This window comes from Rhinoraja longicauda, chromosome 3 (genome assembly GCF_053455715.1).
Source record: "Rhinoraja longicauda isolate Sanriku21f chromosome 3, sRhiLon1.1, whole genome shotgun sequence".
NCBI classification, from domain to species: domain Eukaryota; kingdom Metazoa; phylum Chordata; class Chondrichthyes; order Rajiformes; family Arhynchobatidae; genus Rhinoraja; species Rhinoraja longicauda.
In genome coordinates this window covers 43,804,420-43,948,598 of record NC_135955.1, presented here as the reverse complement: position 1 = coordinate 43,948,598, position 144,179 = coordinate 43,804,420, and the positions used below count along the sequence as shown (strand labels likewise).

The window sequence follows — 144,179 nt, the reverse complement described above, 5'->3', positions numbered from 1 at the left end:
ATTTTCAGCATAATCATTTTCATTGCTTCTCCCAGCATTTTGCAATTTGTCTAATAACTCCATTATTGTAATGGGTTCAGTAAATGTATTAATTTTTTTGTGAGGAATTGTAAAATTACCAATTTCTTCTTTCAGAAGCTGATTTCAGCTTAAATTTCTGGGCTTCATCAATGATCACCAAACATTCCCCTTTTGAGCGTAAATTACCAATATTCTCCAGATTAACACTCACCTATCGATTCTGAGATTCCAGAGTTCTTCGCTAAACTTTGCATGGAACTTGAGAGGCTGTACATTATGCATTAATGCCATGCAGTCACAATATTTAAAACTGCATTCACTGATACTACATATATGGTGCCATAATCGTTGATAGAAACGTATTGAAACAAGTAATTGATATGTGAAAGATGCAAAACCGCATCAATAATTGTAATTATTAATCAAAATAGCGCATATAATTATCTCAAAATTTGCACTTTAGTGGCATTTCTCATGAGATTGAGTATTCAAGATGATATTGAGAACCTCCAGGACATGCATTGAGATCACTCAGAAGCCATGCATAAGTGGCAGAAGGAATGCAGTGTCTCACAAACTAAACCCCATTCAGCCATCTCCGATGCCATCTGTGAAAGACTAAATGCCTCCCACATTGGCCTCTTATGCAGTCATCAAACCAACAAAACCAAAATGGAAGCAAGTCATCAATCCCAAGTGGAGAATATGAGTGTGTTATTGATTTTATTTTCAATGATCTTACTGCATTGGTGTTTCAGAAGAATACAATAAGACATTTTCCCTTCATCCTTCATCAAACTTCCACAGGAACTAATAAAGAAGACTGATTGGAAACTTTTCAACCTACAGTTCCTATCATTCTGAATCAAATTCATTCACACCTCAGTATCTGACCTGACCAATGCTTACTTTTGGTATGATCTGAAGTCATTGTTGACTCTGAAGCAAACAGGAGAATGGACCTTGCACCCGACATCTGATAGTCAAAGGTTCTCTACCAACCCATCCATACTGCATAACTCAGTAGGTTCCATTTGTCAAGCCATGGCACGTGCCCAAAACAGGCACTTTACTGTATGCTCTAGAAGATAGACACAGAATGCTGGAGTAACTCAGTGGGTCAGGCAGCATCTCAGGAGAAAAGAAATAGGTGACGTTTCAGGTTGAGACTTTTCTTCAGACACAGTACTCTAGCATAGACTTTATGCTCTATCCTGATTATCGGATGAAAAGTAGAAAAGAGTCAAGGATATGTTCAAAACCAACTTGTGCAAGTCCATCGCCCACATTGTCTTCTTGCAATCCCTGGCTGAAGACCACAGAATGTGGAGAAAGAATATTCGGTATAGCATTAAGAACCTTGAGTCCTTGCATCAGGTGCAAGAGAGCTTAACATAAACAGCAGAAGGAACACACAATCTTATCAACTACCCAGCCATCTGTCTCAACAGGCACCTCTTGCCTCATTTGTGCGGGTGTGTGGGTCCCATTTTGATCTCATCATTCATCTTACAAACAAAGGAACTGGAGATGAACCAAGTCAACCTCAATTCTAAAGGACAGTCTTGAAAGAAGACACAATAAGAAAAATAACATTGTTCATGTTCACCTAGATGTGTCATTGGTTTAGTTTAGTTTAATTTAGAGATACAGCATTGATAGAGGCCCTTCGACCCAACGAGTCCGCGCCGACCAACAATCTCCACACATTAACACTATCCTACACACACTAGGGACAATTTACATTTATACCAAACCAATTAACCTACAAACCTGCATATCTTTGCAGTGTGGGTGGAAACCGAAGATCTCGGAGAAAACCCACGTGGTCAGAGGACGAATGTACAAACTCCACAGGGGCAGCACCTGTAGTCCAGATGGAACCCGAGTGTCTGGCGCTGTAAGGCAGCAACTCTACCGCTGTGCCACTGCTTGTTATTGTAATTATTATCCTAATGGCATTTTAAAAAGTGGATATTGTTTTCAGTTCCTTCAATTGATTGAACTGCCTTGCTCAAAAAATTGACATATTATAGAAGAATTTACAATAGAGGATAGATCTTAAATTGGGTGCCCGCCATGATGCTCTTCTTCCATCACTTCCGCCTTCACATCTTTTTCTCTGATAGGAGTTCTTACCTCCCAGTGAAGACCCCTTCTCCTGTCTCCAACATTCCTTCTCCTCATGGATCCCCACCCCCGCCAGCCTTCTACCCACTCGACCTTTTTATTTCCATCTGCCAGTAAGTCATCAACAGACGAGATTTCTTTAATCCCCTTACTTAATCCAATCTCACCCCTTCTGAACACACAGCCTCTAGTCTGAAGAAGTCAATAGTCAATAGTCGTTAATTTGTCACATACACATAAATGTGTAGTGAAATGAAACATTACCCACAGTTCAACAATAAGACCAATAAGAATAATCAATAAAAATGCAATAACACATACAATCATAAACTAACACCAAACAAAAGAAACATCCATCACAGTGAGTTTCCTCCAGTTACCTCCTCACTGTGATGGAAGGCCAGAATGTATTTTTCTCTTCCCCTGCCGTCTTCTCCCGCGGTCAGGCTGTTGGAGTTGCCACGTTGGGGCGGTCGTGGCTCCCGACATTGAAGCCCCCGCCGGGCAGAGAAAATCCTGCGGCCTATTCCAGGCCACGCCAGACAGTGAAAGGTCCACGGCGGGCCGACCCAAGCCCCGCGATTCAGGGCGGGTGAAGACGCTGCCGCTGCCGCTGCCGCTGCCGGAGCTCCCGATGTCGGCCCCCATCCAGGGGCCTTCGGGCTTCCGACGTCCAGGCGGCCCACGCTGAAGCCTCCGGAGACGAGTCGCAGCCGCTCCCGCAGTATCCGAAGGGAGCCAGCGCCGCAGGTGGTGAGTCCGGGCCGTGGGCTCTGTGAACCAGAGCCCAGGTGGTCCCAGCCGGAGCCCGCCAGCCCCAGGTGCATGGCCGGTGGTAGGCCGCAGCGGGAACGGAGACACGACACAGAAAACAAAGGTCGCGTCTCCGTTCGGGAGAGACAATGTCACAGTTCCCACCCCCCCCCCCCCAACCCCCACATAACATACAAACACTACACCATATTTAAACTACAATTCAGACAAAAACAACAAAAAACACAAAAGACAGGCAAGCCGCAGCTGCGAGGGCAGCGCTGGCTCCTCCTTGGAGCCCCAACCCTGAAATGTCATTTATCCATGTACTTCAGAGATGCTGCCCGACCTGTCGAGCTACTCAAGCAGTTTGTGTTGTTTTTTTGTAAACCAGCATCTGCTGTTCCTTGTTTCTACATGTTAAATTATAATTACTTTACATTTGCTGCCCCATTCATCAGGTTATTAAAATGTATTATTGTCCTTTTCTCTATTTTCTATGTACTTGGTTGCATTTTTATTTTATTAGTGGTTTCAAAACAACATCTAATTTAATATCTGTAATATGTCTCAGATATTTTGTTAGAGGTCAATTATATTTTAAAATGTTGGATTTATAGTTACACTTCCCTGAAACAAATGACGTGAAAAGTACATCACGCGTCAGAATAGTATAATTAATCTGTGAAAGTACCATTTATTCTGTTGACTCTGCAGGATTTCAATATTTTTTTCTCAGTGTCATTTGTAAGTATGTTTACACGTACGCATGCATAACAGAATGTCATATCTTCATCATGTGGGTTGTTTAAGCTTTACTTTAATAACTACTGCTAGTTATTAGACATTCAAAAGACGTTTCTCCCTGAGGACCAGCACTTTTTAATGTTAGTTTTGCAGGCAAAAAAAACCCATTACCACTTTGAATGCTCCATTTGGTGAAAAGCGCTTGAAATATCTGGGAGATAGAGTGACAAGCAGGATAAATGGCCTCTGCATTCTGTCCAAATTAATGAAGCACAAACTATCCCATTCAGCCAGATGTAAGTATGCTAAGTGAAACGAAATTTACGCAGTCCCAGTCTAGCTTGTCAGAGTTCACAAGTCCATTGCATAAAACTTCCCATAATTTGACACTAATGTGAAAAACTTACAGTATCATTTAGTGATGCGAGAAAAATAACTGTGCAACAAACAGTGATATCATGGGTACTGATGGTTCACATTGTGCTCTATTGAGTCTGATGATAAAAGTAGTACTTCGCTCTGTGGTGCAAGATCTCTTCTGCGCAGCATCCCATGACAAACTGTACCTCTGGCCTAGGAGTGAATTATCTTAAATGTGTATACACAATCGGAAAAAATAAAGTGGCCGAGAATTTACAATAACTTTTTTTTACCCAAAGAAGATTCTTACTAATGACATCTTGCATCGAGTTCGTACGTGGTCTGGCATGGTACTGACAACATAATTGAAACACCCACCTTTTTCATAATCAGGCACAACTTTCTTTTCTGAGGGATTACCTCCAGGAACACAATTATACCTGTTCCTCCTTTCAAGCCTCAGTATATCCCCATTACTTCACAGTTCTGTTCCCAACAAAAGATCATCTGTGCTCAAAGATAATTAAACAAAATAGTTATTTTTATTCTATTCTGTTTCTTCTTATTCTTCATTCTGTTACCAGTATACCCAGTATAAAGGGAAAATTAGCCGTTGATTTAGTTCTACGTTTTCTGGGGTATTTGATATCCAATACCCATTATTTTCTTTTCATTTACACGGTGGGTTACCATTGGAAAGGAGTGCATATTATTTCTGAATAGTTGGTTTACACTAGGAAGTTTAAATACAGCACTATTGATAATGCCAGCGATTAAATGTTAGACTCGAATCTTCTGTTACCTAAAGAAAAAAAATTCTGTAAGGAGGAGAAGAGAGTGGGCAAAACCTGTGAAGGTGGGTTATAGACCTGTTGGCCTATTACCTTATCGTCCACTTATGGTCCACTCAGTCCCCGAGTTTTCATCGGAGTTTCCTGCACCGGAACCCAGACATAACAAAGGCAACTATTACTGGAGCAATTGCCAGAGAAGTTCAGGTTGCTCCATACAGGATGGATATGGAGACTTTAGTGAGGGTGCAGATTATTTTTACCACAATGATGCCTGAATTAGTGGACATTAGCTACAAGGTGAGGGTGGACAGATTTGGATTGTTTTTCCTGGAACACCAGAGGTTAAGAGGTGTTCTGAAAAAGTGTATCTAAAATTATGAGAGCCATAGATTGGGTAAACCTTTTACCCAGGATGGAAAAACACTAAATGTTAGAGAGCATACCTTTAAGGTGAAGGAGGCAACGTTTAAAGGAGATGTGTGGGCCAAACGTTTTACACAAAGGGTGGTGCGTGCCTCTAGTGCACTGCTTGGGGTGGTGATGGGGGGCAATCAGATATGAAAATGGCATTTAAGAGGCGATCAGCAAGGCACATAGATATGGAGAGATAGGGATTATGTGCAGGCACTTCAAAGTTGATTGTGGCATTATGTTCGGCACAGACATTGTGGGCCGAATGACCTGTTCCTATGCTGTACTTTTCTATGTTCAATAATCAAGAAACCTGGACTGATGATCTGGAAGCAAGAATTCAAATCCCGTCAATGCACCTGAAGAATTTCAGTTAAATAGATTAGAAAATCTGGAATAATGACAAACCAGTTCAGCTCAGTTTAGTTCATTGTCGCACGTACCGGGGTACAGTGAAAAGCTTTTGTTGCATACTAACCAGTCAGCAGAAAGACAATACATGATTACAATTGATCCATTTTACAGTGTATAGATACATGATAAGGGAATAATGTTCAGTTCGAGGTAAAGCCAGCAAAGTCCAATCAAGGATAGTGCAAGGGTGTCATAGTTAAAGTAAGAAATGTTGTTGTAGGAATAGAGATTTAAGAGCGTGGAGCGATTGTAATATGAGTTTGTATATCTGCTTCGGTGGCTAGCACGCAAATAGTGGTCTGTGTTGGGCACCATCCTACAGTTTCCAGCTAATGTTGGTATTGGTGACTGAAAGGTAGCTGGAATTTTGTAAAACCACTAACATTTTCAAGGAAAGAAAACTTCCATTATTACCCAGTCTGACCAATATGTAACATTAGACCCAGGGAAATGTGATTAATCTTAATTAGCCTTTGAAATGCCTTAACAAGCCAACAACTAATTTGTCAGGAAAATAGCTCACCAATATTGAGGAACGCCATTAAATGGGAATCTTGCCAGTGATGTCCACATTCTACAAATTAGTAGACAGAAAATAAATAACCTCTGATAATAATGGCCACCATTTCCCCAGCATAAGGAAACAAATTCTCTCATGTACAAAAGAAAGATTAATTATTCAACAATTTATTAACAATCATTTACAATTGCTATCATAATAAATGCATTCTTCCGTCTGTTCATAATTCGCTGGACCTAAACTAAAATGGTGCAGATGTATAATATCTGAAATAAACAAAATGTGCTGGGAATACTCCTTCTCCCATGTTTACTGTTATGCAGTAATGGTAATGGTTCAGTTGTTGCCATTTACAGACAGATTTATTGTTACTCTTTTAGCCTTCACCATCATCCTTTTGTCATCTATATTAAAAAGCCTTTTCCTTCTGTACTTTACTTCCCTTTCCATTTTCCTTTCTTCTCCTGTGTATTTGGTCAATACTGCTGAAAAACTTTAGAATAATAACATTTAAACAATGTATCTGAGCTGCTAGCTATTATAGCATTTTTCTTAGACACTGGAATTTGCTCAGCACAGAATTTACAGTCAATGACACTACTCATTATTTACCTAAATAACTTGGACTCTGGAACCATAAGTATAATCTTAATATTTCTACATTGCAGTAAGTTCCTGACCATCTTTATTTGCTTAATTATGACAATTCTTACACAACTGTAATTTCACAACAGGGTTGAAACTAAAGAAAACCACAAAACAATGTTATAAAATTTCTGCATTAAAAAAAAACAGGCATTGCTAGAAAGAAAAACAAGTGCCATTTATAGAAAGAAATGTTGATGATTCAGGATAAAAAATTCCTTTATCAAAACTGGGTAAGTGGAAAATAGTTAGTTCAAAATTACAGAGAGTGTGGGGATGCGTGGATAGGACAAGGAGAATATGTCTTATAGGGTGAAGCCAGGGTTGTCATGAGGATAAGTTGTTGATAAAACCATCTGGTTATAGATTAATCAGAGAGATAAGAAAGAGGGAAATGTAAAGAAAGGAACAAGTAAAATCAGCAAAGTGCTGATCAGAGTCTAGCAAGTCAGGCAGTATTTAACCGTGGTGTGACAGAATAGTCATCAATGAAGCAGATGAAGCTGTACAGGCATTGTAATTTTCAAAAACAACTACAGCAGAATTGGTCAATTCCGATACAAACAAGAAACGTGTATCACCAGAAACTGTTGAGTCTGAACAGCTACTACATTGCCTGGATTACAGGGATTCAGCCACAGGGAGAGGTTGGATAGACTTGGATTGTTTTCTCTGGAATGTCAGAGGTTGAGGGGAGATGATAGAAATATATAAAATTAATAGAGCCATAGATAGGGTAGACAGTCAGAACCCTTTTCCCAGGGTGAAAATGTTTAACACTAGAGGGCATATCTATAAAGTGAGAGGCGAAAACTTTATTGGAAGTGTGCGGGGTATGTTTATACACAGAGAGTAGTGAGGGCCTGGAATGCATTGCCAGGGGTGGTGCTGGAGGCAGATATGATGGTGGCATATAAGAGGCTTTTGAATAGGCACATAGAAGTGCAAAGAATAGAGAGGTATGGAAGAAGAAGAGATCAGTTTAACTTGACATCAAGTTCGACACAAACACTGTGGGCCAAAGGGACCATTTCTGTACTGTCATAAGTTCATAAGGTCACAAGTGATAGCAGCAGAATTAGGCCAATCGGCTCATCTAGTCTACTCCGCCATTCAATCAAGGCGGATCTATCTTTCCCTCCTAACCCCATTCTCCTGCCTTCTCCCCATAACCCCTGACATCCAGTTCAGTACTGTAGTTAACGATGTTCTATGTTCATGTCTGGATGGTCGATTCTCAAGCTTATCTTGGCTCTCATTAGAGGAGTGCAATACACAACAGACAAATTGGTCAGGAAGAGAGAGGGATGGAGTGTTAAAGTAAGAGACAACCAGAATCCCAAGGTCACCTCTATGGACTGAATAAAATTGCTTTGATTGTCATAGACTCAGTTATGCAGCACCGAAACAGGCCCTCCAGCCCAACTCATCCATGCCAATCAAAATGTCTACCTGAGCTAGTCCCATGACTCTGCATTTGGCCCATATTGTTCTAAACCTCTTCGATCCATGTCTAAACATCCTTTGAACATTGTGAAATCTTGGAAGTGAACTGTGTGCTGATGATGCAGCACTTTAGATGATGAAGCAGTCCATGTGAATGTCAAGACTCAAAAGTATTTCATTGTCATATATACAAAAATGGAACACCTCCAGTATTGGCTTCATGGGAAGAAGCAGATGTGGTGGCCGAAGGCCTGTAACTGGTGCTGTGCCCATTGCTCTTTGTCATCTATGATTTCAATGATTTTGATGAGTATATACAAGGCATGATTAGTGAGTTTGCAGATGACACTAAAATAGGTGGTTTTGTGGACAGTGAAAATGGTTACCAAGAATTACAACAGAATCATAATCAGCTGGGCAAGCGGGTCATAGAATGACTAATAGATTTTACTTTAGGTAGGTATGAGGGGTCGCATTCTGGGAAGTCAAACAAGGGCAGGACCTTCACAATAAATGGTGGGGAAGATGTCATTATGTAGAAAACAGTGCAGAGCAGATTTATGAGGATGCTACCAGGAGTTAAGGGCCTGAGCAATAGGGAGACGAATTTATTCCTTAGAGCACACAAAGCTGGAGGATGATCTTATAGAGGTATGTAGGTTCATGAGGGGAATACAAACGGTGAATGCGCTTTGTTTTTCACAGGGTTGGGGAATCAATAAGTAAAGCATAGATTTAAGTTAAGAGGGGAAAAATTTAATAGGAATTTGCACAGAGAATAGTGGGTATATGGAATGAGCTACCAGAGGAACTGCCAATATGTACCATCAATGACCATGGCAAAATGGGGAAGTGGTGGGCGGTGGGTCACAATTGATTAGAAATTCAATTAAATCAGCTCCAGAAAAACACTGGTTATAAAAGCAGCTCATAGTCTAAGTATCCTCCTGACATTCCACCATCTAGGAAGCGTAGATGGAAACACTCCACTTGCCTAGCTGGCAGCACTAGCAATTCTAAAGTAGTTCAGCATCATCCAGAATACAGAAGTTCCCTTTTTTGACGCTCCATCAACCACCTTATCCATTCTTTCCCTCTGCCACCAGCAAACAGCGACGATAGTATGTACAATCTACAAATGTACTGCAGTAACTTACCTCCTCTGGCAGAACCTACCAAACCCATGGCCTCTTCCAAGGCAAAGGACTTGATGATTAAGGGTGTCTGTATTTATGGGGAGAAGGCAGGAGAATGGGGTTGAGAGGGAAAGATAGATCAGCCGTGGTTGAATGGTGGAGTTGACTTGATGGGCCGAATGGCCTAATTCTGCTCCTATAACCTATGAACTTATCAACTTATGACAGGATTCCACCATTAGCAAATATGCAGATGATACAAAGCTGGGTGGTAGTGTGAACTGTGAGGAAGATGCTATGAGGTTGCAGGGTGACTTGGACAGGTTGTGTGAGTGGGCGGATGCATGGCAGATGCAGTTTAATGTGGATAAGTGTGAGGTTATCCACTTTGGTGGTAAGAATAGGAAGGCAGAGTATTATCTGAATGGTGTCAAGTTAGGAAAAGGGGACGTACAACGAGATCTGGGTGTCCTAGTGCATCAGTCACTGAAAGGAAGCATGCAGGTACAGCAGGCAGTGAAGAAAGCCAATTCATAACAAGAGGAGTTGAATGTAGGAGCAAAGAGGTCCTTCTGCAGTTGTACAGGGCCCTGGTGAGACCGCACCTGGAGTACTGTGTGCAGTTTTGGTCTCCAAATTTGAGGAAGAATATTCTTGCTATTGAGGGCGTGCAGCATAGGTTTACTAGGTTAATTCCAGGAATGGCGGGACTGTCATATGTTGAAAGACTGGAGCGACTAGGCTTGTATACACTGGAATTTAGAAGGATGAGAGGAACGTATAAGATTATTAAGGGGTTGGACACGTTAGAGGCAGGAAACATGTTCCCAATGTTGGGGGAGTCCAGAACAAGGGGCCACAGTTTAAGAATAAGGGGTAGGCCATTTAGAACGAAGATGAGGTCAAACTTTTTCAGTCAGAGAGTTGTGAATCTGTGGAATTCTTTGCCTCAGAAGGCAGTGGAGGCCAATTCTCTGAATGCATTCAAGAGAGAGCTAGATGGAGCTCTTAAGGATAGCGGAGTCAGGGGGTACGAAGTGAAGGCAGGAACAGGGTACTGATTGAGAATGATCAGCCATGATCACATTGAATGGCGGTGCTGGCTCGAAGGGCCAAATGGCCTACTCCTGCACCTATTGTCTATTGTCTATTGTCATCTGCAGCTCCAAAATCACAAACCATGCTGATCTGGAAGCATTTTGCTTCTTTTAATTTTGCTGGGTCATAGACCTGGAGCTCACTCCCAAGCAGCACCATAGAGCAACTTCAAAGGAACACTGCAGTGATTCAAGAAGGTGGCTCACCTCAACCTGCTCAAGAATAATTAGGGATGGACAATAAATGCTGGCACATCCTGCAAAACCCAGATCTAAGAAATGAATGAACAATATTCTCCACATGAAGCCCTGCCTTTCATTAGGGCTGCTCACTGTTTGCTAAAGGCTAATTAAAAATGGACAATAAATGTGAACCTTGCTGGTAATACACATGTTAAGCAGTGTGATTAAAAAGTAATTGTTTGCTGTAGTTAGTTGCAATTTCCTGCAGTGCAGCCTTTTGGACAAAGCACAATGTAGCCGTGATGTACCAATACAAAAGGGATGGATGTGTAAACTTCTCAATGGGGTATTTATCAAATGAACAGTGTTGTGCTTGATGGCATTGATCTTCTTGAATGGTGTTGTAGCTTCATCCCTTCAGGCGAGTGGAGCCGATGCTACCATAATGCAGGATATTTTATTTGAAATCTATACTTGGCTATTTCAGTAAATGCTAACCCAGTAAAACATCCTGGGTTATCACACTATTGTAGCTGAAACAATAATCCAGCAGTTGAATTTAAAATACCAGCTCTATTGTTGCATTATCTATTTAAAATGTGACTTCCGCAGCTAACTACGAAACAAACCTTTATACTTACATGATAAAGTGGCATAGGTCCTTCGAGCAAAGGTGGATTACATTCAGTTATTTTTCAGTCACGGTGGACAATTCCCAAACCCACAAGTATTATTTGGATCATTCATGGCCTAAAGTACACCACTTGTCATGTTTTCTGATAGCCCGGCATATCTAGACATTGCAGACAGCTCTTGGACAGTCTGGACTGTCAATGTGCACAGCTCGGCAAACCTCACAATTAAGCTCATTGCCAGCACTGTGACTTCATGGGAGATAAAACTTAAGCTTAAATGACACCAAAATTAAGATGCTCATTGAGCTTTTGAATTTGACACAAGTTCTCACATCCAAGGTCATAAGGATCACTGGAACAGACATATTGCTCAGCAAAGGTGCTAATGATGGCTCAGGAATAATCACTGCATGAATGATGGAAGACTTCCCAAAGACATTTTCAATAGAGAATTCACCTCAGGCAAGAAAACCAATTGGTCACCCACACCTCTGCTTCAAAAACAACTGGAAGAGGCCATTTTGTAGCTCGATGTTAAGATAAACTACCTGGAGGCAGCGGTTCAGGATTGTAATCAGGGGAACTACAAACTCCATTAGGGCCTCCAAAGAGTGAAGAGTAATAAGCCTAACATAAAAGGGAGAAAAGAACCTGCAGAAATAAATAGAGCAGCAAAGCTAACCTTAATATGCAGCAGGTGCAACAGGGAGTGCCCCTCCTGTATGGGCTTGTAACCATTCCAGATGCTTCTCTCCGGCAGTCTGAAAGTACTACACGGGGTACAAATCTACACTTTTCCTCTGAAGGAGTCACCACGGATGCTGCCAATGGTAAAGCCATTGCACCACGCAGATTTATATCATATTAGACATTATTATAATTTTCAATGGATATCCAATCGATTGTTTATGTGATAGATTCCATGTAGTTTCTTTTTTTCACTATAATATGGATAGGAAAGGTTTAGATGTATATGGGCCAAACGCAGGCAAGTGGGACTAGTGTAGATGGGACATGTTGGTCGGTATGGGCAAGCTGGGCTGAAGAGCTTGTTTCCACACTGTATGACTCTATAAAAAAAATTTTTTTTTAAATATATATATATATATATATATATATATATCTGCAGTCTGAGTAGGGGATACAAGAAATAGTAGATGCTGGAATCTGAGCAAAAAAATGAAACGGTTGAAGGTGCTCAGTGGATCGAGCAGCAGCAGCAGTTCAGGATCAGCATCGATCAGTTCAGTGGGTCGAGCAGCAGCAGCAGTTCAGGATCAGCATCGATCAGTTCAGTGGGTCGAGCAGCAGCAGCAGTTCAGGATCCTTATTTGGAAAAATAAGAAAATAAGAGAAAATGGAAAATTTGGAAAAGGTCACCTCTGGCAAATCTGTAGACCCTTAAATAACAAAATAGAACGGGCAAGATTATTTTACATATTGAATATATTGGCTGGTGTGGGCAAGTTGGGCCGAAGGGCCTGTTTCCACACTGTATCACTCCCTGATTCTATATCCAGTGAGAAAAAGTGTATCAGTGAAGCAAACATGGAAATTAAAATAAGAGAGGGTATAATGGTTAAGACGCTTTCTCGTTCCTGCTCGCCGGACCTGGAACATCTAACTATCTCATGCCAACCATTCTACCTACCCCGGGAGTTCAGCTCGGTGATCATCACAGCCGTCTATATCCCACCGCATGCGGACACCGACGTGGCACTGTCCACCCTACACGATGTGTTGTGTCAACACCAAAACAAGAACCCTGATGCGGCTGTGCTGGTGGCTGGAGACTTCAATAGGGGAAATCTCAAAAAGGTCATGCCCAACTTCTACCAACACATCACGTGTGTCACCAGGGGGGGAAGAACTTTGGACCACTGCTACACGCCATTCAGGAAAGGCTACAAGGCCGTTTCTCTCCCTCCTTTTGGAAAATCTGACCACGCTGCCATTTTCCTGCTGCCGGAGTACAAACAACGGATAGTACGGGAAGCGACAGTGACGAGGGATGTAAAGCGGTGGGCTGACCATTCAGAGGCCATGCTGCAGGATGCACTGAGCGAAGTCGACTGGAACATGTTCCAAGCAAGTTCCAGAGACGTAAATGAGTTTGCGGAAGCGGTTACGGACTTCATTGCCACAATAGCCGATACCATCATCCCCACGGTAAGGGTCAGTATCTCCCCTAACCAAAAACCCTGGGTGGACAGGTCTATTCGCGTGGCCTTGAATGCTTACAACTCCGGCCTGGCATCCGGCAACATGGACGACAACATGGACGACTACAAGGGAGAGTCCTACCGACTGCGAAGGGCAGTGAAGGATGCAAAAAGGAGGTACCGGGACAAGATGGAGTCACAGATGGAGCAGCAGGACACCAGGCGCCTTTGGCAGGGGCTACGGACTATAACTAGCTACAGGTCCAGCACCCCCTCAACCGGAAGTGCCGGCTCCTCCTTAGCTGATGACCTGAACTCTTTTTATGCACGGTTTGAGACGGGTAACACCACCAGCTCGCCGTCTAAAAACAGCACCAAAGGGGCGCTGGCTAGCGAGGCTGGAGGGGGATCCACCGCCGGGGATGTGCACACATTCTCGGTGTCCGAGCATGAGGTGAGGTGGGCTCTGATGCGTGTGAACACGAGGAAAGCTGGAGGCCCAGATGGTATATCTGGGCGAGTACTAAAGTCTTGTGCTACTCAGCTTGCTCCAGTGCTCACCACAATATTCAACCTCTCCTTGGCAAAGTCCGTGGTCCCTGCATGCTTCAAAAGATCCATCATTGTACCGGTGCCAAAGAATGCCTCTCCAGCGTGTTTAAATGACTACCGACCGGTGGCCCTCACCTCGGTTGGCATGACCCACTACAGTTCGCATACCGTCCGAACAGGTCCACGGATGATGCGGTCTCCCAGGTTCTACACACCGCTCTCTCTCATCTGGACAGCCAGGGGGGCTATGTGAGGATGCTGTTCATTGACTTTAGTTCAGCATTCAACACAATAGTCCCCAGCAGACTGGTTGAGAAGCTGCTGGAACTGGGGCTTAGCACCCCTCTGTGTGCCTGGGTCCTGGACTTTCTCACTGCCAGGCCCCAAGTGGCAGGATGGGGGAACACACATCTAGCTCCCTCACCCTGAACATAGGATCCCCCCAGGGCTGCGTCCTTAACCCCCTACTGTACTCCCTGTACACACATGACTGTGGGGCCAGGTTCAGCTCAAACTCCATCATCAAGTTTGCTGATGACACTGTGGTGGTGGGCCGGATCTCCAACAACGATGAGAAGGCCTACCGGGAGGAGGTGGCTGATCTGGCACTCTGGTGTCAGAACAATAGCCTCCTCTTGAATGTCACTAAAACAAAGGAGCTGATTGTGGACTTCAGAAGGGCTAAACATCCAAGGACGTACATGCCACTGGAGATAAATGGGTCGATTGTGGATAGGGTGAGCAGTTTTAAATACTTGGGAGTCCGCATCGCAGAGGATCTGACGTGGGCAACGCACATTGCCGCACTGGTGGGTAAGGCTAAGCAGCGCCTTTACCACCTTAGACAACTGAGGAAATTCAGAGTGTCTCTGAAGATCTTTCATTGCTTCTACTCTGGGGCTGTAGAGAGCATCCTGTCCGGCAACATTACAGTCTGGTTTGGGAACAGCTCTGCCCAGGACAGGATGGCCCTGCAGAGAGTAGTGCGTTCGGCAGAACGCACCATGGGAACTACACTCATCCCCCTGCAGGACCTATACATCAGGAGGTGCAGATCCAGAGCAAGTAAGATCATGAGGGACCCCTGCCACCCCAGTAACGGACTGTTCCAGATGCTACGATCAGGCAAACGCCTCCGCTGTCACGCTGTGAAAATGGAGAGGATGAGACGGAGCTTCTTCCCACAGGCCATCACGACTGTCAACTTTTATAACCCCAGAGACTAAATTTTTGTCGACACTAATAATAACTTATTAACTTTATTTATATGCTGTAACTGTAATTCTTTTTGTGCACAACCCGCAGGCATTGCCACTTTCATTTCACTGCACATCGTGTATGTGTATGTGACAAATAAATTTGACTTGACTTGACTTGAATGTGTAAATACATAAAGATCAAAAGCTTAAGCATAAAGGATCTGACAGGATGTGAGATTAGATTGGGTAGTTCTTTCTGACCAGCATGGATAATGTTAAGCTAAACAGCTTTCTTCTTTTTAGTAAATATTCAAAAATTCTAGCTCTTGTTTTATTTTCAGTTATTTTCTGTCCAGGGCAATGAAACTCTAGTACTAATATTTTTACTCTAGTACTATAATTTAACTTCATGCGGCATGTCAAGTGAATTAGGTTAAGGACCAGGTACTATGGTTTAATGGTTCAATGATTCTTTATTATCACATGTACCGAGTTAAGTGAAATTCTTCTTTTCTGCATACAGTTCAGTAAATTATTACATAGGCACAATCCCATAATTAGTACAAAATGTATAGAAATAGCCTGCTGGGACCAGATACATGAGTCTCCAGGTTTTGGCGACATTTTCAAAGTTCAAGTTTTCAGCTGGGCAGAAAGGCCCGTTGCAGCTGTTGCATTGATCTGGATTGTCCAGTGAACCGTCATCCCTCTCCTTGCCCAGCCACCATTCAGCCTTTGTGCCCCGGGGACATCTCCCGCAGCCAACCTTGAAGTCGCAGAATGTAAGAAGCCCCAGACCCTCTTAATGGCCCTTTGTTCTTGCATCCACCATTGCTGGCTCCCTCCACCTCCTCTCTGGGTTTTCATTCCTCGGGGACGAGCAGGGGCTCGGTTCAGTGGCATCCCTCTCTGGGTTGGTTTCCTGGTTCCGCGGTGGGCGAGCCAGTCTTGCTGTCGGGGTATAGCTGCAGCCCCATGGTCCTTGGGCCATCTGGCCTGACAGATCTGGTATGAACATACCCCTCCATCCTTATACATCAAACAACTGTGAGGGACACAAAGAACAGACAAATTTAAGAGATCATATTGAAAATAACAAATAGGAAATGTTAACAATGCAATCTTCATGTAGTACCCCAGTATTGAACCTGACATTTTTCACCCAAATTTGGCATAATTTATTGCTTCTTTAATCAACATTTTGGAAAATTTCTCCTCCTGTTTAATCAGTGATGGTGACTCTATCTACCCGTGTCACTTATTATCCTTTGTATGTATGCTTTGCCGTTGCAAAAATTAAAAAGGTTGATATGAGCTGGAACCTACTTCAAAATGTGATTTTGTTTTGATGTGTGGGCACTTCATTTTGATCATGCTTTCAAGTACAAGTTATAAGAATTCCATGTAATGATGTAATCATTCTAACCTCTAGCTTAGAACATATTGGAATATTTGACTTTTTTGCAACTGATGTTTCAACGTTTGTCATTTTATGGTTTACATGTATCCCTGAGTGCAATGCTCAAATTTATATATTTAGATGAGAGGATTCAACATCTCAAAACAACAATTGAATCCTGTATTTTAAAAAATAAAATTCACTTGAAAACAGTCTTTTTCTCACAATATATAAATAGGTAGATAGATAGATAGATAGATAGATAGATTAGGTGACATCCAACAAATCCCCACAGTTTTGGAAATCCTTAAATGCCAGATGCATTCATAGTAATATAAATTTGACTGCTTTTCAAAGATCATTTTAAAATCTATACATAACACATGCACACACGGACATTCTTTCTGATTATTAGAATGAGGAGGAGTGTTGGATTGTGGCCCTTCTACCCATCTTTATAAATCGTTATGGATGGTGATCAAAAGATAGTTCAGTGGACAGAATAGACAGGAGAAAGGCAAGGAGTAAGGAAGGACTGTTGGTTTGAATTGCATTTATTTTAATGCGAGAGGCCTGACAGGTAAGGCAGATAAACTCAAGGGCATGGATAGGTACAAGTGACTGGGACATTGTATCCATTACATAAACCTTGTTAAGAGAGGGTCAGGACTGGCAGCTTAATGTTCCAGGGTACAGATGCTTCAAGATGGGGTGTGGTTTCTTGACTAAGGAGGATGTCAAGGCAGTGGTCAGGCTTGACATTACTGATGGTTAGCCCCGTGAGACTATATAGGTGGAGCTGAGATATTAGAAAGGCATGATCACTTGACATTTAAGAGGAAAGTGGAGTAGAGTGAAATTATGGCGAAAGGGAGATGTTCACGTCAGGTGGAGGTGAGGCGAGGAAGTGGAAAGACAATGACTGTTACTGCAGCGATCAGATGTCCAAAACATTGAGCACCCATCATTGAAGACCTATCTGTGCTTTGAAGAGATGTGTAAGACTTTTGCAATGGAATTTTTGATCGTTCTTTCCTGCATCAATTTTAGTCACTGCTGTAATTGTTGAATTTATTTTTAAGTGCTTTGTGTTAGTTAGTAATGTATATTGTGGAAGTGGCCATTTAGCTCTTGAGCTGGTTCCACGATTCACTCAGATGCATAGTTGTCTGTACTTACACTTCCTTTATCCATGTTCTAAGTCCTTTGACACATTAATAATTCATTTTAGGATATATTAGTTTAAATGTCCAATGTTCACAGACCTTTATTGTTATAACTCCTGTATTCTTGACAATATTTTGCAATGGTTTTGTTTGCTTGATTTTGGTCCAAAATAGCCTAGATATAATTTTAAACGTTTCTGAATTACACAATAGAGGAAAGTTATTTTCTTTTTTTCCAAATTAGAGAAAGATCCTAGTTTAAGACAATCATTAACATTTAATCCCCAAATCTAGATCCATCCAACACACAGCACCTATTCAAATACCCTATATTTCCTGTTGAGGGAATCATTATGACAATTCATTACATCTGATAACTCAAGAATACAACAACATATCTCCCAATTATCTTAATCTGCACAAGCTGAAATCAATTGTCAGTAGTCAAATCACCCTAAAAATTATCCTAATTGAGTATACTGCAGGTATAATTGGTGTTTTAGCCTATTGTGACAATATATTGAATGCATCTTGCCAGTCTAAATGTTATGGTGTGTAATGGTAGTTATTCAGTGAGTCAAAGGAGTTGAAACTTAAACTCATAAGCAGCTGCATTTTGTTAGCTCACAGAAGTGCACTGAAATGTCCTTCTGCTGAATTAACTGAATGAGACGGTGACAGGCAACATGTGCAGCCATGAGCAGAAAGGTCGTATTGTACTGGAGTTGCCTATATAAGTATCTCCACCAACTTCTGCTGTATCTCTCCTGTTGGGTACTCTCTTACATTAGACAAGGGTTTGTATGGAAATTATGTGAATATTTCAATGTTGTGGGTGCTTCATTCTGATATACAAACATTTTTAATCCAGTCAAGATAGTGGAGTCTGTATTAAAACCCATCACATCAAAATGGGGTAGAATTAGTCCCATCTAAGATATCTGATCTAAAAAATGTTCTCCTGCTTAAGCCTTCAATAAATAGATTCATCTGCACGTTTGATTTAAGGGGAAAGTGGGTTATTTTAAAACACCAAGGAACAGTAAAACATTCATTAGGATGTTGTCTGATTGAAAATGTGCATCACTAATGTGAAGAAAATTACAAAATGAAGTCTGAAAGTATGGGATACAATTGCTTTCTGATGGCTGAGAGGTGTAACAAAAAATAAATTTAATATTTAAGATGGCAACTGGGAAACATATTTTACAAAATACTGTGTTATACTATTTAGATATTAGTTTGACTTGATGTCTACTTGGTCCATCTAATCCAAGTATAATAAAATAAATAAGGATTTATAAGTAAATGGGATTAGGATTGTGGTTTATGCAGAAGATTATCGTTAATGTAAACTGACCAGGTCAAAAGGACTTCTATGTTTGAATAAATCAATTAAATTGGGTAAACCCATAAATTGAGTATTTCAGGAGTTTTTAAAATCGCACCTGAGGGCAAGTGATCAAGGCGTAGAAGTTGAAAAGATTAAATAGAAAACAAAGGTAAGAAAAATATTTGACTTTAAGTGCGACAAAACAATTTGTTTTTACTCTCATTACAGGTCAGGTGTAAAACTAATATATACACTATTATCAAAAAACAGAAAATATCTATTACCGATAAACACAATAGCAACACTAATATGATTTCAATATCGATTATACATTTACAAAGGTTGTTGAACTTGTAAGTAGATGCAACATTTAAAATGCTTTGAGTCAGGGAAATTAAGGTTAGAAAATCTGAATGGAGAAAAATTGAACATGGAATGATTGTTGTTTTAAGACCATAATGAAGCAATTTGTTAATATTCAGTCTCAACATTACCACATTATTATTGTTTTGCAATATTTATTTGGCAGGTGCAATATTCTGACAGAAAAGAGGCTTGTTGAAAGGTCTGTATTCATCCGGTATATCTGATGTAATATTGCAGATTCATAATTGGATAATATACTTCAGAGAATCTGTGAACAATCAAGGAAGAGATTTAGGCACGTCCTATATTTTGGATACACAATTGAGATTTAGTGCACAAAGTACACGTTTGATGCTTTTTATCTGTTCCCCATCATCTGAAGATTAAATATCCTCTTCCAACATTGTCAGAATTGGTACTGATTTAAGCTGAGATGGATGAAGACAATGCATCTGTCAATACATAAAGGGTCATTATCTATTAATGGCTTTCAAATAGGCATTTACTGGAAAAGTAAAATGATTGATACAGATAATGCGTAAGCCCACATGTACGGTTAAAATGGAATACTATTGGTTTGCATTGTTATACTGTAAAGAACCCTATGCTTTGTAGATGACTGAGACAGAATCTGAATCCACTAATTGAAGTTTGAGGAGCATTGCTTCCTTAGTACTAGGGGGCAAATTTCAAGTTGGGATAAAAATATTTTCAGCTATATTTCAAGGTAAAGTTTAGTTTAGAGATAAAGCGCGGAAACAGGCCCTTTGGCTCACAAATCCGCACAGACCAGCGACACTATTCAACACACACTAGGGACAATTTTTTACTTATACCAAATATACAAACCCAAGCCAATTAACTGCCAAACCGGTATGTCTTTTGGAGTGTGGGAAGAAACCAAAGATCTCGGAGAAAACCCACGTGGTCATGGGGAGAACGTACAAACTCCGTACAGACAGCACCCATAGTCGTGATCGAATGCAGGTCTCTGGCGCTGTAAGGCAGCAACTCTACCGCTGTGCCACCGTGCTGCCAAAGAGTTGCTTAAAAAACTGAGCATCTTTATTATAGAATAAATCAGTTTAGTGATTTTCTTTTTAAACTTAAATTAGAAATATTTTGTCTAACCTTGAACATTTTTAGTCTCTTAAAAGTAAATACTCCCCCCTTTCTCAAACCGTGTTGCAGTGGCTGTCCATTTTGTTACCTGCCTGTCTTCTACATGAAGTTGGGCTTGGTTGCTGACCATTTTAACTTTGCCCCAAGGATGACAAAATCTTGTACTGTGCATTATTTGAAACAAGTTGAAAACCACATTCCATTCCCCAATACTATTAGTATGAAATTATGTTGAAATGAAATAATGACTTTAGATAAAGCAAATATCTGACTGTTAATAAATACCTTTTTTTTAAATGCATGTACTTTTAAATGCAGCAACTTTAAGTTGTAGATGCATTTAAGTTTTAAATGCAGCAACTTTAAATTGTTCCTGGGACTCGACCCAAGTGGGATACGTTTTTTAAATAATTCTGGCACATTCAATATAAACGTCCAAAAGTTTATGTAGGAACCAAAGATCTTGTATTTCAAATGTAAAATTGTTCTTTTTGGGAATAGTTCCTCACCAATGTGAAATCTGGTAAAATATCCCTTGACTAATATAATTTGAGGCGACCACTGATGTGCCAGTGTTGAAAGGCTCAGGTGGTAACTCTTAGTGAAACATGCAGGTTGATCACTCATGTCACTAGCATTGGTGTGAAGAAAGAACAGGCAAAGTCACATCAAAACTGATTATAGAATGATGTTCTCACTTTGAAAAAAAGTCTACTAAGAGACCTCACTATGGTTATTCCTGCAAGAGATGATAGTATCCTGATCGCAGCATTGTCAGCTGAAAGACTCAGCCACATACGTTTATTGACAACTCAATTCACTCCGAGCTGGCCTATGTTTGTAAACGTCATTATCCAAAATTCTGTTTTCTATTCCAACTCCCTTTTAAATCATTACTCTTTACTTTCAAACCTTGCTTGAACACATCTTAAAATAAAAATCACTTATTTTCAAATTGTTCCATTGCTTTGCCCTTCACTATCTTTGTAATCTTCCCCAGCTCGGCAATCCTGAATCTAATGCTAACCTTTTGAGCTTCTCAGATTTTGATTGGTTCACCAATCCTCAGCAGTAGAGTGCTCTCTAAATCCTGTACTTATTTTCCCTCATTTAAAAAGTGCTGCTTTGACTTTTTGCCATGTACCCTAACGTTATTTGGCTCAGTGTCAATGTTATCATATAACATTCCTTTGAATTACCTTTGCAATATGTTATAGGTGCTAAGTCAATTTGCATTTTTCTTCCAACAAATCACATCCTAATCATACAAACATCCATTTCAATGGTCAGCCAGCTCTTCCGATATGTGTCATTGAGACTGCAGTTATAACATCTGTAGATTCTAAGGCATGACATGCACTAATCTTTTGTCACATCTGTCTATTGAGGCAGATTACATCTGTCCGTTGAGGTAGAAACAAAGTTACCAGTGGAAGGTCACTGAGTGCACTGAGATCCTGGATGGTTCAACGTTCTATCATGAGACCTTCTTTTCTTCCCAGTGTTTCAGACAGTAAAGCGTCCACTTATGGTGCAATGAGGGGTGGAGAGGTACTATGGTTATAATTTTACAACAGAAAAGTCAAGCAAAAACAAACCAGTGAAGTGAATATTAACTCAATGTTCAAAAGAGAACAAATAGAAGAGGCCAAGAATGGCCTGAAATTGTTGAAAGTTATAATTTTACACTAAATTGATTTATTGTTCTTGCTTTGTGCCCAACATACATCAGTACAGTGTAAGAAAGAATTGCAGATGCTGGTTTAAATCGAAGGTAGACACAAATTGCTGGAGTAACTCAGTGGACAGGCAGCATCTCTGGAGAGAAGGAATGGGTTGTGGCGGTGCCCGGGGAATAGGCCACTCCCTGGATCATCCCCCTCGGCAGAGGTTGGACAGGGCTGGGAAGGGACTAGTGCTATGGGGTCTGCCTGAAGGGGCTAGAGAGATAAATCGTGCTTGAGACTGAAGAGAGTGTGGATGTTCTGTTGCTGCATTAAAATTACTGTCAATACCTACCTGGCGTCTTGCCTGATTCCTACTGCGTCCAGACCCACTACACTGGTGACCCTCGACATTTCCTCGCAAGTCGCGATGGATCCGAATGTTCCTCAACGCACTACCCGGCCCTGCCGGTCAGTCGCCTCTGGACCCTGCCAGTCAGCCGCCTCAAGACCCTGCCGGACCCCACCCTGTGGACCCTGCTGACCGCGCCGCTCCCCACGCCGTGGACCCTGCCGGACCCCACCCCGTGGACCCTGCCGACCGCGCCGCTCCCCACCCCGTGGACCCTGCCGACCGCGCCGCTCCCCACGCCGTGGACCCTGCCGACCGCGCCGCTCCCCACCCCGTGGACCCTGCCGACCGCGCCGCTCCCCACCCCGTGGACCCTGCCGACCGCGCCGCTCCCCACCCCGTGGCGTTGAAGCTGCCTCCCCTTTGGACCGACGACCCTGATTTCTGGTTTGGCCAGGCCGAGGAGCAGTTTGCACTGCGGGGAGTGACAGCCGACGCAACCAAGTACTTTTACGTTATTGGCGCCCTCGACCAGGCCACTGCGTGACGGGTCAGACCTTTTCCTCCGCACCCCCCCGGCGGGTAATAAATATGAGGGCCTCAAGGCCTTTCTCCAAAGGAAGTTCAGCCTCAGCGAGGCCGAGCGGGCGACCCAGATCCTAGGGATGACTGGCCTGGGTGACCGCCGCCCGTCGGTACTGCTGGGCGATATGCTGGCTCTGATGGGTGACCACGAGCCCTGCCTTTTATTGAAACATGCTTACTTGCAGCAGCTGCCGTCCGATCTCCGTCAGCAGCTCACCAACGACCCGTTCACCGACATGCAGGCGGTGGGCGAGCGCGCCGATGAACTCTGGATGGCCCGTCAGCTGGCCCTCGACGCGCTGGACGTTCCTCCGATTTCCGACGACGATCCGCAGGTCCGTGCCTCGATCGACCGCATCTCCACCGCTCCTCGACGTCCTTCGCAGCAGGACCCGGCTACAATGGCACACCCGGCCGGCAGCGTGTCTTTCCCGTGCAGCCTGCCGTCAGTTCCTCCGCACGCCACCAGAGGTCGCTGGTGGTCGGATCAGCCCGCACAGCCGCCTGTTTCCACAGACACCAGCAGAGGGGGCTGGTGGTACTTTCACCGCCGCTGGGGACCTCGAGCCCGTCAATGCCGGCAGCCCTGCTGTTCCTGGGAAACGCAGCGACCGGCCGTCGATGATTGCTTCGGGGACCAGCCAGATTCATAGCATTTTTGCGTGGGATCGCCGCACCGAGGCTCGTTTTCTTGTGGACAGGGGCTGAGGTGAGTGTTCTTCCCCCTTCAAATGATGACATCCGCTGTGGTAAACGCGGCCCCCTCCCCGCCGCAGCAAACGGGACACCAATGCGCTCATACGGGGTGCGCACGCTCTCCCTCAACTTCGGAGAGGGCCGCTTCTCCTGGCCATTCGTCATTGCCAATGTGTCCCAGCCGTTGCTGGGTGCGGACTTTCTACGGGCACATTCCCTGCTCGTAGACGTTAAGCGGCAGCGTTTTTCGTGCACTCCTCCAGGGCTGATGTCGATCATCGGTCGGCTTCACTCGAACTGGATCGCCAGCTTTCAGGGGAATCAGATCTTGAGATCCTCTGTTGTAGTAGTCTGCTTGTCTGTCTCTAGCTGCTCTCAACTCATCTCCTACTTTTTTTCTGAATTTCAGGTTTGAGCAGCCTCTGAGTAGTCGGTAGAATGGTCCTGGTACGTCTGTTCATCAATCTTTGAACTGAACTGCTACTCATGCCAGGTGTTGGTGTGTTGCGAAAAGCTAGTATGCTCAGGTAAGGGTCAGCTCCGGCAGCCTGAGCCTTCCTCAGCAATGACTTCACAACTTTCACACTGCTCTCCGCCTTTCCATTACTCTGTGGATAATAGGATGATGCACTCGTATGCTCAAACTGCCACTTCTTGGTAAATCTCTTGAACTCCTCAGCTGTGAACTGTGGCCCATTATCTGTGACGAGCTGATCTGGTATTCCATATCCTACAAACTGGCCTTTCATTTTATGGATGACATTCACTGCCAGCGTTTTCCCTAGATAGATTATTTCCCCAATATCCTGAGAAACAGTCCACAGTGACCAAATAATTCCTTCCATCCAAGTGGAACAAATTTGCACCCACCTTCGCCCATGGTCTCTCTGGAATTTCATGGGAATGCAGTGTTTCTTTTGGCTGCTCTTTCCCTTGAGCTTGACATGTCTCACATTTCTGTACGAAGTCCTTGATTTCTGCACTCATTCCAGGCCAGTGCAAACATTCTCTTGCCCTTCTTAGACAGCCATTCACCCCAATGTGGGAATCATGTACTCGTGTGAGCATGTCGCGTCTCCTGGCTTTAGGGATGATTACTCTCTCTCCCCTAAATATGAGGCCATCTCCAACACTCAGCTCGCCCCTCACATGGAAATAGGAGATAAGTTCTGGGTCAACCTCCTTCTTATTCTCTGGCCAGCCTCGTTTAATCACCTCTTGCAGTTTCTGCATAGTCTCATCCTTTTCTGTTGCATCCCTAATGCCATTTAGCAGAGGCTGTGCTATTGGGATGTGCCTTTCCAGGTTTACAGTCTCCAGTTCTCTCATGGTCTTGTCAGTCTTGCCAGTCTGAATATATGCTCTACTCAGCATGTCTGCAAGCTGCATCTCCTTCCCTGGTCTGTATCTTATTGTCACATCATAGGTCTGCATCCTTACCAGCATCCTCTGCAATCTCTTTGGGGCACGATGAAGTGGTTTTGTGGTGATTATCCCCAGTGGCTTATGGTCTGACTGCACATTCACTGGCCTTCCATATATGTACACGTGGAACCTCTCTAGACCAAACATTACTGCCAGCAATTCCTTTTCTATTTGTGCATATCTAGTCTCCACATCCATCAGGGCCCTGCTGGCATAGGCAACTGGATGGCCCTCCTGCATCAGCGCCACACCAAGTCCAGTTTCTGACGCGTCGGCCTGTACTGTCAGCTCCTTGGATGGATCATAGTATCTGAGTACTGGCTCGGCGGTTACTAGCTTCTTTATGTCCATCACTGCCCTGTCATGCACCTGTGCCCACCACCAAACTACATCCTTCTGTGTCAGCTTGCGTAGCGGTTCACATAGGTCGCTTAATCCAGGAAGGAATTTGCTCAAGTAGTTAACAAACCCAATAAATCGCTGAACTCCTTGGACATCCTTTGTGTTAGGCATCTGTAGCACTGCTTCTACCTTCCCTGGATCTGGTGTCAGTCCTGCAGCAGAGACTCTATGTCCTATGAAAGTGACTTCCTTCACCTTCAGCTTTGCCTTCTCTATGTACAGCTTCAGGTGATGGTCACGACATCTCTCCATCAGAGCTTTAACCTTCCTGTCATGGTCTCTTTCTGCTTCCTCTGCCGTTTTTCGTTTCCCAAACACTAGGATGTCGTCAGCAACAGACCTCACTCCTTCCAGGCCCTCCAGCACTTGGTTCTGTCGTCGCTGGAACTCCTCAGGGGCCGTGGACAGACCAAACGGCATGCGTCTCCATCTATATCTACCATATGGTGTGTTAAATGTCGTAAGCTGAGAACTCTCATCATCCAGTTCCACATGCCAAAACCCATTCTTGGCATCAAACGTGCTAAAGACCTTGGCATCATTCAGGTCGGTGAGGACATCTTCGATCGTCGTCATTGGGTAATGACTCCTTTTAAGCCCCTTGTTCAGATCCCTCGGGTTTAAACACACTCTCAACTTCCCATTGGGCTTTTCTACACACACAAGGCTGGATACCCATGGTGTGTGGGTCTCTACTGGGACAATTATTTCCGCTTCTGTTAGTGTGCCTAACTCCTCTTTCAGCTTACTCCGTAAGGCCACAGGGACTCTTCGTGGTGGATGGATCATCGGCATTATGCTGTCAGCTACCAGCAGATGGTACTTGCCCTCAAATTTACCTGTCCCTTCGAACACATCAGCATACTCCGCTATCAATCTTTCCTTGCTCAGAGGGATTTCCCTGCCATTCAGTGTCATTATGTTCTCTGTACACACTGAGATGAGCCCCATCTGCTGGGCTGCCCTGCTTCCCAGGATTGGAATGCAGTCTTCCTCCAGGACTACAAACTCTACATTGTATTTCCTTCCATTCTTTGGGTTCACCAGTCTCACCTTGCTTTTCCCAAGAGGCACCACTGTCGTATTGTTGTACATGGACAATACTTGCTTGGTTTCATTCACATCCTTTACATACATCTTGGGAATGATGTTACACGTGGCTCCACTGTCCACCTATAATTTTACTTCCTTCCCTTTCAGCATCATGGTCGCAAAGATTTTCTTTGGGAATTGAGTCTCCTCAACCCTGTGCACACTTTCTGCTTTTACTCCTTCTGGTTGCAGTTCCATTGTGTGAATTTCATCATCCTCTTGATTGTCATCACACTCATCACTGGAACTCTCCACTTCCACCACTGCATGCACAGGTTTTTCCCCTTTCTTTTCTTTCTTCTGCTACCCCTGCTTTTCCGTGCATTTTGAGGCGAAATTATCTTTCTGGTGGCATTTGAAACACTCCCTGCCATATGCCGGACATTTCTCCCTCTTTCGCTCATGTTTGTATCCACAGTATTTGCACTGTATGGTTGGCTGGTATCGTTTCCCCTCATGTCTCACTGCACAGACATCTTGTCGCTGGTCCCCTAATCGGACATCAACTCTGGCCTTGGCCAGCACTAAAGCCTGGCATGCCTTCACACACTTTTCTAAGTCAAGTGAAGTTTCTCGGAGAAGTCTTTCCCACAGCATGTCATCCCTTATGCCGCATATTATTCTATCACGTATCAGTGAATCCTTCAACTCTCTGAAACGGCAATGAGCTGCCAAGAGCTTCAGTTCTAATTAAAACAAATCAAAAGTCTCCCCTCTCTCTTGGTTCCTCGTAAAGAATCTATACCTGTCGATGGTCTTGTTCCTCACTGGTTGACAATGCTGTTCGAAAGCATCGAGAGCCTGCTCTAGCGTTACTTCTTGTACGTTGCCCTCCGTGTCTCGAGCGTTTGGTAGAGCTCTCTCCCTTGCGGTCCAACTTGGTACATGAGCAGTTTCCTCATTGTCTTGTCATCCTTCCCTTCCATACTCAAATCAACATAGAGCTCAAACTCCTCCCTCCATTGTCTCCACTCCATCGGCAGGTCCCTTGCCACCATCACCCTGGGCATTGTGTTTCAGGTACCCACCACTCCTTTCATTAAAAAAATCCTGCACATCTCTACAATTTTCTTCTCTCACCTTAAAGCCATGCCCTCAAGTCCTTTACATTTCCTCTTGGGGGTGGGGGAAGAAAAAAATCTGACTGTTTACCTTATCTTTGACACTGAGATGGAGATTACTTAATTCTATCTCAAATGCAATTGAAAAGATACAAATATGATAAGCATGAAAACAATGCTCTGCATATCAATTAAATATTAAAATTAACTCCTACCAGATTTGTTGCACTTGTTTATAGCCTGCTAGAAATGCATTCTTTCATGTGTGACAGGACTCTTTTCCACTCTTTGATCAAGGAAACTGATTGTTTTCAAGGTGATAGCTGGAAAGAAAAGTAATCTCAATAGATCATAGGATTTTCTAATTATAAGAACACCATGGAAGGCCACTTGACTCATCAAGCCTGTGTCGCCCAATAAATAACTCCCCAGCACCTAGTCTCTTGCCCTACAGGGAACTACTCTTCAAGTGCACATCAACGTTTCTGCCTCTACCCTCTCAGACACTGGGTTCCCGACCCCCATTGCCCACAGTGTTGGGGATGAGAGAACTCTCCCCTAATCGTACATTGACTACTTTAATCTAAGTCCCTTGCCTTGAATCTATTGGGCAAGTAGAATGGGGCCTTCCTATTTTCTCTGGATCCCCATAATTTTGTCTTGAGTTTCCCCACGGCCTCCTTCGCTACATTTTGTTTCCAATCCTGGCAACATCCGCAAATACCTTTTGCAGTGTTTCTGTAATAACTGCATATTCCCTTTAATGTGACCTGTCTATAATATCGTGTGCATTCATAAACATCAACATGACCTTAAACGAGTGTTTATGAGTATTTGAGGTCATTTTGTTCACATGGGCTCCTCTGCATTCCCTGTCATAAGCATGGGATGTAAGCAGACTAAGACGATGATAGTAATGTGGTTTTGAACAAAGACTACAGTGCCTACTTTAGAGAACCGTAAAAGTTAATGATCTTATCAGAATATAAACAACAGGAATGTGAGGCATTAATTAGAGAAACTGGTGTCATCCAATTTTAGGGTTAGATACTAACAACAATGCTTCTCCCATTTAAAGAAAAAACTAATCTACTGCGGTAAAGCAGTACGTTGTGTTGACAATGTAGTTGAGTATTAACTTTGGCTAAATAATTAGAATCCCCCCTCTCCTCCTCTTTTTGGCTGTTGTATCTTAATAAATAACTGTGAGGTATAAACTGTGCCTTCAATATTTTTCATTTAATATGGCATTAAATGTATTGAGACTTTTTTTTTTTAATTGCCTTTACTCAGCATTATATACAAATTCATTCGGCATGATTTGACTTCGTTTTGTCCTGAACCAATCCAATGAAAGAACGTCGTATTTCTGACGACGTATTTAAATGATCAAGGCCATTGGCCGATTAAAAAAAAAATCATTGCCGGTTACCCAATGTGTTTTCTTTAATATCCAAATATTCCCCGCATAATTACAGACCTTCCATCTTCTAATTTCAGACTAAGTTCAGTGTGGGTAACTTTATACAGTTTTTGTACCATCCGAGTGGAATGTGTTTGCACTCTATACAACATTGCAGTTGTTCCTATTCACTATCGCACTCGTTGCTGCAGTTTTCTTGAACTAATTGTTGACACGGCTTTGATATCGCAAATTCTGGCATCGTATGAAACCTTCGGCAATAAATGCAAGAAAAGCAACTCCCATGCCTGGGTGGTTTGTATTCACGAACATATTTGCTTTAAAAGAGCCATTTGAGCACTAACATTCTTATTCCGTAATTGTATTTCATCTCGGTCTTTGTTGGCTGGATGTCAATACAAGCAGTCAAAATTATGGTATTCATTTTTTATTGTATTTTAACAGAGCAATAGGTAAGCCAGTCCACAATTCAACTATGCCCTTTTTGTTGTCATGGAAGTCTCCTTCTAATCTTCTACTGCCGTGAAGTGGTGCCAAGGACGTGTAAATCCTTGATTTCTTATTTTGTCTGTGCACAGCTAAATCGATCCACCGCGTTTCTGCACCTGCTCGCTCGCTTTTTGCACGAATAATGGTGCCATCTAACTCCCCTCTAATCAGACCATTTAAACCAAGCTATTACAAAGGAAAATGAAATTCCTGCTGCAGTAATGTTCGCCCTCTGGTAAGAAAAGCTAATAAATTTCCCAAACATGGCACATTTAACTGATAGTATGTGCGCTTTCTTTCTTATTTGATACAACGAACTGCTTTACTTACCAGGTTAGTGAACCTACACATCCCCAAGGACCCACTGGCCAGATTAATGGCGCCATCTGATTACTACCATCAACTTGCAGAATATTCCAAATTTGCCATTGTTATAGTTTATCCCATTTATAGTTTTAATCGAAAATGCAAATAGTTTCTAAAGACCTTCATTTCTATTAAATAGTTTCAAAAGACCTTCATTTCCAGAGGACATTCAAAATAGAACTGTTGCAAAAGGAGTTTACGGTACCTATATTCCGTTTGCCCACAACGTTTCAATAAAATTCTACGCTCTAGATTAATTTAGCAGTGGTTTAGCTGGTTTAAATCTAGACTAAAAATCTAATATCCGACTATGTTTTGAGTTGGGAGAAACAATTTAATTCGGTGCAGGATATGATTAAATATATTTCAATTATACAAACTAAGTGGTTACAACATGAACGCGAAAACAAGAATAAAGTGTGAAATTAAACCAAACCGGACAAGATCAATGCAGTTTTCTATAACTGTTTTCTACATAACAGTTCTACAACAGTTTTCTATACACTGGCGTTCTGGGTGCAGCGGTAATGAAAGGACATTGCGTCGCTGCATAGACTTACAAAGATAACATGAAAGTCATCTTTGTAAACTGACACCTAATCTATGGAATATTGGACATGATTCGCCTATATTGCCAGCTTCTATACAATGGTTATGCTGGTGACTTGCAAATGATAACATCCAAATGAAAAAAGTATCTGTTTTACAAATTTAGAAGTAAAATAAATTATTTCCATTTCTCATGCTGGATATTTCGGACACTTGGAAATCACAATTATTTTAACTCTGCCCCAGAACACTTTATTTTAACATTTGCCGAGAATGTTCAACTTTAATTGAACAATATGGCGCAAAGCTATTTGCTTTTGTACTCTCTATTTTTAATTCTACTCTTTATAAGCGAATTATTCACATTGTGAGATATGAATGATTTAATGAGGGTTTGCTCGAGAGGTTTAACGTTGTTATTCCTGCATTCTAGTAGTATAATTGTAATTAAGTTAACCTTGAATGACCAATGTATGCTCTCTTTTTTCTAGTCTCTGTGCCCCTTTTGATTCAAACTGGACAATTAACTATGTTGAGAACATTATTAGTGTAATCTTTAGTCTATCAACCAAGGTATAATCGTTCCATATTCACAGCACCAATGCTATTTATTTCGCCAACTCGATTTATATTTAAAGACACATCAATTACTTGTTGATGTATATGGTTCTCCCACTGGGTACATTTCTCATTTAATTTTGAATATCTCTATATGTAATGCTGGCAAAAGTGATAATATAAATCATCCTTTCTGTATAAATCATCGTACAAAATCATATATCATCGTATAAATCATAAATCATCGATCTTAGTTCTTTTCAGTAAACAAATTAGAAAGTAGTATGGACTTGAAGGTTTCTACGTTCTGAACCTGGGTTACCGTGGATAATACATGTACCGCATCTGTAGGAAAGTAAATTTCCTATCACTTCGGAAACTCGAAACTTCACATTTGTGCTGGCTTAGTAATATTCATTAAACTGCAGATATTGCTATCTTGCAATTCGTCTTGGATCGTTCGGACATTAAATAACCGGAAATATACCAGCGAAATCATAAAAGGTGACCGTCGATAATGCATTCTTTCAGCACCATGGACAGCTCCAGTCGGTAGGAATTATGACTTTAACTTGCTTTAACCAAGCAAAATCCTCTCGTTCAAAAAATAAATTCTCACGTTCAAATGTTCAAGTCGCCGTCTGTTTTATCGGGAAAATAAGATATTTACGTTGTAAGTATTGAAAAACTCTCTCTATTGAAGTTCTGCCAACATCAATCATTCTTAAATAAAGCTAACATCCCTTGCCACTATCACATACATTTCTATTCACCATTAGCTGACCCCCAAATTGACTGTTTTGACCAAGTGAAATGGTTATAATAGCTAATTCATATTTTATCCGTCATGTGTTCAAGAAAATAACTGTTGGCTTAACATTTAAAGCTGCATTAGCCAAGTGAGTGAATACGCTGAGTACTTGGGGCTGTCGAGAGCCAGTTTACAATAATTATTTCCATTATCTCCCATCCTTCAGTCTTCAATCACAGTCTCTTTGGGAAATATTTCACAATGCGGTTAGCACTGCTCAGTGACAGTACTTCAATTGCCAAGATGCAATTTAGATGTGATTGAAATGTGAAAACTTAAACAAAAACAAGAATATGCTAATATCTGAAAACAACCATACTTGACTTTTTGAACTCAATTTCTGTGACACTGTTCTTTAATTGATTTTCTCAATTGTACCCAGACAAGTTGTACCTTTGTAAGCAGAAACTGATGGGAGATTAAATTTCATGGGGGTGTTTGGCATTGTCGCACCACCTTTCAATAATTCTGACCGACACTGGCTTAACAATTTCTATTAAAAGTCACGTTTTTAAGCAGAGGCACTCGAAACGTTGCAGTAATCAACAATGACTGCAAATGCATGCAAGGTGAATGTCTTTTCACCATTTTACCGCAACTGGTGCTTGAATGATTGTAATTACAGAGGCTTAAAGTCCAAATAGATGATGATGATTGCTGCTTTGTGGGAAAACACCACGAAGACACTGAACGAAGCAATATATTTGCTTCATTATCTCCATACCATTAGCCTAACATACGACTAGAAAGATGTGCATTTGAAGGATAACGCATTGTGTAATTTCTCGGGGTTGAGCTAAATGTAAAGAGAAACGAAGTAATTCTTAAACCCACCTTAGCCCAGTGTAAATAGTTTGCAAGTGATAGAGGAGATTGTTTTTCCCAGAATCCATGTCCAAAACATACGGTTTGGAGGAAAAGACTTCGGGCAACACAAATATAACTAGTTTCTGAAAATGTACAACTTGTAGCTAACGAGAATGAATAACTTTGGGAAATAGTCCAATTTGCTAATACATTATGAAATTATTATATTAATTTTAATTCAGAAATAGTTTCATTGAGCTGCGTAATGCTTGCAGTTACGACAAAGTTCTTATCGCGTTTATAAAAAACATCGCGGCAGAAGATATAACAACCGCAGAGATTTTGCTTTAATGTAGCAATTTGCAACAAAGTAGGACTGAGCCAAACACTCGATCGCAAAGTGTTCTGTGGTCATTCGGGCGGTAGAGCTATATCTAAACTTGAAAACCTATCTCATCTGACGCAAATACGATAGCTGGCATATTTTCAAAGACCGGCTGATCAGTTTGCTAGTGTTTCGCGTCCCCTACATCAAACGTCACCCTAGAAGATAAAGTAAAATTTAAGTTCATTTCTATAGAGAAAGTTCATTAAAAGTAGCGGATGCTGTCGGCGCAAATACATTCTGCAAAGTGAACCTGAATGGAAATATACTTCAGAATCAATTATGTTTGGTGAACTTTTCAATTCTAACCATTCACAATGTGTAGTTATCCAAACGCAAAAGTAAGCTCTAATTGCATCGGAGATCCCCGTGTTTCCAAAAATTTTGTTGAAGGAAAACAAAGCAAAAATACCAATTGTATGCCAATCTGAAAATGATTCAACAAAATTGTAGTATGCGCACATAAAGAAAACAGTTACACGCGTTGGATGATCAGCGGGGTCATAATGCATACACCATTCTGCATACACCATGATGTAAGAAACTTCGTGAATTTTTACATAGAAAATCGGTAATGTTATTGGCGAAAGAGAATTGAGTTTTTCGGCAAACCATATAACTGGCACTAATATCTGGACTAATGTCTGTTATGAAAGGAATTATGTTTATATTCTGTCCCCTTGTATTAGAATACCAGTTCTATGAACCGAATTCATTTGTTTCCCACTTTTCTGCGTTTAATTTATCTGGAAATCCTATCCTAGTACCACATGAATTTCAATTTCTTAATTTACAGCGGCGATAAAGTAGGCAAGAGCTGGATTGGTGCTGTTGTTACCATGGGCAGGTCTTATCAAGCGTGAAGTTGGGTGCGTTGCAAACCTATTTAAGTGATTATCTGTGGAGCACCTCTTGAGTCATCTCCATCGCTGCAGTCTGGCGATAAGACAGCTGTTCCTATGGCTGCTGCCTCTCGCTGGACCCTAGTCGGCTTTTGATATAGTGTAGCTTTGTTATTGCACCCTGGCGCTATCACTTGCTCTCTTCTGAAAGCATTTGATCTGAAGACAAAAAAACACGATTGATTGATTGGTGCTAAACACTGCACTACAACGAGAGCACATATCTTCAGCGAAAATGTGTTAATCTAAATGCAAAATCGGAAAATTAATTAAATATGTCGATACCAATCACTGCATAGCCCGAAAAACACCAGGGTGTTATACAAAGGTGTAATCGGCCTGCAATCGTAAAAACTCAAAAGATAAATATTAATTTGTTATTAAAATACGTCGAAGAACCACCACGATCGAGTTTTTCCTTATCAACAGACACGGTTGAGGGGGAAGGGGAAAGGGAGGGGGGGGGGGGGGGGGTGACGAGGAAAATCTTAAACAATTCATGCATAAAATACAGGTAACGTTTCCTTTCATCCCCATGCTAGAACTTGCCGCGAAACTGGCATATGTCTTGTCAGAAGTGAAATGTCAAATAAACTGGCGGTTCAGATGAATAGCAGACTAATAGTCTTAAACTGAGAGAAGGCTGGAATGTTTGCGTTATTTATGTAACACACTACAATATTTAACATAATCTGAACTAAGATGTTAGTTGCATCGGTCTTTCTAATATATATTCATCCCCTCTCAAGAATCACACACGAACAAGACTGCTTTTCTCATTGATTCGACGTAGGGTGCTTTTCCACAAGTCAAACAGTTGTTAATTACTTAAAATAAGCATTTAACAGTCGGGCTAAATGTCACAATTGGTAATCAATACGTCTTAAATGTCTATACGGGTAACAAACAAAGTCAAAGTGACAGCCTAAATGTAATTCCTCGGGGTTGTAATTTGTCACGAAGACAAAATTGTAAACATATCATATTCACTACAAGATCCCTTATTTTTGTGACAAGCTCTTAGTGCAGGGAATTAATTTGTCAAACAGCTGGATGTTATGGCCAGGGTTAAACAGCAGAGGCATAAAATCCCACTGATCCCCAAGTACAAGTGGTAAAGTGCATAAACTAAATGTCCAATGCAAGGCTTCTTAGCTGTTGATCGTGGCCTTGAATACTAATCACGTTTGAAAACCTACAAATTCTTCGCTGTGCTACATCTTGTATGTACGATTTACGTCTCTGAGTATGTATGCTCTTTAGAAAACTGATTCCGTATGAGGTGTAGGCTTGATTGCATGGTTGTTATGTGCTGCGCGCTTTATAGAAATACAGAATCGGTATTAATCTTTTGGGTTCAAATATCTTAATAGCTTGTTTCAACGAGGAAGAGTTGAGAATAACAGCGAGAACGTTGATACAGTCGGTTTTATTTTTACGATGCGTTATCCAACTGCCAGTTTACGGGTCGTATTTACCGTTCCTAAAGCTTGGCTCGCTGCTGGTTTTATTGAGAGAACAATCATTTGTTATGACTGCAAGGTCCAGGGCTAGACCGGTCGGTCTATCCTAAATTAAATAGCCCGTCTTTCTATGCTGCCGCCATTTTACACCAGCTCCAAGCAGATCACAAAAGCTGCACAGAAACAAACGAATTGAAAACTGTTGACCTTGATAATTCATTCTTCATTTAGTTCTCAGTTTCAGCTTTTAATTTGATCGCGATGAGTGCAGGTGGAGACGTTTATTTTTTTTCCATTCGCGACTGCTTGTGCAGTGAAACGATGTGACTTTGAAATATTTAACAATCGTGTAACCACGTGCTTTTATGAAAGTGCCCCAGACAGATGAATTCACTTTGAATCCAGAAGTTACAAGAGTTTAATTAATACTTATGGCATGCTTGAAACTATAATACAATCTTATCATGATTGGATCCGGTTTCCACGCAGTCAAGACAGATCTGAATACTGAAAATTCAAGTAGCTGTTTGTGGAATTATGTGCACTTTTAAAGCGAGTCGTGGATAATATATTCTGGCGAATTAAATTGAAATCAATTGGCGTTGTTCACTCAGCAGAACATCTACCTGGGTGCTCATTAATCTGAAAATGGATGTGATTTCGAGGTGAATAATATTCTTGTTACACTTATGGACACACCAACTTGTTGGATTATCCGCGTTTCCACGATCACAAATCCTTTAATAAAATTACCGAATGTAGTGGTTTATATAATTAATTTCTCGTGTGTCCATTATTATCACGATGTTCTACCGCTTACATTCTCATAAGTGGAAACAACGGTACCCAAATGTAAATTGTGTTATAGTAAAGGGTAATATGTGGTGTTTTTTTATTTCCAACCTTAATGTCAATTTTAATATTACAGTAGACGGATACACACTTCTCTGAAAATCGTTGTTGGACAGTAGGATGCTTATTCCCATAATGGGATGGTCAAAGGATGTGGAAAACCAAATCCACTTCCGCATGCACGCAACCTTTTGCACAAAGTCTGTAGTTAAAAAGAGAAATGCAGAATATATTCTACAATTTATGTTTTCATATTTAAATACGTTTGGAATAATCCTGCAGAATTAGTTGGAAAATTGCATTAAACGAATTGGGAGGAATTAAAAAATAAATTCCACGTGGACCCACATAAAGTCATACAAATCGAGAGTTAAATTACAATATTTTTAATTTAAAAGTTGAAGTCCATTCAACGTTCTCATTTGGAAAGAAAAGATTTTTAAAGTTTCGGGTATTTTGAAGAAGTTCTTCGTTTAAGTTTTTCATTTCCGATTATTGAAATCCTTCCGCACACAAGGCAGTTAAAAGTTGCAAGCTTTCTCTGTCACGACAGAATCGTGTCTTAAATTGAGGAATCATTAGTGTACTGGCTGGTAAACACTAGAACGATCAAAAGGATTCATCCATGGAATTGATCCTTAAAAACGCAACTACCTTTGCCGATGTAATTAATGGAAAGTTACTTACCGTTCGAGTGTCACTTTTATACAGATCACTTTGCTGTGGTGAAAATAAAGGCAGTTTCCATTACGGACTGCAAGATAAGAAAACTGTATCAGTACGTCACAATATCAGTTATTATTTTCTGCTGATTTCTTCGCAGATGACTTCCCACCAACATGATACTCACAAAGGCGCTAAAGGGGTTTCTGGTATTCTACCCACGTTACGAATAGCTGACAATACTGAAAGAGGAATATTATTCAAACTTGCATTGTTTCAAATATATAATATCAAAGTCGAGTAAACGATTCCAAACGTGAACTGACATCGACGGTGAAAAAGTACGTGCAATAGAATTGTGTATGAAAACATTAAATTGAGGACTTATGTTCTGTATAACACACGATTGAATATGCAGTTGTCATTTTAATTTACTGGTGCCCTTGATCTAACAGTAACATATTCTCAGGTTGATGTTACTCAAGTTCCCATTCGTGTGGAAATGAACATCCAGTTGACAAGGCTCTTGTTTTGCTGCCCATGATAAAATGTAGCCTTTCATGTTTGTCCATCTCCTTACACATCCATTGTTTCGTACAAGCTCTCGTTAATTACTCGCGTTAGTGATGTTTGACCTCCCCCACCCCTTCCCCGATTTGTTTAGTTTTGTTTGGTCTAAAAACTCAGAATTCGAGATGCAAAAGATCCACATTTGTGTAAAACAGCTTTACGTGTAACGACTGCTTTCTCCGAGCGAATATAGAATCACCTCACCGTTAGGTTGGTTCGTTTCCTCATTGTGGTTTGAGTCTACCCTGTACCAATGTTACACGACTAGTCATACCCCAACGGATATCACCAGCAGTTAACCAGAAGCCTTTTTCATATCCATCATGATTTGATGGGATTTCTTTGCTATGATCTAACGTACCGTAAAAGCAATAGGAGCACGTTGCTGTGCACCATCTCTTTAGAAATGGAATTGTACACTGGCACGGGCTGCTTCAATGACCCTGTTAGCACGAATACATGCAGGAAATGTTGCTTTGTTTGAGGATTTGGACTCGCTCTAAAAAATACCCGTTACCTGATAACATCTGGCAACGGTAACGTTAATAAAAACCTGAACTTTCAGTAATTTATAAAATTACCACATGCAGAATATTGGGATCGTTGAAATATGCGTTATCAATTGTAGTTTGCGTTGTAGGGATGTATCATTTAAAAACGTGTTATACCTCCGCCAAAGGGTAACTAAGACCAATGTCACTCGGTGGGTTGCAAGATTGGAAGGTTTACTTTGAGGACAGAAATTTAGAGCAATACATTTGAGGGAAGAAATTCTCTGTAGTGCACTATTGTTTATTTTCGGGCGCTGTCCTCACTTAATGCTAATCTTTCTATATAAATGTATTTACATAATCATTACGATTAAAACGCACTGTACTTTTGGTTGGTTTCTACATTTCAAACGACGGAAAACAAGTGACCCAGGAGATGTATCGGAATCAAAAATAACAGTAACTTACCAACAGTAAATACAGTATTTTCCTATTACAAAACAAATCTATAGCCGGAGGAAGGGTGGCAGCTAATTTTTGACACATTTAAAATGAGTGGTTTAACTGGAATATTGAAAACAATAAATCTGTTTTGACATTTTTAAGTGCGACGTTAATCCAAAATCATGATTTCGCTCTTTGTTTTCGGCGAGAATGAGGGGGATAACGTCGCTTCTTCAGTCGTCTGCCTGGTTATGTTACTCAATGATGTGCGGGGGGGTGAGAGAGAGGGGGGGAAAAAAAGGCAGCTTTGCGCTCAAGCCAACCTGCTTGCGAACAACAGGCTGGGCGGATTCCTCTCTGCTCGACCCCCTCCCTCTCCCTGCACCCTCCTGACCGTGATTGACAGGCCCGCAGGAGCGCAGGCACGCGCCCGCTCCGGGCCCGCTGATGGACGGGGACATGAGCCATGCAGCCCGTGGGTGGGGAGTGGCGTCTCGGCCAATCGGCGGCGCCCTCCTCCCTCCTCCTCCCTCCCCGTCCCTCCCTCCCCGGAGCAAGGGCTGCCGCTCCACCGTATACGTCCGCCGCCGCTGTCGCTGCAGGAGAGTCTGTGCAGCGATTGCTGGTGGTGTGCGGGGCCCTGTGCCTGTGCTGTGTTACTGAGCGAGTGCGGATGTGGAAAGGTGTACGGATGCGGTGCTGTTCGGCTCTATAAAGCTGTGCGCGAACACACCTCTCAGTGACAGAAAAAGCGCCTTCTTATTTCTAATCTGCGTCAGACCTCCTTACAGCGGGATGCAGCTGGTGTTTCTGCTGTAGGGGAAGATTTGAAAGCCGCTTTGACGGTCCCGAATTCTTTTGTTCATTTAAGTTATTTCTTAAGTTTGCTTAACGTTATATGCTAATTAAATTAATTAGACTTCTCATTTGGGTTGTTTTAAAGTTTATTTTGTGCATTTTTTTATTTCTATGTTGGACGTTTGGGCACACTTTTTCTACCCCAAATTACTTCAATAAGCTGCTTTCACTTCAGGGTTTACAGTACTTGAACTATTAATACCCTTTGCGTCACCTTTTTTTCGTTGAAGGACTGCACTTAACTTTTCTACTTCCTAAAAGCCAAAAGGTAAGTAATTGCTCCATTGGTTTTTGGTTTTAACGTTTTTGTATGAAAATAATTTGGTTTTGAATGGCAGCACTCAGTCCGGTGATAACGTGGAATTTCGGCAATTGCGAATAAATATCGTTATTAAGGGAAATACCTTTCAAACAAAATCAAAAATAACAGAAAAGGTAGTTGGTATAATGTTTTCTGTGTGACACGTTTCCTTAAATGCATTCGGTGTAGCCGTGTGGTGGTCAGGATTGCAGGAGCCACTTTATCAAATGACAGGGAACGTGAAGCCCATCTTACAGACTCAATTTTGAATGCTTTGTTAACTCTGCACACAACAGCGACGTATGGTTTGACTTTTTTAAAACAAATGTTATCTCCCACGGAGGTAGTGCAATATCTCACCTAGATAATATCTAGGTGAGATCCCGTTGCCTCCGTTGTACCAGATTGCTATACCGAATGCTGGTTGTTCGCATTTCTACCTCTTACTTTTGTCTTAATCACTTCTTGAGGGGGAGAGATGCTTCGTTTAATTAGCTTTGTAAATTACTGCACGTGATTTCAATATTCGATGGGTTCGCCAATTAAATGTAATGCGCTGGTCGTTCGGTATACATTTGAATGGCGCTGGCAGTAATAACTACGAAGGAACTTGTATGGAAATGTTCACTCGGGTAACTTTGCATCCACGAATGGATGTTCATGTTAAATATCTTGGCTGATGCCTTCGACACGTCGAACTTGCATTGACTGGCCTTTAGGTTGGAAGATCGGCACGTGCGTGGAAATGTTTTTTTACTCTACTTTCTCGAGGTTTAATGAGTGAATTTGAGACTTTCATTCACTGAAACCGAACACGCCGACACTTGATTTACCACTATTTAGAAATGCTTCCTCTGGATTTGTAAGGCATCTCTCATCCGTGTTTTGAGTTCAGAATTGCATTTACATATTGCCCCTCCTTCCAAATCTGGGGTTGAAGAACTGCCTACTGCAGACCTTTTTCTCAGGGTGGTAGAGCGGTCGAATGAAGACATTTGGTTCGTACTCGGCTTCAGACCAAGCTACTTCATATTAAATTTCACTGGTTTCAAGTGCTTGCAAGGTTCGCCAGTCCTATATCGGGAAATGTTTCGGGACTGGATTTGGGGGCTGGCTGGAATTGGAATTGTGCATTGGAAATTGAACGATCGGAGCTAACTGGTGGAAATGGTGAACGATTGCACCTCAAGGGTTATTTACCATGCCTAGACCGTGTGCGTTGTTCACCCACGACATGTTAACGTATGGTAGAACTAATAGTAAATAGGCCTGCGTTTGCATTTTCCACATGCCTTGCCCGTCGTCATGAGCCCAGAACCTGGCGAAGGGCTAAGGGTTTCGGAGGTTTCCTCGGTTCAACTGTGTCGGGCACCTGGAGAGGCGCCAACCTCCATCTGCACCGTAATTGTATCTAGGAGACGCCGTCGTCTTTTCCCGCCAAACTATTGGGTCGTTTTGTAGCGAAAGAATGGAGGGAAATAGTCTGGCATTGTAGAATGCATGTGAGATTGGATGGGTAAGGGATGGAAGCTGTGCATGTTGGAATATTTCTATTTTTTGTCAGCGTCGTTTGCATCACCAGCCCGGGCTTGGAACCCCTGGAACGTGGAGTGATCCCCGGGGAGCACTGGCCGTCGCTCGTGTCTCTCACACCCGGAAGCGGCTCCCCCGGCTCCAGGGGTCTCTGGTGGGAGTGATGTATGGTGGGTGGTTTTGGTTCAGGCGCGACTTGTATCCTTTCGGCATCCTAAGCGACATCTCGCATAACAACTTCTTGCAGGATAGGGACCACAAAAAAAACCCCAAATGGACTGTGTTCTAAATTTTGAGTGAACTTGGATCGATTGAGTTTGACAGCATGGGAAGGGGACGGCTCGGCGATATCTTGGACTAAACTGCTGTGAATGTAATATAGTATAATGAACGTTGTTCACGTGTATCGGTTTGATTTTTTTAAATCATTGTAGTTCGTTCTAATGCAGTTGGTGCGGGCAAACGAAGCTAAAGTGAAAGTATAAATATTGCAATGACTAAAGCTGAGCCTTTTTCAGGATTTAGATACATAGATACATAGAAAATAGGTGCAGGAGTAGGCCATTCGGCCATTCGAGCCTGCACCGCCATTCAATATGATCATGGCTGATCATCCAGCTCAGTAGCCTGTACCTGCCTTCTCTCCATACCCCCTGATCCCTTTAGCAAAAAGGGCCACATCGAACTCCCTCTTAAATATAGCCAATGAACTGGCCTCAACTACCTTCTGTGGCAGAGAATTCCACAGACTCACCACTCTCTGTGTGAAGAAATGTTTTCTCATCTCGGTCCTAAAAGACTTCCCCCTTATCCTTAAGCTGTGACCCCTGGTTCTGGACTCCCCCAACATCGGGAACAATCTTCCCGCATCTAGCCTCTCCAACCCCTTAAGAATTTTATATGTTTCTATAAGATATTTTATATGTTTCTCAGTCTTCTAAATTCCAGCGAGTACAAGCCCAGTCTATCCAGTCTTTCCTCATATGCAAGTCCCGCCATCCCAGGGATTAATCTGGTGAACCTTCTCTGTACTCCCTCTAAGGCAAGAACGTCTTTCCTCAGGTTAGGAGACCAAAACTGCACACAATACTCCAGGTGCAGTCTCACCAAGGCCCTGTACAACTGCAGCAGAACCTCCCTGCTCCTAAACTCAAATCCTCTTGCTATGAATGCCAACATACCATTCGCTTTCTTCACTGTCTTGCGCAATCTAAAATTGTTAAGGGCTCACCTCAGAACAAAGGTTTTGGTTGTGATGCTTGGAGGAAGTAAACTTTACATGGAAATAACTCCAAATAGTGTATCTAGACATTCTGGAATGCCACACAAGGAGTCACTATTGGCTGAAATTTGATCAGGCCAAGCAATCATTGGGGAGATTTGACCTTGTTTAAAAGAAAATACTATTGGCCAAGAAAACTGTTGCCAAGTAAAGATGAGGTTCTCCAAAGGTTAATTCCTCTTGTATGTTTACTTTGAATATGTTGCACCATTGCATATGTGAGCAACCTTGGGTATCAGTGTTTTCAATGCCAGCGATCCTGTCACTCTGAGTTCCACCCCACTGGAACTCTCCTACTTATTTTGCCCTTGCATACTAGTACTGTACTTTCTTCTTCGATTGACTTGAAGTTAGACTATTTCTATACTCGGTGTTTCTAGGTGCCTTCTAGTTTCTTTCATGAGATCTGAGCGCAGAAGATAGTGGTTGCAGAGCATTTTGATTGCGGGATTTAAGTATATGAAAATAAGCTTTTGCGATTATTGTTAAAGTAACTGACTTATTTCTTGAGGAAGGCTTAGAAACTTTATAGTTCTAGAATTGTCGCAAGATGCACACATTTCAATAAAGTCGGGTGGTGGATGCAAAGATGTTGTATACACTTTACGATATTGATATACCACTCCAGATTAAGGACTGTTTAATTGCCATGATCTTTTCATTTGAAGCGATCAATTTATGGAACAAGATCCTGTTTTGACTTGCACTCAAATGTTCGTGATCAAGGATTCCAACCTTCAAAACAAAGGTCTAGGAAATAACTAAACCCATCAAAACTGAAGTGCAATTTATTAGATTTTAGATATTTGGGGAGTTATGGGTGAGATGGATGGTAGTTGATACAATATTTAATACAATGTACATATTGCAAATGCAAATTAATACTAATACAGTTGTTAACTCTATTCAGCTGTTAGACTAAATACATTAGATTTGCATAATTGTCAGTCCAGTTAAATTATTTATTGCAATCTGGTATATTAGTAAGTTTTCATTATACAGTAAACATTTTGTCTAAATTTTAGATCAATGTCTGATGTACTAAATTATGTTTCATTTTTAACTGGTTTTAGTTAAAGGCACCTTGTGTTGCCCACAATTGGGCTGAATGTTCAACATACAGGTTGAAACAAATTAGTTGATTTGGTTAATACACTGACTTTTGACTACTTCACATTTTGATTTTTTTTAAATTGCCTCTGCAATAAATAGACCGTAGGAGGGAGTTCAGAAAGGCCTGATACACTGCTTCACTCATTATAGAAAAGATTTTCTGTACTTTGCCAAAGCTTGTTTTCAATACTCCTTGCATTATGGTGTTAGTCTTTATGATGGGTTATTTTTTGTCATTTAATGCTTTTGCAGCCGGAATGAAGATAAATATTTGACCTATGCAAATATTTATCTTCATTCCGTCTGCAAAAGCATTAAATGACAAAAAATAACCCATCTTACCACTAACTCCCAGATTATACAATGAAAGGTTTGGTTTGAGAGGCTAGATACCTTGCATAATCACTTTTTTTCCCGTATCCTTCCTAAAGATATTTTTTCTGTATGATCTGTGAAGTCTAAATATCCCTAAGAATGTTCTTAATAGATTTTAGTGTATGGCATTTGTGAGGATGGAATGATGCATGTATGCGTTCTATCACTTGATTAGATTGAACCATGAACTTGGAAATTAGTGATAGGTATCTTAAAGGTTTCACTATTTTATCAAAATCTGGTTTTAATATAATGATACTTGGTATGTAGTTTAAATTTGCACACAACAACCGCTCTTAATAGACCTTGGAGATGTTTGAGTTCTATGGCAGAGGGGAGGTTACTGCATAAATTAAAAGCTGGTGTGGACAACTATTCATAAAACAATTTTAAGTTCCTCCAAGCTAGTTTGGAGCCTGGTAGCTGAGGTAATAGTGGAACTTTGGAAACGATATGTCAGAATTGGAGGATTATAGCTATCTGAAGATTGTGCCTGGAAGAATTTGAAAATGTGAATCTGGAACCACTTGAGAACAGAATTTTAAAATATTTGTCAGATGAGGAGCTAATGTATTTGGGTAATAGTTTAATTAAACCAAGCAAATTAGGATGTGGGCTTTGTGCTTTGGCTGGATTTAAAAGTAATAAGGTGATTGGATTTCGAGGGCCAATTTGAAGGTTTTGAGGGGGAGAAGTGGGTGGAGGTGAATGCAACAGAAAATTAAGGCTTTACCATGTTGTGGTTTGGTCCTGTTCGGATTCTGTTCCCCAATGGTGTAAAATCCTGGTTCATTTTGTGAAGAGTTGCTATTGAGAACAATGAAGGTATTAATTTTTACAAATGTTGCTTCACTTAATGTTGTGCTGGGGAGGGGGTAATTGTGGTGGCAGATGTTAACATGATTGGATGCTACAGATTTAATAAACTTTAATATAGTTCAATATGTGGGACATAGGTTTTGCTCATCTTCCAGTATTTTGACCTTTGTGTTCAACTAAAGAAATCTATCAACGTTCATGACTTTTGAGGTTGGTGGCAGAGTAATTAGAAATTTAAACTATCGGTCTATATTTTCTAGTCATTGGCAAATGTAATAGCACTGAACTCTGAATTCAAAAGGCACTCGGATCTCGAGGAAGAAAAGCAAAAATATGGTGCCAGCATCTGTGAAAAAAACCAGTTAATGTTTCCGACCAAAGGCCCTCGTTCAGAAAATGCTAGTGGTGAAGATTTCTGTTTTGGATTTCCATCATCTGCAGTTTTGATTATTGCCCACATATCTGGATGGCAACAGGAGTCGGGCATTAACTGTAGAAGGTGCTCTGGTATCTAGCCTAGAGTGGTGATGCCGTCAAGCTGATTGGGCAGTCAACCAGATTAAAGACTTGCTGTATCTAGTTGTGAAGTAAAAAAACATCTCTTTGAAACTTATGTTTTCAGAAGAAATATAACCAATGACTATGTATGTGATCATTGTAAAGAGAAAATGCAAGAGCATCTGAAACATTTGAAATGTAATAGTTATCTTGATTTGGATATAAGTTGGTACGTTTGAACCAGAATTGGTTATGCCTCATGCGATTTGTGCTGTATTTTAAAAACTTGTGCTTCATTCAGCAAGGCATAGCATCAGTTTTTGATGGATTGGTAAAATGAAGAATTCTCTACTTATTGATACTGGGGGAAAGTGTGGCAGCACATTCTTTGGAGTTGGGAATTGTCACTGCATTTTCAGGATTTCCATATTTTTGTCCCAGAAATTGCTGGCAGATTTAATTTATTGTAATCATGAGCTGATGTCCTTTGCATATTGACCCAGAAATCTCTTTTGGGAGTGTATAGGATACAATAGACAATAGGTGCAGGAGGAGGCCATTCGGCCCTTCGAGCCAGCACCGCCATTCAATGTGATCATGGCTGATCATTCTCAATCAGTACCCCGTTCCTGCCTTCTCCCCATACCCCCTGGCTCCGCTAGCCTTAAGAGCTCTATCCAGCTCTCTCTTGAATGCATTCACAGAATTGTCCTCCACTGCCTTCTGAGGCAGAGAATACCACAGATTCACAACTCTCTGACTGAAAAAGTTTTTCCTCATCTCAGTTCTAAATGGCCTACCCCTTATTCTTAAACTGTGGCCCCTTGTTCTGGACTCCCCCAACATTGGGAACATGTCTCCTGCCTCTAACGTGTCCAACCGCTTAATAATCTTATACGTTTCGATAAGATCTCCTCTCATCCTTCTAAATTCCAGTGTATACAAGCCTAGTCGCTCCAGTCTTTCAACATATGATAGTCCCGCCATTCCGGGAATTAACCTAGTAAACCTACGCTGCACGCTCTCAATAGCAAGAATATCCTTCCTCAAATTTGGAGACCAAAACTGCACACAGTACTCCAGGTACGGTCCCACTAGGGCCCTGTACAACTGCAGAAGGACCTCTTTGCTCCTATACTCAACTCCTCTTGTTATGAAGGCCAACATTCCATTGGCTTTCTTCACTGCCTGCTGTACCTGCATGCTTCCTTTCAGTGACTGATGCACTAGGACACCCAGATCTCGTTGTACGTCCCTAACTTGTTCCTAACTTGACACCATTCAGATAATACTCTGCCTTCCTATTCTTAGCACCAAAGTGGATAACCTCACACTTACCCGCATTAAACTGCATCTGCCATGCATCCGCCCACTCACACAACCTGTCCAAGTCACCCTGCAACCTCGTAGCATCTTCCTCTCAGTTCACACTACCACCCAGCTTTGTATCATCTGCAAATTTGCTAATGGTACTTTTAATCACTTCATCCAAGTCATTAATGTATATTGTAAATAGCTGCGGTCCCAGCACCGAGCAGTGCGGTACCCCACTAGTTACTGCCTGCCAATCTGAAAGGGACCCATTTATCCCCACTCTTTGCTTTCTGTCTGTCAACCAATTTTCTATCCTTGTCAGTACCCTATCTCCAATACCATGCACTCTAAGTTTGCCCACTAATCTCCTATCCAAATGCTCTGTAATTTTGTCTTTTATAATTGACTCCAGCATCTTCCCCACCACTGATGTCAGACTAACTGGTCTATAATTTCCTGTTTTCTCTCTCCCTCCTTTCTTAAAAAGTGGGACAACATTAGCTACCCTCCAATCCACAGGAACTGATCCTGAATCTATAGAACATTGGAAAATGATCACCAATGCGTCCACAATTTCTAGCGCCACCTCCTTAAGTACTCTGGGATGGGATTTTACTAGTTCATGTGTGGCACAGCGGTAGATTTGCTGCCTTACACCACATGAGACTGGGGTTCGATCCTGGCTGCGGGTGCTGTCTGTATGGAGTTTGTACATTCTCCCCGTGACATGTGTGAATTTTCTCCGGATCTTTAGTTTCCTCTCACACTGAAGACGTAGGTTAATTGGCTTGGTATAATTTTAAATTGTTCCTCGTGTAGGAGGATTGCTGATTGGTGTGGCTTGGTGGGCCGAAGGGCCTGTTTCCTTGCTGTATCTCAAACTAACAGTGGTGTCATGTAAGAAAAATCTAAAATGTACATTAAGTTATCCAATCGAATGAATTCTGTCGAAAAAACCTGTCGATCGAATTGCTGATCTTGTGATGACGTTTTGTAAGAATTTGCTGAATTTTTACATTGCTACAGGCCCTTATGTTAGTGAAATTGGTCTGGTGTGGAATATGTAAAAGAGCGCTGCTTAGTGAAAATGTCTGTAGCGCAATGTTTGTAGTTCCAAAAGCGCAATTACAAATGATAACTTCAAATAAGAAATTTTCACAAAAGAATACAGTTGATGGCAAGATTCAGCTACCTATCTTTATAGTGGTTATTTCACTCGAATACGTGTAAGGTGCTGGGAGAAAATGTGGGTTTAGGCCTCATGGATGGTGGGGGAAGAAAGCTGAACAGAATCAAATATCAGGAAATTGTAGTGTGAAGTCACCAGGGATTAAGTGGTTGGAACAATTAAATGATAAGCATTCTGGAATAAATGGAACAATAGAAAAACTGGTGAGAATGGAGACCTGTTAAGTATTTGAAATTGGTATTTGATCTGGGTTTGTAAATTTAAATATTTCTTTGGATAAGATGTGTGGGCATTTTTAACAGGGAATCAATAAATGTTATTGATATACTTTTGGACTTGTTTTTCACCGTATCTTTTTCTTCAATTGGAACTTTTATTAAAGATGGTGAAATAAACTTGGCGGAGAGTACTCGGCAATCGGTAGCTGGAGAAAAGTGGAGTTAATATTTTGGCTTGGTGATCATTAGAAGTGGTTCTGCCTTGGCAAAATTACAATTAATTGGAAGTGAGATTTAAAGTGAATTAAAATTATGGATTAAATGTGCAAAATGAAGAACTGATTGGAAATGTGGAATAAAGTCTTTGTCTGGGTGATTCATCAGGGCATCAAATTGCTGATCCCATTGAATCAAGTCTGATATGTCCATTTGCAAATAAGTGAATGTAATGAAAATTTGCTGTTACTGGCAATTTGAAATGAAGGTTAAAAATGATAAACACTTGGCAGTTCAAGCAATATCTGCAAGAAGAGATAATTAAGATTGCTAGTCACAGACCTTTAATAACCATTCTGAAGCATCTTAAACATCAAAGTTTAGGGCGGCACGGTGGTAGAGTTGCTGCCTTTTGCTCCGGTAGACCTGGGTTTGATCCTGACTACAGATGCTGTCTGTGCGGAGTTTGTACTTTCTCCCCGTGACCTCGTGGGTTTTCTCAGATCTTCGGTTTCCTCCTACATTTCAAAGACGTACAGGTTTATAGGTTAATTGGCTTGGTATAAGTGTAAATTGTCCCTAGTGCGTGTAGGATGGTGTTAATATGTGGGGATTGCTGGTCAGTGGGATGAAGGGCCTGTTTCCATGCTGTATCTCTAAACTTAAAAAAACATGTCTTTTACTCCTTCCACAAATGCTCCTTGACCTGTTTCCAACATTGTTTTTGGTAAATTTAATACTGGATAACTACATCCCCTTCAAAAAAAAGATTTTCCTTTGTCTTATTTTGCACTTATGACAGATTTATCCTTCTGCAGAGATCTGTGGAACAAGAGGCAGTTTTTTGCATTTTTCAGTTTTGCTATTTATTTAACGATATGCAATTGTTTCGTTGTAATCTGACTTTCAGATTTGGCCCATGATATAATAGCCCATGTGTGGCTGACATTTTAATAAGGACGTTTCTGTTTTTTAAATATTCTCTTGCTAGATTTGCTAAATGTTAGCTTTAGTGACTTTGGGAATCTTGCTGTTTCAAAGGATCAATATATTGTGGTACTCGATGCTCATGATGCCAGGAACAACAGCTCGGGTGGAATCAATATTGAGTTTGTCATGTGTCGAGGTGTTTCCCAGTACTACTCCATTGAGATCCTGATCAAGTCCTCAGCTCTCCATCTTTGCACCCACAGCAATGAATTTATAAGTTGCTGCATGATGTTTGGGCTGCTTGGGCCGAGTGGTGCAGCTGCTCATTGCTGCGGCTGGGGTGCATCCTGGCTTGTATGGTGAATATGGGCCATTGCTAGAGACTGGCAACTCCTGCGCTGTTGCTAGATTGCCGGTGTATTATGATTCTCTCATAACCCCCTCTTAGAATGTGTCAGAAGCCTCTGTTGCCTTGGCTTTAGATTTCTTGATAGTTACAATCATCTAGTTGCTGCCCTATTTAGCTTGTCACTGTGGTTAAATCCCTAGATGAGGGCAGTTGCACACCCAGAGACAACCTTCTTGTTACAAGTGATGGAATCTGAGACCATAATAGCCAGGCAGTCAACACAGAAGGTGTTGCCTCTCTCCAACAATGGCCCATACTTGCCATGCTTGGATGCTACCTAACTTGCACATTTCATTGTGGAATAACTGCACTGTTTGCCTCAGTCCCTGTAGGGGACCCAGTGCATTGGTGGTTCACTCCACATTGAGCAATGTGGTGATGCGATTGCTGTTTCGCTGAGTGTTGTAGAGGCAGTGTCTATATTTTGCCCGAATGGAAATCTTACAAGGTACAAACTTGCAAGTCTGAGTTTTGCTCCCCAGCACAACAGTCTCTGCAGTGATTCAGTGCTGTGTGAATTGCACAAAGTGGGGTACTGGCAGGTGTATAATGAATGACACGTGTATATAGTTAAGCTTGATATTGGAAAATTCAAAACGTGGCGCTTTTGATTGTCTACTGTTTAAATTATGGTTGCACCTAAACATGGCATGGTTCTGAAGAAGGGTTTGACCCAAAAAGTCACCTATCCATGTCCTCCAGAGATGTTGCCTGACCAGCTGAACTACTCAAGCACTTTTACGTAAGATTCCAGTATCTGTGGTTCCTTGTCTCCATGGAACTGTTAAGTGTATCTGTATGGTGGGACTCAGTGTTTGTTCTTTGCAAACAGCAGAAAATTCGGGCTCTTGAATTAATCTCCTGTGGGTTCTCAAGTTTCCAATCAGTAATGACCACCTCCCCACAATGATGTTGCTGAATTCTTTATCAACATTGTTAAAAGCAATGGGTGATTGACATAAATCTCCAAATATTTGAAACAGATGGTGGCTGCTACTTAATATATACCTGTATGGTGTCTGGATATTGCTGCACGATAAGAGGTGTTACATTTGGAAGGGAAACAAGTATGCTAAGAATTACTTTTTCGTATTTCAAAACCTGCGTTAAAAAAAATTGAGATTCCTTGGGATTATAAAGCTGGGATCCGGAGTGGAAGGCTGGCTCTTAATCATACGAGATGGAGATAAAGCATAGCTAAATTTAACAAATTCGTTTTTAAGTCTTTGGTTTGCAGAGTCCATTCTTTTATTGCTGTTGGCTTCAGTGTGGGAAATAATATTAATGAATTATTATCAAGTACATCTTGGTATTCTTTTTGAATATTAATCAATTTGTACCTTGTTTATCCAACACTTCAAGGTTAACATTTTGAATAACATTATACATTCCTTTGGAGCTTTCACACCACCTTGTAAACATTTTGGGATCAGGATTTGAAGTGTCTACTTCTTTAGCAAGAATAGAATGGTTTAGTTGACTATACTGAGATCAGAAAAATGAAATGCTTAAGCTATTGAAAAGCTTGTTTGTAGGCTAGGTGGACATTTTCTCTGTTGTATCTTTGCATTTTCTCAAATGGGAACTGTTAGACAAGTAAGCTCTAACTAACTAAAGCTGGGTTGGTATCCTTTCAAACCCTTCCTATCTTTCCAGTTAGTAAAGAGCATTTGGTATGTGTAAATTTGAGGTAAATATCTTCATGGTTCAAGATGCTGTAGGATGGGGTATTATTTATGTAAACCTGCAGAATAGCATAGTACAATAGGTGTCTTTATTCTTGTCTGGTTACCAGGCCGCATGCATATATTTTTAAACTTTATGTGATGGATGTTTAAACTGAACTTTAAATTATGGATAGCATGAATTGAGCCATAATGTATTCCTGACTCAACTCTTTTAAATTTTCACCTCTAGGAACAAAACTTTGCCTTAAGATTGCTTTGTTTCATACCCCAAGACATCTCTAATTGTAGTTTAAATATATCTAGAGTTTAGTTTTGTTTAGAGAGAGCAGTAACAGGCCCTTCGCCCCACCGAGTCTGCACCGACCAGCGATCCCTGCACATTAACACTATCCTACATACACTGGATGCTTTTACACATATCAAGCCAATTAACCTACAAACCTGTACATCTTTGGAGTGAGAGGAAACTGAAGATCTTGGCGAACACCGGCGCGGTCATGGGGAGAGCGTACAAATTCCGTACAGACAGCACCCATTGTCAGGATTGAACCCGGGTCTGCGGCGCTGTAAACGCTATTGGGCAGTAACTCTACTGCTGCATCTCTGTTTGGTTGGTAAAGCTGAACCTGGCAATGGGTTCCTTACATATCCAGAAGTTCATTGTCAGAAAATGCATAAATCTTTATGAATAATTAGAATTCAGTTTTATGTGTGTGAATGTTCATAAATCAGGAGTTTGTAAACCAGACGGCTTGTACATTATGTTGGTGTCATTCAATCGGTACTGTCCTGGTGTTATAGTGAGGAGCTGGACATTGTTCAGGCAAATTGAAAACATTTTGTGGGAGCTGCTTTCAGCATACACATTTGAATAGTATTTTCTGTCATTCTAATGGTATTTGTGTGGCTTTTTAAAATTTCTGAGGAGATTTAAAGGTTTTACAAATGACCAGCCGGTTAGATTAACATAAATGCGTAAATTATCCCGATTCTAAGGATAAGCGATCTGTGGATAGAACCCAAAAAGGTAAGGTGAAAAACAAGTCCAAAAGTATATCAATAACATTTATTAATTCCCTGTTAAAAATGGCCACACATCTTGTCCAAAGAAATATTTAATTTTACAAACCCAGATCAAATACCTATCTCAAATACTTAACAGGTCTCCATTCTCACCGTTTTTTCTATTGTTCCATTTATTCCAGAATGCTTATCATTTAATTGTTCCCTGGTGACTTCACACTACAATTTCCTTATATTTGATTCTGTTCAGCTTTCTTCCCTCACCATCCATGAGGCCTAATCCCACCCACATTTTCTCCCAGCACCTTCCATGTATTTGAGTGAAATAACCACTATAAAGATAGGTAGCTGAATCTTGCCATCAACTGTATTCCTTTGTGAAAATTTCTTATTGGAAGTTATCATTTGTAATTGCGCTTTTGGAACTACAAACTTTGCGCTACAGACATTTTCATCAAGCAGTGCTCTTTTACATATTCCACACCAGACCAATTTTACTAACATAAGGGCCTGTAGCAATGTCAAAATTCAGCAAATTCTTACAAAACGTCATCACAAGATCAGCAATTCTATCGACAGGTTTCATTAGCTGCGAAAAAGAATCAAATCATTCTATTGGATAACTTAAAGTACATTTTGGACTTTTCTTACATGACACCATTGTTAGTTTGAGATATAGCAAGGAAACAGGCCCTTCGGCCCACCGAGCCCACACCAATCGGCATTCCTCCTACACTAGGGACAATTTAAAATTATACCAAGACAATTAACCTACGTCTTCAGTGTGAGAGGAAACTAAAGATCCCGGAGATAATTCACACATGTCACGGGGAGAACGTACAAATTCCATACAGACAGCACCCATAGTCAGGATTGAGCCCAGGTCTCCGGCGCTGTAAGCGCTATTAGGCAGCAACTCTACTGCTGTATCTCTGTTTGGTTGGTAAAGCTGAACCTGGCAATGGGTTCCTTACACATCCAGAAGTCCATTGCCTGAAAATGCATAAATCTTTATGAATAATTAGAATTCAGTTTTATGTGAGCTCATATGTGTGAATGTTCATAAATCAGGAGTTTGTAAACCAGACGGCTTGTACATTCTGTTGGTGTCATTCAATCGGTACTGTCCTGGTGTTATAGTGAGGAGCTGGACATTGTTCAGGCAAATTGAAAACATTTTGTGGGATCTGCTTTCAGCATACCCATTTGAATAGTATTTTCTGTCATTCTAATGGTATTTGTGTAGCTTTTTAAAATTTCTGAGGAGATTTAAAGGTTTTACAAATGACCAGCCGGTTAGATTAACATAAATGTGTAAATTATCCCGATTCTAAGGATAAGGGATCTGTGGATAGAACCCAAATTAATTGTTTAAAATTGCTTTGAATATAGTAGTTTTTAAGTTCTTGTACAGATTCTTCAACTTCAACATGGTTAATATTATTTTCAGGCAAAAGTAATGCTGTTAAATAAAAGACAAATATTGGGTGCACTTGGCAGGTCTGGCAGTATTTGGAGAATATTTTGGGTTGATGACTTTTAATCATGATCTTTAATCAGAAATGTTGGTTGTGTCAGAAATGTTGATTTTGTGTCTCTCTATAAATGCTGCCTGGTCACCTAAGTATTTCCAACATCAAATTTAGTTTTCCCTAGTAATTCTATGAACTAGTTTAATTTTAATAAAAGCAGACTGATATTACAGGGAAAGATCAATGTCTATCATAGTTAAGGGCGCCAGTTACTAAGTGAGTGATTGTTCAATACAAGTCTGATTATTCAATAATGAAAAGTGTATCAGTCAGAAAGAACTTCTTACTTCGGGAAATTAAAACAGGATGACTGCTTTAATCCTAGTCTTTATCATAATGGGTAACTTTGGAGTTGGAATGGCATGAAATTGTGATTGATGGTTCACCTGGAGCAAATAATCACTTTTTCACGCAGCAATGAGTGATAAAATTCTAGTTCGTTCTAGATGCTTTGGACAATAGTAGAAAGTACAGCTTGGTGCTGTTGGCAAATGAATGTTCAGTTCTTGGCATTAGATGTGAAGCATAAAGAAAAGTGACATGGTTCTGAATTTGGTAGAGAATAAAAGCTAAATCAGCTTTTCAGTAGAATTTTGCACTCTAATGCAATATCTTTAGAGCTAAGTGTGTAGAAATGCAAGAATAAACAGTCTGGATGATAACTGAGCCTTGGTATAGGTTTATGAAGTTGACTAGATTCAAACAGTGGATTGCCTAGGTTCTGCTGTGACCATTGTTGCAGATCTGGATGAAAGATGTTGTCTTTCAACAAGCTTATTTTATAAAATTCGGCATCAGGTGATATAAGCATTAATTTTATAATTCGTGTGACTGAGAATATATTGATGCCTCATTATAGTTCTGTGGAAATAGTTCAAGAATAGAGGCTAAGAATTTGGATGTGACTATTTCTGGTAACTAAGATTAATAGTGGATGTATGATCCTAATACTTTGGGTATGTCTAGGAACTGCAGACTGAAATTATCTGTTTAACCTTTGAGATGGTTGCACATGCATTGATGTTTTTTAACCAATCATCTCAAACTATCAGTGCAAATATCAGGACAGACAATTTTGCTCAAATAATTTGGCAGAAATTTAATAATCTCTCTTCAGAAGTCTTTCCATTTAAGGTTTTCAACCAAGATTTGCTTTCCCAACCTGCCTAGCATCAGGATGTGGTCTCTTTGATTTTCTTTTGCTTGTAACATTGTGCGATGTTAGTATGAAAATGAATTGGCAGGTTGGGGTGGAAAATTGAAGTCCTGTCAGGAAAGTGATGGAACTTTCTTTTCCCTTGTCTTAAGAGTAACATTTGATTTACAGATTTTGGAATCTGAATCTTCACTTTGCATTGGAGTATTGTTTTCAAGTAAGGGGATTAACACAATTTTCTGACCACTTTTGACAGCCTGCTAAATCTTATTGTGCTGGAAATTTAATCAAGAACATCTGTATTTCCTCGGCTCCAAAATACTGACCTTTTAATGATTCTTCCCACTTGTTGGCGCAAAGCTACCTCCAACGTGGGTGAAAAACTAAAGCTGGGATTAGATTTCAATTTTATTGTGCAAGTAAAGTTAGATTTCATCTTGCCTTGATGAAAGCTATCAAAACGGTATGAAAGCAAAATGGCAAACTAGACTTTGCATTTTGAGGCAGTTTGGCCTTGAAATTTAGCTATTAGCTTTTCACTGTGCACATTTTTTAATACAATGTGGTTACAGTGGTTTCTGAAAATGTGATTAGACAATTCTGCTTGTAAAACCAATTTAATATCATGTACATTCCATGTTGGAACAAAGCCATCCTTAAGCAGTATACATTTGGAGCTTTAATATAAAAACTGTTCATGAAACTGTTCAATACCAGTGAGCTTTAGTAGCTTGGTTTTCTCTAGCTGGTTCATCTTCAGATAATGGCATAGTGTAAAAGACCTACCTATAGTAGGTTCAATTTATTTACCAGCCTCTTATTTTTCACATTTTGCTCTCCAATTCTGAGATTCTTCAATATGAAGACCCCAAGATCGTGACTTTGCGCCTGTGCAGTCAAAGAAAATCCCTTTACTTCACTCTTTTCCCATGACTGTATAGCCAGACACAGTTCCAACTCCATCTTTAAATTTGCTGATGGCATCACCATTGGTGGACAAATTACAAATGACAAGTCAGAGTATCAGAGGGAAATCGATCGACTGACCAAATGGTGCCAGGACAACTATATTGCTCTTAACGTCAGTAAAACTAAGCAAATTACTTTAGCAATGGAAGGCTGAGGATCTACAAACCTGTCTTAATCGATGGGATGGTGGTGGAGAGTCAAAAACTTAAAATTCTTGGGCATCTGTGAAGATCTGTCCAATACGCAGCAGATTGATACAATCATAAAGAAAGCCTATCAACGGAGGTACTTCCTTGGAAGACTGAGGTTATTACTACGTCGATGAGTACTTCTACAGGTATACAGTAGAGAGCGTATTGACGGCTGCATGACGGCCTGGTTCGGTAACATGAATGTCCCGGAGCGAAGAAGATTGCAAAAAGTGGTGAATGCTGCCCAGTCCATCACTGATACTGTCCTCTCCACCATCGAAGGAATCTACAGCAGCTGCTGCCTAAAAAGGCTGCCAGCATCATCAGAGACCCACACCATAGTGGTCATGCTCTCATTTGACTCCTGTATTCCGAAGAAGGCATAGGAGCCAGAACATGTTCAGGAACATCATCTTCTCAACAACCATTGGACTATTAAACACTAAACCACCAGCTGCAAACCTCATAGACTTGGGGGCATTGTTTCTGTCTTTGTACTATTTTATTTGCATTTATTGAACCTTATTGTTCTGGTGTTCACAGAGTACCATATTCCATAACTAAAAAGGCAATACGGGGAGAAAAGATGAGGTACGAAGGTAAGCTAGCCAAGAATATAAAGGATGATAGTAAAAGCTTCTTTAGGTACGTGAAGAGGAAAAAAATAGTTAAGACAAATGTGGGTCCCTTGAAGACAGAAGCAGGTGAATTTATTATGGGGAACAAGGGAGTGGCAGACGAGTTGAACAGGTACTTTGGATCTGTCTTCACTAAGAAAGACACCAACAATCTCCCCGATGTACTAGTGGATAGAGGTCCGAGGGTGACGGAGGAACTGAAGGAAATTCACATTAGGCAGGAAATGATGTTGGGTATACTGGGACTGAAGGCTGATAAATCCCCAGGGCCTGATGGTCTGCATCCCAGGGTACTTAAGGAAGTGGCTCTAGAAATCGTGGACGCATTGGTGATCATTTTCCAATGTTCTATAGATTCAGGATCAGTTCCTGTGGATTGGAGGGTAGCTAATGTTATCCCGCTTTTTAAGAAAGGAGGGAGAGAGAAAACGGGAAATTCTAGACCAGTTAGCCTGATATCAGTGGTGGGGAAGATGCTGGAGTCAATTATAAAAGAAGAAATTGCGGAACATTTGGATAGCAGTAACAGGATAGTTCCGAGTCAGCATGGATTTACGAAGGTGAAATCATGCTTGACTAATCTTCTGGAATTTGAGGATGTAACCGGGAAAATGGACAAGGGAGAGCCAGTGGATGTAGTGTACCTGGACTTTCAGAAAGCCTTTAAGGTCCCACATAGGAGATTAGTGGGCAAGATTACAGCACATGGTATTGGGGGTAGGGTACTGACATGGAAAGAAAATTGGTTGGCAGACAGGAAACAAAGAGTAGGGATTAACGGGTCCCTTTCAGAATGGCAGGCAGTGACTAGTGGGGTACCGCCAGTCTCGGTGCTGGGACCGCAGCTATTTACAATATACATTAATCACTTAGATGAAGGGATTAAAAGTAACATTAGTAAATTTGCGGATGACACAAAGCTGGGTGGCAGTGTGAACTGTGAGGAGGATGCTATGCGGATGCAGGGTGACTTGGACAGTTTGGATGAGTGGGCGGATGCATGGCAGATGCAACTTAATGTGGATAAATGTGAGGTTATCCACTTTGGTGGAAAGAACAGGAAGGCAGATTATTACCTGAATGGTGTCAAGTTAGGAAATGGGGAAGTACAAAGAGATCTGGGTGTCCTTGTTCATCAGTCACTTAAAGTTAGCATGCAGGTACAGCAGGCAGTGAAGAAAACTAATGGCTTGTTGGCCTTTAATGACAAGAGGAGCTGAGTATAGGAGCAAAGAGGTCCTTCTGCAGTTGTGCAGGGCCCTAGTGAGACCGCACCTGGAGTACTGTGTGCAGTTTTGGTCTCCAAATTTGAGGAAGGATGTTCTTGCTATTGAGGGCGTGCAGCGTAGGTTCACTAGGTTAATTACCGGAATGGCGGGTCTGTCATATGTTGAAAGACTGGAGCTTGTATACGCTGGAATTTAGAAGGATGAGAGGGGATCTTATTGAAACATATGATTATTAAGGGATTGGACACAGTAGAGGCAGGAAACATGTTCCCAATGTTGGGGGAGTCCAGACTCAGGGCCCACAGTTTAAGAATAAGAGGCAGGCCATTTAGAACGGAGATGAGGAAAAACGTTTTCAGTCAGAGTTGAAAATCTGTGGAATTCTCTGCCTCAGAAGGTGGTGGAGGCCAAGTCTCTGGATGCTTTCAAGAGAGAGCTAGATGGAACTCGTAAAGATAGCGGAGTCAGGGGGTATGGGGAGAAGGCAGGAACGCGGTACTGATTGTGAATGATCAGCCATGATCACATTGAATGGCGGTGCTGACTCGAAGGGCTGAATGGCCTACTCCTGCACCTATTGTCTTTTGTCTATTTCAGGACATATAATAAACCACTAACTCTTGAATATCTTGGGAAGCCCCCATTACTTTGGACAGTTTTACATTTGTGTCCATCCCTGGAAAACTCATTGACATCTACAAGATAAAGTAGCATTGGGGGTAGGGTACTGACATGGATAGAAAATTGGTTGACAGACAGAAAGCAAAGAGTGGGGATAAATGGGTCCCTTTCGGAATGGCAGGCAGTGACAAGTGGGGTGCCGCATGGTTCGGTGCTGGGACCCCAGCTATTTACGATATACATTAATGACTTAGATGAAGGGATTAAAAGTACCATTAGCAAATTTGCAGATGATACTAAGCTGGGGGGTAGCGTGAATTGTGAGGAAGATGCAATAAGGCTGCAGGGTGACTTGGACAGGTTGTGTGAGTGGGCGGATACATGGCAGATGCAGTTTAATGTAGATAAGTGTGAGGTTATTCACTTTGGAAGTAAGAATAGAAAGGCAGATTATTATCTGAATGGTGTCAAGTTAGGAAGAGGGGATGTTCAACGAGATCTGGGTGTCCTAGTGCATCAGTCACTGAAAGGAAGCATGCAGGTACAGCAGGCAGTGAAGAAAGCCAATGGAATGTTGGCCTTCATAACAAGAGGAGTTGAGTATAGGAGCAAAGAGGTCCTTCTACAGTTGTACCGGGCCCTGGTGAGACCGCACCTGGAGTACTGTGTGCAGTTTTGGTCTCCAAATTTGAGGAAGGATATTCTTGCTATTGAGGGCGTGCAGCGTAGGTTCACTAGGTTAATTCCCGGAATGGCGGGACTGTCGTATGTTGAACGGCTGGAGCAATTAGGCTTGTATACACTGGAATTTAGGAGGATGAGAGGGGATCTTATTGAAACATATAAGATAATTAGGGGATTGGACACATTAGAGGCAGGAAACATGTTCCCAATGTTGGGGGAGTCCAGAACAAGGGGCCAGAGTTTAAGAATAAGGGGTAGGCCATTTAGAACGGAGATGAGGAATAACTTTTTCAGTCAGAGTGGTGAAGGTGTGGAATTCTCTGCCTCAGAAGGCAGTGGAGGCCAGTTCGTTGGATGCTTTCAAGAGAGAGCTGGATAGAGCTCTTAAGGCTAGCGGAGTGAGGGGGTATGGGGAGAAGGCAGGAACGGGGTACTGATTGAGTGTGATCAGCCATGATCGCATTGAATGGCGGTGCTGGCTCGAAGGGCTAAATGGCCTACTCCTGCACCTATTGTCTATTGTCTATTTAGTAAAAGCTAATGAATTTTTTAGCCCATCAAATGAAATGCAGAATTTAATTTTGCCAGGAAGTGATCTAAACGAAATTGCTTTGAAAACTTAAATGGAGGTCATTTTCTGAACTGAGTATACCATAGGAAACTGATCCTTTTCTTTCCATTAGAGATTCAGGTAGAAAAGACAAAAGCCATTTCTGTTTTGAAATCGTTTGATTTGTTCTGGCACCCCCCCCCCCCATCCCTGTTGCCATTTCACATTCCAAACTTGATGGAATCATTTAGAAATTTATTGTACAGGTGTCCACTTGATCATTGAGATCTTGTCAAGCAAAAATGAAATTTAAAGTCAATTTTGCTTCCCTGCTCATGATTCAATGCCCTGCTCTTCAATTCCTTCGTAATTTACTTAAAACATTTTTGGTAATGCTTTTCATCTTTATCACCCGCTTCATTTCAGGGATCCTAACACTATTCCTTTGAATTATGTAACGTGGCTCACATCTGATGCAAAACGACACTGATTTGTTGGGAAGCATTATTTTCGTAGGTAGACATCATTGAGATTTTTTTTAAAAGTATCATTAACAGCGATTGAAGCTTGGATTGCTTGTAGCTTCAAATATTTGAATCAGCTTTTTTCAAAAAAAAATCTTTATGCAGTAGGATTTCAAGTTGCCTTTAATTTTAAGTATAACTTTGCTATTTTCAAGAAAAATACCTGCATGATCTTCTATATTAGACAAAGGTAAATGCTTGCATTTAGAAGTTGGTATATTTTGGATAAGCTTTTTTGACGATTTCATTGCTGGTTACAAACACAATGCTTCTGCACTTGGAAATCCAATTTGCTCATCAAATACAATTTTCCAGTGTTTTATAGATTATGTTTATTAAGTGTTTTTTTTCAAATGCATTTGTAAGAATTGCTAACGCACATTAAACATACTTTTGGAAAGACTAAATTCAACATACTCTTTTGCTGATTAAAGATGCTAGAATTATCTTGAATTGAGTGACTGGCACAGCTATTAAACAATATCCACAGATTTGCAGGTAAATTTATTGGTGTGAGTGAATTTGCAGTAAATCCTTTAGAAATGTAATTTTGCTCATTTCAGCTTCTTTAATACACCAATAGGTCAGAACTGCATTAAGTTTGTTCTATTTCGGGGCTGTTTCAAATATACAGGTCCACCACTTTTGTCCTTGACAACTGGTGGTCAGGATCCCCCCCTTAATCCGGACCAAAGACCCTCTGAAAATGTGGTGCCTCGGGCTGGGTGATGCGGCCAATCTCAACCTCATTGGGACCTCTGTGCCAATCGCGGCCGGGTTGAATTTGTTACCTGCCTGCGGTCAGGGCTTTGGAATTCCAGCCGAGCCAGAGCCGGCAGATCCGTTCCCATAACTGACTTCTGTGGCCGACTTTGCATGTCTCAGACCTCCAAGGTCATGACCTCTGTTGGTCCGGCCAAACTGATAATCTAGTAAAGATCTGGAACCAATGGTACTGGAAAATCAGTGGTGAACCTGTACTTGATCACAAATATAGGAACATATTTGGTTTTGGTAACATTAGTGCGCAATGCCATCAGTCTAGTGTAACTTGCAGTAATGACTGGGTGCCTTGAAGGCAGGAACGGGTGAAATTATTATGCGTAACAAGGAAATGGCAGAAAAGTTGAACAGGTACTTTGTGTCTTCCTTAGTGGAGACAGATCCGATCTCCCAGTTGTACTAGTGGAGAGAGGATCAAGGGAGACAGAGGAACTGAAAGAAATTTGCATTAGGTGAGAAATAGTATTGGGTACACTGATGGGACTGAAGGCTTATAAATCCCCAGGGCCTGATGGTCTGCATCCCAGGGTACTCAAGGAGGTGGCACAAGAAATCATGGACGCATTGGTGATCATTTTCCAATGTTCAATAAATTCAGGATCAGTTCCTGTGGTTTGGAGGGTAGCTAATGTTATCCCACTTTTCAAGAAAGGAGCAAGAGAGAAAATGGGGAATTATAGACCAGTTAGTCTTACATCAGTGGTGGGGAAGTTGACTTTCAGAAAGCCTTTAAGGTGCCACACGGGAGGTTTGTGAGCAAAATTAGAGCACATGTTATTGGGAGTAGGTTATTGACATGGATAGAGAATTGGTTGGCAGACAGGAAGCAGAGTAGGAATAAACAGGTCATTTTCAGAATGGCAGGCAGTGGAGATTGGAGTGCCGCAAGGCTCTGTGCTGGGGCCACAACTATTTACAATATATATTAATGATTTGGATGATGGAATTAGAAGTAACACTAGCAAGTTTGTGGATGACACAAAGCTGGGTGGCAGTGTGAACTGCGAAGAGGATGTTAGCAGGTTGCAGGGTGACTTGGACAGGTTGAGTGAGTGGGCAGATGCATGGCAGATGCAGTATAATGTAGATAAATGTGAGGTTATTCACTTTGGCGGCAAAAATAAGGAGGCAGATTATTATCTCAATGGTGTCAGATTAGGTAAAGGGGAAGTGCAACAAGACCTTGGTGTCCTTGTACACCAGTCACTGATAGTAAGCGTGCAGGTACAGCAGGCAGTGATGAAAGCTAATGGCATGTTGGCCTTCATAACGAGAAGATTTGAGTACAGGAGCAAAGTAGTGCGACGTAGGTCACGAGGTTAATCCCTGGGATGGAGGGACTGTCATATGAGGGAAGATTGGAAAGACTGGGATTGTATTCACTGGAGTTTAGAAGGATGGGAGGAGATCTTATAGAGACGTATAAAATCATAAAAGGACCAGCTAGACAAACTAGATGCAGGTTCCCAATGTTGGGGGAGTCCAGAACCAGGGGACACAGTCTAAGAATAAAGGGGAGGCCATTTAAAGCTGAGATGAGAAGAAACTTTTTCACCCAGCGAGTTGTGAATTTGTGGAATTCTCTGCCACAAGAGGCAGTGGAGGCCAATTCACTGGATGAATTTAAAAGAGTTAGATAAAGCTCTAGGGACTAGTGGAATCAAGGGATATGGGGAGAAGGCAGGCACAGGTTACTGATTGTAGATGATCAGCCATGATCACAATGAATGGCGGTGCTGGCTCAAATGGCCTCCTCCTGTACCTATTTTCTACGTTTCAATGTTTCTATGACTGGACTTAGTTTGTTCAAAATGATTAACATTTGTATGAATCGTTCTTATTTTGAAACGACGAGAGATACATAGCAGGACAGACAGAGTTAGATGTTGTTTATGTAGATTTTCAGAAAGCCTTTAAGGTGCCACATGTGAGGCTGCTAAGGAAGATGTGAGCACACTGTATCAAAGGACAGATACTAGCATGGACTGCAGGTTGGCTGGATGGCAGAAGGCAAAGACTGGCAATAACGGGAGCTTTTTCTGGTTGGCTGCCAATGACTAGCGGAGTTCCGTAGGGGTCGGCACTGGTGCTACTCTTCGCATTGTATATTTATGATTTGGACGGGGGAATTGAAGGCTTTGTGGCCAAGTTTGCGGATGATATGAACATAGGTGGAAAGGCAGGTATTGTAGAGAAAGCAGGGACTCTGCAGAAGGACTTGGACAGGTTGGGAGAGTGGGCAGATGGAATATAGTGATTCATGCACTTTGTTAGTAGGAATAAAGGTGTAGACCATTTTCTAAATGGGGAGAGAATTCAGAAATCGGAGGTGCAAATGGACTTGGGAGTGCTGGTGCAGGATTCCCAAAAAGTTAATATGCATGTCAAATCGGTAGTAAAGAAAGCAAATGCAATGCTAGCATTTATTTCAAGAGGGCTTGTGTACGAAAACAGATGTAATGTTGAGGCTCTATACGGCACTGGTAAGGCCGCATATGGTATATTATGAGCAATTTTGGGCACCATATCTGAGGAAGGATGTGCTGGCTCTGGAGAAGGTCCAGAGAAAATTTATAAGAATGATCCTAGGAATGAGTAGGTTAACCTATGATGAGCCTTTGTCGGCACTGGGCCTGTACTCACTAAAGTTTAGAAGAATGAGAGGGACCTCATTGAAACATACAGAATAGTGAAAAGCTTGGATAGAGTGCATGTGGAGAGGATGTTTCCACTAGTGGGAGAGTCTAGGACTAGAGGTCATAACCTCAGAATTAATGGATGTTCTTTTAGGAAGGAGATCGGAGAAATTTCTTTGGTCAGAGGGTGGTGAATCTGTGGAATTCTTTGCCACAGAAGGCTGTGGAGACCAAGTTGGTAGATATTTTTAAGGCAGAGATAGATAGATTGTCTGGGTGTAAGGAGAATGGGGTTAGGAGGGAGAGATAGATCAGCCATGATTGAATGGCAGAGTAGACTTGATGGGCCAAATAGCCTAATTCTACTCCTTTTACTTAAGACCATATGACCTAATGGTACAATAGTTTAAATAAAAAGAAACTCTGATGTTTCATTCCAAATTCCATTCTCCAGGTGTTTGCTCTCTATTCTTGCATAGGATTTTGATGTCACTGTCTTGAGCAGCAATTTATCATAGATCCATATTAGCTTTCAGGTAGCAACTCACCATTTAGACAACATTTTGTTCTCAATTGCTGTTGGATGGTTTCAGAATTTCTAATCCAGAAAGTGAACTTTAAAAAAAAATCTGTAAGGTGAAAGTTGGAGAACTCTTTCAGGTGTGACGGTTGTAGGTTTGAGAAGTCCTGTTGATGCCTTTGCAATACATTTGCTGATATGCACAATGCAGCTACAGTTCTTTGGTAGTCCAGTGTGATAATGTTTAAGATGGTGAATTAGGTGTTTTGCAAGCCATTTGCTACTTGAGTATTGGACTTTCTCGCAAGCAAATGGGGAGTATCCAGCATATCCTTGATGTGAACATGTTGCATATGCTTTGGTACTCGGGAAACATGTAGTTTGTTACATTCCCAGTCTCTGATATGCTCTTATCAATTATGGTATGTGGTTCATTTATTTTGTTTCCAGTCAGTAATGGTAGAAGTGATTTTGTGGTGGTGAATGTCATAAGGTTTTTTCAAATCCCGTCTGAAATTGGTCACTATTATTGGGCAGTGTCTGAATGGTGGCCAGGTCTTGTTGCATGCAGGCATACTGAGTTGTGAACGGAACTGAACAGAATGCTAATCCCACTTCTAACCTTTCTATGTTGCAAAGGTCATTGGGGAAATGGCTAAAGATGGTTACGTATAAGAGACTACCCTGCAGAACTGCAGCAGCAGTGTCCTGATTATGAGATGAACTGCTGCCAACCTCCATCCCCACTTTTCATTGAGCTCCCTGCTGCAACAATTTTAGGCCCACCTTACTCACCATTGGCCTGCGGTACGCTGTAGGAAGTTTCACCAAATTGTTGTATTTTAAAAGTTGTTCACTTTATAAACTTTAATCATTTGCTCCCACTGGCCGTGCCCATCAGCCGTGCCTGTGCAGTAATACCTCCGTGTTTGACGCCACAACGGGAACCCAACGGGTCCGAGCCTGCGCAGTTGGGGCCCGTTGATCGAATACTTACGTGTTCATCTTGCGTCACAACGGTAAGATAGCCGCCGGATCCGCACATGCGCAGTTCTGGGAGGGTTGCCGGGGAGGACCGGCGCCCGTCCCGGCGTGCCCCGTGCCTGACCTTCCTCCTGTGGAGCAGCGCGGACCTTCCGTGGTGCAGCACGGCGGCAGAGGATCAAAGATGGCCGCCGGCAGGGCGAGCATGCGGCAGCGCCTTGTGGCCGCTCTCCTAGTTCTGGCTGCTGCGGCGCTCTCCTGCTGATGGCCACCCGGGGCCGGGGTGAGTGGCTCTCTCTCCCCTTTCCTCTCCCCCTCGCCCGGCCCCGGGGGAGACTCCCCGTCTGGCAATGGGTCCATGGGTCGTCAGTTGGGTGAGGGTTGCCGGGCCTGCAGGAGAGGTCTGGACCCAAAGGGGCCAGGGTCATCTAGTATCCTTTAAACCTTTAACTTTAGCTGAGGTTGATTTTGAAGAATAATATGTGATCAATCAAATGAAAACACAATTTCAAATTTTGTTTTCAATAAATTGCTGTTATGCTTGTGTTTGGGAGTCCTTTGTCCTGTGATAGATTTGGGTTCAATACAAAATGTCAAGTTTTCATGAGAAAATAATTCTAAAATTGTGTGTTGTAACCCCGAGCATAAAACATTTGAAGATTCAGTGCAGCTTCTTATTTCTACTTGTAATCGTAGTTGGCGTGCATCGTACCTATGTTGGTTGTGTGTTTGGCACATGCTGCTCAATTAATCTCTCCACTGCTATTCTATGAAGCTGTGAATCATTGTTTCTCTGACTTGTGAATCTGAAAAGTCTAGTTACAGCCTTGGTTAAAGTCGGCTTTGACTATAATACAGTGAAAAACCTTGTGTTATGTTTCTAAACGTCTTTTCGTAGAAGAGATTAAACCGCCTCAAGTAGTTAAACTAGAATTTGGCTTGTTTGCTTTATTTTATAGTATAGTCAACAAATTCATGGTGTACCCAATAAATATAAAGCCACTGATTTCAGCTAATATCTTAATGCCTGTCATTGAGTTTGTACAAATGTAGGAGGTATTGGTGAAAATGTATTTGTCCTTGGAGACACAAGGAACTGCGGATGCTGATTTGCACAAAAAGTGCTGGAGTAACTCATCAACTTGGGCAGCATCTCAGGAGAACCTAGACGAGTGACATTTTGGATCAGGACCCTTCAGACTGGTTGTGTGTGGGGGGGGGGGGGGGGGGGGGTTCGAGGGGGAAAGTGTATGGAAGAGAGGTGGGGGCAGACCAAAGCCTGGCAGTGATGGGTGGGTGCAGGTGAGAGGGGGTTAGAATACAGATTGGACAAAAACCAGAGGTCTCTGGCCTATCACTTGCCAGGCCTTGTCCTGTCCCCACCTCACTTCCAGTTTTCTTCCCCAACCCACCACAATCGGTCTGACGAAGGGTCTCGACCCAGAATGTCACCAATCCATGTTCTGCGGAGATGCTGTCTGACCCGCTGACTTACTCCAGCACTATGTGTCATTGCCCTGAAACAAGAGCTGCATCATACAACACTCTTTTATGGTAATTTTATTTCCTATAAAGGATTTAATGAAGTTAACAATAGTTAATGATGACAATTGCATTCCAAGACTTCCTTTGATAAAATTAATCTTCTACAGTAAAACTGAAGTTTTAACTCTTGTGATCATTCCACTGTGATAATTCTAAAATCATAGCTTGCTGCACAAGAAACTGATTCACTGCTCTATTGAGTTGTGTTTTTTGGGTTGAATTCATAGTTGGGTACAAAAGCAACTTTTATCAAATGTAACCAATATCCATCCCTCCTTGAGGGTGACTATATTGGATTAAATATGGTGTATGGAAATATTCATTGGAATGTTCATGTAGTCTTATATGATAAATGAAAATGCACAATTTGTAGAAATTGAAAGAACTAGAAAAGGTTAACTATAATTTTAGGAGCAAACATCTTGAATAGGTTTGAAATCGTAACCGCTAGAAGCCCACTTCTGCATCACCAAATGTATTTGTTGTAGCTTGATTCCCAATTGTGCATATCATTTGTACTAGTTTTATCTAATGTATTGATTTTTTTTTAAATTGCAGAATCTGTCTGCAATTTTATCACTTTCTCTTATACATTTCACTATTCACTACATAATTTATTATGCATGGGGTCATTTACATTTTTTTATGCGGATTAGATTGGAATTGCCTCATTTTCTTGAACCCAAACTGCATGGACATGCTCTGAATATACATAAGGCATTGTAAATTGATTGTTGCATTATCTTGCTAATCTAACATACGGTACTCTTTTGTGTCCATATTGCAGACGGCAACTCCAAACTAACATGGCAGTCAGACTGTGTGATGTGGCTACTCTGCTTAGAAGTGGTTCGTGGGCTGCAGAGCCTTGGACTGGGGTCTGTGGGATTTTTCTTTAAATTCAGTAGTGACTAAGATATTTTATTATTGAGGCCATACCAAAAAGTATAATATACATGGTTGTCAAAGGTCCTTTGGTCTTGCAAAAATCTAATTGTTCCAAGATAATTTATATAGATAATTTTAGAACAGCAATAGATCTTAATTACAAAATAGCTATATGTATGTAAAGTGAAGCCAATGTAACTATTTTGGTATGGTCTGATTTAGAAATTGTATCATTTTTATTGAAGTGGATTTGTTGCATTATGCTGTGTTCTGCCGTAGCAGTGCACATGTTTAACTGCTGTTAATTTCCTGGGTTGAGTTGTTAATTGCAAATGCATTTCAGTGAAGTTCTTTAAAACCCAATTACTTGCAATCATTCTGAACTCTTGGTATTGGTTTATAGTTCAGTGTTGTGATTCCAATGCACATTTTGTAAGTGATTTTTAAAAAGTTCTTGGCTAGACAGAGTATTTCTGCAGCGTAGAAGTGGCTGCTCAATGGATTTGTGGTTGTGCTACAGTTTTTCACATGAAGCAAAATCTAAATTACTGTATATTAGATATCACTACAGGTCCCTGTTTTTGCAAGTGTTATGCACTTGTTTTACCAATGCTTTGCATTAAATTTGTGTTGAGCCTCAAAGTTTGCTAATTGTTTTGCCTACATCTTGTGGAGTATTGAATCAAATGTACAGAGGAATCAATAGCGTATTTCTTGAAATGCCGAGACTTATTTCTTAATGGCTGCTGTGCTCTTTCGAAGGCTTTCCTCGTCTGGGGTAGAGAGAGGATGGCTGAAGGTGGCGCATACAGTTTTTGTGGATGTAGCAATTTGTGTTCGACAAAGGGGAAATATCTTCATTGAGATCCTCCTTTACTGAACTCGGTAGTTATAAACTAATTGCTGCAGTTGCTGGCAGTGTAGAGTTTGCTCCATGAGTATCTTGTAACCTGACAAACATCTTGAGCTGTTTTATCTGCCATGTGACTGAAATGGTAAAATAAGTTGTGTATCTTAAATTGTTGAATGATATCCCCGACACCACTGTTCCTCCAAAGAATGTTGTGGTTAACTAAATTCCCTATTCTGAATATTGTGTGAATTTGTAAAATGTGAAATATCAGTTGGAAGAGTTGATATTTTTCAAAGTTGTCGCAGCTGGGGTCTTTTGGAGGTGGTCACAGCCAGGGCCTGTTTGTATTGTGATATTGCAATAGCAGAGTTCAATTTTTTTTTTGAAATGTCCTCCTTTTGACGAGCTTGGAGGATTGCAGGAGAGGTCTGATTGAATGAGATTCTGCTGCCAAGTTGGTGGAAGTGCTATCCCAGTCTCCTTTTGCTTACTGTGTAGTGTAGGATTATAGTTGCCATTGAGCTAGTGATTAAAGATTTTGGCTAGAGATGCAATCTTGAAATTCAACAATACTTGTGACTATGATGTTTCAATAATTTGTAAACAGTTAACATTTTAAACAGATCTTGTCTGGAAGGATTTTAGTTTGGCCCCACTTCTGTGACTAAACGACTTTAATATAGCTACCGCAAAAACAGTGCCCTCCATAATGTTTGGGACAAAGACCCATTATTTATTTGCCTCTCTGTATTCCACAATTTGAGATTTGTAATGGAAAAAAAATTGGTTAAAGTGCATATTGTCAGATTTTATTTTGGATTCACTGTGTAGAAATTGCAGCAGTGTTTATACATAGTCCCCCCATTTTAGGGCACCATAATACATGTAAATAAAAGTAGTGATGTTTAGTATTTTGTTTCATATCCTTTGCATGCAATGACTGCTTGAAGTTTGCAATTCATGGATATCACCGGCTGCTGGATGTCTTCTCTGGTGATGCTCTGCCAGGCCTGTATTGCAGCCATCTTTAGCTTATGCTTGTTTTGGGGGCTAGTCCCCTTCAGTTTTCTCTTCAACATATAAAAAGCATGCTCAATTGGGTTCAGATCGGGCGATTGACTTGGCCACTCACGAATTGACCATTTTTTTAGCTTTGGAAAAACTCCTTTGTTGCTTTAGCAGTATGTTTGGATCATTGCCTTGCTGCAGAATGAACCGCCGGCCAATGAGTTTTGAGGCATTTGTTCGAACTTGAGCAGATAGGATGTTTGTACACTTCAGAATTCATTATGCTACTACCATCAGCAGTTGTATCATCATTGAAGATATGTGAGCCAGGACCTTCAGCAACCATACATGCCCAGGCCATAACACCCCCACCGCAGTGTTTCACAGATGAGGTGGTATGCTTTGGATCTTGGGCAGTTCCTTCTCTCCTCCATACTTTGCTCTTGCCATCACTCTGATATAAGTTAATCCTCGTCTCATCTGTCCACAAGACCTTTTTCCAGAACTGCGGTTGCACTTTTAAGTACTTCTTGGCAAACTAACCTGGCCATCCTAGTTTTACAGCTCACCAGTGGTTTGCATTTTGCAGTGTAACCTCTGTATTTCTGTTCATGAAGTCTTCTGTGGACAGTGGTCATTGCCAAATCCACACCTGATTCTTGAAGAGTGTTTCTGATCTGTCGGACAGGTGTTTGCAGATTTTTCTTTATAGAGAGAATTCTTCTGTCATCAGCTGTGGAGGTCTTCCTTGACCTGCCAGTCCCTTTGCGATTAGTAAGCTCACTAGTGCTATCTTCTTAATGATGTTCCAAACAGCTGATTTTGGTAAGCCTAAGGTTTGGCTGATGTCTCTCACAGTTTTATCCTTGTTTCTCAGTCTCATAATGGCCTCTTTGACTTTTATTGGCACAACTTTGGTCCTTATGTTGATAAACAGCAATAAAAGTTTACAAAGGTGATGGAAAGACTGGAGGCAAGACTAGGTGCTGAGTGTTCACTTCTACCTGCATTAAGGAGGCATTTAAACACCTGAGCAATTACAAACACCTGTGAAGCCACGTGTCCCAAACATTATGGGGGACTACTTATAAATACAGCTGTAATTTCTACATGGTGAAACCAAAATGTATAAAAACACCCTTTAATAAAATCTGACAATGTGCACTTTAACCACATATGATTTTTTTCTATTATAAATCTCAAATTGTGAAGTACAGAAACAAATAAATAAATGATGGGTCTTTGTTCCAAACATTATGGAGGGCATTGTAGTTGAGTGAAATTCTTTTGATATAAAAAACCCAGCTTGCTGCAAGCTGTGGAATACCAATGGATTTTATTAGGTTTATTGTATAATGCAGCATGGCATCAGGAGGTTCTGTTATTTTGTGAAACACATAGCAATGTTTCACCACAAGATGGCGCAAATCTAGCTGTGGGGATGGATGCATAACCATCCGTTCGGGAATCCTGTGGAGTGCATTTGCAGCATGGGTGAATTGCTGGTGTGCACAGAATATCGAACGGGTATCTCTCCAGTATGAAATGTGAAACTGTTACTTAATAAAACTAAAGGATGTTAAAGGTCGTTGCTGTTCATGTCACCTGGACTTGATAACTGAAAATAAATTAAAAGCCTGCTTCAGGATACAAAAACAGTTTGAACCATAATGCAAGCTGTGAAAGGCTAAAGCGTGATCTTATTTGATCAGTAAACTTCTGGAAAAAATATATCTTCTATAAATCAAATGCTATATTGCTGCTTTGATTTGTTCTGTAAAGTGAAATTTGTCTTTTGTTAACATTTTGATTATAAAAATAATGCTTTTTGAATAGTTTGAGGCTCTGCATTGATACCCAAGTTATTGCTGCTTGGAGCATAAGTGAGTTAGAAGTTGAATTGTATTCCTTGCTTAAAATGTGTCCAGATATTCATGATTACATTTCTTAATTACAAAGACTAGGACTTGTACCAGTTCTTAATCTAGCTAACGTTTATATGTTGGGTGATCTGTACTTATGCTCTATTTAATTATTGATCATATCCCCAATAAAATGCTATTGATTTCCATTTTGCATTTCATTGTCCATTTCTAGTTCTTGGGGGAGAAAGTGAAATATTCCATTACTCCTGTTAAAGTGGATAGGGGAGAAGCTTCCATGTGTTTATGGGGTATTTTGGGTGGGTGAGAAGGTTTGGGGTGTAAATCGGTTCTCTTGCCACGAGAGAGAATTTTTAAATCTTTTCTCGTATTAAATATCAATATAATTCCTTGGTATTTCTAAACTACGGAATAGACGTTTCAATACAGCTGCTTAATTTGGCCATTATTGGCATTACGTTGAGATTTGTTTGTAACCACTTCAGAACACTCGTCTCCTGAGTGATGTCTTGAGCTAAAAATATTAATGAACTATAAAACTGAAGTATGAACACTATTTATACTTGCATCAAGCCACAATTTTTTTTTTGTGTAAATGGCCTCTAAGTTTCTATAGTTTCACCTGTTTGAGCTCCCCATCTTAAGAAAATTCTGCTGGTGGCAGTTAAACTGGATAAGCATGCTGATCTTTGTCTGTTCATTTAGTTTGCTTACCTGGTCTCGCAATTGAATAAGAAAGATGAGAGTAAAACTTTTTTTTACCACTTGGTAGTACGTATGTGCCTCATCACATTCAACCAATCAGTGTGTTTCCTTCATTCCTACTCCACTCCTGACCAATTTCCATGCACATGAAATTTTAGAATTTAATTTTTGATAAATTTGTCAATTGGCTTTTGATGGTGAATTCTGATTATGTAATTTCAAATGTATCAAAATGAAGCAAAAGGTCATCAGGCTTTTTTTTCTGCTGGAAATGTCAAAGCAACATGGCGATCTGTTGGTCAAGGCAAGGCTTGCATTTTGGGTGTTTCTAATATAAATGCACCATTGGCATTTCTGAAAAGTCTTGGGGTTTTGTTGAATTGTATTTTTAAATGAGTTCATAAGATAATGTTGACTTATCTATTTTTAGCAGGTAATTGCTGCCATGGAAACGCAACTGTCCAATGGTCCAACTTGTAATAACACATCAAATGGTCCTTCCAACACCAACACTGGTACAAACAACTGCTCATCACCTGTTGACAGTAACAACATACCAGAGGACAGCAAAACCAACTTAATAGTCAACTATTTGCCTCAAAACATGACGCAAGAGGAGCTCAAAAGCCTGTTTGGCAGCATTGGTGAAATCGAATCCTGCAAACTAGTACGGGACAAAATTACAGGTATCTTTGCACTTTACCATTGTATGTTGTTTGCTTTGTGTTATGGCCACGTAATATGTAGAGCCGCCAGAATGAACAACCAGATATTTAGATGGAGAACATAGTAAACCTGAAGCTTTATGTAAACCCTTTGCTGCTGACTGAATATAATTTCTAAGGTAGACAAAAAATGCTGGAGTAACTCAGCGGGCCAGGCAGTATCTCTGGAGAGAAGGAATGGGTGACGTTTCGGGTCAAGACCTTTCTTCAGACTGAAGGGTCTCAACCCGAAACGTCGCCCATTCCTTCTCTCCAGAGATGCTGCCTGGCCCGCTGAGTTACTCCAGCATTTTTTGTCTACCGTTGATTTATACCAGCATCTGTAGTTTTTTTTTTCCTATGAATATAATTTTTAAAGTCAGAGCTTTGTTTCATTTGTATTTAGACTTGGGTTATTTGCATGTAGATTGGGTTATTCATCAAAAAAATTATAAACTATTTGATAGCTATGGAACAAAGAAATTAAAATAATTTTAATATGTATCCTTTGTGCAAAAATGGGATTTTTATTTTAATTGACTGCAGTTTATTTCCAAATTCATGTTAATTTGCATTTTTATTTGATTGAGGTTTAGAAGTCTATGCAGTGCATTCTTTAGGCAGGTTCCATTACAGATGAGAGCTTCAAGATTTCTACTTTAAGGCTGTGTGTGTCAATTAATGCTGAAGTTGGCACTTTCTTAAATAGTTGTGGCAAAACGCTTAAAATCTAGGACATTAAAGTCGAGAACCACTCTTTGGGCCATACATTCCAAATGTGTACATTTCTTCTTTGTCCTCTTGTAATTTTTTAGTACATTTAGTTATTAAGTCTTCCATTGTAGGTCTCTAAATTGCTCTAATCAAATTACTTTTTTGGTTTTGAACACAGTAAATATTGCTTTAACCTTTTTGCTTTGCAGAGAATGTCCTCATTTTGCAGTATCCCAAAATAACAAAGGTCATGGATTCGTAGTATAATTCCAGCAAACCTTCTTTCTACCATCAAAGTTGTGATACAAGTATGGTACTGAGAATTGGAGAAATTGTTGCAATTGGGGAATAACCAGTAACTACTTTCTATACACCTTATTTAGTTTAGAGAGCATGGAAATGGGTCTTTTGACCCACCTTGTCCATGCTGACCATTGATTACCTCATGCTCGTTATGATATCCCACTTTCCCATCCATTCCCTGCACATTTAGAGTAATTTTAGAGGCCAATTAACGTACAACCTCTTTGGGATGTGGGAGGAAATCGGAGAACCTCGATGAAACCCCCATGGTTACAGAGAAAACTTACAAACTCTACACCGACAGCACCCAAATATCAGGATCAGACCTGAGTGGCGCTGTGAGGCAGCAACTTTAACAAGCTGTGCCACCGTGCCGCCTTTCTCGTGATAATGGAGGCTGTCCAGTCCATTGGTTTTGGCTTTTGGATCATTCTTTGCTCTCTTAAATGATCAGTTCCACCCTGATTCACCTACTTGCAACCACAAAAGGGATAATGTTGATCAGTTAACATCGCACCAGCATGCCTGTGGGATATGGGAGGAAACTGATATACTAAGAGGAAACTCCCATGGTAACAAGAAGTGAATGGAACTCCACCCGAGGTCAGGATTGAACCCAGGTAGTGCTGGAGCTTTGAGGCACCAGCATTGCTTCTGTACCATTGTACTGGCCTACTGTAAAGTTGATTTTAAATGATTTTGTAACTCAAGCCATCTTCTAGTTTTTACACACTGCTTGCTGACAAATTAACTCTTTATTAACCCAGATACATGTCAGATATCAACCTAGCTTCAGCGCCTTTCCTGCTTGGTACCAACTTTGTCTTCTAATTCAAGGACTAAAGGATTTCTGTGATTGCTATGAGCTTTCAGTCCATAAAACTGTACAGTTCATTACAAAAAAATGGTTTCTGGAAAATTTAATTACAATTGCCCAATTAACTTCAAAGGTTCAAAGGTCAGTTTATTGTCACAAGTACCAATTAAGGTACAGTGAAATTCAATTTACCATACAACCATACTAAAAAAGGCAACAAGACACACAACTACATAAAAGTTACCATAAACATCTGCCGCAGCACATTCTTCACTGTGATGGAAGGCAATAAAATTAAAAACGTCCTCACTTATTCTTCCGCGGTCGGGGCAGTCGAACCATCCGCAGCTGGCGGTCGAAGTCCCCGCGTCTCTAACCAGGGACCGCAAGCTCCACTATGTCAAAGTCCTTCAGGTTCCTGTGGTTGGAGCTCTGTGGTCGATCCCTGGCAGGGATCACAAGCTCCACGATGGAAAGTCTGCAGGCTCCCGCGGTTGGAGCTCCTGAAGTCGGTCTTCAACTGAGGCCGCCAACTCCTTGATGTTAGGCCGCAGTGCAGACGGAGATAGATACGGAAAAAATTACATTTCTGTTGAGATTAAAAAGTTTCCCCCAGTGCCCTCCCCCCCCACCTACCCCCTTCCACTCCCCACATAAAACAACCTAAAGAACACTAAAACATTTAACACATACTATAAAACAACAAAGAAGGAAGAGACAGACTGTTGGCAAGGCAGACATTGCTGGTGCCACCCGGTGGTTGCTGTAATGTCTAGTTTATAATGCTAACTGAACACCACGTGAAATCATAAATTATGTAACAGTCATCTGATTGAGAAATTGTGCAATGAAGAAAGTTGCTGTCTACTCTGTCAGCAAAATGTGGTTGAATGTTTGGCACATCAGACTCAAATCTTTGGAATTCTCAACCCAGGGCTGTGCATGCTGAACTGCGTATATTCAGGGCTGGTGCTGCTAGATTTTTGGATGATGGGTTTATGGATGGGAAGTAGGTTTGAGAAAATTAGCCATCTCATCGAATGAATGGTGCACCCTGCTTGAGAATGTATACAGAACATTCTAATTGTATCTTTTTAAATCAGCAACTAGATGGTCTGCTTTAGGCTTGTTAGAGGTGAGCTTCCAAGACAATCGTACTTGAATGGATTCCTCTGATTTTTGATCATGAATAAATTAAAAAATTTAAGATCAATGTACGATGAAGTATCAGGCAGGTGTAAGACATTGTGCAGTTTTAGGATCTTGTATATCTTTACATGTGATTATTGTGTGCATTTTGTTCCAAATTATTCCTTGTAACAGTTTTAACCAGTTATAAAGCTGTAATTTCCAAGCTGCTGAATACTAAAGTTCACTCTATGGATCATGACTGACTTGAATAGTTTTAAATCATTTGGGAAGTACACATATTTGTTCCTCAAATGTAAATTACATAGTTTTTGATTCTTGACAAGTATTGTAACCTGAAGTGGCTGCATAATGGGAAATGTTGTCCGTCAGTGTTTTAAAAAAAAAATCTCTGGCACTTTGTGCATCAAATATTTTGTAACGTGCTAGCTGTTATAGTTAACAAGTGACAGACAGAACTTGGTTATATTTAACAATACCATATGCTCCTAGTAGAAATGTCTGACTATATATGCAGTAGGGCAATGCAGTTATCCGGCTAATTATTTTTTTTGCCGAATGTGCGACGATATGAATGTTGGTTAACTAAAATAAGTTTGTCAGCATTAATCTAAAAAGAGGGTCAGTTCAATTTTTGGAAAATAAATGATTTCAGCATTTCTTTTGAATAGATCAAGGGTGAAAAACAATCCCCCCAGTGCATTGGTTTTAATGCTTTGGAATATTCAGAAAATCTACCCTTGACAGGTACATGATAAGGGAATAATGTTTATTACAAGATAAAGCCAGTAAAGTCTGATCAAAGATAATCCAAGGGTCTCCGATGAGGTAGATAGTGGTTCACGACTGCCCTCTAGTTGTGGTAGGATGGTTCGGTTGCCTGATAACAGCTGGGAAGTAACTGTCACTGAATCTGGTGATGTGTGTTTTCACACTTCTATAGCTTTTACCCGATAAAAGAGGGAGTAGCCAGGGTGTGACTCGCCCTTGATTGTGCTGCTGGAGTCAATGGAAGGGAGGTTGGCTTGTGTGATGGTCTGAGCTGCATCCACAATTCGCTGCAATTTCTTGCGGTCTTGGACGGAGTTATTCCCAAACGAAGCTGTGATGTATCCTGATAAAATGCTTTCTACGGCACATCTAGGAGTTGGTGAGAGTTGTTGGGGTCATGCCAAACTTCCTAAGCCTTCTAAGGATGTAGAGGCTTTGGTGTGCTTTCTTCTTTGTTTCAATATGGGTGATCCAGGATAAGTTATTGGATTATATTGATTCCTTGGAATTTGAAGTTTTCAACCATCTCTACTTCGGTGCTGTCAATGCAAACTGGGGTATGTGTATGCTTTGCTTCCTGAAGTTTATCACTATCTCCTTTGTCTAATACTGCAGCTTACCATTGTAATGTTCAATTATCAGGACTTTTTGACCCAAGTGGTTTTGAATTTAACCACTTCAAGGTTAACTTCAAGGTTGCGTAGTTGGTCAAAACTGAATTTGCTGCCCATTATTCAGTCTTATTTGCTTCAGAGGTTACAACAAAAAAGGAGCAGGTTTTGGCTTTTTAGATTAATTGTAAATGGCAATGTGTTGGAAGGAGATAAAGCCAACAGCTGAACAAAACAATGATAAAATATCATGACAGACACGAGTAATTCAGCGAGTCAGGCAGCATCTCTGGACAAAAGGAATAGGTGATGTTTCGGGTCGAGACCCTGCAGAATGAGTCGGGAAAGGGGAACGGAGTTAGGCGGTACTTGGGAGAAATGAATGGAAGGTATGCAAAAAGCACTGATAATCAAGGAAATGTGGGGCACACAATCGGCACAATGCTACTTACAAAAGGAAAGGCTTAACTGCAACTTTTGTAATTCCTTTTCGGGTGTGGGATAGGTGAGAAAAAGTAAACATAGGAACTCAACAGGATGACAGTAAAACTGGTACAGCGACTAGAGTGGGAGAAGGACGGAGAGAGGGGATGCAAGGGTTAATTGAAATTAGAGAAATCAATACTCGTACCACCGGGTGTAAGCTGCCCAAGTGAAGTATGAGATGCTGTTCCTCCAATTTACATTTGGCCTCACTCTGACATTGGAGGAGGCCCCGGACTGAAAGGTCAGTATGGGAATGGGAATGGGAAGGGGGGTTAAATTGTTTGGCAACTGGGAGATCACTTGGGCCGACGTGGATTGAGCGAAGGTGTTCAACGAAACGATCACAGAGTCTTTGCTTGGTCTCGCTGATATATAGGACTCCGCACCTGGAACAGCGGATACAGTCGATGAGGTTGGAGGTGCAAGTGAACCTCTCTGCCTCATCTGAAAAGACTGTTTGGTCCCTGGACAGATTCGAGGGAGGAGGTATTGGAATGGGTTTGATGGCAAAGTTAAATTTATATGTTACTTAATACATGGGCTTTCATGAGATATTATGCAATTGATTTGAGTTTCTAGTGAATTGAGAATGGAGGTTGTGTTTTCAAATTGTATTGCATGAGTAGTTATTGCAGTTCAGTCAATAGGTTTTATATTGCTACTTACAAAAGGAAAGGCTTAACTGCAACTTTTGTAATTCCTTTTTGCTTTTGTCTGTGTAATTTTTCACCCCCATTCTTTTTAAGCTTAAAATATTCCACCCTTGGATCTAAATCCTGGGATTGTCCACCCAGTCATTTTGTTGGCGTACCTTCGAGAGAGAATGTAGTAATTCAAGGAAGTGGCTTTAAGGTAGCTGGGAATGGGTAGTTAAAGCTGTTTTAACATTATCCCCAAAATGAAATTTATTAGTAACTACCTTGTGAACAATTTCATTTGGTTCTCTTTTGAAGCTTTAATATTTTCTTATTGGTTTCCTGGTATACTCTATGCTGTGTTTTAACCAGTTTTCAGGTAACATTTTATTGCCACTTCAGTTTGCATTGGGATTGTCTGATCATTTGCTATTAATTGCCAAGCTTGTGTGGAATTTCACTTGTACATTTTGCAATATCTCCAGTAATGTGCAAGATGGCGACATATTGCAATGGTCCATAATTAAACGTGTTGCTACATTCAATTTGGGAAAATCAAAAATTGCAGATACCCAAACTGGGAAGGAAAACATGCTAGGTCTGTAGAAAGAGAAAGATTTACCATTTCAGGCCCCACACCCTTCATCAGAAATGTTAACTTTCTCTCTATCTGGTAGGTGCTGCCTGACATTAGAATTTCTAGCACTGAGTTTTGTCATATTGATCTTGGTTCTGTTTGCACGTGTTATTTTCTTGAGATACTTTAAGCTTGCCACAAATTCACTCCCCAAATGTAACTTGGATGAGCTTCTGCAGGTCCAACCCATAGAGTTATAGAACCATACAGCACAAACCATCCCCATGGCCCAACTAGACCATGCTGACCAAGATGCACCATCTAATCTAGTCTCTCTTTCCCATGTCTGGCCCATATCCCTCTAAATCATTCCTATCCACAGAAATGGGGAGCTTTTTCCTGAACAGAAGAGCCTTTTCCCAAATGTAATGTTTTTAGCCTTGATTTCTCAATCAATGTCAACTTTTGTAATACTGACTACCTTTTCAGTTTGATCAGAACTGGTCTCCTCTAATATGTTGTTTCTGTCCTTCAGAGAGCACAAAGTTCCTTTCATTCCAGCATATGCTGATTGTTGATTTAGTTGCAGTTATGTAAAACCAAGCTGGAGCACATTTGGCACTGTACAGTCCAAAGCACCATAATTTATTGGTCATTGTCAGGTTACACTGAAGCCTAATAGATTTCACCAGAAAATGACCTGATATTAGTGAGGGGAGATGGCATGAGCAAAGTCTTCCCTGGAGGAAATTGGAAGTTATGGTCTTGAAAGGCACTGACAAAGATGACTTTGTGTGTATATGTGGGAGCTGTGGATCAGGATAAATAGGAATTTACATCTGGATGCTTGGGAAATTGCAAAATGGGTCATGCACAGGGTGGTCGAAGTTGCACACTGACCCCTCCCCCAAATTAAAAACTAGATGCAAGCTTAATAATAACTCCTGGTGTAGTAGATTTTTAAAATTTGAAAGGATATTGAGCTGAAGCTGATGGACGTAATGGAAATACACGTATGATGTATCAAAAGCAGGCCAAGACTGGTTTATTGGCTTCTCTGGTGTATTATAACTTGAATCCCTGAACTGGCTGCACAAACCACTTGGTTGCATTGTAGCTGTAGATTGCCTTGGTTATCTTTTTCAAAGCAACCAGGGAAGGACAACAGATACTGGACTTTTCTTCACACGCACATCTTGAATGAATTTTATAGGTGGCGAGAGGTCTATTTTCCAATAGAACAGCAGTGTTAAAAAGAAATGGAAGCAGGTAGACCATTTGGCTCATCTTACTGCTTTGCTGTTCAATATTACTTTGTTTTTTTTTAATTCAATCACTTTACTGCACCAACTCCTTGCCCATTGATTCCCTTTGCATTTAAAAAAATGGCAATCTGTCTTTATATTTGATATATGATACTCCATCTTGGATATAGAATTTCAAATGTTTGCTATCCTTGGGCAGATAAATTTACTTCTATCTGTCTTGACTGGTCAGTCCTTTATTTTGAAACTGAACCCGGTTCTTGAACACCACAACCAGATGACCCAAAGTGCTGGAGTAACTCAGCAAGCTGGGCAGCATCTCTGGAGAACATGGATAAGTGATGTTTTGGGTTGTGGTCCTTCAGACTAATTGTAGTGGGTTTATAGAAAGCTTAAAGGAGGACAGAACAAAGCATGGCAGGTAATGGGTGAACACAGGTGAACAGGATTTTTTAAAGGCAAATGGTTGGACAAAGGCAAGAGATGAAAAGACAACGAAAATGTAACAGTTGTACATTGTGAAGCTAGAGGGAGAGATATAGGTGAAAGTGGATGGTGAGGGGAGAAATGGGTGCAAATGTAAGTGGGGGATGGGAGCGAAGGTGGGGGGTTATTTATGAGGGGAGATGGGGAGGGTTATGTAGTTGCCTAAAATTGGAGAATTCAGTGTTCATACCATTTACCAAGTTACCCAAGTGGAATATGAGGTGTTATTTCTCCAGTTTGTGTGGCTTCACTCTGGCAATGGTGGAGACCCAGGACAGAAAGGTCAGTATGGGAAGAGTTAGTGCAATTTTCCAAATGTGGCCTCACCAATGTACTTGGATTTAACTCCATCTGCCACTTCTCAGTTCCTTCCTGTTGTTCATCTATTTCCCGCTGAGTACTTAAACAGCCTTTCTCAAGTATTCACAAATCCTCCAATTTTGGTGTTGCCTGCAGATTTATTTATATATATTTTTACGCCCAATAAATTCATATAAATCTCGAGAGATTCCAGCAGATTCCTGCGGAACTCCACTGGCCACAGACACCCAGCCAGAATAACACCCTTTCATCACAACCCTCTGTCTTCAATGTAAAAGCCAGTTCTGAATCCAAATGGCCAAGTCATTGTGTATCCTATGTATTTTAATCTTCTGGATCAGCCTGCCATGGGGGACTATACCATTTGTCTTACCATGTAGACAACCTCCCATCGTCACCTTAACTCGATCGTTTAATAGGCATGACCTGCCACAGACAAAGCGATGTTGACTGTTCCAAATTAGCCCATTCTCTTACAAATCTGACTAAATCCTATCCCGAAGAATCCTCTCCAATAGCTTCCCTACCACTAATTAATCTCCTTGCCTATAATTTTGTGGATCATCTCGATTTCCCTTATGAAATAAAGGAGCAACATTGGCTACTCTCCTGTCCTCCAGGATCTTGTCTGTGGCTAGATAAGATAAAGATCTTCATCGATACCCTGCAATCTCCTCTTTCCCCTCTAGAATTCATTTTGTAGCTATTTCCATTGTAATTTTGTGGAACTATAAATGTTTGATCTGAAGTATTTTTTTAATAGAGGTGGGTACAAAAGTGCATACGTTTGATTAAGATTTAATGTGTTTGCTTTACTTTAGAGATACTGCATGGACACCAGCTCTTTGGCCCACTTGGTCTGCACAAAACAGCGATCACCCTATACACTTAACACTATCCTACATGCTAGGGACTTTTTTAACGATTTTACCAAAGCCAATTAACCTGCAAATCCGTCCGTCTTTGGAGTGTGGAAGGAAACTGGAGCACCTGGGGAAATCCCACACAGTCGCAACGAACGTACCGACAGCACCCATAGTCAGGATCGAACCCAGGCTTCTGGCGCTGAAAGGCAGCAACTATACTGCTGTGCTACTGTTCTGCCCGATGTTTCACAATAATCGACGCAGTGTTGGTATTTGTTACCAACTCAAAGTTCTCGTGAGGAAATGGCGATGGTGACTGAATGGCTGAGTAGGTTGAGACTTGACCACATTGAAGTGAGTCTGACATTGTAGGCAAGTTGAAGACAATTTATTTTCTGAAAGAACATTATTTTATTTTCCACATTGTCTTATGACATAGGACTTTTTCCATTGCGTTTATGCTGGAACTTGGGGAAATAGGCCAATGGATTGCACTAAAACCCATTCCCTTGCTCATTCACCAACTTCCCTTTAATTCTCTTCCGACCTATCCTCATTAAAAGTAAATGGCAGATAATTTACAAAACCTGCACAGATTTGAGATGTAGGATGAAGCTGGGGGACTTGGAAGAACATGTAAACTCAACACACTACATAGTTCAGGATTAAATCCAGGTTGCTGGAGCAAGGATGCTGCCTACCTATCATTGAATCTATATTGTTTTAAGGATAATATAACAATGTTGAAAATAGTTGGGTTATGCAGCATCTGTGGGGATTTATTAATCCCCAATGAGTCTGTTTAATCTGCTTTAAACAATTGGTTTGGTATAAAGTTGCATTAGTTAAGTATGTGGTTAATTGTTAGCTGCTGCTTTAGCACAGGAGTAGTTGGCAATAATTATCAATGTCCAAATCCTTTGACTAAATAAAATAATCAATCTGCAGTCGGGGAGTGGGGGAAAGTAACATTGCTTTGCAATTAATGTTACAGGCCATTTTCTACAAATTAACAGCACAAAAGTGACCCATTCATAATTGACTTGAATTCTCTCTCCTCCACAGGTCAGAGCCTTGGTTATGGGTTTGTAAACTATGTGGACCCAAAGGATGCTGAAAAAGCCATCAACACATTAAATGGTCTCAGACTCCAAACCAAAACAATCAAGGTAAATTTGTGACACTAAGACATGGTACTTTGTATTGGGTGCTGCACTAAATTTAATTTTTCAAACAATTAAGTATTTGGGGTAGATTTGATGGGTCTGTCGTACCTTTCATCTGCTTTAACCAATAGTCAAAAGTCTTTAATTGTCATATGACATTCTTGCTGCAGCTTCATAGTTTTGCTCTTAGTAGTTAACTATTAAGAGCAAGATGCCTTCAAATGATTTCCTCATTGAAATACTAGCTGGCATTAGGGTCAAATATGAGTGTGAGTAAAATGTGCTTTCATTTTTAACTATCAAATGATCTGTCCACTCACATTCTAAATCTGGAGTTTTTTTCCAGGGTAGTGTTGGTGACCCGTTGTTCTAAATCTACAGATCTTTTATACTCGGTTAGAAAAGAGATCTGCCTCACAATTATGTCGCCTCTGAGATTGTAGCAGCTTCCACTTTTTTAAGAAGCTGCTTTGTTCTTCAAAAAGTGCTTGTTTTTGTATGTAAGAGAATCAATTAAAGAAATTCTCTGCTGGTAGTTTAGGATCATGTCATGTGAAGACTTTCAGGTGACCAGATGAACCTTTTTGAACAAACCAATAGGCCTGCAGTTTTTTTAATGCCCAGAGGTACTATATTCAATCAATGGTACTTTATTGTCACATGTACCTAGGAACAGTGAAATTCTTTGTTTTTGCATACAATCCAGCAAAATCATATAGCAGATTTCACCTAGGGAGACACAGAGATTAGCACTTCTGATCCAGCAAAATTTTAAACTTTCACTGACACCAGACCTTGTGGAGAAGTGTGCTGATGTTGCAGTAGTTTTAATGGCATTGCTTTGCCCAAGACTGTCCAAATGGACTGACAAAGAGCATAAATCTAAAAGGTGTTTAATTTCATTGTTGACTTCATTTGCTTTGGAGTCGGATGTCATTTTTCTACAGCATCCTAAAGGTAGTTGATATGTCACTGTTAAATGTCTGGATTTTCAATTTCCCTCCAATCTAAACTCTATCTGGTGTAGGAAAGTACTGCAAATGCTGGTTTAAATCGAAGATAGACACAAAATTCTGGAGTATCTCAGCGGGACAGGCAGCATCTCTGGAGCGAAGGAATGGGTGACATTTCGGGTCGAGACCCTTCCTCAGACTGAAGGGTCTCGACCCGAAACGTCACGCATTCCTTCTCTCCAGAAAAGCTGCCTGTCCCGCTCTGAGTTACTCCAATATTTTGTGTCTAAACTCTATTCTGGTTGTCTTTAGCTGTGGAAAATATGTTCACATACCTCAACTGTTGTATTTGAAGTCAAGTTCATTTCTGCATTGGGCAGGTTTTTATAGAAACTATATTCTGTGTGAACCATGATCTTTCGAAATAGGATAGAAAAACATTGACCTCTAATGCAAGTCCAACTCCATACAGGAAGTGAATAAAATGCAGTTGAGCCAGAGAAATGGGTCCCTGCCTCAGTTTCTTCTTGCTGCCCCACCTGAATCAAATAGTTTATCTGTTAGTACTCAGTCAGGTATGATGACTATTCAACACTCTTTTTTTTTTTTTGCTCTACACTATCTATTTGATTTTGATCAGCCCAAGCTATTCACTACGTTAAAATTTATGTTGCAGAATACTACAGAACTGCAGGTGCTTGATTTTTTTGTGTGTTTGACTGCTGTCAAGTGGAATTTGTTTTCATTTTTTTCCACCCGTTGAGGACTAGCAGTAATAAATGAGGGACTGTCTCATTTCCTCGTAAACATGTGTAGGCATTGGGAAGCAGGTTCAACTGATGGCTCATTGACTGTCTGTCTTCCCAGAAGTTATCCTGCAGTATAAAGATAAATTACTTTCCCAGCCCCTGGGGGTGAGGAAACTATTTGCTGTGTATTTTAGTATTAATAATGGTTTTAATTAGGTGGTACTCAAGCACTACTATTGTTTGTCCCTGCTTGGTCAAACACTTTGAAAATTTGAAAGGCAGATTTGTGTGCACTGTTGGAATAGAAGTGCTTTTTTCCCCACAAATGCAACTACCCTTAAATGAATCTTGAACTTTCATTCTTAACTATCTTCAGCTGGAAGGCTGAGGAGAGAACTGAGACGTATATAAAATTATAAGAGGCATGGATGGAGTAGACAGTTAGATCTTTTTTTTCCCTCCTAGGATGGAAATATCAAAGACGAGAGAGTATAGTTTTAAGATCAGAAGAGCAAAGTTTAAATGATATGTGTAGGGCAAGTGGTGGAGGCAGATATAAGGGGGATACAAGAGGGTTTTAGATAGGCAAATGGAAATGCAAGGGATGGGCTATATGGATCATGTGCGGGCAGAGAAGATTAGTTTAACTTGGCATCATGTTCAGCATGGACTTTGTGGGCCGAGGGCCTATTTCTGTGCTGTAATGTTTTATGCTCTATTAGACATACAAGTTAAATACCAAATATGGTATCATCTAATGTAAAACAATCACATCACACCTGACATGCAATCTCTGCACAATGAATTTGATCAAATATTAATTTGGCCAAATGAAAGTTGATTAAAAGCATGAAACATTTGCAGACAAAACTAAGTGATCAACTGCAATATTCAACGCTATTCACATCATGGCATGTATCAGAATCGAGAGATTGGATTGTTCAATTTAATTTTATTCTGCTATCTCTTCCTTTTATCCAGGTAAAACATTTGAGCATGTAACATTTAAAATCAATAATATTTTAATGCAATTTGATTTTTAAAATTCCTCTCATTTCTAGTCTTCTGGTTTAATCTGGGTTTGTGCCATTTTTCCAGCAACTGTTCTTCAATAGAGATGAAGGGTGGTTTTCTGAAGGGTGAGAGGCAGCACTCTAATCCACATTTACAGTAAATATTGTGATAATGATTAGGGTTTTTGGAGAAGGGAAAACATTACATGCTTGTAAGCACTCAAGTGATAGGTTAAGCATTGTAGTTCATCTGTGCTGCTTCTGCAAAGGTTGATGGTAGCAATTGTTTCCTTTGCAGCAGTTGTTGAATTTGGGGCAATTATAAACACTTGGTTCCATTAAATGGGAAGATGTATTTACTTTAAATGCTTCTGAATTGCCTTTGTCCAAGAACCACAAAACTGATGTGAATTTGCCATAGTTGATCTTAAGTAGTTCTTGTTGAATTCCCCTGTATAATGCAATTTGCTTATTCACCATGTTGCTGTGAGCAGTTTTATTGATGTTGTTATGCATGGTCCAAGGTGGGCAAAGTTGAAGAAGAACCCAAACCTACATTTTCATTGTTGGGCTAATGAGTGAAGTCCATATCCATGCAAAATGGATTTGAAGCATTTGCATGTACTTCCAGATGGAGTACACTATTGTGACCTTTTGTTTGCATTGCTTGCTTTTTTCTGACTTTTGCTGGAATTGTTCAATAACCGAAAATATTTTTGAACTGTGTAATCAATCTTACACCACAAAATTGAAGTAAAGCCTAAAAATCTAGAGCATTTTCTATTATTGATTTATAAGGGGGAGGCAAGGGCAAAACTCATTTTTGAGTAATTGCTGTACTGTGATTCAAAGGATGGGTGAGTTGGCAATATTTAACTTTGGTATTATTTTATTTTATCTCCTTTGCCCACATCTAAATTTACTTTGCTAAGTCAGTGTGCTTCATTTCCTCCTTGAACTTGCTTAAATCAAGATTTGTAGCATGTTTTTGCCGTGCTGTAGACGCATCTAATTTCAGTTCGGAAAATTGAATTGATGCCAGTTGAAGGCTTGTTTGTGGAGATAAGCTGTAGGTAGGAAGAGTGATAAGAGTGAGGCAGTGATAAGCCAGTGATGCGTGAGTAATGGACAAACTAATATTGATTATTTTTCTTCTAGTTTATTTCTTCAAAAAAACAATTTCCGGGCTTTTGAGGGGGCATAGGGAAGACTAGACATGGATTCATTACTAATTTTTAGTTTTCATTCAGTTTGAATGTTCTGTGCTTGGGTCATGTCCTGCCATGTTACACTTATCTCTTCTTGGTATCTTGGACTGTAGCTACCTCTGTCTAGGGAAATACTCCCCAAAGCCGATACTTCAGAAAATATTACTGCTATTTAGTGTGAAGCTTGGTTTAAAAACAGAACCCACGTTCCTATGAATTATATCAACATTTTGACAGAAATAAAGTTTTGTTTGGAGCTTTCATTATTGAATAACCATTTGTGCACAAATATATTTATTTGGGGGGTGGGAAGAGGAAGGAACGGGGTGCAAGTAACTTGGTATTGTACCTTTTTGTGCAGGGTGAACATCCAAAGATACTCCAGAAATATCCAAAGGAATTGCTGAAAAATATAAAGTAGTCCAACGATGCAGGAGGGAGTGGAGCATTTTACTGGGAAATTTTGATCAGAGTAGCTGGCCTTGTCGTCAGTGAAGTACACTGGGAGGTGGGAGAATGCAGATTATCATTTTAATTTTGGCACAACCATCAGTAAGTAACATTAGTAAAAATTACCAGAAGACCAAAGGGCCTGTTTCTGTGCTGTGCTTTTCTGTTCTGTTACTGATGGGGAAGAAATGAAGCAGTGACTAAATAAAGCAATTTATTTTTAAATTAGGTAACAGAGCAGAAGTAGGTCAATTGGGGTACCAGGATTGGATACGAGTGGTTTTGCTCTGGGCAGCAGATATTCACATTGGCTTATCTTTACTCCAGTAAACCATTGAAGGATAAAATTAAGGATTTTGGGTATTGGGTGAGGCATGCAGTGTTAGAGGCAGAATAGGTAGTTTTGGTCATGGAGAGGATATTCAATCGAAAGCTGTGTTCTGGATGCCAAATAGCAAATTTGATTTGGGCATTGTTAATTGCTGGCTCATTTGGGGTGTGGTTTGGTGGGGATGGTGTGTGATGTGAGAGAAATGTGGTTTGTGATGAGTACACAGTTGTTTCAGCCAAAGGCTGAAAATGATGGCTTTAAACTTTTTACTATTTAGATGGAGAAAGTTTCAGCTCATCCAAGACCAGATGTCAGACGAGCAGTTTGGCCCAAATTAAAAGGTCAGACATGTATTTACCTGATCCCTTACAGCAAGCTAAAGAAAGTAGTCAGGATAAGGCTATCTGCTTTATCCAAGTTTCTCCCCACCCCCCCACCCCCAATTTTTAGATTAAGACCGCCATCTCATGCACAAGCCCCATCAGGATTTTCTTCTGTCTTGGGAGTTGCAAAATACTATGTGGTGGGAATTGTTTTTTTTAACCTTAATGGAAAGATTGAGTACAAAAATCACCAAAAGATGGATTTTACCGAGGGTAACATTTCAACTACATATAAAACTATTGAGGTTTTACTTGCATATAATCTATATTCCAGAATATTTAAGAACAGTTTAGTAGTTCTGTTGATTATCATTAGAATCAATCAGCAGTTTTGAACACGTGGCAAAAACAATGGCAGCACTTTTTGCATGTCAAACCTTTTTAATAAGAGCCATAAATTGCACATAGCCAGAAAGTGATTTTAAACTCTCAGCCCCTAATCCAATAATTTGAACCAGCCATTCATCCTGTTTTAAGAATCAACACATATTTAAATAGTTAAACTTTGACTTTTTCCCCCCACAATATTTGGTGTGTTTTCAAAAATTGCCTTTTGTAAAATGACATTGGGCCATTTTGTTCAGTCCATCAATTTTTCTATTATGGACTCCAGTCTATCCTTTATTTTTTGTTGCTTTAATGTAGTGACTGGCCAGTGCCATAAACCATTAAACAATGGTAGTTATAAGCCTGCCTACCGTCGAGTTTCCCCTCACCGCACACCCTGTTACTCCAGGTACTGATGTTACATGATTACATTCAATGTAATCATGGCTGATCATCCACAATCGGTGCCCCGTTCCTGCCTTCTCCCCATACCCCTTGATTCCGCTAGCGCTACGAGCTCTATCTAACTCTCTTTTGACACCACACACCCCGTTACTTCAGGTACTGATGGCTGGTACTGCGTAGCATGCATTCTTCCAATTTTAAGTTCCAGTACAATTCCTGTACTTCTAGTTTCCCTCATTGAACTGGAGTTTCTGTTTATATCCATCCTGCTGTTGAAATATCCACTTGAGTGCCTGCTCTCTTTGGCTATGTCATTGAATGGGTCTTTCACAAACACTACTGCAGCCACAGATTAATGTTATGTTAGGCTGCCAAGGGATGAATACCAGTTTTAAGTTTGAGAAAAAGATGGCTGACATCTTGTATGAGAGGAAAAAGAATTTATTCTCTTTGAGAAGGATGGATATGCATAATATTATCTAAATGATGAAGCTAAATTTCCAGAATTGGTTGTGCTCCTACAGAGAATAAGACATTTAACTGCATTAGTAATTTAGAAGTGTAAACAAATTAGTTGTGCAGAATGGCACTCTTCGCCCTGGAGTTTGGAATGAGTAACCTCAGTGAAACATTTTCTAAGGGGACTTGACAAGCTAGTTATTAATGATACTTTCCTTACCATGCCACACCCAGCCCTAAAAGCAACATGTAGAATCTAGAACTAGGAGCTAATGTTATGAAAGTTCAACACGGAGGTAATTTTGTTTTGTTTCTTGAATGTGGAATTTTGTTCCAATGAATGGTATGGAAATTATCAATTGGCATGTCAAAGCTGAGATTCTTATTCTAGAGCATAATTCAGTGGGAAGCAGGCAAGAAATTGACTTCTCCCGTTAAGTTCCTGTTTCCAATAGTAATGAGATGGTTATAAAATTACATGTGGTTTGGGATGTGCAGAAGGCCAATGCTTGATTCACTTGGACTTTTGTCCATTATTCAACATAATCTTACCTGAAAATTAACGAGTTCAAATTTGTGGAGAATCTTTAGATTGTAGAGCTATATATATTTCTTGCAACATTTTTTGTTACAATAACTGAGCATTGCTGTCAAGATCAGGTTTATTGCACTCCAAAGATGGTGAGTTACCTTGAACTGTTGATGTTCTTATGAAATGATGGGTGTAGTGCCAGGGTTTGGACCAGCAGTGTATTTCCTAATAAGAATAGTGTGAGACCTGGTGGGGAATTCACAGATGCCACCTTTGACCTCAGTGGTAAGATAGCACGTTTGGGAGATGAAGTTAGAATAGCCTACGTGAGCAACTGCAGTGCATTTTCCAGATTACAAAAAACACTTGTTACTGTTAAACCTTGAAACTTCATTTGAATATTCTAGTAAAATGTTCGGAAACATTTGAGACTTGAAGCATCAATGCACATATCCAATTATTACACGTTGAAGTATTTATTAGTTTATCTCAAAAAATGACATTTATTAACTACAGTAAACCCTTGCTATAATGAACTATGGGGGGGGGGGAAGAAATTATGTCTGTTATTGCCGAGTGTCCGCCATGGCAGAGTAAGGTATTATTATTATTATTGTAGTTGAAATAAAGAACTGCAGATGATGGCTAATACACAAAATGACGCACAGTAGCTCAGCAACTCGGCCAGCATCTCTGGAGAATATGGGTAGGTAATGTTGGGATCCTTAAGACTGATTCAATCTGCTGAGTTATTCCAGCACTTTGTGTCGTTTCACCTTAAAACTAGGCTCTGATGCAACTGGACTCCACCAGCGAGCCCTTCTTCACCAGCTATCCCACAGTCCAGTTGAAGCGGTTATTGTTGCTTCTCGCGGGTAGCCCCTGGCCAGCAGCACTTTCTTCAGGCCGCTGCAACCGCCAAAATGCGCTCAGCCACTGCGGGTCTGTGACACGCTCTCGCCAGCTGCCGCTTCTTCCTTCACTTTGCCCATTCCACCACCACCGCCTCCTTCTCCCCTGCAGTCGCCAACATCTTTCAAGGTGGAGTATGTCAGCAACTCTGAGGAAGGAGGCGTAAGTGGTGGCGGGGGGAGGGGGAGAGAGACAGTGATGGGAGGTGAGGGGGTGTTCAAAACTAAGAAAGAAGCCGCACCTGGGGAGAGGGGAGGGAGCCCCATGGTGACCAAGCGTGTCCTGTTGGAGGTGGCAGCATGTAGAAAGCGCTCACGGCCAGGGCAACAGCGTGAGCCACAACAGAAAGATTTGGACAGGTTGGGAAAGTGGGTAGATTAGTGGCAGATGGAATAGAGTATAGCAAAGTCGGGAGTCATGCATTTTGGTAGTAGGAATAAAGGTGTAGATGATTTTCTAAATGGGGAGAATCCAGAAATTGAAGGTGCAAAGGGACGGGAGTGCTGGTGCAGGATTCACAAAAAGTTAATCTGCAAGTCAAATCGGTAGAAAAGAAATCAAACACAATGCTGCATTTATTTCGCGAGGGCTTGCATACAAAAACGGGGATGTGATGCTGAGCTCAAAAGGAGCTGGTCGGGCTGCATTTGGAATATTGTGAGTAATTTTGGGCACCATATCTGAGGAAGGATGTGCTGGCTCTGGAGAGGGTCCAGAGGAGGTTTACAAGAATTATTCCAGGAATGAGTAGGTTAACATATGATGATTGTTTGACAGAACTGGGCCTGTACTCGCTAGAGTTTAAAAAAAAATGAGGGGGGACCTCTGAAACATACAGAATAGTGAAAGGCTTGAATAGAGTGGATGTGGAGAGGATGTTTCCATTAGTGGGAGAGTCTAGGACTAGAGCTCATAGCCTCAGACTTAAAGGGCATTATTTTAGGATGATGAGGAAGAATTTCTTTAGTCAAAGGGTGGTGAATATGTGGATTTTTTTGCCACAGCTGTGGAGGCCAAGTCAGTGAATACATTTAAGGCAAAGATAGATAGATTCTTGATTAGTACAGGTGTCAGAGGTTATTGGGAGAAGGCAGGAGAATGTGGTGAGGGGGGAGAAATACATCAGCCATGATTGAATGGTGAGTAGACTTGATGGGCGAATGGCCCATTTATGCTCCTATCACTTAAGATCTTATGAACAACAGCCACGTCAAGCGGACCGTGTGATGGGTGAAGAAAGGGTTGCTGGTGCTCCTTGTGAGCCAGGGGTGGCATCAGTAGGTCCATCTGCTGTAGCCAAAATCCGTTATAAAGGGAATTGTTAAAACAAGGGCTTACTGTATATGGTCTTTGGCTAGTATTCAGGTCTGTTTATTCTTGATGAAAATTGTTTAAATCGTGCTCTTTTACACATTTCTTGCTTTAGCATATTTTGTCTGCACACTTGCTTTTTGTTTCTCTCCCACTTCCTGTTTTACTGCCCATTCCATTGTTGTGTTGCATCAGTCCTGATTGGTATTTGTTTTGTACAAATAGTAGTCTTCCTCCATACATTAAGTGGCGGCGCTGCGCAGCAGCTGCGGCTCACCTGCAGTCCGTTTGCCTTTTGTGTTTGTTGTTTCTTGTCTTAATTGTAGTGTTTAGATGTGATGTCTTTTTTGTGGTTGTGTACTATGTGTGGGGGGGGGGGGGAAGAACTGTAAAATTGTCTCTTCCGAATGGAGACCCAACCTTTTTTTCTGGGTGGTGTCTCCGTTCCCGCTGTGGCCTACCATCGGCCAAATACCTGGAGCTGGCGGCCTCCAGCTGGGACCACCTGGGGCTCTGGTTTGCAGAGCCTGCGGACCGGACTTACCATCTGCGGAGCTGGCTGCCTTCGGAGGCTGTGGTGGCGCTGCGACATGGGCCTCCTCCAGTGCCAAAGTGAGGCCCACCGGAAATTGGAGGAACAGCACCTCATATTTCGCCTGGGCAGCTTGCAGCCCAGTGGTATGCACATCGACTTCTCCAACTTTAGATAGTTCCTCTGTCCCTCCCTTCCCCTCCTCCTTCCCAGATCTCCCTCTATCTTCCTGTCTCCACCTATATCCTTCCTTTGTCCTGCCCCCCTGACATGTCTGAAGAAGGGTCTCGACCCGAAATGTCACCCATTCCTTCTCTCCCGAGATGCTGCCTGACCTGCCGAGTTACTCCAGCATTTTGTGAATAAATACCTTCGATTTGTACCAGCATCTGCAGTTATTTTCTTATATAACCCTCTACCACTGCCCATTGTCTCCCAAATTCAAGCCAGTTTTGTATCTAATTGGTTAGCTTATCCTGGATCCCATGTGATCTAACCTTCCAGACCAGCCTATCACAGGATACCTTATCAAAGGCCTTACTGAAGTCCATCTAGCCAACATCTACTGCTCTGCCCTTATCAATCTTCATAGGCATCATTTCATTAAACAAAGCAATTATATTGGTCAGACAGGATTTCCCATGCATAAAGCTATGCTGACTACATTTCCAATAATGCAAAGATGTGTTGCAATATCCTTGCAGAACAATGCTAGACAATAGGTGCAGGAGTAGGCCCATTCGGCCCTTCGAGCCAGCGCCGCCATTCAATGTGATCATGGCTGATCATTCACAATCAGTACCCCGCTCCTGCCCTCTCCCCGCACCCCCTGACTCTGCTATCATTAAGAGCTCTCATTAAGAGTTTAATTATTTTTCTAGAAACAAGGAAATGCTGGTTTACCAAGGTAAGACAAATTGCTGGAGTAACTCTAGTTTACTCAATCATTTTTTGTCTTTTCTTAATTTTTATACCCTGGCTTTTTTGATCTTATGTAAAAACTGCTGTGCTATAATTCTCTTGACAATAAATGGCTTCTGTCTCTCTGCATCTGCCATGTTACCACCTTGGTCTAAATTTAACTCAATAATAACTCATCTTGCATAAATGATTCAGAATATGATTACCTTGTGCTTTTTTGGACACTTGTAGGTCATTGAAATGGTGATCCTTTCAGACATAAGGTAATAAAAGGAAGCTTGAGTTTCTTGCTTAACAGACGGTGCCTACCATGAGTATTTCCAACATTCTGCTTCTGTTGACTCCCAAAAGTTTGGTTAGTCCTTTTGTTCCAGAATTTTATTTTTGCTACCAGATCTTCAAACTATGAATACAAAAATGGGGTATCTTCTCAACTTAATGCTTCAATCCAGAAACTGTGCCAAAAAATGGTGACTTCTGCTTCAGTAAAAGATTAACAAAAACATTAATGGCTGAGAATTTGCAAAGAATTGAATGATCTTGGACATCCAGAAAGCTGGATGAAATGATAAGTGCTAATATAAAGGCCAGAATGAGAGAAACAGAACTTGCAACAAAAGGCAGCGGAAAGAAGAGTGGAACTATTTTATAATATTAATTGTTGATAAACCAGGAACCCTAACACAGTAAGGTTTGAGTAGACGGTCTTGATGCATGAGATGGCATGGGTCAAGAGTGGAAGTGATTGGACTGGAAGCTGGTGCTTAAGTGGTAGGCCAGAGTATTTGCTTGTCAGTTTGATTCTGTGGTTGTATTTGAACCAAAACACGAGTTGGCAGACAGGAGGTTTGAACTGACTGAAAGTATGATGCATTTTTAGAAGTGTATTCTAAATGTATTATTAAACAAAAGTCTCATGCCTGACTACATGCAAACTATTATTGGGGGCTTACTTAAAAAATTCCTTTTCTGTATCAATTGTTAAGATCGCTTGCATCTTTTCCCAGTAAATCAACCATTTTACTATCCCATGTTGTCTTATCAGTATTCTCATTCAATAACATCAGAACATTAATAATTTATTTTGTTAGTGTTTTAGAGCAGTGAAGTATGCAAACAATCCTGGTAGGGAGAGGGTGTGGCAAGTAATATTTAGTTTATGGAAGTAGTTTATGCTTAGATTAGTCCACCAGTTTACAAGTCAAAATCCCTGACCATCCTTGTTATATTTTCAGTTGGTCTCTTTTTTGACATATTTATAAATAAAAATTTTATAAATGAGTTTGTAATAATATTGTTAATGTCTCTGCATTTCACGATTCATAAGATCATACAATCATAAATAAAAGAGCAGAATTAAGCCATTTGGCCCATCAAGTCTACTCCATCAATCAATCTTGGCTGATCTCTCTCCCTCCTAACCCATTCTCTTGCCTTCTCCCCATAACCTGCCTTCTCCCTATTCATTGAACGTTTGTATAAAGTAAATCGTATACGAAAATAATGAAGTTGAAACGTTACTGCAGAATATGATGCTCTTTCCAGAATTCTTGTGATCCAGATGAGAACACTTAAATTTCCATATGGAAACTTTAAACCTTTATTTTTGACCCCCTGTGAGTGTGTCTGACTGGCCTGCGCTGATGTAAAATTAATTCACAAGTCGCACAACTGAAGGATTGGTTTTTGACTTCATTTAAAAACTGAAGGAAAAAATCTAGTCTAAAATTTGCTAATATATGACCATGATATTTTGTAAGAAGGTTTATAAAAATAAAAATAACCTATGAGAACTTCATCCCTGTATTTTGAGGCTTGATTTTATGCCATGAAATTCTCTCTATACTAGATGAGCAATTCCAGCATCTATCTACCTTCAGGGTTTCATTTATTTAACACTGATAGATTCTGTCTTCAGAACAAAATATATCCCAAGCCTGATTATAGTAATGGATGTTGAAAAGCAAAAAGTTGCTCTTCAGCATCCAAAATTAAATCTGAAATACGACAAAATACTGGAAATACTCAGCAGGCCAGGCAGCATCTCTACAGACGAGTTAACATTGAGTCAGTAATGTCAAGTGATTAATTGTCATATGTACTGAAAAAGGCACAATGAAATTCTTGTAGCAACATAAGCCTGTAAACATGGTACTCGTATAATATATAAATAAAAAAAGTTCAATGCATTAGAAACGATATCAGTGCAAAACAAAACCCTAAAGAGGCAATAAGCGAGTTTGGTATTTCGACTAGGCATGCGCCGGTCATAGGTCGCTGGAGCTAAACATTCTCACTGGCTGCTTTGCTGCAGGTAGACAGACTTGAGTTTCATCCGTATTTTCCAGTTTTGCTTCGTTGAGGTAAGAAACTACTGCTTTAAAAAATATTAATTAGGTGTATTTATGGTTAATTTGTATAAGACTACAATGATTTGGTAGGTTTTATTGCTTTAAGCTTCAGTGAGTGAGCAAGATCGTTACGATTTTCTTTTGCATCGTAACATGTACTGGAGCTGCTGCTCAAGCGGGAATATGTTGCACTTCCCAAACCACGAGTTATTCTTGGTTTTCCGGATTGTCGGCGATGCAAAAGAAAAACCGACAGGCTCAATCCTCACAGCCAGCGCTGCTGTGAGAGTGGTCCCCGGGACAGGCGAGCAAATACCTGTCGGGTGCCGCTCCGTCAGGTTACAGGTGTTGCTATTGGAAACGTGCAGCGGGGTTGTGTTTGAGGGAGCAAGACCCAGACAACAATCTACAGGGAGCCAGCACTGGCGACCACAGCCTCTGCTGGCACCGTCAACCCCGGGAGCGGCATCGGGGTGGAATGAGGGCGAGTTTGTGCAGCGCCGTGTCTCCTCTGGGCGGCAGCACAAATGACATTGCCTGGGGTGGGAGGGAGCTCTGTAACCCGCAATGAAGCACCAAGCGTGGGGATTTTTTAACGTGTAAGAAGGAGCTGCAGATGCTGGTTTACACCGAAGATAGACAAAATGCTGGAGTAACTCAGCGGGACAGACAGCATCTCTGGAAAGAAGGAATGGCTGATGTTTCAGGTCGAGACCCTACCGGGTGATATTATAGGGAGGGTTTGATCAAACAAACCGCTCCGCTGGATGCTGACCTCTGCAGCTGTCTAATCGCTGCACGAACAGCATGCTTCAACTTTACAGTGGTCATCCATTGACATTCTGCCCGCACAAAGCAGCAATTCATTCCCTCAAACGTTTGTTTTTCTTTTGCATCGCTGACAATCCGGAAAACCAAGAATAACTCATGGTTTGGGAAGTGTGACATATTCCCGCTTGAGGAGCAGCTCCAGTACAAGTTACGATGCAAAAGAAAATCGTCATGATCTCGCTCATTCACTGAAGCATAAAGCAATAAAACTTACAAAATCATCGCAGTCTTGTACAAATTGACCATTAATGCACCTAATATTTTTTAAAGCAGTATTTTCTTACATCTACGAAGCAAAACTGGAAAATACGGGTGAATCGCAGGTCTGTATACACGCAGCAAAGCAGCCGGCGAGAATGTTTAGCTCCTGCAACCTATGACCAGCCCATGCTCAGTTGAGATACCGAACTCGCTTATTAACTTTGTTTCCTTTCTCCACAGATGATGCCTGACATGAGCATTGATAGCATTTTGTTTCTATTGCAGTAATGGGTGTGTTGCAGAAATGTTGACTCTCATCCATAAGTCACAACCACCACTGATGTACTGGTGGTGATCACACAAGATCAGAAAAATGCTGCTAATCGATGTTCTAGTGGCTCGTAGCTGGATTATGGCTCGATGGATTTTGGAGGCGTATATTTAAAAAAAATAAATGCATGGTTTCACAAGATGCTATCTATGGCCATTTGTTGCAGTATTGGTTCAGACCTGAATTGCAAAAGGTGCACTTTTTGTACATGATGATCCACTTCTAAATGATCATTTGCATGTTTTTTTACTCTTAATTTTATGAAAGTTAAAGGTGATTTATTTGCAGCATATCTATTTGTACTAATGAATTCTAGATGTGCTTGACTTTTGTGCAAAGTCACCTGTCAAATGAATATTGGACTTGCTAGAACAATGCTTGGATATTTACATCAAATTTAAAAATTATTTTTCTTCAGGTTTCTTATGCCCGTCCTAGTTCTGCTTCCATCAGAGATGCAAATTTGTATGTCAGTGGGCTCCCAAAAACGATGTCGCAAAAAGAACTGGAGCAGCTTTTCACCCAATATGGACGTATAATTACCTCAAGGATTCTCGTGGACCAGGTTACTGGTAAGTGTGCGCCCATTTCTGTTCATCTTTTAAGGCTGCAGGTTGTGAAACTCTTCGTTTGCTGATAACATGCCTCCAGAACCTGTCAAAGGTTGAGAGATTTGGGCTAGAAAATTTAATTTTCTGCTGGAATTGTTCATAAATATGCATGAGCAGAAATAGATTTAAGAGCTCTCTCTAACTTGAGTCAGTTCCCATCCTAGAGGTGCAGGTTTGAACTATGCTTTCACGCATGGTGAAGTAATAAATTTAAAGTGGTTATAATCTTTATTTCAAATCTACTGTAGAGGATGCAGTTCTAATCCTTATTGTGCTGTTAATGTGCTTTTAAATTTAACTGGAATGTGAAACAAATGTAAAAGTTTGGCACTAAAGCCACCTTAAACAGAACTGTTTATGTTGTAGTAGCAAGTCTGGGTAGCGCAGATAGGTAACAGTATGTAGAGTATAACATGGACAGAATTGGTAGACTAAACCATTTACATTCTGCAATGCAGATGGGAAGAAATATTGTTCACAAAGCCAAATTTTAGGTGTTCAGATCTTCTAAATCTGGTGAATGCATTCAAGAGAGAGCTGGATAGAGCTCTTAAGGATAGGGGAGTCAGGGTATGGGGAGAAGGCAGGAACGGGGTACTGATTGAGAATGATCAGCCATGATCACATTGAATGGTGGTGCTGACTCGAAGGGCCGAAGGGCCGAATGGCCTCCTCCTGCACCTATTGTCTATTGTCTAAATCTGGTGGGGACGGTTTGAACTACAGATATTCCAGGTTAAAAATCTAGCATGTTGACAGTACAATTGGCAAGATGTATGGATTTATACAGTACTCTCCATAATGTGTAGGACAAAGACCCATCATTTATTTATTTGCCTCTGCACTCCACAATTTGAGATTTATAATAGAAAAAATCACATGTGGTTAAAGTGCACATTGTCAGATTTTATTAAAGGCCATTTTTATACATTTTGGTTTCACCACGTAGAAATTGCAGTTGTGTTTATACATAGCCCCCCATTTCAGGGCACCATAACGTTTGGGACACATGGCTTCAAAGGTGTTTGTAATTGCCCAGGTGTGTTTAATTGCCCCCTTAATGCAGGTATAAGAGAACTCTCAGCACCGTCTTTCCTTCAGTCTTTCCATCACCTTTGGAAACCTTTATTGCTGTTTGAGGACCAAAGTTGTGCCAATGAAAGTCAAAGAAGCCATAATGAGACTGAGAAACAAGAATAAAACTGTTATAGAGAGTTCAGCCAAACCTTAGGCTTACCAAAATCAACTGTTTGGAACATTAAGAAAGAGCAATGGTGAGCTTACTAATCGCTAAGGGACTGGCAGGCCAAGGAAGACCACAGCTGATGCCTGAAGAATTCTCTCTATAATAAAGAAAAAGAACTGCCCAAGATCCAAAGCATAGCACCTCATCTGTGAAGCACAGTGGTGGGGGTGTTATGGCCTGGGCATGTATGGCTGCTGAAGGTCCTGGCTCACTTATCTTCATTGATGATACAACTGCTGATGGTAGTAGCATAATGAATTCTGAAGTGTACAAACACATCCTATCTGCTCAAGTTCAAACAAATGCCTCAAAGCTCATTAGCGGGCAGTCATTCGACAGCAAGACATACTGCTAAAGCAACAAAGGAGTTTTTCAAAGCTAAAAAATGGTCAGTTCTTGAGTGGACAAGTCAATCACCCGATTTGAACCATATTGAGCATGCCTTTTATATGCTGAAGAGAAAACTGAAGGGGACTAGCCCCCAAAACAAGCATAAGCTAAAGATGGTTAAATACAGGCCTGGCAAAGCATCACCAGAGAAGACACCCAGCAACTGGTGATGTCCATGAATCGCAGACTTCAAGCAGTCATTGCATGCAAAGGATATGCAACAAAATACTAAACATAACTACTTTCATTTACATGACATTGCTGTGTCCCAAACATTATGGTGCCCTGAAATGGGGGGAAAATGTATAAACACTGCTGTAATTTCTACATGGTGAAACCAAAATGTACAAAAATGACCTTTGTCAGATTTTAATAATGTGCACTTTAACCACATGTGATTTTTTTTTTTCTATTACAAATCTCAAATTGTGGAGTACAGAGGCAAATAAATAAATGGTGGGTCTTCGTCCCAAACATTATGGGGAGTGAATATGTTCATACTGGATTCCCTTAATGTATTGTGAGCAGTTAATTTTAAAGCTAAATACAGATCAAACCCTTCTGCACAAACGCACAACTCCGTCCAAATAAATATTCACTTTTCATGTGGTGGTGACCTTGTCTGCATATTATGGTTTCTATTTCCAAGGGGGTCTCTTTCATACCTACCTATCTTTGAGTAATACAGATGCTCCCCGACTTACGATGCTTCGACTTACAATATTTCGACTTTGCGATGGTGCAAACGGCAGCGACCTGTAGTGAGCCATAGCTCGCTTCCGGCCACGTGATCACGTGTATTCAATGCACTTCAACTTACGATATTTTCGGTTTCCGATGGGTTTCTCAGAACGTAACCCCATCGTAAGTTGAGGAGCACCTGTACATTTATATTGCTAATCTAACAAAGTAACTCTTAAACACTTAATGGCTCTTGACATAAACATAAATCAATTGTAAGAATAATGTTACCGAAAGTAATTGACCTAGCATGTAGGATAGTTGATGATAAAACAGATTCGTATTTGAATTCGGACATCAGTGATGGAGGTCTTGTTTTTCATTTGTATCAGAGCCATGACTCAATTTGTCAATGGCACACTTCCATGATTTTTCTGTTGGACGTGCACAATGCAATTGATTACTAAATCTTGTTAATCTCGACCAACACTAGTATATTGGCTCAGATTTTGAATGCATTAAAATTTGCATCTTTGGATTTTGAGTGGGTGAGCTGAGGATTCTAACAGTATGAAATATGTATAAGTGGATAATATTGACGATAGAAAGTTAGTAATGAAAGGCTGGTTTGGTTTTCAGCTTCTGGGTAAATGATTATCTAATATGTTGAGGTTGGGTTTAATATAAATATTGTGATTGATTTCTGTCTTAAAAGAAAATCTCGGGCTGCATCCATTTCCTGTAAAAAAGTTTATTGCTAGTGATGAAGAATAGAAACCCTGTGAAACAAGGTAGTAAATCTTTGCATTGATTTGTGCAGGTAATTTGCTTGAATGTAATGCCTTTGGTGCTGGATTGGCAGACTATTGGAACACATTTTTTCAGATTTAAGTTGCACAATATTACAGGGTGTAATATTGTTTCAAAGTTTCAAAGCCACACAGGGACCAAGACTGGGTCTTGGAAAGCAGGGACTGGTGAGCTTTGGGGAAGTGTGGGGACATCAGTTGGTGAGGTTGATGCTGAACCATCGGGATTTCTAAATGGTGTGATTATAGATTATTTGTGTTTTACTAAAGTGCATTTCCTTTCTGAAATGGTTTGAAATTCTGTAGATTGTATTGACCCATTGCACAAATGAATTTTTCTATTTCTTGAGACCACCTAATGAAACATTTGTTGCAGCACAGCTCATCCCATTTTTTGCAGGGGACTTATCCGCATACAAAATGTATTTGGCTTGCTCAAGGTTGCCTGTGGAATTGCTGTCACCTTAAATATCTGAATTTACTGCCTCCTTCAAAATATGTGCTTTTTTAAATGCCATTTTCCAAGAAAGTGAAGGCACTCCATTGGGACAAAACAATGGACTAACTATGGCTGGCACAGTGGTAGAGTTGATGCCTTACAGCGCCTGAGACCAGGGTTTAATCCTGACCTTGGGTGCTGTCTGTGTAGAGTTTGCATGTTCTCCCTGTGACTGTGGGTTTTCTCCAGGTGCTCGGATTTCCTCCCACATTCCAAAGACATGCAGGTTTCTAGGTTAATTGGCCTCTGTAATTTAAAATGCCCGTAGTGTGTAGTGTATGGGTGATCGTTGGTCGGTGAGGACTTGGTAGGTTGAAGGGCCTGTTTCTATGCTGTATCTCTAAATTAAACTAAAAAAAAAGTGTATTTGGATGACCTGTGAAAGAACAATGGTATTTTAAAAGAAATTTGGATAATGGAATGGGTTTCCAAATTATAACGCATAACCTTTTGGTATTCATGACCTATCATGGCTTAAACATTGTGCGATGGAGGATTTGTTCATGGAAATATGGAGGTTGATCTGTGCTCCAAATGTAGACAAAATGAGCTAAAAAATAAATGCAAATGAAATGTTGCAACCAATGTACTATGTATGCTATTTAAGCTGATCAGTGTACTATGTTTAAACTGTAATTAATATTGTAGTTGCCTTTTAATGTTGGAGTCTCTCAGTTTCACTTTTATGCCAAATTAAAATAGATATTAGTTTTAAACTTATCAATAACTGGTGGTTCTTTAAAATGTGGTTGGCCATGGTAATTGTTTAGGAGCTGTGGAAATGGTAGGGCAGGCATACCTGCAATTAAAGTTTTCAGGTGCTCAAGATGTTATTCACGGAAGAGTTGCATTATAATTTTCACAAGAAAATGGAGCTGTCGGGATTACTTGTTATCACCTTTAATGTGTGATGCAAGTAAATGAAATCTAGAATAGAATTGTAGGAAATAAAAACTTTGGATTTCATGGATTAAGCAACTCTTGGGAAAATCAACTCTTGGTCATAAGATGATTCTCCTGTATAATTGATTCATTTTTCAGCTGATACGTTTGCTTGTACACAGTTTTGTTCATGGGGTAAGTATTGACCCATGGCTTCCTGTTCCATGGAAGGCATTGTTCTTGGAAGAGAACAATTGAATCTTGAATGTGTTAGTCATTCCTTTAATAAATTGTTTGAACAAAATCATTTTTCAAGTGATCCTGCAATTCAGTATCTATGTGGATAATGTGCCATTGGAAGAAGAAATAATGCATTTCTTTTCTGGCTAACTAATTTGGCAGCATTCAACTTTTCCTTTGTTTTTGAGACCCTGAGCTATGGGTCAAAACACTGATAGTGCTTGGTGCTTCCAAGAGCTATAAGGTATGGCCTGTAAGATTTTGCAAGGCTCCTGATTTTCTTGGCTTAATGCCTTAGGAAGGTGCTATCACAATGTTTGGTTAGTTGGTGATTTGTTCCTATAGGGAACATACAAAATATTCTAGGTGAGCATCCAGTTTAGTAGCACCAGAGCTGATACAAAACAGTAATGGATAAAGATTAGATTGCAGCTGCTGGCTAGTCACTGTTGTCGACATTGCACGCACAAAATAATACAATACAATACAAGACAATATATCTTTATTGTCATTGTACAGGGTACAACGAGATTGGGAATGCGCCTCCCATATGATGCAATAAATTAATTAGCTAGTCAGTATTAATTTAAACAACCCAATGAGACAAATTAGAACAGTTTTAAAACCGAATAAAGTGCAAGTAGATCTGTGCCGGTGCACTGTGCGATGTGACCATCCGGCTCAGCAGGACCGGTTCATAGCAGCTATGGCCCTGGGGATGAAGCTGTTCCTGAGTCTGGAGGTGTGGGCATAGAAGGCCTTGTAGCGTCTGCCCGATGGTAGATGTTCAAACAGACTGTTGCAGGGGTGTGAAAAGTCTTTGGATGCTGGTGGCTTTTCTGAGGCATCGTGTGTTGTTGATGCCCTCCAAGGCTGGTAGCTGTGTTCCGATGGTCCTCTGAGCTGTGTGGACTACCCGCTGAAGAGCTCTCCTCTCTGCCTCCGTGCAGCTGAGATACCACACAGAGATGCCATGTGTTAGGATGCTCTCTATGGTGCAGCGGTAGAAGGTCGTCAGCAGCTGTTGGGGTAGACCAGACTTTTTCAGTGTTCTTAGGTCACCATCTACAGGGGCACTTGGATACAAGGACACCCATGTTAGACTTCTATTTATTGATCCCCAGCTCTGCCTTCAACACCATAATCCCAACCAAGCCAATCTCTAAAATACTGGACCTAACAGTTGGCTGCGCTCTTTGCCACCTGATCCTTGACCTCCTGACCCATAGACCACAATCAGTGAGGATAGGCAACAAAAGAAATCCTTCACGATAATTCTCAATGCCCGTGCATAGCAAGGCTGCGTTCTCAGACCTTCACTCCCTATAGATTTGACTATGTAGCTGAAATCTGCTCTAACGCCATTTACAAATTTTCAGATAACACTGCCGCAGTGGGTTTGATATTGAACAATGATGGGACAGAGTACAGGAAGGCGGTGGAGAATTTTGTAGCATAGTGTCAAGACAACAATTTCTCCCTCGAGGTCAACAAGATGGAGTTAGTTATTGACCTCAGGAAACAAGATGCACATGTTCCAATCAGCATAATTGATGAAAATGTGGAGATAGTAGAGACCTTCAAGTTCCAAGGCGTAAATATCACTAACAATTTGACATGGACCAATTACATTGACGCTACGGCCAAGAAGACGAAGGAAGTTCATCGACTTTTGCCAACATCTACAGATGCATTGAAGAATACATCCTATCAGAATGCATCACAGCTAGGTTTGACAACTGCTTTGCCCAAGATCGCAAGGAATTGCAGAAAATTGTGGATGTAGTCCAGTTCATCCCACAAGTATCCCCCGATCGGCTCCATCTACATTTCACGCTGCCTCTGGAAAGCATCCAACATAATCAAGGTCTATTTACACCTGGACCATTCCCCTCTTTCTTTGTGGCACTTCATCCTTCAGACCACAGAATCCACGTGACCATTGATCGTTTGTTGAGTCTATGTTATCCCACTGAGGCATCCACAACTTACTTATTGGGTAATTTACCAAGGCCAATTAACATGCAAACCCACATTTCTTGGGGATGTGGGAGGAAATCCAAATGGTCAAAGGGAGAATGAGCAAACTCCACCCAAAGTCAGGATTGAATTCTGTTCTCTGGTGTTGTGAGGTAGCAGTGCAAACCAGCTGTGGCAAGCATTTTGGTTGTTTCATGTTCCTCATCTGTTTTGATCCTCGGATGGGATGGAGGGAAGGAAATTGGAATTTTTTAATTTTCTAGATTCCAGTGGAAGGAACATGTTATATTGAGCTAGAATAGGCAATGAATGGTTTAACTGTGTCATGTGGTTAAGCTTGGCCTTTGGAGGGTGTGAGTAAGTGGATGAGACTAGGCATGAGAAATGGCTTTCACTGGGAACATGTGCCAAGGATGGAAGCATGTGATCGTTACCTGCAGAGGTTTGTAAATAGAACTAAAGGATGGGCAGTTGTGAATTTGCTTTTTTCTCTCCTTTTAAGGAGGTAAGGTTGGAAGAGGAAATAAAAGTGGCAAGCGGTCTGTGATTTCATAATTGTTGGAGGTTTTGAGCTGTTTCCCTGCTCTCCAAAATACTTAGATGTGGATAAATCAAGGTTATCAACAAACCTGTGCAAGGTCCTTGATCTGCAGCAGAATCTGGCGTCCTCAGCGGTTCAATTTCCCAGCTTTGTGCAAATTGGTTTTCTTTAGTGGCTGGACGCCACACGAGAATAGTTTACAAGTATTGGCTTTGATAATTCTATTTAATCTTGCTCCTATGTTGTTTCTTATGCTGTGTTGGTTCTCCATAATTTAAAGTCGCTTGGTATGTGCCAATTAATCCTTCAATGTACAAAATGTTTCAACGTTGAGCTGTACTGATGCTAATACTTCAGCTTGTTAGAAACAAGATTGAGAAAATTTAATATAGGATATTCCAGTATAAGATAGCATTTATTTTGAAACCTGTTTCCGAATGATGATCAGATAATTATCATCTTCCTCATCCATCTTTATGCCAATTTGTTTCATGATATTGGCTGTAGATCAGTGATTACTGTTTCATGAGCCAGAAACAAACTGCTGGAGGAACTTGGCGGGTCAGGCAGTGTCTGTGCAGGGAACTGATTAACTGTATTTTGGGTTGAAATGCTTTTTCATACTGACGGAGTAGATGGGAGATATCTGGTTGCAAGACGAAGGGAAGGTTGGGGCAAGAGCTAACCAGTGATAGGGGTATCCAGGCAAGGAGGGGTTGATTAGCAGATATGTGTGGTGAGAAGGTGAGTTAGTAACAAGGCTGGAGGTGATAACTGGAGTAGGTAAAAGGGAGCAAATGATATAATCTGTTACGAACAGCAGTGGGGAGTGAAATGTAGACCCAATAGGGTGGATAGTGGGCAGATGGGATAGAAGAAAGGATGGGGGACCTGGAATGGTATAGGATGGGGATGATTTGGTGGAGGAGTGGAAAGGAACCGAGTAGTAAAAGCAGGGCGAGTAGAAAAAAAGCTGTGCGGATGAAGGTGTTAAAACAAAAGATGAAGCATACAGATTAGCCAGAAAAAGTAGCATACCAGAGGACTGGGAGAAATTCGGAGTCCAGCAGAGGAGGATAAAGGGCTTAATTAGGAAAGGGAAAATAGATTACGAGGGAAAACTGGCAAGGAACATAAAAACTGACTGCAAAAGCTTTTATAGATATGTCAAGAGAAAAAGATTAGTTAAGACAAATGTAGGTCCCTTGCAGTCGGAAACAGGTGAATTGATCATAGGGAACAAGGAGATGGCAGACCAATTGAACAAATACTTTGGTTCTGTCTTCACTAAGGAAGACATAAACCGTCTGCCGGAAATAGCGGGGGACCGGGGGTCTAATGAGATGGAGGAACTGAGGGAAATCCAGGTTAGTCGGGAAGTGGTGTTAGGTAAATTAAATGGATTAAAGGCAGATAAATCCCCAGGGCCAGATAGGCTGCATCCCAGAGTGCTTAAGGAAGTAGCCTCAGAAATAGTGGATGCATTAGTGATAATTTTTCAAAACTCTTTAGATTCTGGAGTAGTTCCTGAGGACTGGAGGGTAGCTAATGTAACCCCACTTTTAAAAAAGGGAGGGAGAGAGAAAACGGGGAATTATAGACCAGTTAGCCTAACATCGGTAGTGGGGAAAATGCTAGAGTCAGTTATTAAAGATGTGATAGCATCACATTTGGAAAGTGGTGAAATCATCGGACAAAGTCAGCATGGATTTACCAAAGGCAAATCATGTCTGACGAATCTTATAGAATTTTTCGAGGATGTAACTAGTAGAGTGGATAAGGGAGAACCAGTCGATGTGTTATATCTGGACTTTCAGAAGGCCTTCGACAAGGTCCCACATAGGAGATTGGTGTACAAACTTAAAGCACACGGTATTGAGGGTTCAGTGTTGAGGTGGATAGAAAATTGGTTGGCGGACAGGAAGCAAAGAGTAGGAATAAACGGGTCCTTTTCGGAATGGCAGGCAGTGACTAGTGGGGTACCGCAAGGCTCAGTGCTGGGACCCCAGTTATTTACAGTGTATATTAATGATTTGGACGAGGGAATTGAATGCAACCTCTAAGTTTGCGGATGACACGAAGCTGGGTGGCAGTGTTAGCTGCGAGGAGGATGCTAGGAGGCTGCAGAGTGACTTGGATAGATTAGGCGAGTGGGCAAATGCATGGCAGATGCAATATAATGTGGATAAATGTGAGGTTATCCACTTTGGCGGCAAGAACAGGAAAGCAGAGTATTACCTGAATGGTGACCACCGATTGGGAGAAGGGGAGATGCAACGTGACCTGGGTGTCATGGTGCACCAGTCATTGAAAGCAAGCATGCAGGTGCAGCAGGCAGTGAAGAAAGCGAATGGTATGTTGGCATTCATAGCAAGAGGATTTGAGTTTAGGAGCAGGGAGGTTCTGCTGCAGTTGTACAGGGCCTTGGTGAGACCGCACCTGGAGTATTGTGTGCAGTTTTGGTCTCCTAACCTGAGGAAAGACGTTCTTGCCTTAGAGGGAGTACAGAGAAGGTTCACCAGATTGATCCCTGGGATGGCGGGACTTTCATATGAGGAAAGACTGGATAGACTGGGCTTGTACTCGCTGGAATTTAGAAGACTGAGGGGGGATCTTATAGAAACATATAAAATTCTTAAGGGGTTGGAGTGGCTAGATGCGGGAAGATTGTTCCCGATGTTGGGGGAGTCCAGAACCAGGGGTCACAGCTTAAGGATAAGGGGGATGTCTTTTAGGACCGAGATGAGAAAACATTTCTTCACACAGAGAGTGGTGAGTCTGTGGAATTCTCTGCCACAGAAGGTAGTTGAGGCCAGTTCATTGGCTATATTTAAGAGGGAGTTAGATGTGGCCCTTTTTGCTAAAGGGATCAGGGGGTATGGAGAGAAGGCAGGTACAGTCTATTGAGCTGGATGATCAGCCATGATCATATTGAATGGCGGTGCAGGCTCAAAGGGCCGAATGGCCTACTCCTGCACCTATTTTCTATGTTTCAATGAGGAGGAAGGGGACATCCCGCCCCTCTCTATCCCCTCCCCTGTGCCATTTACCCAGTACTATTTCCCATTTATTTACTCGTTGCCCATCTGTCCCTGCTCTGGGTCTCCCATTTGCACGTTTTGACTTGTTCATTTACCATTTCCAGTACTGGTCACCATCTCATCTTTTCTCTTCCTACACAATACAATACAATACAATACAATATATCTTTATTGTCATTGTACCCAGGGATACAACGAGATTGGGAATGCGCCTCCCATACGATGCAATAATTTAAGTACTGGCACTTGACTCATCTGTCAATCAACCCCTCCTTAACTAGATCCACATCACTTATCACTCTTTCAAATATCTCCCATCTACTCCAGCAGCCTGAAGAATGGTCCTGATCCAAAATGCCTGTCCATTTTCCTCCTAGAATGCTGCCTGAACCCCTGAGTTCCTCCAGCAGTTTGTTTCTGTTTGCTCAAGCTTCCAGCAAGTGCAGTTTTTGTGTCTGTTTTGCTATTTCATAGCATATGTAGCAAAGTGTATATTTTATCGGAACAAATTGACGAGGTGCTGATGGTTGATCTTGACATAGGAACAGTCACCCAGTTGCTTTGGATGATTAAATTGTATGCAATTTGAATGTAGTAAATGTAGATTTTTCAAAGTCCAGTTCTTGAAACTGGGGGTGCAATATTTGTCATTTCACCTGCTGGTTCTAATAAAATCTCACATGAAACGTGAACTATTTCTCTCTGCAAATGCCTCTGAGCATCCCAGTATTTTCTATTTTATTTCAGATTTCTAGCATGTGCATTTTTTTTTGACTTACAAATAAAATCAGTGATCTCAAACGCTAGAATTCTCTGAACTCCAGACAGCCATCCTCAGAAAGAAGTTGATGTGCTCCTCTGATTGAAGTGCGGCTGGATAAAACAGTGCTGCAAACCTCAGCCAGATCAGAATGGGATGGGCAATTTACAATGGCCATCAGCAGGCAGCTCAAAATTGCCCTCTGGGTTGAGTGTGCGCGCTCCCACAAAACAGCTGTTCAATCTGTATTTCGTTTCTCCAATGTACCAGTGATTGGGTGAACTCCAACATACGATACGATAGAACTTTATTTATCCCAGGATCGAAATTGGTCTGCCAAGTCATAAAACACAGCAAGATAAATAAAACATGACATTAAAGTGGCGAGTGGAAAGTCCAGGATTGGGCATGTGCAAAGATTGGGATAGGGATGCGGAAAGGACAGTCGGTCTACCCCACGAACGAAAGGGGAGGGGTTGTACTGTTTGATAGCCACAAGGAAAAAGGATCTCCTGTGATGTTCTGTGCTGCATCTTAGTGGAACCAGTCTGTTGCTGAAGGTGCTCTTCAGGTTGACCAGTGTGTCATGGAGGGGGTGAGCTGTAATGTACAAGATGCTGCACAGTTTGAAGAGCATGGTCCCCTCCAAGCCCAACTCCAATGAATCCAACTCCACTCCCAGGATGGAGCCAGCTTCCCTGATGAGCTTGTGATTCTGTTGGCGTCCATGGCCTTCGCTCTGCTACCCCAGCCCATGATAGCATAGAAGATGGCACTGGCCATCATCGATAGATAGAATATCTGCCGCATCTTACTGCAGACGTTGAAAGAGCGGAGCTTCCTCAGAAAGTACAGACTGCTCTGTCCCTTCTTATACAGTGCCTCAGTGTCCCTGGACCAGTTCAGTTTACTGTCCAGATTAAGCCTTGTTGCCTCTTTCTGACAATATTTAATTCTTTCACATCAGGTAACACACTTTGTATCAGAACCTACTGATTCTGTAGCCAGTTATCCAGTGTAGTGTTTTGTTTTTATCCCCCTCCATTGAGCCACACTGATCTGTTGGCCATGTCCACCAACATTTTTCACAACTTATATTTTCTCTCGTATGTGTCCTCATTCTAACTTTCCTCATTACATAGATTTTCTTCACTTAGTCTTCCTAACTGTTCCCATTAACGCAGTGTCAAGATGATCTTTATAATTAGCCCCACTTGATCTTTCTGTGTCTCTTTCCACAGATGACGCGTGACATGTATGTTTCTAGCATTTTGTTTCTCAGATAACACCATTTAGTTCTATCTTCATGAATTTTAACATGCTGGTGTAGATTTTGTGCAGTGAGTAATCTGATTACAACAAATGTTATCTTTGTTATCTAGTAATATATCAAAATGGTTTTAAACCTTTTGGGAGATTTTGCTAATTGAAATATGTCCATAATGCAAATAATAAAATGCATGGAGAGATTAGACCAGGTAACCAAAACTTTGCTAAAGAGTTAAATTTATAGAACTGTAATGCCAATTTAGGTTTGAGGGGATTCTAGTTGGACCCTTGGCATCTGAAGATAAAGACACCAGTGGTATTTACTAAATTTGGGAACTGGGCAAGACTAACTTTTTTTGCTCATTCCTAAATTAATTTGAGAAGATGGTGGTGAGCTGCTGCCTTGGTGCTACCGTCCTTGTGAGGTACTCCCACAATGGATTGGATTTGAAACCAGCGATATATTTCAGAATTGGAGGGGAACATTCAGATGGTACTGTTTTTGTGCACTTGAAGCCCTTTTCCACTGTGTCAAAGTAGCTTGGGTGAGTAACTACATTCCTTTTTGTAGATGTAGACTGCAGCCATTGTAGGCTGGTGGTGGATGGAATAGATGCCTCGGGTGGTTGATGGTGTACCAATTGAGTAGGTTGCATTGTCTTGGATGCTATGCAACTTTGTGCTGAAGCTGTTCTCACCCAGGCAATTGGTGAGTGTTCCTTCAAATGACTAAAGTACTTTGTAAACGGTGAAAGGCTTTCACTTTCTGTTATGAGTCGCTCTTCATGGAATACCTAGCCTCTGAATGTAGCTATTGTATTTGTGGCTATTCCAGATGAGGTTATGGTTCGTGGGGGAATATGGTGATGGTGTTAAATATACAAAGTAAGTGATTGGATTGGCTAGTTGGAGATGGTCACCTTCTGGAACTTGAATGACATTAACATCATTATCATGTTATTCTGAATGCTGCTTCATTGAGTTGAGAATAGAGTTAAGGGCCTGTCCACTTAGGCGATTTTTTTAAGCGACTGTCAAAGTCGTCGCAGTTCGTTGAAATTTTCTTTTACCCTACGACAATGACCATGACAATGCCGAGTCAGGATGAGATTACACCGTCTTCGGAAACATTGCGAAATTCATACGCTGCCAATGCTTCTACGGCGTCCTGATTTTCGCTGATTTCGCTTCACGGTAACGAGGCATAAACTGGATTTACTTACAGTTTACTAATAGCAGTATTAAGAAATGTAATTTTGAAAGTGGTTAAAAGGATTTTTGTGCAGAGTGTGGGCATTCTTTGAAAATGTACAGGAGATGCATATCTGGTTTCTGGGTTGGGAGCCAACTTTAAATGTAATCGCTGATGGCCATAAACATCGCGAAAATTCCCACACTTACCTGACCGTCAAACTGTCGCCTCCAATCTACCTGTCAAATGTCCTGACGGTAAATAAATTGGTTAAACACAAGTATTTTATGGTATCTTCAAATGACTTTACTTATTTTAATATGTGCTTCTAAATGCATCTAAGACAACCTAGCAAACCTGGGGACAGCAGGCGACAGCGCCCGCAATAAGCAATGATACCTGGCGACAAGCCAGCTGTTGCCGAGAAATTTCACTCGGGTTGATTTCTCAGCGATGCACTGAGATCCACTACGATTCTTTGAAGACTCCTCACGATCATGCCCGCGACACCTGGCGAACTGTCGGCGACAGCCTAGTCACGGGCAGTCGCCTTAAAATCGCCTAAGTGGGACAGGCCCTTTAGAATTGATGTATTAGATGAAATGGGAGTGAAAAACAAGTGTGAATATTATAAAAAGTATGTTAACTCTGGAGTTGAATCCCCCCTCAAATGTCAGTTTCTTTTTGCTAAATATCCAATTTTGGCCGATTCTTGTGTCTCTTAAATAGTTTATAGGTGAGCTCTTCACCATTGCACATTCATACTCTGTTGCCAGATTAATGCTCGTGTGTAGAACCGAATAGAAAATGAACTGTGAAGACGAGCTTACCCTTCAAAAGACCGCAAGAAACTGAGATTTGAAAATAAAGAGCCACAGCTAAGGCCCTTATAAAGCTTGTTTTAATTACTGTGATTGGCTTTGGAACTTATTGACACTAGTAATATAGTTGGGCACTCTTGTGTTGTGCACTTGCATGTATTTGATGCTGTTCATCTCAAGCTATCTTTAATGTCATGGTGTTTAAAGCAAGCAATGTTTAATGTAGATGTGCGTTGTTAAAGCTCCACAATAAATTTATACTTGCTATTTCAAATATCCTACTGATCCTAAATATAACAATTTTACAGTTCAATCACTTGTAAGCTATTTAACGAGAGAATGATTAAGAATTAAATGTTCACCCTCTGCTATGAGGTGAGTATTCCGGTATTTGAATTGTTTAATGTCATTTGGTAATACACACCAAGAGGAATATTCATAATCCATTTTAAGAAACTGACACACAATTCGCCATGGGATCCAACCTTTGCATACACTGGTGCATTATGGAATACAGGCAAACAACATTTTACAATGGACCGCTTCCAGTTGTTCCATTACCTTTAAATTCTCCTTTGAGAAAGAGACAGAAGTGTGGTGTCTATGCCTCCTTTGTATTCAAGAATTGTACACTCGTCTTAAATACATTTATAGGTTACTAAAGTGAACATTTTCCACTGTACTAACCAACAAAATTCTGTACTGCAGCGCTTAAATACTCCGGACTGGCCTGAATAAGTCGGGGCGGTCAATTGGTGATGCAAATTGATGTCCAATATTTTGATTAGTAAACATTTGATTTGTATCCTGAAGCTTTATTTTCTCTTTGCTCCCATTCCAGTTGTGAATTTGAAGGTCAAAATTTATTGGTGATCTGGTGCCATAAGTTTTGCAATAGCCAGTGTTGATGCAAGTTATTTTACTGTAAAGGCAAGTCTGGGGATAGGGCGATGTGATGAGCTCTGTCCTACTGCAGTATATTATGGTAGAGCAGAAGATTCTGATTTTCAAAGAAGTAATTAGCAGATCACAATGCATTCTGCCTTGTGATTAAAAATTGCACTAGTCTGGTTAGAATCTGATAGTCTGCAGAAATTGCATTGTTTTCTGAAAATGTACCCTTTAGCTGAACGGGTAAATGACTAAAGTTGAATAAAGAAAGACCTACTTTTTAGATAATTTTCTGTATTCCCTTCTCTCATTCCTATTTATTTCCAATATTTTATCTTTTGCTTTCAATGTACTTTACTCGTGGGTAGTTTAAAAATCAAATTATAGCAGAATTAAATGTGAGTTGTGTAACTGGGTGTGATTTCTGTTTTTAAGGTGTGTCCAGGGGCGTTGGCTTCATTCGGTTTGACAAAAGAGTGGAAGCAGAGGAAGCAATCAAAGGTTTAAATGGGCAGAAGCCTCCAAATGCCACAGAACCAATCACTGTCAAATTCGCCAATAATCCAAGTCAGAAAACCAACCAGGCAATCCTCTCGCAGCTGTACCAGTCTCCAAATAGGCGATACCCTGGACCTCTTCATCACCAGGCACAAAGGTTAAGGTATGTAATAACCCCTGCATAGTTGCAACTTAAAGGGGGCATTTAACACATGTTGGGAGTAAGTGCTACGTGAGGTTGGATTAAATAAATATGGTAGCTGACTATTTTCATTCCAAAATTTTATATGGATATTTAACTGTGCAGAATCTTGATGGATTGATGAGTGATTTTTATAATATAGTTGAAGCTGCAAGAAATGCCATTTTGGGCCTTATTTTGCTTGCTCTAGCTTGATGGATGGTAATTTTAAACTCTCATATTTTTAGTGTTCAGCTTCTCCCTATAAAACAATTGAAGAATTCTACCAGAGCAATGTCCATATTTTGTTGAGGATTAATGCATGGTTTTTTCCTATCCTGACTAAAATTGTAACATGGCAACCTTTTGTCTGCAGTTCACAACAAATGCCATATATTTCAATTAGTGTTCTGTCATGTGTAGCTACAGGTGGAAATTGCACCAGAATTGAACCCAAGCTATGGTGATAGTTTTTGAATTAGGCGACTAGTTTGGTTTGACCCTCATTTCAATAGAAATTACTTGATTCATCTTGGACTAATTATGATTAAACTGAACAGGGTGGCCAAGGGGTTTGTGGAGCAACTTGCATACTTAAGGAACATTTAGTTTATATCTGAAGCTGACAGCTGTGAGCTCTGCTTGTTTGATCTTTGTACCGTGTTTAACCTGAATCAAATGATTTCCCGAGAGTTAAAGGTCTGGCTTGCCTTGTACATAGTTGCTTTCCTTGTACACATCTTCTGATCTCGTGCATCAGAAATCAAATGCAAAGCCTTTAAAGTCAATATTCAAAACTGCCTCTGTATTTCTACAAAGTGGCTCTGTATGGAAATGGAATAGATTTGGTTTAGCAAGTGGTGGAGTGCGGTAGAAATTCTTTTGTGGGGGTTGGCGGTGGAGGGTAGAATTGGTGCCTAACTTTTGGGCCAATATTACTTAATATTTTTATGGTGTGTTTTTATGGAGGGAGAGAGCAAGAAAAATGATGCAAGAGAAATTGTGATTCAGTAGCTTTATGCATTGTATTTCAGGAGATTTGCGGTTGCATATTTTAATTATATTGTCAATGGGAATTAGAAGATCAAATCTGCCAGGAGATTGCAGGCAGCGGCAGGACTAATAGGGTTGTCATAGTAGGGGATTCTAAATTCCCAAGCATAGACTGAGACTCACAGTGCAAAAGACTTAGATGGGATGGAATTTGTCAAATAGGTTCAGGAAAGTTTTCTCGGGCAATATGTAGAGGGCCCCACATGGGAGAGGGCAAAGGTTAATCTATTAGCAAATGGGAAGGGCAAGGGACTGATGTGGTTGTGGCGTAGCCTTTTGAGACCAGCGACCACTTTTTAAAAAACTTCAAGCTAGCTATGGATAAGGACAGGGCGGGCCTGCGAGATAAAATTCTGAATTGGGGCAAGGTCAATTTTGGTATTAGACAGGACTCATTCAAGTTGATTCGAGTGGGTTATATTCAAGTATAGGAACGTCTGGAAAGTGTCGTGCTTTTAAAAATGTAATGACTAGAGTTCAGGGCATGCATGTTCCTGTCAGAGTGAAGGGCAAGTCAGGTGGGTGTAAGAAAACTTGCATGACAATAGAAATTGAGCGTCTGGTTATGAAACGAGGCATGGGGCAGGTACAGGCAGGCGGGGCCCTAGTGTATCCCTGGAGGAGTTTTGGGAACTGAGGAGCATACAAAGAGGGGAACAAAGGGGCAGGAGATAGCTCTGGCAGATAATATTATGGAAAATCCAAAGAGATTTTAAAAGTACATTTAGGGAAAGAGGATAACTTGTGGTAGGATGGGACCCTCAGAAACCACAGCGGTCAGCTGCAGGAGTTGTGTAGGGTCCTCAGAGTATTTCTCCTGTTTTTCCCATGGAGAAAGACATGGAGACTGCGGAGCTTGGGACGGTCAATGGACAGAAAGGGATCAGGGGGTAAGGAGAGAAGGCAGGTACAGGTTACTGAGCTGGATGATCAACCATGATCATATTGAATGGAGGTGCAGGCTCGAAGGGCCGAATGGCCTACTCCTGCACCTATTTTCTATGTTTCTATGACAGTCAGTGTCACGGTCGAGGTGGTGCTGAATATCCTAAGGTGTATGAAGGCAGACAAATCTCCTGGGCCTGATCAGATATGGACATTAGGAAGCTAGAGAAGAAATTGTAGGCACCTGGCTGAGATATATGAATCATCAATTATGGGTGAGGCGCTAGAAGACTGGAGGGGGCAAATGTTGTGCCTCTAGGAAAGGCTACAAGGAAAAGCCTGGGAAGTGTAGACCAGTGAGCTTACATCTGTGGTAGGCAAGTTACTGGAGGGTATTCCGGGGTCTAAAAGACGTGCATTTAGATCAGGGCTGATTAGGGATGGTCATCACCGTTTTGTATGTGGGAGATTGTTTCTTGAGAATGAGTATAAACAAAAATAACAAGGTTGAGAGCAGAGCTGTGGATGTTTTCTATATGGATTTCAGCAAGGCATTTGATAAGGTTTCACATGGTAACCTGCTCTGGAAGATTAGTTTGCATGAGATGTAGGGCGAGCCAGCTGACTGGCCAGACAATTGTCTTTGTGGAAAGAAGCAGAAGGTGATGGAAGGTTGCTTTTCAGACTGGAGGCTTGTGGCTAATGGTGTGCCTTGGGGATCGGTGCTGGGCCGATTGCTGTTTATGGTTTATATCAATCATTTAGATGAGACTGTACAAGGCATATTTGGGAAGTTTACAGATTACCCTAAAATGGGTGGTATTGCAGATAATGAAGATGGCTATCAAAGATTACAAAGGATCTTGCTCAGTTGGGCCAGTGGTCTAAAGAATGTTTAATGGAATTTAGTGCAATTAAGTGTGAAGTGTTGCATTTTGGGAAGTCAAACCAGGGTATGACCTTAAGAGTAATTGGCAAGGCTCTGGGAAGTGCTGTAGAACAGATGGATCTAGGAATACAGGTACATAGTTCCTTGAAAGTGGTGTCAGAGATACATATGGTGATCAGAAAGGCTTTAAGTATATTGGCTTCATCAGTCAGTGCATTGAGTATAAATGTTGGGATGTTGTGTTGCAGTTGTACAAGATGTTGGTGAGGCCACATTTGGAGTATTGTGTTTGGTTTTGGTCACCCTGCTATAGGGAAGATGTTAAGCTGGAAAGAATGCACAGAAGATTTGAGGATGTTGCTGGGGCATAAGGGCCTGATTTATAGGGAGGTTGGGCAGGCTAAGACCTTATTTCTTGAAGCGCAGGAGGATGAGGGGTGATCTTATAGACTTGTATGAGATCATGAGAAGAATAGATAGAGTAGATGCAAAGTCTTTTACCCAGATTAGGGGAATCAGGAACAACGGGACGTTGGTTTAAGGTGAGGTGGGAAAGATTTAATAGGAATTGAAGGACAAATTTTTCACCAGAGGTTGGTGGGTATGTGGAACGAGCTGGTAGAGGCGGTAGTTGAGGCAGATATTATTAACTTTTAAAGGCCATTTGGACAGATATATGGACAGAAAAGGTTTAGAGGGATATGGGCCAACCGTGGGCAGGTAGGATTAGTGTAAATGGTGCAGCTTGGTTGGCATGGACAAGTTGAGCTGAAGGGCCTGGTTCTGTGCCCTATGATTTGTCTCCCTGCTAGCAATGTCACTTAATGGAATTTACTCTAATACATTTAATAATTCTATGCTTCCATTTGCAGGTTATTTATAACATAGGATGTGTAGCAAAACAAAAAACAGAAAATAAGTGAAGTGTGTAGGAATGAACTGTAGATGCTGGTTTACACTGAAGATAAACTGCTGAAGTAACAAAGCGGGACAGGCAACATTTCTGAATAGAAGGAATGGGTGAGGTTTCAGGTCGAGGCCTTGAGATTGAGAGTCAGGGGAGAGGGAGACACAGATAAGTAAGTGTAAGGTGTGAAAATGAGACATCAAAGGGGACGCAGGTCAAAGAAAATGTCGAATAGATCATTGTTAGCTAGGAGAATGTGACAACGATGCACACAGATAAAATTTAATCTGGAGGACAGTCAGACTGGACGGAGAACTAGGAGGGGTAGAGGGAGAGAGTGAAAGCAAGGGTTACCTGAAGTTAGAGAAGTCAATATTCATACCGCTGGGGTGTAAGCTGCCCACATGAAATATGAGGTGCTGTTCCATTGGTATTGGGTTGAGACCTGACCTTGGATAGGCCATAGGGGTTGGGTATGACTGCTTGCACTCTGGTTTTGAGATGGCTGAGGCCAGTGTGGGAACCGCACCCACCTTCAGGTGGGGCAGGAGGTGATTGATGGGGCAGGCAGGCAGGTAGGTATTTGGGTTGGTTTGCTTCTGCAACTTATGGCTTTTGCGTGCTACTGATGCATGAATTTGAATGCGTCTCCTTCACTTTGAGCAATCATGGGCTGGATGGTGCTAGGTGTTCAGTGGAGATGTTGCATTTTAAGGAAGCTTTGAGCACCGTGTTGAATCTTTTTCTTTGTTCATCTGATAGCTCGTCCCATGACAGCTGGAAATAGTGCATCCATTTCCACATCCTGATGCTGAGCAGGCAAAGATGCAGGGTTTACTATTGTCCAGTAGACCACAAATGTTGGGCCAGGCCTGAAGCCTTGACCAACGATCTGCAATTCCCACGATCTTGATAGAAAGCCTTTATTGTCAGAGAACAATAAAGATGGTAGTAGTGTTGAACATCATAACTATGAACAGTATTCCCCAGCTTTCACTGCACTCCTTAAAGGAAGGTCGTGTTCTGACAATTATAAACATTATAGAAAATGAGTGAAAATAACCTTTCACTTACCAAATTTAAATGTTAAATATTAACCTTTAGCAAATATTGAATGTAAGCTGCTTCATCTTTCACATCCACCCACCTGGCAAATCTTACCAAGTGCTTTGCTTCTAGTCGGATGAGGATGGGAAACTTGTGTTGTTGTCACTTTCCTGTTCCACCAAGAACACGAATCATCGAATATATAGATGGGTTAGTTCATCCCAGAAATAAATTTATTTTACAACTCCCTGATCTGTTTTCAAGAATTGAAGCTTTCTATAAACTTGTGTTAAGGCTTCATGCTCCTTAATATAAAGAAAATACCTATCCAACTTTGATTGCTTTAAATGGAGAGAACTGAGGATAGAAATACTTTCACTTTTTTTAAATTTGCCCTCTGGGACAATGTCTTTTGACTGAAGATGAAGTCCTGTAGAAAATAGGTGCAGGAGGAGGCCATTAGGCCCTTCGAGCCAGCACCGCCATTCATTCTGATCATGACTGATCATCCACAATCAGTAACCCATGCCTGCCTTCTCTCCATATCTCTTGACTCCGCGAGCCTCTAGAGCTCTCTCTCTCTTTTAAATTCATCCAGTGAATTGGTCTTCTGTGGCAGAGAATTCCACAAATTCACAACTCTCTGGGTGAAAATGTTTCTTCTCGCCTCAGTTTTAAATGGCCTCCTTTATTCTTAGACTGTGGCTCCTGGTTCTGGACTCCCCCAACATTGGGAACATTTTTCCTGCATCTAGCCGGTTCAGTCCTTTTATAATTGTATACGTCTCTAAGATCCCCTCTCATCCTTCTAAACCAGTGAATACAAGCCCAATCTTTCCAATCTTTCCTCATATGACAGTCCTGCCATCCCAGGGATTAACCTCGTGAACCTACGCTGCACTGCCTCAATAGCAGGGACGTCCTTCCTCAAATTAGGAGACCAAAACTGCACACAGTACTCCAGGGCTCTATACAACTGCAGAAGGACCTCTTTGCTCCTATACTCAAATTCTCTCATTACGAAGGCCAACATGCCATTAGCTTTCTTTACTACCTGCTGTACCTGCATGCATACTTTAAGTAACTGGTGTACAAGGACACCCAGGTCTCGTTGCACTTCGCCTTTACCTAATCTGACACCATTGAGATAATAATCTGCCTCCTTGTTTTTGCTGCCAAAGTGGATAACCTCACATTTATCTACATTATTATACTGCCTCTGCCATTCACTCAACCCGTCCAAGTCACCCTGTAACCTCCTAACATCCTCTTCGCTGTTCACACTGCCACCCAGCTTTGTGTCATCTGCAAACGTGCTAGTGTTACTTCTAATTCAATCATCCAAATCATTAATATATATTGTAAATGCGGCCCCAGCACTGAGCCTTGCGGCACTCCACTCGCCACTGCCTGTCATTCTGAAACAGACCCATTTATTCCTACTCTTTGCTTCCTGTCTGCCAACCAATTCTCTATCCATGTCATTACGCTACCGCCAATACCATGTGCTCTAATTTTGCTCGCCAACCTCCCGTGTGGACCTTATCAAAGGCTTTCTGAAAGTCTAGATACACTACATCCACTGGCTCGCCCTCATCCATTTTACTTGTCACATCCTCAAAAAATTTCAGAAGATTAGTCAAGCAGGACTTCCCCTTCATAATTCCATGCTGACTTGGACCAATCCTTTTACTGCTATCCAAATGCGCTGTTATTACCTCTCTAATAATTGACTCCAGCATCTTCCCCACCACTGATGTCAGGCTAACTGGTCTATAGTTCCCCGTTTTCTCTTTCGCTCCTTTCTTGAAAAGTGGGATAACAGTACCTATCCTCCAATCCACAGGAACTGATCCTGAATCTATTGAACATTGGAAAAAGATCACCAATGCCTCCACGATTTCTAGAGCCACCTCCTTGAGTACCCTGCGATGCAGACCATCAGGCCCTGGGGATTTATCAGCCTTCAGTCCCATCAGTCTACCCAATACTATTTCTCGCCTAATGCAAATTTCTTTCAGTTCTTCTGTCTCCCTAGATCCTCTGTCCTTTATTACATATGGGAGATTGTTTGTGTCTTCCTTAGTGAAGACAGATCCGAAGTACCTGTTCAACTCTTCTGCCATTTCCTTGCTACCCATAATAATTTCACCTGTTTCTGCCTTCAAGGGACCCACATTTGTCTTAACTAATTTTTTTCTCTTAACATCCTAAAGAAGCTTTTACTTCTTCGTACTTCTTAAGCCCTTTGCTCCTCTAGGGAGCATAAGCCATTGACAAATGTCCTCCACCCCACTCGGTTGTTGGCGGTTCTTTCAAGATCTCCCCAGTTGAGCCCACTCCCAGACATTTCTGCCTGGACACCTCTTCTCCTGCTGTTCCTGGGGCGGTCTCTTTTCCTTTTTCCTTGGGGGTTCCATTTTCCGGGCTTGCCGGGTGATGTTTGTGGCAGATTTTCTGAGGGTGTGTCCAATCCAACTCCATCTTCTCCTTCGAATTTGGACGTCAATGGGATCCTGGCTTGTTCTTTTCCACAGGTCCACATTGCTTGCTTTGTTTCTCCACCAGATGTTTAGTATTCTCCTGAGGCAGGTGTTAATGAATGTTTGCAGCTTTGTTGTGTATTTTGTTTTCCATGTCTCTGATCCATACAGCATTACCTGCTTCACAGTTGAGTTAAAGATGCATATTTTGGTGTTGATTGAGATGTATTTTGAGCTCCAGATCTTCCTGAACATGTTAAACACCACCCTAGCCTTATTGATTCTGCTTTTCATGTCTGTATCTGCCCCTCCGGTGGTGTCCACAACACTGCCTAGGTATTTGAATGTTTCTACCTCCTCCAGAGCAGTGCTGTGCATGAGGATAGGGTTGCTGGTTTTGGAGTGGATCTTCATCACCTGTGTCTTTGCTGTATTGGGTGTAAGACCAAGTTTTGTTGCAGCTTGTAAGAGTCTGTTCGTCTTCTCCTGCATTTGTATCTGTGTGTCTGAAAGGAGAGCTTTGTGTGAAAGGAGAGCTTTGTCGTCTGCAAAGTCAAGGTCATCCAGCTGCTCCCACATTGTCCACTGAATTCCATTTATTTTCCCTTCAGTTTCCGTCATGATCCAGTCAATTGCCAGGAGGAACAGGAATGGTGACAGTAGACATCCCTGCTTGATGCCCGTCTTGACACTAAAGCTCTGGGAGAGCAGGCCTGCATGCATAACTTTGCATGAGGTTCCATCATACGAGTTCTTGATTACATTTATGAAATTGTTTGTGTCTTCCTTTGTGAAGACAGATCCGAAGTACTTGCTCAATTCTTCGGCCATTTCCTTGTTACCCATAATAATTTCACCAGTGTCTGCCTTCAAGGGACCCACATTTGTCTTTGCTAATCTTTTTCTCTTAACATATCTAAAGAAGCTTTCACTGTCCTTTATATTCTTGGCCAGCTTCCCCTCGTACTTCATCTTTTCAGCCCGTATTGCCCGTTTTATTACCTTCTGTTGTCCTTTGAAAGTTACCCATTCCTCTGGCTTCCTGCTACTCTTTGCTATGTCATACATCTCTTCTTTTAGTTTTATTCCATCCCTAACTTCCCTTGTCAGCCACGGTTGCCTCTTACTCCCCTTAGAATCTTTCTTCCTCTTTGGAATGAAATGATCCTGCATCTTCTGGATTATGCCCAGAAATTTCTGCCATTGGTGTTCCACTGTCAATCCTGCTAGGATCCTTTTCCAGTCGACTTTGGCCAGCTCCTCTCATGCCTTCATAGTCCCCTTTGTTCAACTGTAACACTGACACTTCTGATCGAGCCTTCTCTCTCTCAAATTACAGATTAAAACTAATCATATTTTGATCACTATCACCAAGTGGTTCCTTTACCTTGAATTCCTTTATTAAATCTGGTTCTTTGGACAGCACTCAATCCAGAATTGCCTTCTCTCTGGTAGGCTCTAAGAATCCATCTCGGAGGCACTCTCCAAACTCCCTTTCTTGGGGTCTAGAACCAACCTGATTTTCCCAGGCTACCTGCATATTGAAATCCTCCATAACCACAGTGGCATTACCTTTGTTACATGCCAGTTTTAACTCCTGCTGTAACTTACACCCTATATCTGGGCTACTGTTTGGGGGGCTCGTAGATAACTCCCATTAGTGTCTTCTTACCTTTACAATTCCTCAACTCTCTCCACAGTGACTCTACATCGTCAGTCCCTATGTCACCCCTCGCAAGGGACTAAATTTCATCCCTCGCCAATAGAGCTGCCCACCTGCCTATCCTTTCTATAGGATGTATAACCCTGAATATTCAGTTCCCAGACCCGATCCTCCTGCAGCCATGTCTCTGTAATATGCACAATGTCATATCTACCAATCTCTAACTGAGCCTCAAGCTCATCCACTTTACTTCTTATACTTCGTGCATTCATATATACTTTTAATCCATTGCTCATCTCACCTTTCACATCGATTCCTATTACACTTGGCCATTCTCTCCAATCTCTTCTTGAGCTTTCTGTCCTGTTAATTCTGGGGTCTTTCTTAACTTTTCCTATACTCTCTTTCCCTTTAACTCCATCCTTGTCTATCCCATTTGACACCCCCAACCCCCGCACTATTTAGTTTAAAACCACCCGTGTGGCAATACTGCCTGCCAGAATGCTGGCCCCCCACTTGTTGAGGTGCAACCCGTCCCTTTTGTACAATTCACCCTTACCCCAAAACCAATCCCAGTGGTCTAAGAATCTAAGTCCCTGGCCCCTGCACCAGCTCCTCAGCCACACATTCGGATCCCCTATCTCCCTGTTCCTAGTATCATTCCCGGCCTAGCAAGCACTTGTGTTGTGGTGCTAATCTACAGTGCATTCAGAAAGTATTCAGACCCCTTCACTTTTTCCACATTTGGTTATGTTGCAGCCATGTTTAAAATGGATTAAATTCATTTTTTATCAGTCTACACACAATACCCCAGAATGTAGAAGCGAACACAGATGTTTAGAAATTTTTGCAAAGTAATTAAAAATAAATCACTGAAATATCACATTTACATAAGTATTCAGACCATTAGCTGTGACACTCAATATTGACCTTATGTTCATCCTGTTTCCATTGGTTATCCTTGATGTTTCTACAACTTGATTGGAGTCCACCAGTGGTAAATTAAATTGATTGGACATAATTTGGAAAGGCACACACCTGTTTATATAAGATGCCACAGTTGACGATGCATGTGCGAGCAAAAACCAAGCCATGAAGACAAAGGAATTGTCCGTAGACCTCAGAGACAGGATTGTGTTGAGACACAGATCCGTGGAAAGGTATAAAACAATTTCTGCAGCATTGTAGGTCCCGAAGAACACAGTGGCCTCAGTTATTCTTAAATGGAAGAACTTTGGGACCACCAGGACTCTTCGTAGAGCTGGCCGCCCGGCCAAACTGGGCAATTGGGGGAGAAGGGCCTTGGTCAGGAAGGTGTCCAAGAACCTGATGGTCACTCTGACAGAGTTCCTCTGTGAAGATGGGAGAACCTTCCAGAAGGACAACTATATCTGCAGCACTCCACCAATCAGGCCTTTATGGTAGAGTGGTCATACAGAAGCCACTCCTCGGTAAAAGGCACATGACAGCCCGCTTGGAGTTTGCCAAATGGTACCTAAACAAGATTCTCTGGTCTGATGAAACCAAGATTGAACTCTTTGGCCTGAATGCCAAGCGTCACGTCTGGAGGAAACCAGGCACCGCTCATCACCAGGTCAATACCATACCTACGGTGAAGCATGGTGGTGGGAGCATCATGCTGTGGGGATGTTTATCAGTGGCAGGAACTGGGAGACTAGTCAGGATCGAGGGAAAGATGAACGGAGCAAAGTACAGAGAGATCCTTGATGAAAAATCTGCTCCAGAGCATTCTGTACTTCAGACTGGGGCAGAGGTTCACCTTCCAGCAGGACAATGACCCTAAGCACACAGCCAAGACAACATAGGAGTGGCTTCATGACAAGTCTGTGAATGTCCTTGAATTGCCCGGACTTGAACCCGATCGAACATCTCTGGAGGGTCCTGAAAATAGCTGTGCATCGACGCTCCCCATCCAACCTGACAGAGCTAGAGAGGATCTGCAGAGAAGAATGGGAGAAATTACCCAAATACAGGTGTGCCAAGCTTGTAGCATCATACCCAAGAAGACTTAAGGCTGTAATTGCTGCCAAAGGTGCCTCAACAAAGTACTGAGTAAAGAGTCTGAATACTTGTGTAAATGTGATATTTCATTTGTTTCTTTTTAATTAATTTCCAAAAATTTCAAAACACCCGTTTTTGCTTTTTTATTATGGGGTATTGTGTGTAGATTGATAAAAAAAATAATTTAATCAATTTTAAAATAAGGCTGTTGCGTAACAAAATGTGGAAAAAGTGAAGGGGTCTGAATACTTTCTGAATGCACTGTATAGCTATGTTCCCAGTGAATCAAAACACCCCTTTTGAGTTCCTGATTTTTTTAAACTGTCTGCTATAAGGTGGTCATTATGCATCTTCTAGTTATCTTGACATGCGTATTAGCTGGGATTCCAGTTGCTTTAATTACGTTTGATCTACGAGTTGCTGATATGTGGTGGTTGGGGGGGGGGGGTGGGACGGAGTAGAATTGGTGTAGGAAAACAGCCCTGTCCTGGACAGTGTTTGGTTTGTAGGGGGAGGAGTAAGAAACTCCTTTCATGCTTTTTAGATTAATGGCAATTTGTGAATGGAGTTGATGAAGGAAAGTCATTTACATCGCAATTGTTGGGACTGATTTCCAATTTGAACTGTTGCTATGTTAGAGGGGGATGTCTTTTTACTGGATTGGATGGAATTAGTCATGGGTATTTCAGATTTTTCAATTTCAGATTTCAAAATATGCTACAGTAAATTAATTAGCAGCTCCATGAAGAACAGTCAAGTGTTTTCCCCGCACAGTTCTACACAACGTGAAACCCATTGCACCTGAAAGGAAAGTCCTTCCCTCGCTATCCATGCTTTATATAAGGAACGGATTCTTTCAGTACTGATTTATCCTTGGAGGCAATTCTGAATGGCGTGGGACCACTAACATTATAAGCGCCAAGCTAATTGACTGTCCACTTGTGTTAAAAATATCTGGGAAAAGTGTAAACTTTTGCATTTCACCATTGCTGAAATTTGATGTTATTCTCTGAAATTGCAAATAAACATTCAATCAAAGGCAAGTAACATGTAGTGCAATCAGAGTTTGTATTTATTGGTTAATATAGAAAGTTTATGTTGGTTGAGTGCATCGTGTATGCAGTTTGTAACATGTTGGCCTTTGACTTATATTCCCTAAGGTACCTGTTGATTTTTTAAAGTCAGTGATTGGATTTGCTGGTCTGGAACTAATTGGTTTGTTAAATGTGTGGGAGATTTTGTTTGCTTGTTTTGGGGGATGTATCAGTTAACCAAAAATTAAGGTTAATGAAATTATCTTGGATGGCTTCAAATGCTTACCTACTTCAAATATTTAAAGAAAATTACAAATCTTCATTGAATAGTGAAGACATTCATTTCCCCAGAATGGAACATTGCCACTTTGGAAACAGTAGAACAGCTACACGGCTGAAATCCCCACTAAGATATTTGGTATGCAAAATATTGGCATCGCTTCAAATGCAAATAGTAGAATCTTCAAGGTTGTGTTTTGTTATGTTTACCTTGAGTCCAATTGAGAAAATGGAAAATCTTGGGCAACTGTCTTAAATTAGAATGATTTAGCCCATTCATGTATTTTGGCTTGTTGCCACATACATCTTTCTTCTGTCTTTTTTGCTCCATGACTTTTTTCAAGTATGTATCTAATGTCATTAAGAATATTACATTTGAAATGTACTACTACTACCCTCATGGCAGCTGGGTAATTTATACCAACCCAATGCAGTAAACCCTCGTATTAGCAGATCCCGTTATGCAGAGGACAGACCTGCGAATCCAACCCTGCTCACACTGCCTCACTGACCACTTACAGTCCCAGCTTCTAACACCACCCTTCGGTCGCCAGATGCACCAGCGAGCCCTTCACCCACAGCACGGGTCCAGTTGACGCAGCTGTTGCGGCTCAAGTGGCCCGATGGGGACAGCTTTCTTCAGGCCCTCAGGATGCGCTCGGTCACCGTGTGTTTCCCTCCCCTTCCACCAGCTGCCACTTCTTCATGTCAGCCATTGCTTTGTCCGTGCCACCACCTCCTCCTGTCGCTTAGTCCATTTGGCCTCTTGCCTCCTCCCATGGAGCCGCTGACGTACTCCACCTTGGAGGATGTCGGCGACTGTGGAGTTGATGAAGCGTGGGGTGGTGAAGGTGGTGGCGTGGGGAGCAGAAGGTGGTGGTGAAGCAGAAGGTGGTGAAGGTGGTGGCGTGGGAGCAGATGAAGCATAGGAAGAAGCGGCAGCTGATGAGTGGGGAGGGAACCCCACAGTGAACGAGCGCATCCTGTCGGTGACGGTGGCCCTGATGAAATCACTGTCGTCCAGGGGCTATAACGTGAGCTGCAACAGCAGCTGGCGAAGAAGGGCTCATTGGTGCAGACCACTGACATTGTCACCTAGTTTTAAGGTGAAACGGCGAAGTGCTGGAGTAACTCAGCAGACTGAATCAGTCTGAAGAAGAGTTGCAACATCTCTTTCTGTGTTCTCCAGAGATGCTGCCTATCCTGCAGATTTACTCCAGCATTTTTGTGTCTAAAATCAGTTGAATATTATTTGCCTAATTGCCTGTTTAACTATTAAGGTCATAAGGAATAGGAGTTGAATTAGGCCATTTAAATCTACTCTGCCATTCAATCATGGCTGATTACCTCTCCCTCTTAACCCCATTCTCCTGCCTTCTCCCTGTAACCTCTGACACCTGTACTAATCAAGAATCTATCTCTGATTCTTGATTTCGTTTTAGTGTTGTCTGCTTATTAATTATATCCTCAAATCCTGGTTGGAGTCTTGTTGCACGTGCAGAATGCTTGTGGGATGCTGTGCAATTTCCTCCAATTTGGAAAATCTTCAGGGTTACTTCTATTCGCTTGGGTAATTTTATATACGTGATTACCCTTAAACCATTACATTTAATTGCAGTTCTATAAAATGACACCTCATCAAAAATTCTTCATATACATGCATCTCATAACCTTCAGTTGTTTAACAATCTCATCAGACTGTTTAAGCATGCTTTGCCAAATCTGTACTTCGAATGTATAAAGTCCAATGTGTCATGGGTGCCTATTTGCCCCTATTTGCTTGTTATAGTCACTCGAGGAGCTCTAGATTTAGATGACTTTGTTGGAATGTCCACAAAGTACCTGAATGATGTTTTCTTTAAAATCTTTCCCATTGGCTCCAAGCCAGCTATTGAAATTAGATTTCCATCCAATTGTTGGTTTATTTGACCTTTTCTAAAACTGCTCAGTCTGAGATCACTGCTGAGTTATGCTCCTTGATGCAATTCATTTCCCATTACAAGGTCCAGTGCTGACTTTCTTGACCCAGAAACTAACCCAGAAACTAACCCAGGACAAATCAGGGGCAGCAATAGAAAATCTCGGGGAAGGCGATTCCCTGTTAGGCCAATTATTGGCTAGAGATGGTGTGATCTCAAGAGGGATACATCCAAACATTTCCGAAGAAGGATCCCAACATGAAATATCTACCCATTTTCTCTGGAGATGCTCCCTGACTTGTGTCACTCCAGCACTTTGACCGTCTTTGGTAAGAACCAAAATCTGCAGTTCCTTTTTATTATTTTGAAAATGCATGTTCTGCAATTTTGTCGGTTTTGTCCACCTTTATTCTTATTGGTGCATCCCACCAGTGTATCTTTGGCTGTTGTGCTACTTCCATGTTTTGGATATATTTTAAAGTTGAAAGACTGAAGTTCCAAAATTGCATTACTGCAAGCTTCTGATGTGTATTTTTTTTGTCTGAAGGGAAATAGTGTCTTTGACTTGAGCCTCATTTCTTCTTGGAATAACCGAGTCTATTAATGTCCCCGAGGAAAATTGCATGAATGGGCAAAATTAGTGCCAAGTAAATGACATTTGAAAGAAGTAATTTGCAGTATTTAATTGTTGTATCTGACAGATCAAAGAGCTTGAATTTTGCATCTATAATTTAAAACTAAAATGGTAGTCACCAACATACCAGCTGCTTTCCAAGAATCCTTTCATTCCCTATTGCTTGAGCAATACAATTCTAAACTGGTATCTGGTTCTCTCTCTGGATTCTGCACTGATGTATTTCAACATCTGGAGGACCAGATGCAATGCAACAACTTGCAATGTGGCACTGAGGTCATGTACCTGCGACAGCTTGTCTTTCAATATTGAACTTTTGTATTGATACAATATTCTTTCTGCCCTGAACATAACATTTATAAATCCAGATCATGAATTTCAACCAAAAATCAAACTGCGGGAGGAATTCAATTGGCTAGATAAATAATTTTGACCTGGAGCATCAACTATGCATCTAACTGTTTATTTCGTTCCACAGATGCTGTTTGGCCTGCTGAGTTCCTCCTGCAGTTTATATATTTGCTCTAGATTCCAGCATTGTATACCTGGGATTTCCAATCTTATGTCCACTGGCAAGAATTTAATTATCTATATATATCTATATTTAATAAATTTAAAGCCAAACAGGATTGTGGTAATGTTGCAAACATTTTAGCTTTTGCAAACACTGCCAAAAAAGTAACAGCAATTTTGTAAATGTGCAATAATGTAGAGATCTGAAAATTTCTATTAATATCCTGTTCCACCACGTATGCTGTAGAAGTCTTTCCAAATGGTAAACTTTCTGCAGTCGTCACATTGACAGGATGTTGTAACTAGTGCACTTTCTTGTAGTAAAATCCCTTGGAAACAGTAATTGAATGAACTTTTAATGATTTGCTAAGCCATAACTAGTATTGAGAACTTGTTTATTCTGTACAAGTTAATATTATGTGGAATCCAATTGAGTGTAATATCAAATCATCTAAATGTAATTGTCGGTATGCCCAAACTCTTCCAATGTTTGTTAACTAAATCCTGCCTGGTTTGTTATCTTCAGGCTTTTTTATTATGGCTGATATGAGCACTCCTTCAAAAAGCCAGTATGCGTTGGTCTTAAAATGGTAGTGATCTATTGCCTTGAACCACTGCAATGTTTCTGATTGTGGTATTGGGGGTAGGGGGAGAGGAATGAATTTGTAGGATTTGTGCCTACTGACAACAGAATTGGGGATTTTTTCAAATTGGGGTGATAGGCAATATGAAGGGGAAAATTCAAGGCATGATGTATTCATGTGCCCAAAGTTCTTGTCTTCCTAAGTGGAGGCTGTGGGTTTTGGATGAGCTTATGGAGTAGCCTAAGTGAGTAACTGCAGTGAATTTTGTACACTCTACAGGTACTGGTGGAGGGAGTGAGCAAGTTAGGGGATAGATGGAGGTCTCTGTCCTGGATGCTGTTGAGCTCCTTGTGCATTTGACTGCAGATCCAACTATGCAGTGAGTGTTGCATCATACACCTGACTGGCTTTGCAGATAGTGCAAAAGCTTTGGATGTTATAAGGCAAGCTGCTTCCTGGAGGATATCCAGCCACTGACATGCTCTTAGCCCCAGTATTTCTGTGGATGGTTGTGCTGTGTTTCTAGTCGGCGATGACCCCCCCACCCCAGGATGTTGATGGTGGATTGAGATAGATAGATTCTTGATTAGTACGGGTGTCGGAGGATATGGGGAGAAGACGGGAGAGTGGGGTTAGGAGGGAGAGATAGATCAGCCATGATTGAATGGCGGAGTAGACTTGATGGGCCGAATGGCCTAATTCTACTCCTATTTCGACGTAATTTGGAGTTGGGTTACGCTACTATTAGCCTTGTCATCACTTGGCATTTTAGTGGTCTGAATGTACCCCGTCAGCCCATGCTTGAATATTGTCTAGGTTTTGTTGCATGCAGGTGTTTACTAAAATTTGAGAAGTTGTAAATTGAATTGTGCATTTTTGATGGAAGATCTGGAACACGTTTTATAAGGTATATGATTCTGAGAGGATCACTGTTGGGTGTTACTTGATCAGGCAATTAATGAATAAACTCACCCGATTTAGAAATCGGTCTCTAGATATTTGAGGGGCATAATTTCCCCAGTCCCCTAGGCTGGGAGCAATTTTGTTGCCCAAATTCTGTTTCGATGTCGGGTTGTAATACGTCTGAATAGCTTCCTTGCCTATTTCAATGTCAAGCAATAACGTTGACATCTGGAGCTGCGTTAACATTAAGTAAGGAATGAAGAATCTGGTTCTTAAGATGAGTGGTCAGATGTTTTATGGCTATGTAGTTTTTGGTGGTCATTACTAATAATTACCCTGTATCAAATTTAATTGTATCGCACAGCTGGGATTTGAATTCTGGTATGCCATTTGGTGATCCAGGCATCTGGATTATTCATGCAGTTACTTAACTGCTGCACCAACACTAAACCTCATGTTGAGAATTCTATGGTATCCAGTAAACATGGAACATCTTGAAGGTATGCAGCACATCTTGTTACTGGCCACAAAATATGGCTCCTTGTGTTCAGATCCTGGGAAGCTGAGAGCTTAAGTTTCCAGTTAATTTGTAGATGGATCCTGACCAATGTCTGCAGTTCCACCATCTTTTCCAAGATATTATAACTTTGCACAACATCCTTATAGTTAATGGAAGCAACATGAATTAGGGGAGAGGTCTTCCAGAATTATGTTGTCAGGTAGCAATGTTTTGAGCACTTCATTTGGTATTGCTATTGTAGACTGGACAAAGTAATGATATTTGACTCTAGTCTCTTCACTGTTGTCACAATATTTGTTTGTGGAAGTGGAACAAATTAAATAGACATCCATAGTGAATGTAGTTTTCATTTGCTAAACTGGAACAGTCGTTTATTCTATCTACCCCATGTGATCTTTGGCCAAAGCTGATGGAGTCAGTTCTGCCACTTTTAGCACTAGTTGTTAATTTATTACATTCCCATTTGTTTCTCCATTTTTCCCCCACAAAATTAATCCTGGCTTGTAGATGTGCTGCTATTTCAAAGACTGACCTTGTAATGGCATGCCTGTCATGTAATACAGTAATGAACTGTGTGGTTTGATTATTTTTGAATTTGCTTTCTGCAACAAATGCAATTTTCTTGTGTACTTGGTTTTATGTCCAATTGAATTGCATTATGTTTTATTTTACAGGTTGGACAATCTTCTAAATATGGCTTATGGTGTCAAGAGGTAATTTTCTGCTTCGAACTTTTAGTGGGTTTCCTTTATCTCTAAGTAAATAGTCCCTAATCTTGAATGGATAGTGTGTTTAAGAGGGCGATGTGTGAAATCAGTTTGAATTGACCAGGTTAAATTATTAAAGTTAAATGCGGAATGCTGAATGTTAAAGACATTATATTATTCTGAGAATATACAGTGGAAATTACTTTTTGAGTTTTTTTAATGTATGAATCATTTTAAGTACTGTTGCCAAAAATGGTTTGTCAATTCACAATTTTGAAGGTACTCATGAGCAAATCTTTTCATTATGGTTCCAGCATTTTGTTTAATACATATTTTAGATTGTTTTTCTAACTTCAAACTTTATTTCCATTTGAATGTTAATTGTTGATCTCCAGTTACTATCATTGCAAAAAAGCTTTATTTTATGAGCAATTGTATTGATGATTGCCCATTTGCCTTAATTTCCTAAAAAAATTAGACTGACTAGTATTGTGTCTTGGCAATAAATTAGACTTCGACAGATTCACAACATTATTTTATAGCTTTGCACAGCTGCATTGAGGTTCACAAAATTTTAATTCTTTGGAATTAATAGTGCAAATGCAAAATTGTTTGAATCCTATTGTCAAGGGGTCATATTAGTTTGTTTTAATATCAACTTTGGTCATGGATGAGGATCTATTGTAGCTTTTTATTTTTGGCAGGTTTTCACCAATGACCATTGATGGAATGACCAGTTTGGCAGGCATCAATATCCCTGGACATGCTGGAACAGGCTGGTGTATCTTTGTTTACAATTTAGCGCCTGATGCAGATGAGAGTATTCTTTGGCAAATGTTTGGACCATTTGGTGCAGTGACCAATGTGAAAGTTATCCGTGACTTTAACACAAACAAGTGTAAAGGCTTTGGATTTGTGACTATGACCAATTATGACGAAGCTGCCATGGCAATAGCCAGCTTAAATGGATATCGTCTAGGGGACAGAGTACTGCAGGTCTCCTTCAAAACCAACAAAACGCACAAAGCCTAATATGTAACATAACTGTTATATAGCTATTCAAAAAGACATGTTAAAGCAAAACTTTATATACTAGCGCAAAGACTTTGTAAGTCAGTGTTAAGAGAGAAGAATGACTATTTAGCATCCTAAGAATGAGAGGGTTTTATATTGCTGGTAACTTTGCATTAAATCTTCTTTCATAGCTTTTATGTTTTGAAAATATGACAAGAGGTGCAGGTTTTTTTTACCTGTCACAAAACATTCTAGTACCTCCTTTGAAGGAGGTGGACCTTTTAAAAAGAATCTGTTTCAGCTGAAGGAAGAAAGACTCCTAGATTTTTACACAACTGCCTTGAAACAGAACATAAAGTGAATTTGTGAGGCTTTGTTTCTTTTTCCTTTTTTAAAAGAAAATATATTTTGGTCAAGTATTTGATTTGCCTTTAAATTCATTGCATTTAAATGATCAGTTTCAAAATGTTGGTTTACATTTTGTTTTTCTTTATTTACATGTTAAGTAAAGTTTTATTTTGATAAGACTTTGAATTGGGAAAGGGTGGGCTGCAATTATACCTTATTGTAAGCTTCTTGGAATTTTTTTTTTTCGTAACACAGTACCTTGCCAAAGAGAGAGAGCCTCTTTGCTGAAGTGGGTTTAAAAAAAAGCATCTATTTTTATAAAAGAAATTTGGAGAAACTTTTTACAGGACCTGGAACAAATATTTTGACTTGGTTACTTTGAGAATCTCTTCATATGACATCTAGTGAGCTTTTGAAAAATTAAAACCAGGAAATTTCCAGTGGCTGGCATTTATTGGAAAGTCTTGTGATGTAGAGATTATCTTGAAGACCTTTGTATTACCAAGATGTAGAACCAGTGGGCACTGTGGGTTTCGTTTGTATAATCAGTGGATCATCCTGGTTATTTCTGACAAAACGGCTCACATTTAATTGTGATTTCAAGAATTAAAAAGAGGCTTAACATTGAGACAGTGCATGCAAATATATCAATTATTGAAAATTGGGGGAAATGTGTTCTTCCTGAAAGTATTCCCTTCTGTTGAAGCTCAAGGTGTTTAGTGATGTACACTCTCCTGCTGTATTGTCCGTGCTGGAATTGGGTGGAAAAATGATTTGGAGTTGCTTTGCTATACAAATTTCAAAGCAATTGGAATAAATTTGGAAAATGCAAAAGTATAATAGACTGCACCTGAGCATTGTGTAATGTAAATAAGTCCTTGTTATGGACCTTTTCTGCTTTTTGTTTTTGACTACATGCCAAGTGCTGTTTAAAAAAAAAAACCTGAATGCTTTGTATGTTTTTTGTTTCTTGTAGACTGCATTAACATTACTTGAAGTTTACTTGTTTTGTTGTCCTAATGACCAGAATTGCAGTGCATCAGATTTGTTTGTTGTTGGTCTGTAGATAGTCTTGTTGCAGCTCTTTAAAACTATAGTGACACTGCTTTTGTTATATATGCATTTGTGGTACAATGGGTAAAGCCACAGTTTGAACAAATATGCTTACATTTTCATACTAAAAAGGAAGATATCCTGTTGAAATGTTAAAGTAAATTTGCAATTAATGCTTAAATCACTATGGGGAGATATAGCAGTTCTTTATCATAACAGGAATAAATTTGAAAAACTCTATTTTCAGAGAAGCATCTAGCTTAACTTATTCTTCTAAGAACAAATTGGTTGTGGAATTGCAGTCCTCGACCAGGTGCACTGATAACTGTAGTTAAATGTCCTGCTTTGTGTAAACTGAAATGCTCATGTGCTCTTCCCCTTAGAACAAGCAATGTGCTATGCATAACATAGTTGTACATTTATCTTTGCTATTGCTTTTGAAAACTGTAGTTATAAATTCTCAGCCTAGTTGAAGTACATATACTGTGAAGCACGTGGAAGTGCACACCCATGTTTTCATGCTAACCCACTCTATGCTGTCATCTAGAATTAATCTCTTGGGCCTTGCACGAGAAAGGGCTGTGAGAGCCCAAGTGCAGCTTTAAAAAAGACATTGTTCAATGTTGAGGCCTGTAGCAACACGGATATGAATTAATAGCCTAGTCAAATGCAGCAACATTATTGGGAAAGCATGTGAATTGGTCTTCACTTCACGATGTTTATCATAGCACTTAATAAGATGTAAGTCTGTATTTATTTGAAGTTGTAAAGTATGACTAAATTTACATCGGTTGAATAGAATGTATGTTCTTTTGAGTATTTAAGAGGCTGTACATGTTTCTTTCCTTATATTGTGTTTGGATCATTTGTACCTTTTCATGTTCAGTACATCAATAAACAAAAGTTGAAGGGAAATAAAGCTTGTTTTAAGGTTCAATATACCTGATCATTGGGTTGATGAACCCATCTTTCCTTGCCTTGTGGAATTGGGGGAATGACATGAAAAAATAAATAAGGGACTAGTTGGTTCCTGGAGAACAGGGTGTTGTTTAATTGCTACACTGCTCACTTAAACTGGTTCACATCATTGAGGAAATGATCAGAAACTAAAACATTGCACTTAGCTGCATGAAATTCTGTCTTTAATGTCGAGGTGCATTCAGGCCATAGTACCAGTTTTTAAATGGCCGATAGATTTTTAATATTAATACCATTTATATTTATGTATCACCTTTTAGCAGAGCAAAACCTTAAGAGATTCATAAAACCATTATCAAAAGATTTTGTCAGCTTCATGAAATATTGCGGTGATTTTTACGGCACGTCTTAAACAAAAAGGATGTAGGGGGGAGCTTAGCATTCGAAACTACACCTATCGGTAGAGAAGCAATTAAGTTCGGATGGAGGTCAGAAACTGATAATTAGATGTTTCACTAATGCTGAAAGGTCTGAATAGGTGTCGGACTACATGAAAGTTAGATAAGGATTTTAAAAACAAGTGTTATACAGCAGTGAACTTGGATCGATGAAGTACGGGAGAGATGGGTGAGTGGGATTTGTTCAATTGTTGTAGCAAAGTTTTAGACTGAGGATAATGACCAGGAATCTGCTAAAACTGTAAAATGGAGGAAATCTGTTAAATTTGGTTTTACCAAAGCCTCAACTGTTTTCCTATGATTACTGTTCTTATCTTTTCAGTAGCCCATCCTGTGTTATTTATTGTACAGTTATTTTCAAGAAGTATTTTTATTACTTTGCTTTGTGCTGCTGCAATAGAGATTGTAGCTTCTCTTCAGTATGTTACACGAATGAAGCATTGCTGGTTAATGAAAAACATGTAGCCCTTTCAAAAAATTCAAAATACTGGGTTTTCCTTATCCTCAATCTTGTGGATTTTGGATTTTCTTTTGCTTAGCTTTTCAGAATGAAGAGTTTATTTCAATGGCTGGTATGTGCAAAATTGAAGTTTAAAAACGCAAAGGCAGTTTAGCATTGACTACACCCACATGCATGCTTCATCTTGTCTAAAGATTTGGCCATCTGTGCTGTATTGAAAGGCTCTTAAGGATTTGCTATGCCAGGTTGAATTAACTACCTTTGAAACGCCTGATAGGATACGGTGTCGGTAGTATCATTTGAACTGAAGTTTGGCACAGGACCTTGGTGAAAAATTAGATATTTGTGTTAGAATTGACCATTCAATAAGCTACTGTGGGGGTTTGTCTCAACTAAAGTGAGTGGTATATCTTGGATCAAATGTGAGAGGCAAACGTTATCTGCTTTAACATTAGATAATACCAATCTTGTGTGTATTTCTTTGGTTTCCTCATAGGTACCATTGGGAATACCCAATAAACTTCTGAAGCTTGGTTAAAGGAATGAATCTCTGGCAAAACCTTTCCATAAATAAATCATACTAAACGTGATAAATCTTCAAATTCCCTGACTTTCATTATAACACCTTTCCTGCAGTCAGCATACTGTATTCAAGCAAATTCAATTTGACGAGGAAAGCATTATCAGAAAACTAAATACAGGTTTTTAGTAAATTTTCCTTAAATATCCAACTCAAGATTTTGGTGTTATTGTCACTGAAACCTTGGCACAAGTGTAACTGTTGTGCCTAACTAGAAATTAGAAATTATTTCGATGTGCTCCTTAAGTACAGCATTATCAGGAACCATCATGATGCCTGATTTTTCAAAAATTTACCTCTCCAAAAGCTACTTTGTGTCGTTATTCTAAAAACATTTAAATGGTTATTTTCCGAGTGGGAGTAGCTATGTTTACAACAGACTATAGTTGGATGTAAAATCTGATCTTTGTTTTAATACTGTACTGGGAAATCTGTACTGTACAGTGGGAGATGCTGTCCTTTAAATGTCAGAGGTTTGATATGTCCTTCCAGGTGGACCCATAGTTCTCAGTGGACTATCTAATATAGATCTTAACCACTGCGATTCTCCAGCACTTTGTTTTGTTATCTTAACCGTTGTAATTTTAACTGATTTAATTGAGAGACATAGAATGGGTAGACTCTGAGTTTTTTGGCCCAATGTAGGGGAATCGAGGACCAGAAGACATAGGTTTAAGGTGAAGGGGGGGGGGGGGGGGGAGGTTTAATAGGAACCTGAGCGGTAACTTTTTTTACACATAGGGTGGTGGGTGTATGGAATGAGCTGCCGGAGGAGGCTGTTGAGGCAGGTACTATGGCAACGTTTATGAAATATTTAGATAGGTTCATGATTAGGATGGGTTTCGAGGGATATTGGCTAAATGCAGGTAGGTGGGACTAGTGTAGATCAGGCATGTTGGGCGGTGTGAGCAAGTTGGGCCCAAGGCCCTGTTTCCATGCTGTGTGACTAATTGGATTTTCTCTTGCCTCTTTGTAATCTGTGTAGTTTGGCTGCTTTTATTATGATGATCTTGAAGTTTTAAAGAGCTAAAGTGTCACAAACTTCCCCACTTCCACTTCTCTTTAAATTCAGAGGTGGTTGCTGTTTTATCAAATTGAGATATAACTGGCCATACGGGCAATAATGCTGGACATGCCAGCAATTCTCAGATCCCAAAATCCCAGTTGGATTCCTGTGTGGTCAGAAATAGGATTTTCTCTCTCAAAATGTCTTTAGTTCTTAATGTTCGGCAATTGAACATAGAACAAAGAACAGTACAGCAACAGGCCCTTCAGCCCATAATATTTGTTCCGAACATGATATCAAGACCAACCCTTATCTGTCTGCACCTAATCCATATCCCTCCATTCCCTGCATATATCTCACTGTTTTCTGATAGTATTCCTCACTGTCTGCAACTTCAATTCTGGTGTTGTCAGCAAACTTACTCACCAACCCCATCCACATTTACGTCCAATTCATTTATATAGTCACAAACAGCAGCTGTCCCAGCACAGATCCCTGCGGAACTCCACTGGTCACAGACCTCCAGTCAGAATATCTTCCCTTCACCACCACCCTCTATTCTCTTTGAATAAGCTAGTTATGAATACATATGATCATGTAGTTGTGAATCCCGTATGTTTTAAACTTCTAGATCAGCCTACTACGAGGGACATTATCAATAGACTTTCAAAAATCCATGCCTGCAACATCCAACGTCCTACCTTCATCAATCTTTTTCACTTCAAAAACTCAAAACAAGTTAGGGAGGCTAAATGCAAATTGGAGGAACAGCATCTCATATTTTGCTTGGGCAGCTTACAACCCAGGGGTATGAAAATTGATTTCTCTAACTTCAAGTATCCCCTGCATTCTCTCCTCCCTTCACCCTTCCCCACTCAAGTCACGCCAGCTTTTCATTGTCACCTAGCAAAGCTAACAATGGCCTGTTTCTTTTATCATTGTTATGTTTTTGCATACCTTTCATTTGTTCTGTATCTCTCTACATCATCGTCTATATCTCTCATTTCTCTTTCCTATGACTTTTAGTCTGAAGAAGGGTCTTGACCCGAAACGTCACCCTTTCCTTCTCTCCAGAGATGCTGCCTGTCCCGCCGAGTTACTCCAGCATTTTGTGTATCTTCAGTGAGACTTGTCTTGCCATGTACAAAGCTGAGCTGGCTATCCTAATCTGCTGATTCTCTTTCAAATGGGAGTAAATCCTATCTCGAAGAACTCTCTCCAGTAGTGTTCCCACCACTCACATGAGGCGCACAGGGCTACAGTTCTCTGGATTCTCTTTCCTTTCTTAAACAAACGAACAATATTAGCCACTCTCCAGTACTCTGGGACCTCGCCTGTGACTAGCGAAGAAACAAAGAACATTGTCAAGGTCCCTGCAATCTCCCCTTTTACTTTTCTCAATAACCTGGAATGTAATAGGTTTCCAGGTTATATTCCATGTAACAAATTCTGCCCTGTTTCATCCTCTTGCCCTGAATAAATCCCAGTGAATATTGGGGAAATTAAAGTGACCCACTAAATCAATTGTGTGGTTCTTGCATCCCTCTGTAATTTGTTTACTTATCTGATCCTCTATCTCTTGTTGGCTATTGGGTGGCTTATAATATAATCCCATTAGAGTAATCTCTCCTTTCTTATTTTTGAGCTTAACCGACAATGCCTCAGTAGACGTATCCCCCAGTATGTCCTCTCTGAGTACTGCCGTAACAATCCATAATTAGCAAAGCAACTCCTCCACGTCCTTTAACCCCCCCCCCTCTCGTGTCTGAAGCATAGAAACCCAGGCATTTTGAGCTGCTCGTCGTGTTTTACTCGCAACCACATTTCTGTAGTGGCTACAACTTAATTCCAGGTTCATCAGTTTTACCCACAATACTCCTTGCATTGAAGTAAACACACTTCAACCCTTCATTAACCACATATTCATGAACATTTTCCTGTATCTTTTGAGACTTCTCATAACCTCCACTTTGTCATCAGCCCTTCCCTTTGTTGACCTGCTGCTCTGGTTCTCACCCCCTTGCTATTCTAGTTTAAACCCTCCTGAATAGCAGAACAAGGGGCCACAGTTCAAGAATAAGGGGTAGGTCATTTAGAACTGAGATGAGGAAAAACTTTTTCAGTCAGAGTTGTGAATCTGTGGAATTCTCTGCCTCAGAAGGCAGTGGAGGCCAATTCTCTGAATGCATTCAAGAGAGAGCTGGATAGAGCTCTTAAGGATAGCGGTGTCAGGGGGTATGGGGAGAAGGCAGGAACGGGGTACTGATTGAGAATGATCAGCCATGATCACATTGAATGGCGATGCTGGCTTGAAGGGCCGAATGGCCTCCTCCTGCACCTATTGTCTATAGCACCAGCAAACCTTCCTGCAAGGATGTTGGTGCCTCTCCATTTCAGGAGCAACCTGTCCCTCTTGTGCAAGTCACCCCCGCCTGCAAAGATTTGGACCAATGGTCCAAACATCTGAAACCCTGTTCCCGACACCAATTCCTCAGCCACATTCATCTGTCCTATCCGGTTGGTAGCCTCGCTAGCATGTGACACTGGTTGTCATTCAAAGATTACCACTCTTGGTCCTGCATTTTAACCTTTTTCTTTACTCCCAACATTCACTCCACAGGGCCTCATTGCTTTTCCTACCTTTGTAAGTTGGAGCTACTTTGAAGCTGTAGTCATTAAGATAAGACAGCACTCCAACATATTCCTGACGTGCTGTGTAAATAGTGGAAGACTGGGCAGTGTCAGGATTCCCTCCCTCTGTAGACCACCTGTGGCCATTTTACTGGACCACAGAGAACCAGCTTCCTGCCTTAACCCCCTGGTGCTCTTGGAGGTGGGAGGGAGATGTAGGAAAATACCAAGATTGGTTTGTAACATTTAATTGAACATTTGTCTCATGTTAAGAGGAAGTGCTGCACAGTTGTCAAAATTGGATATTACCTGATCAATAGTTACTTGTCATACCAGGTCAGGTAAGCTTTCCTTTTTTGTAGAGTTGCTATTTGAACTAAATATGGCGGCACGGTAGCGCAGCGGTAGAGTTGCTGCTTTACAGCGAATGCAGCGCCGGAGACACAGGTTCGATCCTGACTACGGGCGCTGTCTGTAAGGAGTTTGTACGTTCTCCCCGTGACCTGCGTGGGTTTTCTCCAAGATCTTCGGTTTCCTCCCACACTCCAAAGACGTACAGGTATGTAGGTTAATTGGCTGGGTAAATGTAAAAATTGTCCCTAGTGGGTGTAGGATAGTGTTAATGTACGGGGATCACTGGGCGGCACGGACTTGGAGGGCCGAAAAGGCCTGTTTCCGGCTGTAGATATATGATATGATATGATATGATAATGTTGTACAATATCATTGCTTTAATCTTGTGGAAGCAGCTGAAAGGTGGATATTATCTGAAGAACTTGAGCAAAGTCCTGGAATTGACTCCTCTTTGAAAAACACGTCTGCCTACCTTATTCTGGGTTTGACTCCAAGCATTGGATTACCATTGAAGTTTTACCAGAGCTTTTTAATGGCATATTCATTAAACTAATGCCTCGATGTCAAGAACCGTCTCACTCACCTTGGGGTTGTCTTCAGCACTCTTATCTATGCTTGGGTTGAGGTTGTAACAATGTATGGAGCTACTTTGTTAATGACCAGAATGCAGAATGAGCATTGATGAGTTTAGTTTATTGTCAGGTGTACTGGAGCAAGTGCATTAATAGAAATATTGTCAACCCGTCCGTCTGCATTACTGAGCTTTGAATAGGTTAGCAATTGGTTCTTGTGGATTTGTCCTACATTTTGTAGACAGAATGTGTACACTAGTTTCCACGTCATGTAAATAATTTGTTGTAGCAGTTCTGGAAAGCCTTGGCAAGAAGTGTAGAAACATGAAACTGCAGATGCTGATTTACACAAAGACACAAAGTGCTGGAGTGATTCAGTGGATCAAGCAGCATCTCTGGAGAACATGGATAGGTGACATTTCGCGTCGGGATGCTTCAAAGCAAGAAGTGTGCCTAGTTGTAAGCACAGGGCCTTAAATCTATAACTGGGATGTTTTCAAACTATAAACTGGAATGCAATTGGTTGACTGGCTTCTGCTGGGGAATCTGGGCAGAAGTCCAGTGGCTCATACTTCCTGGCTGAACGGTTGAATATGCTTCAGCCTTGAGATTTTCACGTCTGGTGTTCTGTAAATGGATGAATATAGTGCGGAGATGGTGAGTGCTGCCTTTCTTTAGACACTTGCAACCACTATTTAACGGCTAGATGTTGGATGAGTGCAGAGATTTGGTTTTATTATTGTCAGCTGGCTTCACGCTACCCATCACAGGGTGTTATTGTAACCTCATTAGATTGGAATGCTTTTATAAGCACCTCCCATGATGCTGCTTCTGACTCGTACTTCTGCATTCAGTAGGCAAACATTGGATCAGAACAAAGATGCTGGATTGTGATTGTGGCCACACACCTATGTCCAACAATACTGGAGAATGCCCAGTTGGTGGTTCTCAATCTATGCTTGCTTATTGCAATGATAATAGAACGGAGGATGATTTTGGTCCAATACTTTTCTCCACAAGAATGATGCTGTACGCACTTTGTCCTGGACATGGGATGGTAAAATGACCACTGGTCTAATGTCAAGCAGGTTAGAAAGGAGCTAAGCTTAGCTGGTGGTAAGGCGTGGGGAAGAAACAGCTGGGGTTGCTGCTCAATAAATTAGCAGCAGTATCTATTCTATGGGCCCAGTGAAGAATTTGAAGCCTAAGGATAGCTGTGGGCTTGTAACAGCTGGTTGGGAAGGGGAGTGGGGGGGGTGTTGATGCCTTTGACAGCTGGTTGAACCACTGGTAATGGAATCAGCAAAGGGGTGGTAAGGATGTCTGAAGGATGAACTACACTTCTCACAAGTTCATGTTATAGGAGTAGAATTAGGTCTACTGCGCCATTCAATCATGGCTGGTCTCCCATTTTACTGCTTTCTGTTTTCTCCCCATAGCCCTTGACACCCATTCGAATCAAGAATTTGTCTATCTCTGCCTTAAAAAATATCCACTGAATAACATTCACTGGAATAGCAGGCAAAAAAAAAATCAAACTTGCAGTTTGTGATTGGTGCAGATAGAAGTGGTCGCGGAATTGTAACCTCAACTGGGATTCTGGCTTTAGCGAGCACGGCCTGCAACCACAACAACCTGACTGCGGGAGAAGACGGCAGGGGAAGGGAAAAGACATTGTGGCCTTCCATCACAGTGAGGAGAAGACTGGAGGAGACTCACTGTGATGGATGTTTCTTTTTTTGTGTGTTTGGGGTTGTGTAATTTGCCTATTTTAATGCTTTATTGTGTAATCTGCCTATTTTAATGCTTTTATTGTTGGACTGTGGGTGACTGAATTTCGTCCAAAAAACTTGTTTTTTGGATGACAAATAAAGCTCTCCTGAATCTAGAGCAACTGTTTGAGGCTTTGGCAGCACTTCAAAGCTTGTAACCTCCACCTGGGAATGCAAGGGCAGTAGGTGAATAAAGCAAAGTTCCCTACTTTAAGCATGGATCTATTTTCCTTTCTTGGAACACTTACTAAACTACACTGATTCGCACAAGAACCTTGCCAATAACTGGGCAATCAGATTGTGGGAACTTTCACATATTGCCACCCAAAAATGTCATGTCATCTGTGGATCAGGCAAAATCAGCTGCTAAAATAACAAGTTAAATGATTAAAAATTAGATGAGGAAAGATCATTCACTGATCTGGGTTGTTGGGAAAGTATAGGCAAGTAGAGGTTCAGGGGGCACGTTGGAAATGTTGGGTGAGGAAGAGAAAAAAGAAAAAGCTAATAAAAATGGCAGACCTAAAGGGCAAATAAAATCTGGCACTCCTTTAAAGATTTTGGAGGTTGCTTATTTAGTGTTACTGTGGAGAATGTAGGTACAGAGTAGTTGAGTAAGTGAACTTCTACATTGCAAGTAAAAAATTAGTTCATGGGCCCAAGTTCAGATATAATTAATTATGCTTGATGGATTATGATAAATTACTGATTTACCAAACAAATTTGAAGTGTTCTAAATATACTGGTGATAACCATTCGGCGACCATTCTGATTTATTCAACACCACAGTGGTGTATATTGATCACAAACACTTTTCAAAATATCAGTAATTGTGAGATTATTGACTGCATGTTTGTTTACTGAAATGAAGAGAGATTTTTCTTACTGACATGAAATGCAGTCAGATTTTTGCCATTAATCTGGCTAACTGCTGGAATCTATCAATGATGTGGATAGCACCAGAAGTTAGTATATAATTTTGAAAATCACATACTTTTTTCGAAATGCCAAGAAGCACTTAATCCACACATTTCATGACGTGTGAAAACAGAGGTACACTTG

The 144,179-nt window shown here is 40.9% G+C and overlaps 1 protein-coding gene across 4 annotated transcripts; it reads left to right on the top strand.

Annotated features, from left to right (window-relative positions):
* Positions 1-39,255: 39,255 nt before the first annotated feature.
* On the top strand, positions 39,256-135,275 carry LOC144591964 (ELAV-like protein 2). Of its 4 annotated transcripts, none has more exons than XM_078396050.1 (8): positions 39,256-39,767; positions 67,757-67,847; positions 72,740-72,992; positions 83,077-83,180; positions 97,796-97,949; positions 113,666-113,891; positions 131,919-131,957; positions 132,656-135,275. In XM_078396050.1, the coding sequence occupies exons 2-8, from the start codon at positions 67,776-67,778 to the stop codon at positions 132,981-132,983; spliced, it is 1,176 nt and encodes a 391-aa protein (XP_078252176.1). In that variant the 5' UTR covers positions 39,256-39,767; positions 67,757-67,775; the 3' UTR covers positions 132,984-135,275. The 4 variants fall into 4 exon arrangements, with proteins under 4 accessions (XP_078252176.1, XP_078252175.1, XP_078252177.1 ...); XM_078396049.1 differs by having other exon boundaries at positions 39,257-39,767; positions 72,737-72,992; XM_078396051.1 differs by lacking the exon at positions 67,757-67,847 and having other exon boundaries at positions 39,257-39,767; positions 72,737-72,992.
* Positions 135,276-144,179: the final 8,904 nt, after the last annotated feature.

What these genes read in the sequence shown, in the direction of transcription:
- LOC144591964 (XM_078396049.1), top strand. Translation starts at nt 67,776, where the DNA reads ATGGCAGTCAGACTGTGTGATGTGGCTACTCTGCTTAGAAGTGGTTCG. An exon ending in AGTACGGGACAAAATTACAG is followed by an intron (nt 72,993 to 83,076) that starts GTATCTTTGCAC and finishes TCTCCTCCACAG; the next exon opens with GTCAGAGCCTTGGTTATGGG. An exon ending in TCCAAACCAAAACAATCAAG is followed by an intron (nt 83,181 to 97,795) that starts GTAAATTTGTGA and finishes ATTTTTCTTCAG; the next exon opens with GTTTCTTATGCCCGTCCTAG.